The sequence below is a fragment of the Apus apus genome, chromosome 3 (genome assembly GCF_020740795.1).
Source record: "Apus apus isolate bApuApu2 chromosome 3, bApuApu2.pri.cur, whole genome shotgun sequence".
NCBI lineage: Eukaryota > Metazoa > Chordata > Aves > Apodiformes > Apodidae > Apus > Apus apus.
Genome location: NC_067284.1, coordinates 62,985,018 through 63,128,821, shown reverse-complemented (window position 1 = coordinate 63,128,821; position 143,804 = coordinate 62,985,018). Strand labels below are relative to the sequence as shown.

The 143,804-nt window shown below is 43.3% G+C and overlaps 3 protein-coding genes across 4 annotated transcripts; 1 reads left to right on the top strand and 2 right to left on the bottom strand.

Moving 5' to 3' along the window:
- Window positions 1–15,025: 15,025 nt before the first annotated feature.
- LOC127383079 (calpain-8-like) lies at window positions 15,026–45,638 on the bottom strand. Its single transcript, XM_051615468.1, has 21 exons — window positions 45,402–45,638; window positions 42,855–42,924; window positions 33,836–33,954; window positions 32,588–32,721; window positions 32,122–32,290; window positions 31,145–31,228; window positions 30,279–30,364; window positions 28,982–29,056; window positions 27,827–27,987; window positions 26,940–27,115; window positions 24,773–24,784; window positions 22,914–23,125; window positions 22,313–22,349; window positions 21,582–21,647; window positions 21,038–21,095; window positions 20,442–20,506; window positions 19,164–19,232; window positions 17,784–17,862; window positions 16,765–16,881; window positions 16,087–16,145; window positions 15,026–15,216 (listed from the first exon to the last, which is right to left on the bottom strand). Exons 1-21 carry the CDS (start codon window positions 45,636–45,638, stop codon window positions 15,193–15,195), a joined length of 2,109 nt encoding a protein of 702 aa, XP_051471428.1. The 3' UTR covers window positions 15,026–15,192.
- A 9,349-nt stretch (window positions 45,639–54,987) lies between these two features.
- Window positions 54,988–87,982, top strand: CAPN2 (calpain 2). The gene is made up of 21 exons (XM_051614541.1): window positions 54,988–55,224; window positions 56,184–56,253; window positions 65,645–65,763; window positions 66,137–66,270; window positions 67,173–67,341; window positions 70,193–70,276; window positions 71,792–71,877; window positions 72,573–72,647; window positions 72,923–73,083; window positions 73,426–73,595; window positions 74,816–74,827; window positions 76,408–76,619; window positions 77,957–77,993; window positions 78,715–78,780; window positions 79,312–79,369; window positions 83,001–83,065; window positions 84,190–84,258; window positions 84,840–84,918; window positions 85,931–86,047; window positions 86,525–86,583; window positions 87,266–87,982. The coding sequence occupies exons 1-21, from the start codon at window positions 54,988–54,990 to the stop codon at window positions 87,287–87,289; spliced, it is 2,103 nt and encodes a 700-aa protein (XP_051470501.1). The 3' UTR covers window positions 87,290–87,982.
- A 2,030-nt stretch (window positions 87,983–90,012) lies between these two features.
- On the bottom strand, window positions 90,013–141,897 carry TP53BP2 (tumor protein p53 binding protein 2). Of its 2 annotated transcripts, XM_051614107.1 has the most exons (18): window positions 141,678–141,897; window positions 121,139–121,286; window positions 116,176–116,289; window positions 114,355–114,434; window positions 113,267–113,368; window positions 110,075–110,249; window positions 108,584–108,765; window positions 108,027–108,191; window positions 107,376–107,613; window positions 104,960–105,088; window positions 104,434–104,570; window positions 103,168–103,657; window positions 102,029–102,810; window positions 100,083–100,220; window positions 99,349–99,482; window positions 95,407–95,573; window positions 93,509–93,708; window positions 90,013–90,805 (listed from the first exon to the last, which is right to left on the bottom strand). In XM_051614107.1, exons 1-18 carry the CDS (start codon window positions 141,702–141,704, stop codon window positions 90,764–90,766), a joined length of 3,450 nt encoding a protein of 1,149 aa, XP_051470067.1. In that variant the 5' UTR covers window positions 141,705–141,897; the 3' UTR covers window positions 90,013–90,763. The 2 variants fall into 2 exon arrangements, with proteins under 2 accessions (XP_051470067.1, XP_051470068.1); XM_051614108.1 differs by lacking the exons at window positions 90,013–90,805; window positions 95,407–95,573 and having other exon boundaries at window positions 93,559–93,708.
- Window positions 141,898–143,804: the final 1,907 nt, after the last annotated feature.

The following is a 143,804-nucleotide window of genomic DNA, read 5'->3' as shown; positions in this document are numbered from 1 at the left end:
AAGATCAGTACAAACACTTACTACTGGCTGTGAACAATAGCCATCAGAATTTAATTTCAGTTGCTGCAACACAGTGTGAAATACAAGCACTTTCTTCCACAACACCTGATTTTCTCTTCCGAACTCCAAGACTTTGTTAAAATTACCCAACTGAGCTTTATCGTGCGGTGTTCAGATCACATACATTAAGTGTTTATCAAATAAGGAAAAAAATGTCCCAAACGAAACCAAAATAGAAACAGACTAAGAAATTAATATAAAAATGACATGAAATGTAAGTCTTGGGGCATAGCAGAGCTATAGAGATGGATTTGAATCAGCAATGAAAAAGCTTCTGTTTATTCTTCAAAGTGTAAACATTTTTCATAGAGATGTTCAGCTGCTTGTAAAAAACAATACCACAATCCTACAAGTTAGTCTAATAATATTCCTTGGTACTCCATTACCCTGAATTTCTTAATTTCTTGTATCTCATCCACCTCCATGCCCAATGCTACCTCAACCCATTGGTTGACAAGTCCTTTCAAGAAGGACATTGGCTGATGTGTCCCTCAGACCCTGGCTCCCAGTCATGGGCTGCAGAGCTGGAGAACCCACCTGGGGGACCAGTGTTGCCCATACCACAGGTGAGGAGACATGCAGGTTCAGTCCTTGCTTACTCTACCCCTGGCAAACTCCAAGGCTCACCCAGACTCTGTGCCTGTGCAGAGGTTTGCATCAAAGCAGTTGATGCAAGTCGGGATTGGCCTCAGGCTTGGGATCAGCCCCATGCTAACAATTTGATTTTGCACTGAAGCATCTCCGTAAGAAAGTTCCAGTGGGCAGGAACTGGTAGAAGTCACTGGTAGCATGGTTGTCTTGAATACATAGTTAGGGATACCCTTTTCATAGCAGGAAATAAAGGATACAGCCACCTGGAAAGCCAGGGGCAATGTTTTATTCTAAGTAACTTTTTAGGTATCATTGATCCCCCTGTCATTTTATATGTATTTTTTTTTCCTAAAGAAAAAAATATATATCCACTATATTCAAATTTGCTTATCATAATGTTTATGTTACTTTCTGAAATGGTAAATGCAAATTCTAGTATGTTTCAACGGAGTTCTTTTTTCAAACAAAATCATAACATTCTTTACAGAATTAGAGCTCAGAAATTAGCTCTAATTTAAAGTTCAGTGTCTACAAAATCAATACCTAGTAGCTTTTGCAATCTATGTCTGTTTAGATAGAAAATATTGCATTCAGGATAGAAATGGATATAATGCATGCCACATTTACAAAAGAAATAGAGATAATTTGAAATTTAACAGCCAAAAAAAAACATTTCAGCAAGGCCAGATCAGACAGAGTCACTCAGAAGTCTGTCTGGAAGAGAAGATACTTGCAAAACCTCTCCATCATTCATACATTTTGGCTCATTCTAGTCATATTTCTTATACAGGTTTCTCAGCAGATGACTTTTATTAATGGAGTGAACTTTCCTGTAGGGGTATTTCACCTCGATTCCCCTCTGATACAGCTTGTTCTGAACTCCAAGGCAGCCCACATCTCCCCAGTGTCACTATACAGCTGGGGCATCATGCACACTCCCAGCCAGCCAAGAGCACCCAGCAGCACATTATAGCAGAGCCCAAGGCAGGCTGAAGTTTTGCTCTGTGAGCAACATAGCTGGAAATAAAACTTCCAGAAAAGGTCTACTTAACAATGTCCAGGCTCTGCCAAAAAAACTGGCACATTATCATTTCAACAGTCTTGCCATGCACAGTACTCACTGGATCTTTGCAGTTAAGCAGTTCCAGCCTAGAAATTGCTTTTGAAAACACTTGATATGAACTCCTGAGTATGAACTGGTGATATCCCCTTGAATCTTCCCCATGTAGTGAGTCATGACCCTCATAGTTCAACTCGTGTCCAAAACTGAAATTAATCAGGCTTCTTAATTTTAGAGCTAGCCACAGGCACTGGCATATGTGAGTATATTCAACAAGGATAGTTTGAGGATTAAAGCACCCTCCTAGTCTGAACTGGAAAGAATTAACTATTTTATTAGCTGATCTCACCTGTGCTTGAATTAGAGTCAAGCTTATGACTTCAGTGGTAACTCATCTTTTATTGCCTTTTATTCATGTTACTCCTATCAACCCTGAAAAGTGTGGTCCAGATTTTATTTCCCTTTTATATCACCAGGGAAACCGTGTATTGAGTCAGAAACAGTTATACTTCAAAAATTCACTTAAAGCAAAGATACGACTCAAGGTCCAGGCTGAAAAAATATCAGGTCCTATTTTGTCTGGTCGAAACCCTATTCACCATGATCGTCTGGGACATTGACCCTGGTTGATGGGTGTCACAGAGAAAATTAACAACTCTTCTGCTTGGAAACTGAGCATATGGATGTTGTGTGGGTGACAGAAGACATAGGGCTCTGTCAATCTACATGCAGAGGAACTTTGTATTTTTAACAGGTTGGTTAAAAGGATTTGCACTTTTGGCATGATGTTGTATTTCCAGTATAGTGTGTCAAAGATAGACATCCCAACATGATGACAAAATTATGGTGCTACTGCATAAATGTGGGCTGAGCAGCCATTCATGTCTCGTTCCTGTAGATGGGAGACCCAACCTGTTGAAGAAAGGACAGCAAATATAGGAATGGAGACCTCAAGAGAGACAAAATTATTTTCTTAAAAATCATACAAGTCATTTGCAACCCAACTGAGAATCCAACCTAAAGCTCCCAAGTCCCAGTCTAATAGCAACTGCATAACCAAACTTTGCTTTCACAGCCTGTCATCCTCCAATTACACTCTTAGAAAGCACAGTGGTGGGAAACTTACTGGCACTGCAGTCTGAAGTGCATTGTACCTTGAGGAGCCAGCAGCCCTTGCTGCTGGTTTGTACTCTTTCTAATCAAGCTGTGCTAACAGGCAATTTTTTAATTTAATTTTTTGTGCAGTGCTCATGGATGCGGCGCAGGATACACATCTTATCCAATTTGAAAACACATCTGTCTCACAGATTTTGATCCCTGGAATGGATGATGGGGAAGAACTAAAGCTGAAGCTGTGTGTTGCTGTCATTGTGTAAAAAGAGCTAGATGAAAGCCTTACATTTTGTATACTATCATCACCAAGCAGCATGTTTCCAGAGAAAAATATTTGTCTCTTTGGATATGATGCTTTTTCTTTGGGGACTGATCTCTACCAGGACAGCTATTTAAAATTCTAGAGGGTTTTTATTGAATCCCACAAATAGTTTTCTAGAGCTGTTAGAAAAGGGGAATAATGAAGGAATGTTTTCAGGTGATCTGGGAACTACAGTTTTCATTGTAATCAGATCTGGAAATGGCTTCTCTATAGTCTATGGACTATAGTCACTGTTATCATCAGAGCCATGGCTTGTCCCCATAGTGAGTTTCCTGATGGAGCCCTAGGGACCCAGCGAGGTTTTTCACAACTGGCGAAGATAGGGACCATGGGAAATATTTTAATACATGTTTTACTGCCCTCAAGCCCCCACATTGTAGGTAATTTTCATAGAAAAAGACAATTACACTTTTACAGGTTGTCCTTGGATTTTAAATAAGTGTTACTGGTCAAACATATTTCAGCCAATTCAGTAATTGGCCAGATCTGTGTTTTGCAAATCCCTTTCATGGTCTCCATTGCCTTATAAGTCTACAAATGAAGAATAAGCATATAACTTAATCCTCAATTGCATTTATTTAGGATGCAGTAGAAGGAGCAAAATCTTCCTGAGAGGGCACAAGTTCCTTCTGCTTTGTGCCATGTCAACTCCTCTCTGCTCAGCAAAGTAGAAGCTGACATAAGGCTTCTGGCAAAGCAGGAAGGAGAAGTACAAAACGCCAGTGATAACTCACAGCAAATGAGTGCAAGTGTGCTTGATATAATGTGAAGCAAACATTGGTCTTCTGGAAGTAATCTGTGGTCCATCCAGAGGGTTATGCTGTCTCAAAGTGTCCAAGATCAAGTGTTTCAGAGTAACCACACAGATCAATGGATATTTAAAACTTCACAGCAGGTTTGCTCTCAATCTCTCTTAGAGGTCAGCTTAAAGCCTGAAATAATGATGTTTCACAATTTTCCAAAGGATGTTGTAGTAGTAATTGTTAAAGCACTGATTATCTTTTTTGTCTGTAGACGTCTGATCCTTTTTTTCATCTTGTCAAATACTGTGGACCAACAACCTCCAGTGACAATAAGCTCTGCATTTTAGTTAACATTCTGCAAAATACATTGCCCTTGACCAAGTTTAAAGTATTAGATATTATATTGATGTCATTCTTACAGATCAAATAATCCTGGAGTGACAGAGATGTTTTTAGAAGAGCTCTTTGTAAACCTATTGACTAAGAAGTCAGATTTTACTAAATTTGAAAACAGAGGAGGAGAAGAAATACAAAAGCTACAAATAATTATGACGGAATTTTTAGTTGTTTTCAGTAAAATATAGGGATAAGGCAAAAATAATCCACTAGTGGTTGAAACCCAGAGGCACTAGTGTTGTGTTAAGCACATTGGTGCCATTGGAAAGTGTGGAATTCCCTTCAGGTATTTAACCTCAAGCACATAAATAGCCAAGTGAACCCAAGTACACACTCCTGCCCAGTAGATGCATTTGGCAGCACAGGGATATGTGTTCCTTCAAAACCAAAACCACATTCCTTGCACCAGGGTTTTGGATTGCCTGTCTTTTTCCTGCTTGATTGTGATTACTCTTGCATTATTTTATTTCATACCCGTCTATATTATTGTATGTGCCAGTTGTAATGATGGGATATGCATAGGTATTTGGGAGCACGATGTTCTTCATGTCTCCCAGCATCACGTGAAAATGGCTAATTTGGGGGCTGATCATGTTCCTTGTTTCAAGATCATGCCATTTCTTGGTAAGGACTTTCTTACTCCCCAAGTTAGATGGCACTCAAGAGCACATAGTCTAGCTCCTGGGTATTGTAGGACCAATAAAACTGTAGATGTGCACCGCAAATGGCTTAATCTGGCTGTTGTTTATAGGAGCTTTCAACAAAACCCTTACACCAACAGAAAGTGGCTCTGCAGTAGTCCCATTTATTTCAATGGCACTACTCAAGTAGTAACTCAGTGTGAATAAGGGTATCCATCTGGTCCTTGGAGATGTAGCTGCATCAGTTTAAGGATCTGTCAAGCATTCCCCAAGCAGTCTGGGCTTGTAGAAATATGGGCTAGCAAAAAATTACGCCAGGGAGTATGCTGATAGAGCAACAGCCAAAATAATCTGAGCAATAGATAAAGACTGTTACAATACTAGATTGGTTCCCCCATGTAATTAGGAAGTGCACTTTTACACAATTAAGAATATTAATTAGAAGTAAATGTTTAGGGAGTGCAGGTTGAAGATGTGTTGGAGCACAGTCTTATGTAACTCTGTGGTACTTTGAGGATCTGTTGGTGGTATAATTGCTTTTACAGTGTCTCTAAATAAGGTATATTTTCAGATTTCTCTATTGACCACTCCAGTGGCACATGGCATAATTTACTATTTATATCAGAATGCTTATACCTACAAAAGCCAGTATCAAAACATTCTGTTCAGTTTTATTGCTCAATGCAGTGAACCTCTGTGGTCCAGCCAGCTTCTTTCAAATTCTAGCTAAACACTCTCAAAAAAGCTTCTGTTCAGATTTAGCTGCCTCCATCCATTCATGTAATGATCTTAAATTTAGGCATGGAAACATTTCCTCTACAAGTGTCCTCAAGCCAGTTGTTACTATGTGGCTAGATACTTTTAAATGAAACAAAGATCTGGTCAACAGTATTTTACTTAATTTTCTTCCACAGGTATCCCAAAACATAAGTGTTCATAAAACAAAGTTGAAATTAAGAAATTATACTTCTGATACTTGTGAAAATTTTATGTGTTCTTTGTGTTGGAATTCAGAAAAGCAACACCTTGACTTGACAAATATTGTGATGTTTCAAGACATGGTCATGTGTGTCCTGTTTCCAAAAGGCATCTTGTCTTAAAAAAAAAAAAAAAAAATCTCTGTTGACCGTAAGACTTCACCATTACATAGCTCCATATCACAGATTGGTAATAGGACATTTGCTACTGAAGAGAAAGATCCTTAAAACTAGGTAACATGGGCAGTCCTATGGACAGAGCTGGCTTCTGATGCAGAGAGGCAAAATTTCATCTGTCAGTGCCAGAATCACTAGGACTCTCTGGGATACAGGAATCCTCTTGGACTGAGTCTCTCTAGGGAAACACATAATACTTGGAACCTGTTTGGCCCTGAGTCTGATCTAAATGCCAAAACCTGAAAAATGTCAAAATGGAATTATTTCTACACATGTAGAGAAACCCAGCTTTCAGGGACCTCAGCAGCTCCAGTGCAAAATGTGCAGCACCTCTAAGTGGAGGAAACTGAACACAGGCAAGTCTGAGCAGTCCAGTCAGGGTCTAAATGCAGGTGAGGGACTTTTAAGTGAGAGCCCCAAGGATGCCATGGAAGTCACAAATGAAGAGAATTGAAGCTCAAGCTCCTAATTCAGAAGGCTACACTTTCTGCTAACTTGGCAAAACACACAGGAAATCCATGGCATGACCCACATAATTTTTCAAGTAATTTTTTCTTGTTATTCACACTACTGAGAACACCATACAATGCAAGACATGAACTGTGAAATTTTTTTTATTTTCTCTCTCCATAAAGCTTGTTCACTGTGCACTTATCAGCTTGGACACTAAAATTTGATTAGATAATTTCATGTTCAAGGTCTCATGCAACAGACCAACATGTCTGAAATTCAAATATTATTCGCATGTATAAAAGCACACTCAAAAATATTCCCTACTCAAAACTGAAATGAGTTTAAATTATCATGTAGAAGGCTGCCACTCTTTGCTGGAATCAATTTTGTTCTTATTAAGTTCATAGGTTGGTAGTCTATAATTTTCTCATTTTTCCTTTAATCTCCTATCTCCTGTGTAACTAATTTCATGCTGATTCTTTCTGAAATTGAAGATACTTTCCTATTTTCCTTTATTCATGGTTACTGACTCCCAGGCGAGGCTTCCCAAGCAGAAGGTGCCATCCGAGGCAGAGGGGAGCATAGTTTGTGCAACCTGCATGTTGGAACAGCCCCCGGGGACGCTGCTGCCCCCCAGCACGGAGTCCTGGCAGGATGCCCCACTGCCTGCCACAACACCAGCTACCACCAGTAATTAATCCTGTATTTGACAAGCATTTCCAGAGCTCCAGCTCCCCGCAAATTTATTAATAGATATGGTGAGCTTTTAAAATGCAGCAAAACATAGTTTGCCATCTATGTTGGTCCAAGAGCCCCTTTAAACTTCCAAGAGATCATACCTGTTCAGCATGCGCACTGGGTCAATTTACAGAGCAATCTAAGAGTGTGATTACAGCTTTGAAAACACATACAGTTTTAAGCTAGCCAGCTTAATGACTGTGCAAGGTGTCTTGCTGATATCAATTACCAAATAAATCTCTTTAAATAAAATGAAAGATTTTATTTCCTGGTCAAGCCCACATGGATGGCTTTAGAGATAGATGGCACTAAAACCCAAGTATCTGGAGAGCTGTGCCTAAGAACTGGCCTTAGGATTGCTGGCTAATTGGGCAGCTAAGGTGTGCAGAGAAAATTAGTGAAAAAGAAGTGAAAAATATCAGGGAATCCCAAATCCTGTGCTATCTGCAGCTAGGTTATGGCAAAAGGATTCCATTAATTATTAAACTAAGCACTGATGTTGTTATACTTAAAGCAGTGTCACAGTGCCCTGGTCTACTGTATTTTTCCTTTAAAAGCTTCAGTAGACAAAGAAGTAGCCTGACTTTTCTAAGAGGTGTGAGAAGCAATGAGTATAATAAGTCAGTTTCTTTACTTTTGTGTCTAAATAGAAGCCCTCAATGGCATGGAGATCAGTTGCTTATTTTCTCTTCAGAGTCTGTGTTGCCACTGCCAGGGTATTGACACTGGTGGGGGAAAGTTCAGTAGTGTCCCCATGGAGCTACAGGGTTGAGTAAAGACACAGAGAAAACACCTACATACAGTGAAATATGTTTCATGTGCTCATGTGTTTACAACAAAATAAAGGTACGTCTTTGGAGATATTTGTGGTACATTCTACATGGGTAGCAGAGCAGTTTTCTTCGGAACTCTGCACACCATATCCCTGTGATACATGAGCTGCTTCAAAGTGGTATGTGGCCTCAGCAGAGCACCTAGGTGATGTTCCCCTTGCCAGTGACCGTAGCTATTCCTAATGCTCCACCTCAGCAACTGATGATGATGGATCATGTCAGGACCAACGGGTATAAACCCTGTTCTCTGGGCCGGGCTTGTGTCTTGGCTGTCAGGGGGTGAACAACTGAGGAGGATAATGGAAATTCCCATTCAAAACCAACTTCAGTGTTTCTTTACATATAACAGAGAAACACTGAAATATTTTACCATGTCATCTGACAAGAAACATACAACAGAGATAAAAATATGACTGTCCATACAGTTTTGAGAATAAGAAAGAGGATACCAAGACAGATGTGTGAATATAGGGGCATTTGATATGCTTTAAGACATTGGAAGAAATCCCTCACTGTTATCTTCATTATAAGAGCTATATCAAGCTACTCCATTTAAACTGGCCCAGGCAAACCTAATTTGGTGAGGCATCATATTGAGGAGCAGACCAGCTAGCCTGAACTTCAAAAAAGAGGCATCACTGGTTTTCTCTGGGGTTGTTTTTGAACAAATAAGAGCTGGGTTATAAGAAATACATTAATCACCCTTTTAGCCAACAATGTCATTTTTACACATTTAGAGGTGAGCGAATAGACAAAACCAGGTATGTTTTGCAGAAAGAGAAGAGCATTAGTTTTTCTACGTCATCCCTGTGTGTTATGAAGAGAGTGAACATGCCTTCTTCCCTGAAAGCAGGAAGAGTCCAAAGAAGAAATTGTTTGCTCTTATTCCTGACATTTTCAGCTCCTGCACAGGCGAAAAGCTGATTCATTCAGCTCTTTCCTGTGTATTATCCCAGAGTTTGTTCTGGTGCTTCTTTAGTCCATCTCCCAGATCCCTTTCTACAGACTATTTTCTGCTTTCCCTTTCTCTTCCAATCCAACCCTCCCCAGGAACTACACCAGCCAAGCTCTCCTGCCCACACAGGGCACTTCAGGTGAGAGCCGCATCAAAGATTTCAAAGACAGAGGAAGGGGTTAATGAGTGGCCAATAGTAAAAAGTGAAGTAATTTGCTCTATTATAGGAAGAGAGGATTTTATGCTGCATATGCCAGTTATACAGAGAGAGACAGACACCATGGCAACAAGCTTGTCAGGCAGTAGAAGGGCACTACTTTAAGTATCGCTGGGGACATCATTAGTGGTGAAGAAACTTCAAAAGCTTTGGTATTTGGGTTCCTTTCACATCCAGAATCTGACTTGCTTTTATGGACTTTATTTGAATCTTCAGTCTATAAGCTTAAGCTAGGATAACAACAATAGAGGGGTTGAGATTTTGGATGCATCCTGACTAAGATGGAGTGGAAAAACATTCTCACAGCACTTTGGTGTTTCCAGGCCTGCCAGGTTATGTGAGCTGTATGGAAATTAAGAACTAAAATGTACAGCTGAATAAGGTTCAGCAGAATTGTCTGAAGTAAAGAACAAAAAGGAGTTTGAAAAGGGCTGCTCCTCCTGTGATTACCAGTGAGCCATGGATGTGATCATTAGCTTGCAATGATGGGGAAGAAGAGATCTCTCTGTAAATCTGCCATTACAGAATCTTAGGGGTTGGAAGGGACCTCAAAAGATCATCTAGTCCAACTCCCCTGCCAGGCAGGGTCACCTAGAGTACATCACACAGGAACTTGTCCAGGCAGGTTTTGAATGTCTCCAGTGAAGGAGACTCCACAACCTCTCTGGGCAGCCTGTTGCAGTGCTCTGTCACTCTCACAGCAAAGAAGTTTTTTCTGATGTTTACATGTAACCTTCTATGCTCCAGTTTGCACCCACTGCCCCTTGTCCTATCACTGGACGTCACTGAAAAAAGCCTGGCTTCATCGTCCTGACACTCCCCCTTAATATATTTGTAAACATTGATGAGGTGACCCCTCAGTCTCCTCTTCCCCAAGCTAAAGAGACCCAGCTCCCTCAGCCTTTACTCGTAGGGGAGATGTTCCACTCCCTTAATCATCTTTGTGGCTCTGCGCTGGACTCTTTCAAGCAGTTCCCTGTCCTTCTTGAACTGAGGGGCCCAGAACTGGACACAATACTCCAGATGTGGCCTCACCAATGCACAACAGAGGGGGAGGAGAACCTCTCTTGACCTACTAACCACACTCTTTCTAATGCACCCCAGGATGCCATTGGCCCTCTTAGCCACAAGGGCACATTGCTGGCTCACGGTCATCCTCCTGTCCACCAGGACCTCCTGGACCCTTTCTCCTACACTGCTGTCCAGCAGGTCAGCCCCTAGTCTGTACTGGTACATGGGGTTATTCTTCCCCAGATGCAAGACTCTACACTTGCCCTTGTTGAATTTCATCAAGTTTCTCCCCGCCCAACTCTCCAGCCTGTCCAGGTCTCTCTGAATGGCAGCACAGCCTTCTGGTGTGTCAGCCACACCTCCCAGTTTAGTGTCATCAGCAAACTTGCTGATGTTACACTCTGTTCCCTCATCCAGGTCATTGATTAAGATATTGAACAACACCAGTCCCAGTACTGACCCCTGAGGGACTCCACTAGTCACAGACCTCCAACTAGATTCTGTCCCATTGACCACAACTCTCTGACTTCTTCCTTTCAACCAGTTCATGATCCACCTCACTACCTGATCACCAAGACCATGCTTCCTCAGTTTATCTACAAGGATGCTGTGGGAGACAGTGTCAAATGCTTTACCGAAATCAAGATAAACCACATCTACTGCCCCACCGTCATCTATCCGCCTAGTTACTTCCTCATAGAAGGCTATAAGGTTGGTCAAACTTCCTCTTGGTAAAACCATGTTGACTGCTCTTAATGACCCCTTCACTCTTGATATGCCTAGAGATAGTGCCAAGGATAAGTTGTTCCACCACCTTTCCATGGATGGAGGTGAGGCTGACCAGTCTATAGTTACCCGGGTCCTCCTTCTTGCCCTTCTTGTAGACTGGAGTGACATTTGCTATCCTCCAGTCCTCAGGCACCTCTCCTGTTACCCACGACTTACCAAAGATGATGGAGAGTGGCCTAGCAATGACCTCTGCCAGCTCCCTCAGCACCCGTGGGTGTATTCCATCCGGACCCTTTGTCAGTAACCTCAATTACCATATTTTCCTGATCCAGGGCCATATACCTGTTCTTCTAAGGGCACACCTGAAGGTGAGGGAAGCCGGGAGCGGGTTTGCCTGTTGCCTCGAGCAGGGACCTGCTTCCAGTTCCCCTCTTCTCTCAGGTCCCCTTCCTCTGCCAGGTGACAGGAAGGCAGAGGATCCTCTGCTTCTTGTGAAGCCTCCACCTTAAGGTTTTGTCTCAAGGATGGTAGGGTGTTACTCCACCAATCTATGTCTCCTTCACAATCCCAGATACTCCATAATCTTTCCACCTCCTCTTTCAGCTCAGCCACTGGGCTGAGTAAATCATTCACCTGGTCACAGCACACGCAGGTGTTCCCTCTGCTCCCCTCCGGTACGACTGCCAGGCTGAGACATTCTGTGCAGCCAGAGACCTGCACAGCTGCATTCTTGAGAGGGGCCTCCGTCTGGGTTGCCGCTGTCCTCCTGGCAATGGTTTTTGCCCGAGTGGATACCATGGCTAGGTCCTCTTTGGGGTGAGGGGGGATGATCACTAGCTGAGTTCCTACCCTAAGCCAAGAGGGGGCCTGTGCCCTGCTCCACTCGCCCTGCCCGCACAAACTGCCGCGCCAGGCCGTTTGCTGCTCCTGGTCGCCACGCTCCCCAGGGGCTGCTTCTGCCTGAGGGGGGTCAGACCCCGTCCCTTTGCCTCTGCCCACAGCAGTCAGAGCTGCTGCTCCCCAGAAGCTCTCACTCCCCGCCCAGGGACAGGGGCTGGGACTGACTCCCGCCCATTCTCTCTCTCTCTCACCTCCTCTTGCCCGGTTTTGCTGAGGGTTTGCTTGTGGTTTAGCCGCTGCAGAAGGGGTCCAGCAGCACGATCCCTCACTCTGGTGTCCCTCGCCTCAGTGGCTTCACCAAAATGGGAGGATGAGCCGTTGACAGATAACTGCATGCATGCAATGGACTCTTTTTATCCTCCCAGCTCATAGGCAGAATCCCAAATCCATGTGATCTTCTTGCGCCTCAGGTATGTGTGCTCTGGCGAGAAGCTGGTGTCAGAAGCTGATGTGGTAGGATTTATACCCACGGGAAGTTCCTCTATAGGCAACCACAAGACAATTAGCGCACATGGAATTGAGATCTCTGAACACTGTCTAATGTGAACCACACTATTCAGGAGCAATGTAGAGTTCAAGTTTTCATTTCACAGGGCTGCCGAGCAAATTAAGACATTTCTATGGGAACGTGGAGAGAGAAAGGAAAGATCTGAAGAGCTATTGCAGAGTTTTCATGGGGGTGTCTTTTGTCCCACCTTATTTATAAAGTGCTGAGGATGCCTTGTAGCACAGTTTTCATAGTGACAGGGAATGTATTACAAATTCATGAACCTTTGTGCCTTGCCTGCATTATGATTCTCTGTGACTGAGCTACTAAAATCCAGCAGGAGCTTCACAGCTCTGAAAATGAAGCACAGCCAACATGCAGGGTATGAGTGCAGAGAGACCAGATGCCTAAGCCCTGGCTCAGCCCACCATGCCCCACTGTTTCCACAGGAGCTGCTGCAGGTGTTATAGTCAAAAGGCATTCTAGCTCCATCAGGTCTAACTGGGAGAACTGGTGAGTGCAACCATTTGTTCAGCTTGCAACACAAGGAAGAAAAATAAGGTGGACAGGAATAATCTTTTTGCAGATGGGTCAAGTAAAAAGGAGGAGTGCATTCAACCCCATGAAAAGGCTTATTTTTGAGCGGTTGTTCTCTGAAACCTGACAGTCAAGTCCTGTGCTCACAGAACAAATAACAGAGGAGGTGGCTTCTCTGGAGCTGCCTGCTTCCCAAAGATAAAGGAAGATGGAGTGCAGCACTCTGTCCATCCTCTATAGGAGATTGAGAGTCATTGAGATAACTATTAGAATTATTGTGGTGGGGGCCTCTTGTTTGATATAAAGGGAAAAGAACTGGGAGCATGCAATGGATTTCTGCATATATTTGAGAACTGGAGAGAGGCCTGTCTGTGATCATAATTGGAATGAACTCATGAATAGTACATGTGAGCAGAAAGCAAATGTGAAGCTGCAAGCAGTTAGCTCACCCTGCTGCATGGTTAGCAAGGAGATGTGTTGCATACTCAAGATATAGGGCAGGGAAGGACACATTCATCTTATGGAGCAGATAGAGCATTCATTAGAAAATTCTCAAGGTTTTGGAGACCTCAGCTTGCCCCAGGCAGCTCTGTCTTCCAGGCAAGTGAAGGTAGGCAAAGCAGGCAAGTATCTACCAGGCAAAACTGGTGGCTACTTCAGAGCTCTGTATGCATGTCCTGACCAGTGACAGGTGCACAGGAACAGCAGGGGAAAACTAAGAGTTACCTCACTGTTTTTATCCTGCAATCTGAACTAAAAAGTATTCATTTTGCTTTAACTGGGGGAGGACCTCAAAATGAGAGCAGCAAATACCATCTACTAGAAAGGCAGATCCACGAGTTGGAACAGGTCACGCATCCCTTTTAGTCAGCTTTAGCCAGCACCAAGAAGAAATGCTGGGAGATGTCAAGCAGAGTCTTGGTGGTTGTCACAAGGCATTTCATGTTCAGAGTCGGGAACCAAACAAGAGCTTTCTTCCTGCTCAAAGAAAGAGCTTAGAAACAAGCAGGCAGGGAGACAGGTCCCTCTCAAACAGAATGGAAGACAGAGGGGGATGGAGTGTTGGCCTCACATCTGCCCTGAGTGAGTCTGCCTGCACTCACTCCTTCTGCTCCTGGGGAGAAGGGTCAAAGACTTCTTGTCTCATCAGGTCATTACCATGAGTCCCATGAGTCCCAGAAATATTTTCTGATTTTTAAAAAAGACTTCTAGATTATCTTGCCTGTATTGTTGCACTATTACTCTTAATAATACTGTGACCTTAAATGCAGGGAGATTTTCTTTAAAGAACAAAGGTTTTACAAGACCTTAGGAAAGTATCACTGTTAGCCAGTGACTCTTAGCTTCAGTTTCTTCTTTCCATCTTCTTTCCAGTAGCACATCCCTCACACTCTCAAATTACTGGACCTCCTGCAGGTGCATTTTATGTTCCTCCCCTCACACTTGGCTTTATGATTTTCTGAGCTCCAATCATTCACTTCCTAGAGCTCCAAACTCCACCTCGGGGCACTGAAGTACACATATGGGCAAGCACCCTTAGGAGAAAAACTCAGCTGAAATAACTGTAGCAAATTACCTATGGCCTTCCATCCTTGCTCCCTTCCCTGAGGAAAAGTTCCTTGTGGACAAGTGCCAGCATTTTTTGCCTAATTCCCTGCTCATCCTTGTGGCTGTGTCTCTGCCCAGTTCCCCTGTGCTCTCAGCAGCTCATAATCTGCAACCAAGATCCTCATCCTCAACTTCTGCAGGTGCTCAGCAGAGCCCAAGTGGATATCTGGCTGGGAAGGGAGGTAGCCAGAGCAGCAACACAAATTTTGCCCTTGCTCTGAGCATGGGTTTCTCTCTGTGAAACATATGCTGGACATTGCAGGCAATGGAGATCACTTCCAGGATTTCAAACACTATTAAACTTTGATGCACAGTCCAAAGTCAAAGTAAAGCCACATGGATCCACCTGCCATTAGTCCAATTTGTAACATTTCAGAGTGAAACACAGAAATACTCTTTGGGTAGGAAAAATAAAGAAGTTTAGGCTTGGGTTTGTTGGGTTATTTTTTTAATTTGTTTTTTTTTATTTAAGCGTGTATTTATTTTATAACTGACAAGAGATCACTTCATCTTTAGTGGACTTAAAATAACTTGCTAGTAACAAAAAGGTTTTCTCTCTGCTTTTTATAACAAGAAGAATCTGAATGAGTGGTTCCATGTTCAGAAGAGCCTTGGAGGTCTCTGCTGAATTCATCAACCATGGTTCAAACCAGTGTGCAGCATAGCCACTGTGGGAGAAACAGAACAAGGAGTCAGGCCACCTGGAGGGTCCACAGGCTGTCACTGGGGCACTATACTATGGCTTTGGGAGAACAAGCTGGGAAAGGCTGGAGCTGTGTTCTAATCTGTGGTACATGTGGGAACGATCTGCTCTGGAACTTTGGGGAAATTTATTGCCAGGATCAGCCTCACACATTGCAAATGAGGTCTCTTCTGAGGGAAGACCAGCTCTCCAGAGCAAGCTGCATGACCTTTGAAAAATCTTAGTGTCAGAATATGCAATATTTAACTAACTGTGACTGAGGGTCACAGGGCTTCTTAACCATTCTCCTCTCTTTGAGACAGTCTTCAGCTGAGAGGACTAATTGGATGGACCTCGTGGGGCACCTTTCCAGCTGTTTCCTGAGATAAATTTGTAGACTCAAGCTGATTGCTTTTATTACAGCTTCAACAGAAGAAATTTGCATTGAAAACAATGTGGGGGGAAAAAAGACCTGACATCTTTAAAGGTCTCTTTTAATTCTGGCAGGTTGATCAGTACATTCTCTGCCAGGCAACAACAGTACCCTGCAGTGTGTTTTCTAATAAATTGACCTCTGCCCTCTAAAAGTAGACAGTGAAACACACTGTGTAAGCATCTTCTCCAGCAACCTTAGGGGTCTTGAATATATCTTTACTTTTTTACTCATATAAAGCAAATGTCCATTCTACTAATTAAGACGGGCCTTCTGAGCTGAAGAACCTTTTCACATAAAAAAACTTTCCCTTTCTAACATTATTGAGCTTACCACTTATAATAGTGATTTTAAATAAATACAATTTTGCATGGTCCATGGCTGCAACTTAACCAGATAGTCTTGCAATCTGACCAGCCTCACCTCAGCCAGAGAGAGCTGGACTACTCCACTCTTGTCTTTGTCCAGAAGGTGGAACACTTCTGGAAGATAGAAGAGGGGGGAAAAATTGATATAAACCACAGAGTTTGGCATTTAGAGAATGTCTGACAAAATGTAGAGGTCTGGCTTTTTGCCGTTATATACTGGAAATCTATAATGGTTCTGAAAGAGAATATTACAGGTGTTGTTCTTTCCTCTTAACAAGTCATTTCTAAGCTGCCTCACGGGGTGAAATAGTCAGATCTAGATCAGCAAACTGAGAGCTGGCAGCAGGACAACTATAAAATCTGATGCAGTCACATCTGGTATGATCCAGGAACAAACCTGTTGATCAGGTCTGAGTAAGGAATGTAAATAATAAATGGTAAATTTATAGCAGCTGGGACAACTTGGGGGCCAGAGCACTGACCATGAAGTGCAGACGACTGTAAAGCAGAAGAGCATGGTAGGTTATGAAAACATGTCCCCTGCCCTCCATGGTCATACAGCCAGAAAGTCTGCTGCTGTTTCTCTGCTGCTTTCTCCAATGGACACAGTTTTGCTGGCATCCTCAGGTTTCCATGCAACTTGCTACACTCAGGGTTAAAAGACACCAAATACTTAACTAAGTCCCAAAGTTCTCAGGAATTGCCTCTGGCTGATGAAAGGAGAGGCACTTACTGAAGAGGGTCTCCAAGCGGATCATACAGGCCACAAAGCCGTCAAAATCGATGGTGAGTTTGCTGCAGGCGTAGCGTGTGACAATGGTGTGCTGCACCTGATCGTTGAGAGTGAAACCTGAAGGCACGGGAGGCACATGAATCACTTACACAGCAGGTGAACATGTTGCCTTAGATGTGACTTATCCATGCAGCTGCAGGCAGACCTGGATGAAGGACTGAGGACTATTCCTCACAGAAGGTCTGTTGGACTCCGACACCCACCAGTGCTGTGGGTCCTTTCCGAAGCCCGTTGTGCTGGGTGAAGAGAGGCATAAAATTCTCCCACAGCATTTTGTCAGACTGCATATTTCACATTGTTTCACAGCATAACCAGTCCTGTGTTCCCCAGATAAACTCCTAATTAGTGATTCTTGGTGCTGCAGCTGAATAGCAGTAATTGCAGCAAAGCCAGTTGCTCACATAACACATTGGGCTCTATTCAGGCCTATATTAGTGCTATTTCTGTCTCTGGCTTGTTTACATAGACTTCATCAAGCACAAGACAGACAAAAAACCCCAACACAACAGTGCTCCTCTAGATGTCCCTGAGCTGGCAAACACTGCTCCAAATAGCACACATCAGAGACGATATTATTGGGGCATGCCTTGGCTTGCACCTTCTGTAGTAGAGAGAAAAGTGGTGGGAGGAAATAACTGAAAAGAGGATTTGGACATAGCTCTGGAAAAGAACTATTAGATTAGGAGATAGGCCAAAAATAGAGCAAGTGCTAATCAGATGGATAAACAATGGACCTTGCATGGACAAAAATATCCAGGGTTCATAATGCAAAGCAGAGGATGGGTTTTAATGTAAATAACAGCAACAGGACAGTATGTGACTGTCAGGGAGAATGGCACTGGCAATGCTGTGATCTAGGAGCCAGGAGGGAAGCAAAGCCATTAAAGGTTCCATTGTTCTTCCAGTGTTTGGCAGTGGGACTGCAGTGATCCCATGGTGTCCAGGAGCAGAAAACTCACCCGCCTCTCTCAGGGCATTTCGCATCTCATGGGAGTCAATGGTACCAGAGTAGTCACTGTCCACTCTCTTATAGATTGCCTGCAGCAGAGGAGCAAGGGAATGTGGAAATGACTTTTCCATGTGCACCCACACAGCAGTGTGAGGGTGCAAGCATGGATAGGCAGACTTTGGCTTTCATGGCTGGGTAACAGCAGTAGTGAAGACATCGTAACACAAGGCTCATCAGGAGGTAGCAGTCAGAATGAAATAGCCTGGGATCCTCAAGGGTTTCACCTTGGTTTGCATGCCCATGCCCTGCCATCCTCCCTGCTCCTGCAGCTAGGTTAAAACCAGGACATTGGTGCCTATCCCTGCTTCATCCTCTCTGCTGTGAGGATACAGCTTCAGGTTTCTGATGTCTGGGACAGGACTGCCCCTACCAGCCCAAGCATCTACTCTTTGACGTGTTAATGAGCAAGGGAACTGTTTCAAACAGCTACTGGCAAGCAAGGCAGACTGGGAAACACATTCCCATGGGCTGGCAGCCTGCCTGCCTTCATGTTACATGGTGGCAGACAGGACATTGAGGAAAAAGTCCTATCGTTTGGCAAGGACTGCAAGGGACAAAGTCCATTTTGCTTAATATTTCAGATGAGATGACAGATGCTTCTTACTGCCAGTAGTTTTATTATCCAGAATTAGAAGCCACCCAGTAGTACAGCTCAGACTGGAATTGGTTTTCAGGGCTTGGTCTGCCAGCACCAGCCTCAGGACAGAGCCAGTGCCTCTGTCTGAAGGACAGCTGAACATCTCATGAACCTCCAGGGCAGATCCTCTGTGCTGATCAGCATCAAGCATGGTAGCATAAGTCTTGCCTGAAAGGGGTACTGTCAAACAAAGCAAGTCCAATGGTGACCTTCCATTAGACTGCTTGATTCTGGGTGCACTTCTTGGGATATTAAACCCTCTATCAGAAAAATAACTGGGCACTTCTCCAAGATTTAAAAATTATAAAGCCAGGCATTTGTACGTCCTAGAAACACATGGCTTTGTGCTTGCTGGTTCTCAGCTGGCAATGTAACATAGCAACAGCAGAGACATATTCATGTGAGCTTTAATACAGCAGGCAGCAGAGAGAGACCTGTCTTTGCCAGCAATGAGAGAGGGTTAGTCTGGCTTTTCCTAACGTATTGCACATTATGGAGAGTGTTTGGGCCAAGTTTAAAGACAATCTGTTTGCGACTTTTTAAATCAGAGGTGTTTCTGAGTCTTGGAACAAACTCCAGCCATGATAAGGAAGGTTTCCAAGTGTATCTGCCTGTGGTGACTTAAACCTATCTCAGTTCTGGATCTATCCAGAGCTGAGAGGGAAGAGGAGAAAGTCAGAAAGAGTATGTTACCAAATACTTCTGAATCTTCATCCAAAGCTTTTTGAATTCTATAAGTTCCAAGGTGCCGGATCCATTGGTCTGGAGGTGTTAAGGCATGGTTCAAAATTCAGTTCTCCTCTATCCTTTGCAAAACTGGAGAGCAACCAGTTCTGATAGAGCACTCATCACAGTGTCACCACATAGTCATTCTCATTTGTAATACATCTCCACCTCACACAGACGTGCCCACAGTTTTATATTCACTTAGCTAAAGGCATGCCAAGAATTTCTAGGCTATCTGCACTCTCAAGGAATGATATATGGGATTGCTAAATATATAAGCACAATTAGATCCACTCACATTTTGTACAGTTGACAGTAGATTAAAGCCCTGAGGGAGAAAAAGAACTGGTCTCACAGCCGACAACTGTTAGAAAGTGGAGACAGGAGCTGTAAGTGAAAAGATTCAGTGACAGGCTACACAGTCTTCTTCCATGTCTTTCAGGGCCTTGACCATCCCTTCCCACAGAAAATTATAGAGAAACAAGAAGCTGCCTCACATACTGCTGTACTTTGACTTTCCCAGTTGGGTTTGGGAGGCTGTGGAGTGCAGGGCAAAATCATCCTAACAGCCAGTGATCCCCAAGATCCACAGCTAATCCCTGCTGACCTCAACATGACCATATCATGAGACCAGCATTAGTGTCATCTTGGCAGCATGGCTTTTGACCATCCCAATGCACTGGCTACCTTCTCAGCATGTCAAGGGAGTACTGGGCAGATGTGTTGACCTCTCATTTTCCCTTGGCTACACAAAGCTTATTAGATCCCACATGTCCTACAAGCTACATAGAAGGGATGGAGGCACAGCATGTACTTGTAACCTTCTCCCTCTGAACAGACTCTCTGGCCTGTCTCTGCTGCTTTGGGCTCTGTGGTCTATAAGCAGTACCTGCCATAGAAATGGAAGTTTAAGGTTCTGCTTAAAGCCTGCCTTCTGCCAAGCACACTGTGTATGCATGAGGAACTGCAAAGCTGCAACCAGGCAGAAGGTCCCTGCTTCTCCTCCCTGCTATTTTTAGCAAAAAGTTTGAGCAACAAGAGATGCAGAGCAAGTGAGAGAAGCAGATTATGATTAAATGGTTCAGGTTTCTGCTATCGTGAGCTGATAGAGCTGCTTGGCTGAATGTTGTGCCTTCAGCCATGCACCTGGACAATGGAGGTGTAAATGTAACCTTATAATGTCAAAAAGCTTTGCAAAACAAATCCAGAAACTTTAAAGGTGATTAAATGATGTTCAAAAGATACATCTAGAAGGCTGATCATCTCTCTGCAAGTGTTAATGTTGAATCCATCGCTTTTAATATCTTTTCCTGGGGGAAAAAAAAAAAGCAAAAAAAAGGTAACAAATCCAGGTCAGAAGTACTTTTAGAAAAATATTTTTCTGACATGTCCACAACCTTGAAATCTGTCATTGCTTCCACTGCTTCCCTTCAGTTGATTAACATGGGTTTTTTTGGCACAGGGGCAAGGAATGCTATTGGATTTGGGGGTGGTAAGCCTCTATCTGTCCACTTGGACCGTGGTGGTCCTCCCAAGAAGTTTCAGGGAGCATAGTGCCTTTGCAGGACATCAGCTAGCAGTGCTTGGAAAGGGAGCACCAGATGGCATTTTTTTCCCAGCATATTAGAGGTTCAATAAGCCAGGAGAAACTCAGCTGGGGGTGGACAAAACTTCATTTTTTCCTCACCCTTAGCTGATAGGGCTGGGTTTTGCTAGCACTGATTCCGTCTGTCTGCTGATGGCACAGATGCCCACTCTGACAAAAAGGGCAACTAAATGTCTCACCATTTCAGCACGTGCCTTTCAGCTCTATTCAATGGGAACTAAGTAGCATTACTTACTCTTCTCCAAAACCCGGTTTAGGATAGTTTGAAGTTCAGTTGCAGTCACTTCACAGTCCTGGATAGAAAACACACTTTAGGTGTTAGTTAAAAAAATTGCTTGAAACAAACTACATTTATTTGCTGTCAGACATCCAGAGACTGTTTTCCTTCCACATCTAAGGCATGTTAATCTTTAGAAAGTTCAGCCAACAGTTTTCCAGTTCCCAGGGCTTCTAAACAAAAAGGAAGGGATTGGCCAACTAGGCAATCATCGGAATTATATGCTAATTCCACAGGTAATTTATTTCACAGTCCTCATTCCCATCACCCCTATTTTCAAAGTTATTCCGTGCCCTGCATTACTGAAGGCACAAATCACATTTTGCACCAATAAGAGGAACAATGTAGTAAAACTTCTCTATTGTAAATTAAACTAAACTGAAACTGTAACTTAATAAAAGGGGAGAAATGTAAGGTTTTTTGAAGGCTGGACAGGAAGGCAAATATTTACACAATCATAGAAGAGAGGTCCGAGTCTTTTTCTTTCACTTTAATCACTTACCTCTCCAGACAGCTTTTGAAACAGAGTCTTGAACTCATCATCTATATCCTTGTTATCGACAAGGGGCTAGAAAAAAGAGATGACCAGGAGTGTGTTTTACAAGGTTGTTCTAGAAAGTGAGTTTGGCTATTGTAAAGCAGCTTTACAGGGAACTGTTTACAGCAAGGGAAAATGAGCACTTACTCTACAGCAATGGCAAACCAGAGACAGTACTTAAATCAAGACCAGCCCTCATTTGGGTGTTAATACTTTCTAAGATTGATGAAAAAGTTTTCTTCTGTTACTAACATAGTTTCATAAAATAGCTGAAGTGAAAATGTTGCTGCACCTGGCCACAGCAATTCAGCAGTTCCTTGGAAGGCTGCTTTTACAGTTTCTCTAAGGCTTCAGGAACACTATTTGTTTCTATGAAAAGGCTCATTCAGTGCCCTCCCTGACTTCTCCTACCTTTACTAGATGGAAGGACAATATAATGTGCTCCAGTCCAGGCTACAGGAGTGCAGTTTCTGTGCCATATGGGCCCAGGTACATGAAAATGCATGTGAAACTAAGCCAAAGAAAAATGTAAAGAATCCCCTAACAAGAAAAATAAATATTTTTTCCTGAGCACAAACACATACTGTAATTTCAGCTCAGGGAAAAAATAAAATTCTCACTCCCATTTTGCCTCCACATTATAAAGGAAAGTCTGCTAGAAGGAAAAAAATTATCTGCCCAGTTAAGACATTTACCTCATATGGATTTGCAGCTACCACATCACCAATCATTCTAAGGAAAGAAATGGGGGGGGGGGAAAGCAATCAGAAATTATGAGTCTAGTGTGTGGCCTTAAAATAATAAGTAAAACAAGCTGGTTTAGCATAAGGTGTTATCAAAGACACAGAACAATCACCCAGGTTTTCTGCTTCTCATGCTCCCCCATCCCACCTCCGTCTGTCTCACCTCTTTGAAGGTCTTTTCTTTGGGAGATCCAGCCTTGTTGTGCTTTTCTTATATCCAGAGTCCTGTTTTTTCATTCAATGGCTAGCATAGATACAACCCTTTTAAAACCATCTCCTCATCATCATACTCCCAAATCTTTCCCTTTAAAACTGTTGGAGCTTCTCCTTCACAGACCTGAGGGATCTAGTTACCCTCCAGTGCTTACCATTGATGTGGGTGTGCCACATATGATAGCCTACATAAGAAAACAGGTCCTAGAAATGGGCCTATTTTGCTGATTAATTCCTGGTTAAGGGAGAAGATAGAGCACAGAACACGGGAGCGACACTTGACCTTTTCCCTTATCTGCTCCAGCAGCAGAAGAGGAGGCTTTACAGAGAAGGTACGCACTGTGTTTTAGCCTGCTTCTCCGAAAAAACTCGCAGGCAGAACTCTCCGTTTTTGTAAGGCTCAAAAGTAGATGGCACAATGAGGTACTCCCCCAGGGGCAATTTGATGCGGCTGGAGACTTCACGCAGGTTGACGTAGGGATCAGAGCGGGCTGCCGGCTGATGCGTCGCGAAGAAGGCACGGCTCGCATGAATCTCTGTGGTATTCTTCAGCTGTGGGAAATGTGGCTTTGTTAGGAACCATTTTGACAATTCACCGGTAAGCCAGTCACCCTGTTTCAATCTGAGTGCTTTAAAACCACCTGTATTTTTTTTCTTTGCATAAAATACTAAATCCACAAGTGATGGTATAAAAGATAACAACCAGGCTTCTGTCATGGGAAACAGGCAGATAATTAGAAATTAACAGGATCTTTCTCTATAAAGATTATCTTTTCACATACCTCTTTATATTATGTGATACAAAATAAATAAAAGTATCATCATGTGTGCTCCTAACTGGCCAAACTAGTATCTGCTGCACTTAAATTTAAATTTTAGAAGGTTTTTGAGCAATTTACGGTATGAGATTAATCTTCTAATTGTATAGGAAATGTAGTGTATAATTACTTTAAACAGACAGAAAAAAACTGTAGACAGGACAAAGTAGCAGTCACAAGGGTGAGACTTTTGAGGCCATGTTCGATAATTTACCCAACTTCTATTAGTAATACTTAGGGTATTCCTTTGGATTATGTGGAAAATAGTACTTAACTTTTCCTTAATACCAATATACTCTTAAAAGTGAAACACTGCATAGTGTCCTAAAAGAAAACACTGATGTAAGAAGAAACAGTAGTGTGAGAATAACTCCTCTGCTATAAAACTCCTATTCATGACTTTTGCTCCACAGGGATGTCTTTCAAAAAGTGTGATTCAGTGATCCACAAAAGTGCTGTGTGGTTGACACAGGGTGGGGAACATTGCATGCAGATAAGGTTTCTGGCTGCCTAAGATCAGAGCATTCAAAGATGTTATCAAACATTTTACAATAATCCAGTTTTTCTGTTGTAAACTGTAAACAACTGTGTTGGGTTTTTTTTCCCTCTTTTGTTCTGAAGATAAGATTGGATTTAGTATTTATTCAACAATCCCATCCTTTCTCCTCACTCAGTCTTAAGCCAAGTGGGACTGCAAAGATTAAGAAACCAGATCCATATCTTCTTCAATATAGAAAGTTCATTTTCCCTTTGCATCTGCAAGGCTGTTAAAAGAACACAGTTAATTGCTATGTGACCACACATTCATTTACTGAGAGAGAAGAAAAGGGCTGAAAAGCTGAGGAAAAAACTGTCAGTGCAGACTGCTGGATGTCAGTAATGAGTATAGGCTCTTCCTACTGTCAGACACCCCTGGGGTCTCTTTCTTCAGGAATGAAAAGCCTCTTTACCTCAGTATTGACATCTGGGAGGATTAGGGAAGGTTGAGCGGGGGTTTGTTCATCACCAGGAGCCCCAGCTCAGAACTATGAAAGGAATAGCATTTCTTCTAAATAACATTAACCTACATTTTCTTGATTTTAGAGTGAAGAGACTGTTTTCCCTTCATTTGTATTAAATATACGAATTCTGACCTCTGTTATAACAAACTTAGTGGAAGCCAAATTTCAACAAGTGTAAATGAAGTTAAGATTGGGACTCAGATGCTTATAATAAAGCCTTGTGCCCCAGTGACTGGGAAATGGTTATTCAGAACTGAGATATTGGTTGAGTGATCCAAGAAGAGCTGTCTTTAGGAAGAAGTTTTTCTGGTAGCTAAATTGTCCAGTGAAACAGGAAGCATCCATCTGGAGGCTGGAAGTCTGCAGCAGAGATTACATACCTCTTCAGGAATCTGAAAGGAAGAGAAAGAGCCAATGTTACAGGGGTGCTACGTATCTGCTTCTATCATTAGGAAAAAAAAAAAATGGGGGGGGGGGTTGGGGGAAGTTAGATAAAGTCTCCTTTGGGTGCTTTTTAAAAAATTCTATTTACAACCACATATTGTACTATCAGTTATGTATGAAGTTATACAGGAAGTTCTTAGTTTGTGCTACAGCTTTTTCAAAGGAAAAACAGGATCTTTATCCAGAGGAATCTATACAGCATTTAACTGCTTTTCTCCTGATATAGTGTTGTGAATGATACTATTGTTTGGAAATATTTGCGTTAAGCCTTGAAATGCACATTGAGGAAAGTCACCAGGTTTGTCCTATTTTGCTATATGAAAATGAACTGAGAATCCATTAGAGCAGTTCTAAAACCTACTACTTTACTGTTTCTGGAATAAGATTAAAATTTAAGGCTACCATCACTAGCAACCAGCATGAGGATGATGAGATTGTTGCAACAAGAAGTAACAAATTTCAAGATTTGGCCCTTCCTAAATGAACTAAATTGCAATGTTAATTTGTACCTCCAAATATAAGGTAGCTTTTCCAAAAGCAATTAGTTGTCTTGAGCATGTAGAGTCCAGTGACAGCCAAAGAGACTGTGCCCCCAAGTTCCAAGTTCCAGAAAAGCTTTTGTAAATATCACCTGTACAGTGATTCTTGACTGCCTGAGATGGCCCCTTGAGCCTTCAGGTCTTGTTCCTGATAACCAGCTACTAGATGGCCAGGAGCTCAGTGATAGACATGCCTACAGTAAATATCAGCAGGCAGTTCAAGCTACATGACTTACAAAAGCTCTGCAGGGCAGAAAGGCTTGCACACACATTTTTTCACCTTTTCCTGCACAGACATCTGCTTTAGGTTGACATCCATGCTGTGCTAACTGGATCTCCTCAGCCACAGCATCAGCTACAGTGGTGTAAATCAACAACAGTGCATGACCCAAGGAACTCAGATCATAGCTGAATGTCCACCTGAGTTGACTTAGCAGCCATTTCTTTTGAAAGAAAGACTTCATCTTGCTAAAAGTCACCAAGTTTACCTTACTATGGAAAAGACCATGGAGGAAGCAGACAGGACAAATTAGATATAAAGGAGAAAGGCTCTGCTAATGTCTTCAGGTTTGTATGTAGTGCTATCATCAGACAAACATCACTAAAGTGCAAATTCTAAGATGCCAGTCAGCCAGGGTGCTTGGCACCACACAGATGGCAACTGAGAAATGTACTCTGTGAGATCCATTTGCATATGCAGACACTTAGACACTAGGGAAAACCTTGCCTGGTTTTGAACCACCCTGCACGAGACAGATTAGCAAAAGTCAGCCATTCCCATCTGCTCCCACCTGTGCTGGTTAATGATCTTGATCCAGTGGAATCTACACAACATTTAATTGCTTTTCTCCAGATATGATTTTGGAAATTATAATACTGGATGGGATTTTTTATATTTGCTTCTGTCCCCTCACATCACAGAAATTAGATGCTGTAGATATTTTCCCTACATTGTATTTGTAGAGACAGAAGCAACACTGGTAGAATCAGAAAACAACAAAAACAAAAAAACCCCAAACAAACAAAACACAAAAATTGAAAACCAAAACCAAACAAAAAAAACCACAACAAACAAAAACCAACAAAACAAAAAACAAAGACACAACAAAAAAACCCCAAATAAACAACAAAAAAACCCCAACCCAAAACTACCGAACTAGAACAATAACATGGTAGACATTAAATCAAAACAATTTCCAAATGCAAGGGGAAAATAGTAAAAAAAAAAAGCAAGTGACTACTGGGCACTAACAATGGGCTGTAATCAGAAATACTTATCTGGAATTACCAGGCCCCCTGAGCCTGCCTGCATTCAGATTTTGAATGAGACTGTTGCTAAATTATTGCCTCTAGTTTTACATTGCTCTCCTGTTAAAGAGGGACAAATTTATCTGAATTTTCCCATACTATGTGGGTCAGGAAGAAATTAGAGAAGGATTTGAATCATCTTGCAAAATGCAGCTCTTATTGAAGTGCAGTGCTGACTGACAATTTGTAGCACATTGCTAATTTTTTCAGGGCATCAGAACAGGCAATAAAGCCTTTAATTAGAAACAAGCTTTACCTGATAGAGTGAATACCCAATACTAAGCAGAGATTCTCCCATTTTCTTCTGTTTCCTGCGGTTCTTCTGCATCAAGCCCACCAGAATAGTACAGCATGGCTCAGTCAGACTTCCTTCATGGTCATCGTCTGGTTCATCCAACCGGATTTTAAACTGGGGGTTGGTCCAGTATGTTGCTAAAAGTTCCCAAGGGAAGAAAAAAAGAAGGAGATTTTATTGTTCTTGTAGCCAAGATGGCTGTCACTGGAATTACAGAGACTCTCTCTTTGGAAGGACTTTTATCTGGAGTTTTTCCAACCCTTTCCATTATGTTTTATGGTTTTATGTTTTCACAACTCTGCTGAATATCAACTGGAGTCATGGCAAATCAAAGCACCAAGCTATTTCCTGGGTAATAATGACCAACAGGGAGGAGCTGATATTGTTAATTCTAGCCATTCATTTATCTCCAGGAAATTTCCTTGGCTGAGGCTGTTATTGATGCAAGAGGACCAGATGCCAGGCAGCCTCTCCAGAGGTCTAACCTAAAAATTAATGGAAAACAACACTGCTGATGAACCGTGACATTTTTCTGTCCCACCCAACCCTTTGGAGGATCACTCCAGTCAGAAGCAAAAGCCATGTAAGCAGGAAAAGCAGACAGAGGGAAAAAACCACAACAAACACAGCCATGAATTAACTGTTTAGTGGGATGGTAATCCCCAGTGAGGAAATAAGTGTGAATTAGATCTTGGTTTAGGCTGCCAAGCTTTTGCTTACTATCTAAACCCTGCAGAAAGAGCTCCACCTCCAAGCCCTTCCAACCAAAGGTCCCTCCTCTTCAGAAGCATTTTTTTATTATTGTTTTATTGGTATTTCACCAAGAGCCCACTTGGCTAGGTCTCCACCTTGGTAGTTCTGGCAGCCCCCAGCAGTCGAACCCCGTCTCCACTGTCCATTAAACAGGGTCAGGTCCCATTTATTCACTTTGTTGCTTGTCAGCGTGTCAGGAGTCAAGTTGCAAATCTCAAGGCGGGTGAACTGCCTTTGAAAATCTGAAAATGCCATCCTGGTGCACAAAAAGATCAGGGTTAGTCCCTCAGCCTGTGGTAGACGAGGTGTCTGCAAATGGATGTCTTTCCCAACAGGGCAGCCAATATCAATACTACAGATCCTACCCAAAGCCCCATTTCATTGAACTCTGAAACTTGGAACTGGCTCTGGGGAAACAAAATTTTCCAATCCCTGAATGAGCTGTATCTCATGGAGGCAGCTGTTCGCAATGGCTGCTACACACTATGGGCTCAGTCATGCCATCTTCTGTCATCCCCAGCCATGGGCAATGTCTCATGTATTGCTCTTTATAAGTAAATTCACCAAAATTGGTGGAACAAAATGTGCTGGGAGATAAAGGGAGTAAGAGTTGGCCCTTATGAAAGAGTCAATCTATTAAAAAAACCAGTCTCAATTTATATTTTGCTTTAATTCTTGTTTTTACCATTCCTAGTAGGTTTGCAGGAGTGACAGACCTTGACCACTTCATGCTGCAAGCAGAGGTCTGTTGTCATTTCTCAGTGCCTTATGGCCCATTCATCTTACTGCACTGAAAGATGGTGGGCATTTATCTTTCCAGTGTAGGATAGAGTGACAGGGATTCAGTACTGATTCAAATAATCAGCTAACTAGGATGGGCTTTCCATTAGGGCTGGGTAAACAGTCCCTTCCTAAGCTGGTAATCTACACTTTTTCATTAGTGTGTAGCACTTAGGCAAAAAAACCCCAAACCTCAACGTGTAGAGCAGCTGAGGTTCGTTCTTGCCACCTCATTAATTTTATTACCATCTGGTCTCTATATTTTGGGAAAGCACTGAGTTATGCAAGCTCTAATAAAAGGTAATATTTGAAAGGGAAGGAAAATAAACACGAGGCTGACAAGGTACACGTAATGTTTAACCAACTTGGTGCTGGCAGTTTCTCTCCATACTGCTTAAAAAAAGGACTGCTTAAAAAGCATATGTGCACATGAAACATCCAAGACATTAAGCTAACCAAACGATTCTCACCAAAACTCTCCATCATCTACTTGCTTATCCAGGGCACGTTTTTGTTTGGGATCAACATAGTTCCATTCGGGAGCACTGCAAAACACAAAAGCACTTTGTATAGTTTTATGTCATTCTTACAATGAGATCAGAGAGTTAGGCTCTGTCTTCAGCTACAGCTGGTAAAGACGTGTGTACTTCTGCAACAACTAAACCTTCTGCCCCTCCCAATGGCAGGACATGCTGCAACCTGACTATGCAGGGCTGGAATCAGATAGCAGCCATATTTGCAGCAAATAAGCCTTAAACGGAATCATCACTGCCAGGTGCCAGAAGGTACAAATTGCAGACTGGATGGATTGGGTAACACACAGCCTGAAAGTCAGGCAGAGCTTCTCCATTATAAGGTCTGTGGGGATGCCTGGTATTCTCCCTAAGGAGAAAAAAAAGAAAAAGAAAAAAAAGATAAAAAAGAAAAAAAAAAAGATATTATAAAAAGTACTGCAGAAAACAGCACTGTTCCTTTCCCATTCAGATGTGTGCATGCCTAAGGCACCTTATCCTGGGGCTGAGCAAAGCAACTCTGATAAAGGTAAGAATAATTCTAATATTTATCTTTCTTTTCTATCCTTACGTTCTTTACAACATCAGCAGTGGTACTGCAGTCAGTCAAGAGAGGAAACTGAAATCTCAGTGTTGTACGAAAAAATGCATTGTGGCCCAAAATAAGTAAAATTTATGCCACCCTCAATATAAAAATAAAAGATGTGTTGTCACTGCCATTCTCATGAGATTCAAAGGCAGTTGAAAACCAGACAGTTTCTGATAGATTTTCAAACTTCTGAGGTCCTTAGCTTAGTCAATGTCCCCATTTTTTCAAGATTCTCTAGTATAAACCAAATGTTGGTCTGATGTAGAACCCAGCAACCTGTGAGTTGAGGAGAAGGCACAATGGCTTAGCCCTGTTGTATTTCCCAGGAACAGAACTGGTTTGTATATCCTACTAAGATCCAACAACCAGTCAGATCAATCTGAGAAAATTCATCTTGCAAAATGGCTTGCATTGGCCTGCTCACAATTAAAACATGGGCTGTTCTTTCTTATTAGAAAGCTCTGCCTGAGGCATGGAGGAACATCTGCTGGGTAGGACAGATCAATATCTAACTTTGCTAGTAAATTAATAGTGTTTTATTCCAACTGATTTAGTATCTCTTATAAATGTGCTTTGTGATTTGATTAACTGTATAGTCTTAATTTAATTTTTAAGATATACCAAAATACACAAAAGAGAGAGAGGCAGGGACATATAGAAACCTACTTATCACTCCAGGCTCCAGTCCATTCCACTTCACCCCAGGGATTTCTAAGCCTCACTAGTTTCTCTGGCTGTCCTCGGAAGTATACCTAAAAGATCCACAACAAACAGAGCCTAAGCACTTCCATTATTCCAGTCATTGCTCTTCAGACAGCATAAAAAAAGGCATATACTTGAGTGATGCAGTCCATTACTATTTGCAACAGTTAAAAGACACCTAGATGCCTTCAATCCTTATTTTACATTATCCTATGCCACCAAGTGAACCATTAATTGCAGCACTCACAATTTCATGTGATGACAGCAACCTGCAAGCTACAAAACAGCAGTCTAGCTATGTCCTCAAAAGCAGGAGACATCACACACCACAATGAGTTTGGAGAGAGGTTATTTGGCAGGGACACCTCTGTAATGGCTCCCGTTTCAGAGAAGCAGGAGTACCCAGGGCTCACTGTGAAGCTGAGACTAAAGGAGGAGTTGAGGAAAGAGGCTTTTCTACTCCTTTCCCATTAGTGCTGACTAGCAAAGGACATGCTCCCACCTCCCACAGTATGAGCATGTGGGGGAACAGCTGCCTCCTCTTTCTCCTTGCTGTACCCTCTATTTCAGCAATAGCCTGGCCCATCTTTACCTTTTGCATTCAGGTCTGTTGGTACAATGCAAATTGCAGACTGCACAGCGTACTCTATATAACTACCAGCACAGAGCTTCTGACCTGGCTAAATACTGCAAGTACTTTCCTTTTCTGTTAGAGGCTGCATAAGTTTGCAACATTTTTATTTTTTCAGTCAGAAAGACATCAGAAAGTTGAAAGCACTGCAGCACTGCAACCCCAGGCTCTTTTGTATGATGGCCCTGAGCTGACTTACCTCTTCTGCTCCAGTGACAGAGTAAGCATGTCCCTTTACCAGCTTCAGGCTTGTGATTGCTTCTATTTCAGTTGCACTAGTTATCTGGGGCAATAAAAGTATACACATTTAGGACTATATGTTGAGTGTGAACACAGCTTTCATGAGGAAATGAGTATGGCAGAAGATACCCAAAGTGGTATGCACAATGGATACCAATATTCCTGATGCAAAGTGTCTTAAATAGAGGTGAGATCCACAGCAGAAGTTCACCTCCAGTTTCCACACGTCCCCTAAATAGGCAGTCCTAGCATGGCAGAGATTCAAGAATGTACAATGAAGTCCGAACTTAAATCCCATTTCCAGCTCAAGTAACAGACCTGGTTACCTGCAAAGCCACGTTGACATGAACTCAGCTCCAGACTGCCTTGACTGAGATCCAGCCTATCAAAATTTGAATTCTGGTAATCCTATATGCCATGAACCAGGATTTCGAACACGATAATGAAATGGGATGTGCACGGCATGGGGTTCCCAAAACACGTACAAACATAATCTGTAACTTGTGAGAGAGTGTATTACCAGTGTCAGTAATCTTTAGGATTGAAAACCAAAGCCAGAATCAGACTAAAGGCTACAGTAAAGTGTCTCAAATAATTCGTCTCTGGCAGTTGAGTGTTTGGAGCTGAAATTAGACAGAATTTGAATGAGTAAAGATACTCAGAGAATGAAAACAGAGTTCAGGAAAACTAGTCCCCAGTTCATGGCTCAAAGTATCATCACAGGCTGTCTTGTAAAAAGGGATGCATGATGAGAGTTTGTTATTTAGAGCACAGTCTGAAGTTTTTATAACTGAAATAAGTTAAAGTCTTCAATTAATTGTAGTTTGCTTTTAACTCAGACTTTTCTACCTAGGTCTAACATTAGTCAGAGCTTTTGTTACAGTATGGGCCAGAGCTATGAGAAGTGAGGAGAGTAAAGCAGACACAGTCTCTTACATCAATGGAACAGCCAAGCAGTGACCCAGCTCTCAGAGCCTTCTGGATGATCTGGTACAGGTTTGAAGGAGCCCTCCACAGCTCGTAGGACTCAGAGATGCCTCCAGTAAAATCCTCAAAGCCCTCCATAGTGGACCCTCCTGTGAGAGCTTCATAAGAGCCATTCAGCCTGTGGGGGAGATGACAAGAACTATATAAGGAGCCATCTCCACCTACCAGCATTGGCACTTCAGAAAGAAGTTTATAATTTAGTATCCCTTGGTCCATGTGGTCATCAGTGTGACCTGAAGTAAAGCTCATTGAAACAGACGGTTGGCAGTACCCTTTATGGACCAAATGGAAACTGTAAAAAATGAGTGGAAAGAAGGCTGCACTTCAGTCAAGTGTGTTGTGTCTACCACCACAACCACCTGGGAAGTCAACTTCTGCACACCCAGGAGTGCTGCCTCCTGCTTAACCACCATACTTGGCATAGGCCTTCTCCAGGAGAGCGCTCCAGAACTCGTTGCCTTCCTCCGAGTGAACAAAGAGCAGCTTCCCGTTCCTGGTGGGCAGTCTGTCATCCACCACAACATCCACCCATTCCCCATACTGCCAGAACTGATGAAAAGAAGAAAGGAAAAGATTATGAGGGCTGGTGTGCACATAACAGCACTATACTACCACCTTCCCACCTCTTCACCCATCATCAGATCCCCTTGGATCTGTCACTGTTAGGTTCCATTCCCATGTTGGACTCCTCTCCTTTGTAACAGAGGCAAATTCTTCCCATCCCTGTGAAGCACTGTGCAAGTTTCTTAGTGCTTTATTAAACTTTTGCTGATAGGTAACATTAACAGCAATTTCTTGCACATAACGTCTGAAACACTGTCTATGTTCTATGCAGAGCTAACATGGTGGAGAGACCTGAAAGCTGGTGAGTACACAGGATACTATGAAGTCTTTTCTTGTCTACTCTTTTAAGGCCAAATCCATTGGAAAAAAAAAAACCCAACATAACAACCCTGTAAAAATGCTACAAGGATAGGGTCACCTGAAGTGGAAGCAGTCAATACTGCTAATCCATTCTGAAAAGACTGGGAAATGTGTGAAACATTGTTAACATTGGGGTTTTTTTTGCCTGAACACCTGAAACATTTAATCTAGAATTTGATGCAGTCCTGAAATGAGAGGGAATAAGATAATTTACATAAAAACCCTTCCGCTGAGATGAGCAGGAAGGGATAGGTACAGGCTCAATAATAATCTTTCCTCAACAAAACACCTCCTTTAGATGTGCAAGCTCAATCCACGCCGCTCATGCTTGAGCCTAACTTATAGGCAAAGCAGGCTGTGTATGTCCCCACACACCAGTTCTGCAGGCAAGGAAACCCAGACATAGCAGTGGGGAGGGGAGGGAAGGGAAAGAGGAGAAGCCACATCAGCTTGAGCTTGGCTTGATTCATGTGGCATGATTGTTTGGCTCAGTTGACAAAACCTGTATAACCCACTAGACCCTTACCTGCTGTAAGACAGCAGAACCAAGCCATGAGCAGGTGACATTTAACATTATTTAACTCTGTTCTACTTTTCTTTGCCTCTTCCCCCCCACCAATTTCACTTGCACACTGTAATTCTTGAATATTTTTCCTGTGCCAAACACACAAAAAAGCTTATTTTAGCTATACGCTAGCATTTTCCTCTTACATTCTCAATATCCTGATCATATAGGTACCTGGAAATGAAAGATCCCAGCATAGTCCTTCTGGAAACTCTGAGCCTTGGGAACAACACGGTGCAGAACATCTGGATTCAAAGTGAGAGATGCAATGGCAGCTAGAAGCCAGCAGTCACCTAAAAACCACATGCATCACAAGGCAGAAATGCTCATTAAGAACCTGTTTTGCTGAGCTGATCTTTAAGACATGATGTCATGCTCCCCCCTAGACTAAAATACCACAATTAAGTGCTTTGCAAGGTCCTGCCAGACTCAGTGTTACTCAGCAATTCATTCTTGTTTTGTTTTGTTATTTAGCTCTTTTGTTCATTTTCCACTCACACAGACTGCATAGGGCCTCTGAGGCTGATCATGGTGGTAATTTCAATGATCTCATTTGGGCTTTGCTGTTTTGATTTTTTAATAAAGCTGTGCGTGCATGGAGCTCTCCCTGGGGATGGAGAAGGAGCCAACTGAGAGCTTATGAGTTAAGATTAAAGGGGAGGCAGGGACAGGTGACATTACAGTGGGGTCTGCTACAGGCTGCCTGGCCAGGAGGACAGTACAGACGAGACACTCTACAGACAGATAGAAGCAGCTTCATGTTCACAAGCCATGGTGCTCATGGGGGACTTCAACCACCCTGATATCTGTTAGACAGACAACTCTGCAAAGCACAAACAATCCAGGAGATTCCTAGAGTGCGTGGATGACAATTTCCTTTTCCAAGTAGTCAAGGAATCAACAAGAGGTGCTATGCTGGTCCTTGTTCCCACCAACAAGGAAGGGCTGGTTAGGGATGCTAAGCTCAAGGGCAGCCTTGGTTGTAGTGACCATGAAATGGTGGAGTTCAAGATCCTTAGGGCAGCAAGGAGGGCTCACAGCAAGCTTAGTACCCTTGACTTCAGGAGGGCAGATTTCAGCCTCTTCAGGGATCTGCTCAAGAGAGTGTCTTGGGGTAACATCCTGGAGGGAAGAGGGCCCCATGAAAGCTGGCTGGTATTTAAGGATCACCTTCTCCAGGCCCAAGAGTGATGCATCCCAACTAAGAGAAAGTCAGGAAAAAACTCCAGGACACCAGTGTGGATGAGCAAGCAGCTCCTAGAAAAAAGAAGGAAACATACAGAGGGTGGAAGCTAGGGCAGGTACCCTGGGAGGATTACAGAGAGGTTGTCTGAGCAGCCAGGGATCAGGTAAGGAGAGCCAAATCCCAGGTAGAATTAAACCTCGCCAGGTATGTAAAGAGCAATAAGAAAAGCTTCTTTAGGTATGTTGGGGGTAAAAGGACAACCAAGGAAAACGTAGGCCCTCTCCTGAAGGAAATAGGAGACCTAGCTATGCAGGATATTGAGAAGGCTGAGATTATCAATGACTTCTTTGCGTCAGTCTTCTCTGGCAAGTGCTCCAACCTCAACACAAAGGCCACAGCAGGTGAAAGCAGGGACTGGATGAACAAAGCCCTCCCACTGTTGGAGAAGAACAAGCTCATGATCATCTAAAGAACCTGAAGGTGCACACTATGGGACCTGATGGAGTCCATCCACAGGTCTTGAGGGAGCTTGTGGATGCAGCTGCTAAGCCTCTGTCCATCATATTTGAGAGGTCATGGTGGTCTGGTGAGATTCCCACTGATTGGAAAAAAGGTGACATAGCCCCTGTTTTTAAAAGGGGAAAAAGGAAAACCTGGGGAACCACAGGTCAGTCTGTCTCACCTCTGTGCCTGGCAAGGTCATGGAGCAGATCCTCCTGGAAAATCTACTAAGGCACATGGAAAATGAGAAGGTGACTGATGACAACCACCACAGCTTCACTAAGGGCAAGTCATGCCTGACCAGTCTGGTGACCTTCTATGATAAGGCTACAGAGATGATGGATGGTGGCAGAGCAACTGATATCTACCTGGGTTTGTGCAAGGCATTTGACACTGTTGCACATGACATCCTGGTCTCCAAACTGACAAGGCATGGATTTGACAGATGGACCACTCAGTGGGTAAGAGATTGGCTGGATGGCTGCACCCAGAGAGTTGTGGTCAATGGCTCAATGTCCAAATGGAGGCAGGTGACAAGTGGTGTCCCTCAGGGGTCAGCATTGGGACCAGTGCTGTTTAACATCTTTGTTGGAGACGTGGACAGCGGGATTGAGTGTATCCTCAGCAAGTTTGCTGATGATACCAAGCTGTGTGGTGTGGGTGACACCCAAGCAAGAAGGGATGCCAACCAGAGGGACCTTGACAGGCTGGAGAGGGGGGCCAGTGCCAACCTCATGAAGTTCAACAAGGCCAAGTGTAGGGTCCTGCACCTGGGTCAGCACAACCCCAGGCACAAATACAGGCTGGGGGGAGAATCGCTGGAGAGCAGTCCTGAGGAGAACTTGGGGGTGGTACTAGATGAGAAGCTCAACATGAGCCGCCAGTGTGTGCGCTCACAGCCCAGAGAGCCAACTGCATCCTGGGCTGCATCAAAAGATGTGGGGCCAGCAGATGGAGAGAAGTGATTCTGCCCCTCCACTCTGCCATGGTGAGACCCCACCTGGAGTGCTGTGTCCAGCTCTGGTGCCTCCAGCATAAGAAAGATGTGGACCTGTTGGAACATGTTCAGAGAAGGGCCACAAAAATTATCTGAGGGCTGCAGCACCTCTCTTATGAGGGCAGGCTGAGGGAGTTGGTGCTGTTCAGCCTAAAGAGAAGGCTCCGGGGGGACCTCATAGCAGCCTTCCAGTACATGAAGGGGGCCTAGAGGAATGCTGGGGAGGGACTTACTACAAGGGCTTGTAGTGAGAGGACAAGGGGTGGTGTTTTTACACTGAAAGAAGAGAGATTTAGGTTTGAAATCAGGAGGAAATTCTCCAGTGTGAGGGTGATGAGACACTGAAACAGGCTGCCCAGAGAAGTTGTGGAAGCTCCACCCCTGGAAGCATTCAAGGCCGGGTTTGATGGGGCAATGAGCAGACTGATCTGGTGGGAGGTGTCCCTGTCCATGCAGGAGGGTTGGAACTGGATAATTTTTTGGTTCTATGATTCTACACAAGTGAAATTTGTAGAGACAGTGTGAGGCAGGTGAAACACTACTAAAACTGTTTGAGGCAAAGAGCTCTTACTTGAAGATTTTCTTTGCAGAAGAGAAGATATATTAAAATAAAAGATTCATGTGATGTTTAAACTGGGAATAAGAAAAAGTTGCTGCTGTAAAAATAGAAGACAGTCCAAAAGCCTCAGCCAAGAACTGTGAGCAAAAACCTTCTCAAGCTCATCTTCAACCTAATTATTTTACATTCTGTGGGAAAGGGCTCAGCTCACTGTCCTGGAAGGTTCCTTTCAGCCTTAGGTACCTATATATAAAACAAACCAAACTGGGAGAGCACTAGGTAGGGAAGTTTAAGAACCCCCTCCATCAACAAAACATAGATGCAGGAAAAAATGAGACTGAGAACTCTCAGACCCGCTTTGTACCTGTTCCTTTGAGTCTTTTCTTGATACAGGTCTATCCTTCATGCCATTATAATTTCTGCTTTTCCTTGAAGAGATACTAACAATGGTGGAAAGTCAGTGAAGTGTCTCTTCAGAGCAGGAAGATGGAAAGTCTTACAAAGTTAGAACTGAAGCACTCATTTTTTCAGCTCCCAGACTTTCTTGCTGCCCTGGCTGTTCCTGGCCTGCTGAGCTGCACAGAAGACTATTTTTGAGAAGGTGGTAGAGTGGAGATCCTGGTGTCCCTGTTGTGTCCCTCCATCCCCAGTGAGACCAGAGAAGGTCTGTAGCATTAGCAAGTTGGTGCTCTCCTAATGTGCAACACCTGGAAGGGTTTCCCTTTCCTAGTCCAGTCCAGATTTTTACAGCCAGTGAAAGGGAAACTGCTTTGGGCTTTGTTGAGTATGGTGTATGTTTGATGCACAATTAAGCAGAAGAATCAGTGAAATGAGAGGGGTTTCCTTAAATACATTTTTCACTTCCCTGACTTAGACTAAACAATTTCAGAATCTCATCCCCATAAGATGCCAAATGCAGCATGAAATCCTTTACAGCTCTCTTATGGTATGGATTAACTTCTTAGCATCTAGGAGAATGAGTGGCATTGGCACTTCTGCCTCCCACAAACACACCGTGCAATCCAACCTCCCAGAGAAGCATGAGGGGCAAGTCTGCTCAAAGCCTGGAAAGAATTGTATTGGGAGAACTGCAGTGGTGAACTTGTCCTTAAAAATTGCTACTTCCTGCTTTAAGCCATGCAGAGTCCTGTCTCTGAACCTTACCTGGAGACCTAATATCATCATCTGAGCTTGTGGCTGAACAGATATCAACCCTGCCCTCAGAAAGGAACCATATGGAAATCAGCGGCTGGGCAGTAACCTGACGAAAAGGAAGGTTTGCAGGAGGTGCCCTAAGTGCAGATGGTTTGGGGGTGTTACACAAGCAATATATTACATTCAAGTTCCTGTGATACAGACTTTAATGGAAAGTAAAAAGGATGCAGGAATCTATCCACACCGGAGAGTGTCCAGGATGGAGTCTAAACGGCTCAGGTTGCCTGTTCTTGCACACAACAGTGGGATCCTGGCCTATTAATGAGGTTTCTCAGCCCTACTGCATAACAAAATACTAGTTCTAAAAATGTAAAAATTGATTGTATATGCTCCCTTTTTTGAAGTTGGTCATCCTTTTGCCAACAGTAGCCTTCATAGTTTTATTTATTATTATACCTACAGTACAGTGTGGCAGCACAAACTCCCTAGAAAGGCACCTTAGATAGGGCCACTAAAACTTGTCCTGATTCAGCTTCAGGTTAAAAGTAACTTTCCAGACTGTGAGGAAACTACTTGGTTCCCTTCTTGAAAACTGCATTTTTGGAGGGAGAGGAAACTAAGCCGATTGACCAATGAATTAAATATTTAATTAGAATGTTTTTCCAATACAGTTACAATCAGAAAAATTACAACATCAAAAAGCATTTCCACTCACTACATGATTTTGAAATGGTAGTCTTTTAGCTTATAAAAATAAATGAAAAATAAAGAAAAGTCTTCTCAGCATTAGCCCTGCAAGGCTAAATCACCTACAGGCACATAAACTTCTTTTTGCTCAGTCTCATATTTCATGAAAAAAAGTTTCAGAAAAGTGCCAATTACAGTGTTTGCTGCTGCTGCTGAATGTGCTAAAAAGAAGTCAGATTGATTCCTGGATCTGAAGTAATTTGTAACATTGGTGAAGTAAAATTGTTTCAGTTTTGTTTTTCAAAAATTTGAAACAAGCAGTTCTGACCTTGATTGTCTTGTTGAAAGGGTAAATGTGAAGCTTAGCTCTGTGTGTCTAGGTCTCCAAGATCTCAGAGAATTAGTTTGACTATTAGTGTACTTGAAATAAAATCACTTGCTGTTCAGAGATGTACTGAGATGGCTCATGCTCTCAGTGCTACGCAGGCACCTTCTGGTTTACAGAGATAATCGAATTGCTGCAGAGAATACTGAGTCCTTGGTGACCTGAGAGCTGAGTGACTCCTCTACACTGATGATGTTTACCCAAGCACACTGCAATCACAGAGGCCATAAAATAAATGAGAAATTTGATTAGTTTCAGTTGCTACAGAGCAGCACTCAATTTCTTTTTAGCTACCATCAAAGTGCCTAGATGCAGAGCATCTAAGCTCTTCACTGACCTGGTGATGGTGGGTTTAACCCAAAAGTCCAAGTGTCCAGCTCCAGGATCTAGCTAGACAGTATGGAGCCAATTCTGTCCTGACTGTACTCTGGCTTGTTGCTATTTCAGCAATGCCTGGTGTTCAGATCCAAATACAGTGATGTGGCTCTTCCTTCCCTGTTTGTCAAGCAGAGTTGACTCTCAGATTTGGTCTCTGCTGAAAGCCCTTCTTCAGAGCTTGCAATACCTGGGGCATTCTACCATCAAGGAAGAATTAACTGACTAGCTTCATAATTTCTGGCAGCAAAGGCTCTTCCTGCTTTGAAATTTCTAAAAGCTTCCAAAAGTTTTCTATGAAAATGAACTAAGCTCTGCAGCTGTGTACAGAAAGGCAAAGGAGCCTTCAGCAAAGGAATGGATTTTCTTCTCTTCGGGGTCTCAGAGTTGTCAGTGAACATATTTTTTAAGATGTAGGGAGTCTATCTGTTAGAACAAGGATCTCAAATACCCATGGGCATTTGAGATATATATTGACATATATACTCAGTCCATGGATCTGAGCATCAGAAGATGTTAAACATCAGACTTTGTGTTAAAGTCTAAAGCAAAACAAGTGAACAAACCCAGTATTATTAAGCACCCCTCTGCCTACAGGAATTCCAAAGCCTCGCTCAACAGGTTTTAGACCTATCTCAGAGCTGTCAGGGTTTGGTTTGTTCTCCAGCCTACCCATAACTATCTAAAATTTGCCTGTCAGACAAGATGTACACAAAGAACATGGGGGTGGGCTTCTCAGCTGCTGTGCGCTGGTGCCTCTGCATTGGCTTCTGCAGCTGACAGCCCAGGCCCAGGGAACTGCAGTGCCTGGGGTGCCTTCAGAACAAAAGGTGCCCCATGAATATAAATGGTGCAGATCTGGAAAGCTAATATTAAATTGAGCAGGTCTGAGTATGTTTTATATTCTTTAAGTTAAATATATGACACTTGATTCTTAAGAACTTCTGCAAACAATTCTGGGGTTAACTTATTCAGACAGCTGCAAGAAAACTTCTTAAGTCACCTTTAATAACTAAGCCTATGTGACTGTGTTTCAAGTTGTTACTAGGCTATCAAAAAGACGTGGTTCAAAGAACATTTAAACTATTTCAAGTCTTTCAAGTTCCAATCAAAATTCACAAGCTGATATTAATCTAGCTTACAGTGTTGTCAATGAAATAAGTTTAATGGAGTGAGACTAACTCCAGGTTTTCTTGTTTTGTTTCTTCATATAAACCCAGACTTGCAGTGTTATTTTTAAAATAAAAGAAACATGTCAAAGAAGATAATTTAAAATAGGCTGCATTTCCCTAAAGAAGTTGTTAATGGGTCACATATATGGCTTATGTGAGTGTGTAATCGGGGTCTATTTCAACAGAAGCATTTTACATGTGCGCTTTAGTAACAAGGACTTTGATATTCAAGGTATTGAAACAAATACCAAAAAAACATAGTATGCCTCAGAGATGTAAAGCAAATACCTGAAGGCTAAGAGGTAAGTCTCGTGCCTGTATTCTGAAGTTTATTTTTGTGAAGGGTCAACCTGTGTGGAAGTGATTTTAAGCAGCCTTGCAGAAATAAAAGTGGATTACATTTTTATTTTTATTTTTCAGACAACAAGAAAGAAAAGAAAGTTCATAGCAAAATCAGGTATTAGGGTTTTTTTCCCTAGTTTTAGGGGTAGCTTTCAGGACCAGCACTTAGGATACTGCCCACCAAAGGCTGGCTTGGGTAAGCCCAGAGACAGGCATCACCTGCAGATTTATAAGAGGCTTTTGGGCCCTGTTCTGTTGTTTCCACTATTTGATGGATTTTGCTCTCTAATGAAAGCCCATTAGGCAAAAAGGACTGGGAGTCCACAGAGACAGTCAGGAGGTGACAGAAATAAAAAGGGGCTCAGGGTATTTGCATTCAGTTTCTGGGCTTAACACAAATCATGCATTGACTTCTTCTAGTTTTGGAGCAGATAATATTCTTCAGCCCTCTAGGTTATAAACTGTCAAGGAAAATGAAGTTTTACTTCAGGAATAAGATATTTATTTTTGTATGCTATTGTAGAAACTTCCCAAATTGGAGGTGACAAGAAATGTTGGTTTTATTACTTATCTGAACCATTCTCCTAAAATACAGTAAGTAATTTCCCAATACTCTGTTCCAGCATCCACCACATAAATATCTTGGAGCAAGTATATTATTTGGCATCTTATTTTTAGCATTTGGAGCACAGGCCCACACACCAGGGAATTTTTTAACAATTGCTTTAATAGTGCTGTGTTTACAGGACTAGCATTGGTATTATTTATCTCCAATGACTTGCAGAAATTGTTTGAATCTCATTTGCACAATGGATGGTTTAGAAGACCAGTAAGGTCAGGAGTACTGCAGTGAGCAGCACAGGAGGGAGAAAGGCTGATTTCTTTGTGTCTAATCTATCAAATTCTCATTACAAGAGTTTCAGCCTTCTCACCTCTATATGTAGTCAGGAGAGGTTGCTGCTGCTGTCTTCTGGAGCTGGATCTTACCAGCGAGGCAGGCAGGAAATGCGGCTGCTACAGCAGCTCTTTCAAGAGGGAATAAAGCCCCCTCACAGCTCCCTTCTGGTCGCTTGGACAGGAGATTTATTTAGACAATGGCAAGTGCTGGAGAAAGATGAGTAAGAGAAGTTTTCTAGGATTCATCTCCAGAAGAGGATGAGTGCTGTCTGACAGGCATCTCATCAGCATCAGGTTCTAATTCAGGGCTGCATTTGCCCAGTGTGTCCAGTGCCTGGCCACTCCTGGCCCTGCTCACAGTTAGATACCAAGTGCAGTGCAAGACAGAGGGGGCATTCAGCATGAAGGGCTTGGAACAATTTGCTTGTTATGGGTAGTATTACAAAGTTTATGTGCTCTGCTCATTTTTTAATGAAGTGGTCCTTGCCTCTAACTCAACCCTGCAAGCAGATAGCCCTGGTCCCTGTACTAAACCAGTTCCTGCTCTGGTTCTTGATAATTGTCTGCTTGTTTTGTGTGAAACTGCTGCTGGAACTTACTCTGATTCCCAAATAAAAATCCCTAATGACTAGGCTACAGGGTGAAACTTCCTCTCTGTCCTCTGTCCCCTGAGTCCTTGAACTGCTCTTATTGGGCACGAAGGCCAGTCTCCTGCTACAGGGCAATTGCTCTCATGATTATGTTGGTGTCCAGATCTATCTCAAGGGATAAAAAGCAAGACAGTCTTCTGTTCCACAGAGGGATAATTACCTTTCCAACCCTCAGGAGACAATGTGGTGCTGATAAAATGGTCCGTGTATGAGAAATTTTTTAATTAAGCTTCCCCCCCACCCCTCTTCCGAAGTAAAGTTCAGAAGTGCTGTACCACTGTACGTACCCAGCTCTCCTTGGCAGACATCTGTTCGAGTAGCTCCTCCAACTATAAACTGAGGGTTGGCACATAACTCCTGAAAAAACACGTTTTCAAAGTATGCATCATCCTTTCTGGTCTGAAAAGTCCACATTTCATGTTCATTGTTTCAGTGTGAAGGTTCAAATAAAAACTAAACACTTCCAATATTTCTTAAAAAAATGTATCCTTTGTCCTCTACCTGATTAACATAATGTCAGAAGAATATTGCCTTATTAAATTGAAAACTGCATGTACTTTTTGGAGGCAAATCCTGGAGTCCTTTTCTACTTGAGACTGTCAATGCTATTGGTGAGAATTTTTGCTACTGTGTGGACAGAGGTGAACATTCAGCCTCAGTGTTTTTGTCTTAATTTCTTTTGCAGTGTTCTCGGCTCAAGCAGTGGAAATGAGTTTGCAATTGTCACTGCTGGCTCTAGCACTGGAGCTGTGCTGAGTTTTCATTGCCAGAGGCACAGAGGATGTTCCCCTACCCTGACCCCACTTCCTGGGAAGCCAACCATGCAAATGCTTGTATTGGTGGCCCCTTGCTTTCTTCCAAGCCCTTTGGCCCAAGTAGGTTGGGCACTGACTGTCCCTCCTGTCCCAACTTTGAGCCCTCCAAAAATTCATGGTCTATATCTGTAAGTTAATACCATCTCTCCAGAGGAAAAACCCTTCCCTTTCTCCTGAGATTTTTCCATAAGCTTATGGATGGCAACAAGGGGTAGTTTATAGGAAGCCTAACTTGGTGATGGGTGCTGAGGAAGGTTTAGGCCATTGCCTGCTCTCCCAGATATCCGCACTTGTCAGCTCTGACCATCTCTATCACTGAGTCAGAACTTGCGTGTGTGTGTGTGAGAGAGAGAGAGGGATGAAGAGCTAGTTTGTGAATCTCCTCTCGAAGTAGGTGTGATCTCAGCTACATCCTTTTTGCTTCTGTGGTTATCCAGCTGGTCAGCTGTGTCAGTGAATCCGAGGCAGGAGTAGGTTACCTACCACGCAGAAAAGGCTTCATGTCCTCTCCTCCCTCAAAGCAGCGCACTTGGTGGCAGTCATCTGCATATGACTATTACTCACCTAGACACCTGCCCTTTCTGAGCCACTGCCAAGTACCACATACACCTTTCACACAACTGCATTTCCACCTCTTACTGTAAACCCATGAATCATAATTCCATCAGCCTGGGATCATGGGCATAACTCACAGATGGAAACCTGTCACCTGGCTGAAAAAGTCCAAGCAATGAGCAGGGCTGTGACCTCTGAAGGGAGTGATCCACCAGCTTTGAAAGTAGGTCAGATCCAGGTCCCTCCATAGAACGGCAAAGCAGAGAGTTTGTGCTGCCTTACAATGAGGTTGGGCTCTGCCACACACATAGAGACAAGCCAGGAGGTCCTGTTATTTGTGGGTTAAATGTCCATAAACTGCTTGTTTATAGACAAATACTCTGTTGAGTACTGGCAGGGCAGAGGTGTCCCACGCAGGCAGGGCTGGATTTCAGCCACATGACACTTGTGACTGTGCCTCTGCCTGTGTCACGGAAAACGTCATTCTTGCATGAGGAAGCACAGTCTAATTTAATGCGTTTTCCAAGGCTGTTGTTCTCCCAGAGCAGGCAAAGCCAAGAGGAACAACCACAGTACTTGTTGCTCGAAAATCCAGGTGCCAGAGTGAGGTGTTAATGTACAAATAGGGTTGCCAGGGTAGAAACTTGGAGTTATTAAGCATCCAAGTTTCCGTTTCTCACTTTCCAGGTGAAAAAAAATAATAAAAATCGAAGGCCTCAAATTTTCCCCACCTGAAGGAGCTAAGTTGTTTGGGGGGTTTCCTTTCTTTCCTTGTTTTTCAATATTTCTTGATGTTCCAAGGAAGCAGAAAATGGCAAAGGAGGAGCAGAGTAGAGACAGAAACAAATGACTGAAAGATGGAAGTGCAGAAAAATCTCTGAAGCTCAGATTTTTTATTTTAAAAAAATTCAGCATCTGATCTTCACTGATGAAAATTACTTTTAATGAAAGGCCATTTATAGAATATATGTATTTGGGTGATAACAGTTCCAGACAGTTGCTCTTTAACTGTTACAGATATCTTGATGTGAGGCAGAGAATTTTATTTAAGTATCAGCCTGATTTCCAGGGGTGTGCAGTGGCAGGACCACGCTGTGTGACCAGTTGATGGTCAATGGCTCCTGATGTGTCCTGCTCCCTGTCTGGATACACTAAAGGTTTTTGCATCCACCTTTGGATTGTACCCCAGACCTGTAGTTCCATGGAGCTGGGATGGACAGGGAGGAAGCAGGTTCCCATGAAACACTTACAGGACTCTTGCTTTTGGAAGTGCTTAGAAGATGTCAGTTTCTTCCTCTCACCCCCTTTTCAGCCCTGCTTCTGCTAGCCTTAGAGGCAAAGCAAGATAGAAGTAAAAAACCATGCAGGAATAGTGAATATTCAGGCTCACCTTTGATTTAGCATGGATGTTGGCTTTGATTAGAGCTGAACCCAGTAAACCAGGCAGTTTTAAAGCTCACTTACCGTGGGGCGCTTCCAGATTATGCCTTGGGTTTTGAAGGAGTATGGTCCCAGGTCTCGATAACCCAGTGCTGAAGGACAAGCTGGGAACTCCTCATCCTTAAACAGGGCGCCAGCCTGCAGGCACTGCTGCTTCAGGGCTTCATAGTCCTGCTTCAAATACTTGATAGCATTCCTATTCGATCCGAGCCCAGCCGCTGCTGCTCTTTCTTGGCACAGCCTTGCCACCACCCTGGCCATGGCTGCCCGCCAGCCCTGCCACTCACCACGGCCCTATTCTTGCCTTCTGGGCAAGAGGAGGTGAATATGGGAAGTCAGGAGGCTCGGGTGGAGCCAGGGACTGCCCCTGCCCTACATGCTCCAGCAGCCCTGGAAGGAGAAGGCACCAGAAGTGCAAATATGTACCCAGGATGTACCCGAGAGAGCCGTGGGCAGAGAGCTGGCAGGGGCTGCAGCTGGTACGGCCAGGGTTGTGGGCACTGCTTTGTGCTACTCACTCATTATTTGCTTAAAAGCCTGTGATTTCCCTGGCCCTTTCTAAAATATACTTTTAACAAGGAGCAAGGGAAACCAGAGGTTTCGCAGACACGCCTGTTTACACACAGAAAGTGATTGTGTGTGCTCTGCTTGCTGAAAGTCAGGCATACGGATCAGCCCTTTAAAAATTCACATGAAAATGGTTTAAAACTCCTTTCCTTCCTTCTGAGATCGGGGTATATACTGTTGGAGGGTTGAGCAACCACAAAACCTGGGGCTGCATATCTATTTCTACAGCTTATATAGCTGTGGAGATGTCACTGAGTTATAAAGCCAGGAAAATGCTGAAAAGTTGAACGCACTAAGATGATAATTAAAAATAAATAAACAAATAACTTGGTTTTGGTACTCTCAATGCAGTGTAATTTAGTGAATTAATTTATTAGTAATAAAGGAACTTGACAGAGCTGCAGATGGCCACCTGGCCACATGATCTGCAGAGGGAAAGGATACAATCCAGGATCATGACCCAGGCCAAAGGGGAAAATTGTGTCACCAGATAGGATGCAAGCTGGTAAGCCCTGCTCCCCATCTCCAGTGTGTCTTTGGTCAAAAGTCACTATATCTTCCCCATCTATAAAAACAGGGTCTTATCTCAGCTGGTGAAAAGTTAGCCATCATATTTACAGTCTTTTGGTGGTGCTTCCTGCATACATAATGTTGACCAGCAAAAAAAACAAACAAAAAAAAAACGAAAACAAACAAACAAACAAAAAACCAAACCAACAAACACAACAAACAGCACTTTGTGTGCAGAAGGCTTTTTAGATCTTACAAAATAGCAGTTTCTGTTCTTGCATTGGAAAAGTTCCAAGTTTTTACCCTCTTTGCACTGACACAGTGATGCACGCCTCCCTGGCCAGGTGGCTGTAAATGTCTGTAAGTTCAAGAACTGAAGCAGGAGCAAATTCTTCACAGAGCAGAGCTACTCTCTGTTGTCTTCCTAGTTAATGGCCATCTTCCCCAGCAAATCCCAGTGCATGTCCAGCAGAGATCTGGGTAAACAGTTGGTCTGTTTGCCCAAGAGCATGTTTGATGACTACTCCCAGGTAAGTTTAGATAGAAGGTGTGGGGAAGGGAAGAGACAGATTTTAAGGACTGAAACCTGTTGAGATAAGGAGTCCAAACAGAGGTTAGCCAGGTTGCTTGTCTGCAAATATTTGAAGAGCATGTATGCAAAATATTAAATAAAATTACTTCTTCGGTTCCAGGTAGACACGGGTAGAGAAAGTTGGGTTGATGGAATTGTTATTACTGGTTATCCAAAAAAATTGAATTGATACCATTGAAATTGAGTAAAGGAGAAGGATGGCCAGAATTTCATCTCTAGTATGTTTCAGTACTCCTAGGTACTTTTTTCTACTGAATCAGAGTAAAGAATGGGATAATAGAAGGTTGAGGGGAGGGTTTTTCTTCCCAGGATTTTTTTTCCTCCCACTCAAAGCTATCCACTTTCTCTGCTCATCAGGTAGAACTCTTGATCCTTTCCCTCCCTGCACCAACCTGTTACACTGGAGTTTCCTCTATTCCTGTGACCCAAAAGTATGCTCCCATCTTGCTGTGATTTTTGTAAGCTGGGACCTTTGGCAACGTTGTTCATGGACAAGCATGGTGCTCCAACATTTGGGAAATGCCATTGTGGTCACAAATCTTTTGTTTCCCATTTACCTTTTTTAGATATACACTTGATATGCTGTGTACCCTGTAACTCCATTGCCACCAGACATAAGTGGGCACAGAAGGGGGTGAGCCCTTGGGCATCATCAGTATGTTAAGATGTGATACAGAGGAAATACAATCAAATTTTAATGTTCATAAATTCCAGTCAAATATGCAATAAGATTTTTTTCTGTCCTGTTCATCAACCATTTTCTCTGATGGAGGCTTGAATCAGGTAACCACCCAATGTGTCCACGACAACCCTCTGCTCCTAATGATCTATAATGCAGTGCTTCAAATCCATTTCCAAGCTTGATTAGAAGCAGCATGATTTATTTAGTGTAGAAAGTGACACACAAGCACCATCTAGAGGATACAAATAAGAAGAAAAGTTGATAATTGTATAGTTAACTACAGCTACTGACAGTTATACAGGAAACAGTTTTCAGTTTTCTCCTGTCCATCAAAAAATGCTGCTGAAGTGGCATTAATCCTTAAGAATACAGCAACCAGGAAACAAACAAACAAACAAAACAAAACACAACAAAAAGAAACAAAACAACAACAACAAACAAACAAGACAACAACACAAACAAAACAAAAAGTGCAGGAGCAGGCCATCCCCATGTGCTGTGGGGAGAGCCAATGGCAGAGAAGACCAGCCTGCCTGAACAGGGAGCTCTGGCTGGTGCTCAGGGAGAAAAGAGAGAATCCATGGCCTTTGGTGGAAGGGGCAGGCCACTCATGAGGACTCCAGAAGTGCTGTGAGGCTGTGCAAGGAGGGAAGTAGAAGGTCTAAAGCCCAGCCAGACATTAATCTGGCCTCTATGGTAAAGGATAACAAGACAAGCTTCTATAAATAGATTAACAGCAAAAGAAAGACGAAGGAGACACTCCATCCACTATCAGATGCAGGAGGAAACATAATGATGAATGACAAGGAAAAGGCTGAGGTGCTAAATTACTTTTTTGCCTCAGTGTTTAGCAGCAAGATCAGTTATGTTGAGGAAATCAAACTCCCTAAGCTAGGGGACGGGGATCAGGAGCAGAGCAATCCCTCCACAATCCAGGAGGAGATGGTCAGTGACCTGCTCCACCATATAGATGTGTAAAAATCTATGGGGCCAGGTGGGATGCGCCCAAGCGAGCTGAAAGAGCTGGCAGGGGTGCTCATCAGTTTACCAGCATTTACCAGCATATCATCATTTACCAGCAGTCCTGGCTGACGGGGCAGGTACCAGCAGATTGGAAATCAGCCAATGTAACCCCCATGGATAAGAAGGGATGAAAGGATGACCCAGGAAATTACAGGCCTGTTAGTTTGACTTCAGTACCAGGGAAGCTGATGGAGCAGATCATCCTGAGTACCATTATGTGGTACATGCAGAACAACCCCTGTCAGCATGGGGTCATGAAAGGCAGGTCCTGTTTGACTAATCTGATCTCCTTCTACAACAGGGTGACATGCATAGTGGATGAGGGAAGGGCTGTGGATGTTATCTACCTTGACTTCAGCAAGGCCTTTGACAAGGTTTCCCACAGCATTCTCCTAGAGAAGCTGGCTGCTGATGGCTTGGATGTGCCCACGCTTTGCTGGATAAATGACTGGTTGGACAGCCAGGTCCAAAGAGCTGTGTTCAGTGGAGTTCAATCCAGTTGGTGGCTGGTCACAAGTGGTGTTCCCCAGGGCTCAGTGCTGGGACTGCTCCTGTTTCACATCTTTATTGATGACTTGGATGAGGGGATAGAGTGCACCCTCAGTGAGTTTGCAGAGGACACTAAGGTGGGTAGGAGTGTTGATCTGCTTGAGGGCAGGGAGGCTCTGCAGAGGGATCTGGACAGGCTTGATCAATGGGCCAAGGGAGGTGGTGTTGGCACTGTCCCTGTAAAAAAAATGAGTAGACATGGCACTTCAGGAGCTAGTATAGTGGTCATGAGGGTGTAGGACTGACGGTTAGACTTGATGATCTTTAGGGTCTTTCCCAATCTGAATGATTCTACGATTCTATAATACAAAACAAATAAACAAAAAACCCAAGCCACTTAAAATTATTCTGATTTCTGTTCCTTCTCTGATCTGCATTTATTTGTCTGGCTCTTCCTGTTTTCCTTCCCTTTTCTTGTTGATAGCAAGAGGGTGAGAGAAATGGGGAAGAACAGAGTAAACCAGGAAAATGTATCATCTTGGTTTCAAAGAAGAAACTTCAAATTCAATTACATTAAAATCGTTCTGGGTTTGTGGAAGTTTTTCAGAGAAAATAACTGCCATTTAGCTAACAGTTCTGGATACCTCTTTCCTGTAGTGCATTAGAGGGAACTGAAATGGCTCTTGCGCAGTGCAGCACTTTGCTAATGAGAATTAAAGCTGCTTAGCTGCATTGTAGACCTTGCAGTGTGAAAAAGGCTTAACTTGATTTAGAGAGCTTGCTTCCTCCTGTTCTAGATGTATGCTCTCCTACTACCCTATTACTGTGAAAATTGAGTGACTATTAATAGACTAGTGCAAGTTATGAAAGATCCTCAATATTTGTCTGTAAATTTATTCTTTTAGAGGATTAAATATTTTATCTAAATATTTGGAGTGGAAGGTGTTGCTATAAGCTGCAGACTAGCAGGTTCCCAAAGGGAAATGCATCTGAAATTATGAGTGACCTTGTTCATTTTTTTATAAAAGCCAGAAAATTGTCCACGCCTTAGGAAGAAAAGGAGGAAAGTGATGTACTGAAGCAGTAACACCTGCACCCCAGGTGAGAAGTTCTGTGACACAAGGGGGCTGATGCAGGCAAGGTGTTAAAGCACTGTAAGGAGCTGGGAAGGGTGGCTGCATTTTGCAAGATGACCCAGGTCTTGCTGCTACCTCTCACTGCATTAGCAGTCTTGCACTGATGAGGAAACCTCAGTCCCGCTCCAGATCCCAGCTCCGGTGGGGAAAACACTTCCCTTCATTGTGAAACATCACCACTGCTGCTGCAAGCCTCCTCTTCTGGGAAACCACCCTCATCCTGGTGGGGACACAGCAGCTCCTAGGGAGAAAAGAGGGAGTCCAGCGGGTGTGTGGTCCAGTCGCCCCTTCCTGGGTGGTTGGACAGTTGCTCCCCCCAATATCTATGTATAGTGGAAGGCAGATGAGCAAGAGTTGGGAGGCAGAGGAGCACTGAGTTGCTCACAACTGCTGAACACGGGCATAGGGAAGGAGAAGCCCATCCTACCTGGGATTCCAGACTGCAACAGCTACTGCTGCAGCAGCTGAAACCACTTGACTTGAGAAATGTGAGAGTTAGTGACTTCTTTTAAGAGCTGCAGGTGCACAGAGAGCTTAAGAAAAAGTCACATTTCTTTGTCTTTCTGAAGTTGCCTAGTTTTAGAGGGACACTAAGGGGTTATTATTCTTGGGGGTGGTGTTTTACCTAGAAGCATTACACCAGTCTCACAGACAAGTGGAAATCAGCTCATTATTTAAAGAAAACACATACATTATGTGAATATGTAGAAGGCAAAAGGACTGGCTTTTGTAGTGCTCAGAAGAATTTCCTTCCCTCTAACTGTGGACCCACATCTACATCTTCTGCTAGGCTGGAAGTGGCTGCCTTGCCAATTTACCTGGCTGCAGAGGACTTTGTGGGTAGGCTGTTCAGATGGCTGCCAGTATACCCAACTTCCCATATAATTAGTGAAATCCTGGAGTACATAATTTCTTTGTCTCTCGTCAGACCACCAGGGACAGCACACCCCCTATATGTGTGGAACCACTCTAACAAGCCATGGTGTCAAATATTTGTCTTCTCTGCATTGTACCTCTCCTGCTGCCTACTTGAATACTTGCTTGCTCGCTTTCTTCTTGGCTTTGCTCCTACCTGTTCCTCTCCTTTCCTATTTGGCTCTGTCTCAGGCCCCATCCCACCAAAGAGACTCCAGGAAAACTCTGGTAACTCTAACTGCACAGACAGGCCATATCACATGCTTGTAGACACTTGATCTTCTTGATCATTGTCCAAGTGGAGGCTGTTGGCAGGCTGCCAGCAGACCCTAGAGTGGTCTGTGAAGATCATCTACAGGACACAGGGTAAATTAACAGACTAAGAAAAGCAAAGCAATTGTACGACAAACATTAACCCGGCTTAGACTTCTGTGCCTACTGGGAAGCCGGCTGGAGGAGTTCACAAGCCAAAACCGGCTATGTGGGCCAGTGAAAACCGCTGCTTTAAACTGACACTGTCTTCCTTTTACTACGACTTGAAAAATCCGAGGTCTCTCTGTGGCAGCTGTACAGATTTTAACCACAGTGTGGAGCCAGAGCAGCTCTACAACTCCCAGATCTGTCACGTTAGGATGCAACACCGCTTGTTGTGAGTTAAACTCCCAGGTGGTGGGTGCTGTTTCCTTTTAGTCCCCCTGTTCAGTAGATGGCCTCCTTGCCTGCGAGATAATTCAGCTTACTTAATCTAGTGCACAGCGCACCAGCTCTGTTCAGAGGGCACTAACGGCACATAACCCTACTTGATCCACTTCCAGCTCTGCACATGTGACTGATATTCCTTGTGCCTCAGTATTTAGCTAAAATGCCATTGCTCTCTTCATTAAGAAAGCCCCTCTTACCCTCTAGGAAGAACCAACACCTTCAAAGCAGAGCAAAGTTGGTCTGCACCTGCTGGGTTTGGACAACCTGCCAGGCAGCATCAGGGCTGCTCCCTTGCATGGCCAACACAGATGTTGCTGGCTGGTGTGGCTCATACCACCTTCATATCTAACTGCAAAACGATCGGAGGGGGCTCCTCTTCTATACTGTAAATTTAATGAGCAATGCTTATCTTGTTTTCCTGCTTAATAGCAATCATTTCCCACAATAATTTATTGTGTAAGTAGGACCTGTGCTGAGTATAAGCAGAGGAATCTAAGTGATTGAAGGCCAAAGCCATCAAGCAAATGGACAGGGTCTCCTGACACATCAAAGCATCATATATCAGCAATAAACAAAAATGTCTTACTTATAATTTTCAAGGAAAACTTCCCACCACATCTCTTCAAATGGCACAGCCAGGTACTCTACAATTCTTCAGAAATTTTTCAAACAATAATGTTCATATTATTTGGATAGGATGGCTGCAAACAGGCATTCAGTGCATCCAGAACTTTGGGTACGATGCACAAAAAGAGGTCTCTCTCCTTCCAGGGCAGCTGGACGGGCAGCATAGGCAGTGGACACAGCACTAAGGGCTATCAGCCTCCACTGGGGAATGCTGCCTGGCACCCAGCATGTCCTGAGTCAGACTTGAAATATGAAACAAATGGTGAGAATTCTGCCTTGGAGGGATGCCATACTCTGTGGGTGCCAGCAGCATCATTTCAGCTGTTCTTGGCAGCAGCACACCCTCAAAATGAAGACACTCCTTCTCCTGCACCAGTCAGCAGGGGTGCATGTTGGGGGGAACTCACTGTGGAAGGTTTGGGCTGCACAGGGGGGTGTGGATGGATCCATGCTAGCGTCGAAAGCAGCATGTGCTTGGGTTACCACCAGTAAATCAAGCTGTAAATAATTTCTGTTGTGTGCAGCCTTCAAAATTGTAACAGGATGACAATACAGGGTAGACATATGGACTCTATTAGTTTTTGAGTTTTTTACTTCCTTTGATTTTTTTTTTCTTTGAAAATGAATACATTTTGATGGATACAACATGAGCTGGCAATGTGCTCTTGCAGCCCAGAAAGCCAATCGTGTCCAGCAGGGGCCAGGGAGGTGAGTGGAGTCCCTCAGGGGTCAGTACTGGGACTGGTGGTGTTCAACATCTTCATCAACGACCTGGATGAGGGTACAGAATGTACCCTCAGCAAGTTTGCTGATGACACCAAGCTGGGAGGAGTGGCTGACACACCAGAAGGCTGTGCTGCCATTCAGAGAGACTTAGACAGGCTGGAGACTTGGGCGGGGAAAAACCTGATGAAGTTTAACAAGGGCAAGTGTAGAGTTTTGCATTTGGGGAAGAAAAATGTCATGCACCAGTACAGGTTGGGGGCTGACCTGCTGGAGAGCAGTGTAGGTGAAAGGGATCTGGGGGTCCTGGTAGACAGGAGGATGACCATGAGCCAGCAATGTGCCCCTGTGGCTAAGAAGGCCAATGGCATCCTGGGGTGTATTAGAAAGGGTGTGGTTAGTAGGTCAAGAGAGGTTCTCCTCCCCCTCTATTCTGCATTGGTGAGGCTGCATCTGGAGTATTGTGTCCAGTTCTGGGCCCCTCAGTTCAAGAAGGACAGGCAACTGCTGGAAAGAGTCCAGCGCAGAGCCACAAAGATGATTAAGGGAGTGGAACATCTCCCTGATGAGGAAAGGCTGAGGGAGCTGGGTCTCTTTAGTTTGGAGAAAAGGAGACTGAGGGGTGACCTCATCAATGTTTACAAATACGTAAAGGGTGAGTGTCAAGAAGATGGAGTTAAGCTTTTTTCAGTGATGACCAGTGATAGGACAAGGAGTAATGGATACAAATTGGAGCATAGGAGGTTTAAGGTGAATATCAGAAAAAATTTTTTTACTGTGAGAGTGACAGAGCACTGGAACAGGCTGCCCAGAGAGGTTGTGGAGTCTCCTTCTCTGGAGACATTCAAAACCCGCCTGGACGCCTTCCTGTGTGATGTACTCTAGGTGACCCTGCTCTGGCGGGGGGGTTGGACTAGATGATCTTTCGAGGTCCCTTCCAACCCCTATGATTCTATGATTCTGTGATTCTGTGATTCTGCCCCTCTACTTCACACTCGGGAGACCCCACCTGGAGTACTGCGCCCAGTTCTGCAAGTTAGACACTAGGAAGAAATACTTTAGTGTAAGGGGGGTGAGACACTGGCACAGGGTGCCCAGGAAGGTTGCGGATGCCCCCTCCCTGGAGGTGCTCAAGGGCAGGTTGGATGGGACTCTGAGCAAGCTGGTCTAGTGGGAGGTGTCCCTGCCCATGCAGGAGGGTTGGAACTAGATGACCTTAAAGGTCCCTTCCAACCCAAACTATTCCATGATTCTATGATACCTCTGATTTTTACGCAGGATACTTTTTGTTTGGTTGGTTTTGGTTTTTTTTGTTTAATTGTTAAGTCCGTGTGATGATAAGGGAGCCAGGGCTGGCGCAAGCACGAAGCTGGAGAGGTGCCCGCTACTTAAGAGATGCGCTTCCTTCGCCTCCACGGGGAACAGAGACGGACACTAGGCTGAGGGGAAGGGGAGGGAGGCTTCTCCGTCTTTGATTCAGAGAGAGTGCGAGTGACCCCGGTGCAGCGGGACTCGAGCAAAGCGGGGGATGCCGCGGGGCTGAGAGCTGGCGGCACTCGAGACACCCGCCGGGGGAGGGGATGTCAGGCCGGGGCGGGGCCGTGCCGTGCCGTGCCGGGGCGGGGCGGTGGCAGCGGCGGGGCGATGGCGGGGATGGCGGCGGCGGTGGCGAAGGAGCGGGCGGTGACGGCGGGCGCGGGGCGGCACGACCGCGCTGTCCTCTACCTAGGCCAGAATTTTGGGGCGCTACGGCAGGAGTGCCTGCAGGAGGGGCGGCTCTTCCAGGACCCCTCTTTCCCCGCCGGCCCCGCCGCCCTCGGCTATCGGGAGCTGGGGCCCAGCTCCTCCAAGACCCGGGGCGTCGTCTGGCGCAGACCCACGGTAGGGCTTGCGCGGGGGTTGCGCCGTGTACCGGTCCCGGTCCCGCGCCCGGTGGCGGTAGCATCGAGCCGCGGCACCGCCGCGCCTTTTCTCTTCTCTCCGCCACCATCCCGTCCCGTAAATGGGCTTTGATTTAACTCGGCAGGGGCCGTGCGTGTGCTGTTCGCGCTCCCCTTCTCCCTCCCGGCCCACCCGGGGACGCATTTCTCCGCCTGGCTCTGCCGGCGGGTCGGGGCGCGGATGCTGAGCAGGGCGCGGGCGGCCCCGAGCTGAGACCCGCTCCCGGAGCCTCCCCGGGCAGCACCTGGGGACTGCACAGTCCCGATGTGCCGGAGCTATGGGGCTGCGGCGGCCCAGGGCACTAGGTATGTCCCCAACACTGGGGATGTCCCTTCGCCGGAGGTCCGGGCTGGAGAGTAACGTGCTCCGTCTGAAAACCAAACCCCAGCAAAGCCGTTTGCCTTCATCCTGAACTTCCCGTGCGGACAAGCCTCTTGCGTTGGCCAGTGCTCCGGGATGTCACTTAGGATAATTCTTTCCCTTAGCAGAGAGATGAGCTGACCGCGATGCGAAGGTTTCCTTTTCTGAGCCTCTGGCTACCGAAGCAGCCCTGTCTGCCCATAAGAGCCATCGGGTCAGAGGGATTCCGGGGTGTCAGGCAGCTCTGAAAGACCCTGACGTGGTCAGTGGCGGGGAGGTAACTGCAGAGCTGTGTGTGCACGTGTGTGTAAGTGCAGTGGCCCTCCTGTCACATACTGTGAAGTGAGATAGCTGCCCACAAGCTTTGGTCACCAACCCCCCCTTTCTCACCATGCTTAGAGTGTCTGGTGCCTGCACTCATTCTTGACCTGTTCCATCTCTGTGGCATTGTCCCACTGTGGTCAGTTGCTTGTTTAAATTTGCCTTCTTCCTTCCCTCACCTGTAGATACATGTAATGCAAGGCTTGTTTTGTTCCCAGGAGCTGTGTTCCAGCCCTCAGTTCATAGCTGGTGGAGCCACTCGCACAGACATCTGCCAAGGGGCCTTAGGTAAGGTGGAGGCAGAAAGCTGAGTTTTCCTTGCAGGTGCTGCCCCATGACTCCACAGTTCCCTCCTGTGCCATCTGCATCTTGCATCCTACCATCTCTCTTTATATCAAATCAGATCTTTCTTGCCTTTCCTCAGCAACTGCAGGTAAAGACCACACGTGTTTGGCCACTGAATACAGCCTTGCTTTGTGCACTGAGCAGGAGTGACCCAGGCTGCTTTCCTGATGGCTTTTGTGATGACTGCCAGGCCCTGTCCTGTCTGCATCTATGTGCCTGAGAGCAGCCTGACTAATTTCTACCTTTAACAGTTTGCTTTGAAGAGCAGTTTCTTGCGTAGCAGGGCATTTCATTCCCCAGTGGGAGAGGGTGCTGCGGAGCAGGAGAGACCCCCTGAAACCTGGGAAGATGCAGGATGGAGAAAACAAATTATATGGGGGAGAAAACAAATTATATGCCAACTCTTAAGGGCAAAAATAAAAAAGGAATAGGGCAGTCTGTGAGCCCTCTGCTTTTGCAGTGTCTGCCACTCAGTTTTTGCAATGGCAGCTCCTCCATCAGCTGCTCCAGAAGAACCCCAGGAGCTGTGGGTAAGACTCAAGAGGCAGTGGGAAGTGAGTGGCTTAGCCTGGTTGTGTGTGCACAGTTATCCCCATCTCAAAGCCTCTCTCCTGCCTTGCCCCTTTTTTAGGTCAGTGCCTCCATGCTTCTCATCCCACAAGGCAGTGTGGAGGCTGATGAGGAGGATGGCTGCAGGGATTTGAGAGCAAATAAGAGGGCAAAAAGTGGAAACAGTGAGGCTTCTATTTATTCCACAGCTGTAGGGAAGGGGGTTTTAGATTAAACTGATAGTGCAGTTGAGGGAAAGCTCTTGGTGTAGGGGAACATGACTAATATGTGCCGTGTTGTGCTTTCGCAGTGGAGTTGGCAAAGGAACTGTTTGTTTGCTTTTTATCAGCATAATATTAGCTAAGCGATGGCTTCTTAGTTTCTAGTCCCACTGCCGTTATTTCTGTTGTCATGTACAAAAATATAATGGATAAGAAAGCTTATTTCACATGTTTTGCACTTGCTCTTCAGGTTGGTACTTTAATAGCAATAAAGTCTTCAGCACATCACCAGCATTGCTATGTCAGAAGAGCGAGCTACGAGATTTCTGTTTTTCAGCTTCCTTCATATTCTCTCTCTCTGTTCAATATCATGCCACCCACCACGACTACTTTGGCTTAAATTGTCCCAGTGCTTAACAAATGTGCCAGACATCCATCCTTTTTTTTTTTTTTAATTGTGAAACGTAGCAGCTAAGTTGTTGTTTAATGTGCAATTAGAGTTTCTTGTATTGCCCTTTCAACAGCTGGCATTTTGCACAGATGCTAATTTCTGAAGGCACTTAGTTGCTTTTTGCCTTCTGTAGGTTCCAGCTCTTTTATCCAGATGTTATGGTAGCAAGAGCACTGTAATAAAAGATTTGTAACTTCATTTTCAGGTCGTGGAGTTGCTGTTGGTAATGGCAAACTCTTTTAAATTTATGAAAGCATTTGTTGCCTAGTGGTCTTTGGACCAATCAGATGTTCTCATGAGGTTGTATGGTATCCCCAAAGGATACAAACTGACTCACAGCTGGTATTATTTTACCTCCTGAAACAATAACTGAATAGGAAGTTCTTAGTGTTCTTGGTTGTATTACTGGTTTCACCATGATTAAGTATTGCAATGACTCACTTTGCTATCTTCTTATGAATCTGGGCAGGATTTTGGTATTGCGTGTCAGTGTAGTGGTTGATTAAAAATTAGGTGCTGTTGATCTTTTCTCTGTGTAGCCATCGAGTTACTAGGAGCCTGTATTGAATCTCTGCTTTTTCAATGAGGCCAGCAGATGTGTTGTACAAACCCTTTTTTTTTTTTTTTTTTTGTCACTGCCTCCTCTGACACTAGCATTTGTATTTGTATTTACTTAAGCTTCCTTTTACTTGAACTTTGTGTGCTGACAGTGATGTTCAATCATATCTGAGGATGTGACAAAGATTGCACTGGAGGATGTCAGGTGCTCTTGGAAACCTGTACTTTCTAATACGTCGCTGTTTTCCATGGGAAGCTTTTGTGGTCTGTTTATCGCCCAAAAGGCTTGATCCTGAAGCAAGAGACCTATACTCATGTGGACTTTCATCATTCTTGTTCAGCCATTCAGAACAGCTTGGAGTACCACAGGGACAGATGAGGCATCCAAAGCACACACTCCTGTCACTGCTGCAACAGGCTTCTTGGCAGGAGATACGTAACTGAACAGCTCAGCTGATGAGCAGTGGTACAGATGATCCTTTTAGCCCAGGAGTCTTTAGTCTTTAGCTGCAGCCTATACATTTGTTTCATTGTTTTTGACCTGGACTGTATGATAGTGCGATGCAGGAAAGTCATAGCTGATCATCAGTGCAGAAAAGTTCCCCTCACCAAGGTGGCAGCTCCTTAGGTTCTCCAAAGTTCTGTCCCATGGGCTTTGGATTAGTTTTTATTCCAGTTTGATTGCTTTTTAGAAGAAACTTTTAAAGGTGACTATTTGGAGTTAGTTTTGCAGTATTGGATCTGAAGTCAATGATGGTGTTTGGCTCAGAACATCAGCATGTGGGACATGGTGACTCATGACAGTGGAGGGGAGGAACCAAAGCCACTGCAGAGGAAGCTGATTCACCCTTAGCCGCTTTCTTTAGAGAGGATGTCACCATGGTATCACAACACTGGGGTGTACGCAGCACAGTATCTCTCCTCTGCTGTTTATACACAGGTGCCTCCTCCTTAAATAAAAATGTGTGGAAAAATAGTGAACTGAGATGGATTAATTTAGAAAATTAGATGCATGGTTTTCCCACGCTGGCAACTGCTGTACTGTAAATGGGTGGCCACAATCTCATGTTTCTAATCAGAAAACTTCACAGCATCCTATGGTATTGATGTAAATACATCGAGCCATTGGCATGTTGTTAGTCTATAGCTATGAGAGTTTAAAAATAATGACATGTCTGTGATTGGCTGAATGTACATTTTCCTTTGACCCCCTACTCTTACATGCAGTGACCTGAGGAGCTGTCTTTTGCTTACAGCCCTCCAGGTGCTTCACGGGGATGTTTTGCTTGCCTTTGCTCTCCAGAATGGCCAGTTTTAATCTCTTACGGCTATTTATGCTTGCCTTGCAATTACATTTTTTGTAACATTCTTGTTTATAGCTGGAGAAGAGGTAAATGCAGATGGGATGTATAGAAATAAGAAGTAAAACATCAATAGCAGCAAAAAGGAAGCATGACAGAAAAAAAGTAGTACTTGTTAATATAAATAAACTCACAGCCTGGTAATATCCCCTTTTCTAGTAATTGTGTTCTGCCTATTGTATTGTGCATTTAAAAAAATTCTCCATGATTAAGTTAGCCTTGCTAACAGACCTTTCAATGTCTTCATACAAAGAACCTGCTTGTTAGCCTCCTCTTGGACTTTCCTTCTCTACCAAAGCAAAGTCATTGTCAAGAGCTTTACAAAAGTATTTGTTCTTATAGTGAAGGCTATTTGGTAAAGACCCTGCTCAGACTTAGTGCAGGCTAAAACTCCAGGTATTATGACAAGATCCCGTCTTATCCAGGCTATAAATTATCATGTCTACTTTTAGTGATGACTGTTCAGAAAGGCAGAGTTGATATCCTCACTGTTGAGCACTTTTAAATATGGAAACCAAAGGGTGGTCTATCTCCCATACATAATACATCTGCCTTTTAACCTCAAGAAGACCTTGCCCAGAGTTGTCGGAGTTAAGATCTATGTTTGTTTGACTCCAAATTCTCCTCAGAAACCAATATAAACATAAACAGAGACATTTTAGAACACAGTCTAATGTTTCTTTCTCTTTATCATAGAATCATAGAATGCTTAAGGTTGGAAAGGACCGTACAGGTCATCAGGTTCCAACCCCCTGCTATGAGCAGGGACACCCCTCACTAAACCAGGCTGCACAAAGCCTCATCCAACCTGGCCTTGAACACCTCCAGGGAGGGGGCTTCCACAGCCTATCTGGGCAGGCTTCGTGTGTGCCTTGATGGGACAGCTAGAAAGTAAAGGAAATTCTTCACTAACTCTGCTTAAGCAGAGGTTCTCTGGGGAAGTTTCTCCTTAAAATTCAGCGGTTCTTCTCTACAGGGGAAATCTGACTCAAAGATACATTATAGCTCTAAGGGTGTATACTCCTAAGCTAGATGTCTGAGCTACTACGGTAACATCAAGTTGCTAATTTATTCTTTCTGTGCTGCTCTCTGCTTGCTCAGCCCCTGCCTTGTTTATGGAATAGAAATGCTAATGTTTCCTTGGAAGAGTGGTGGGACAGCTACTTTCTGAGCCAGACTTACTTACTGAGGTGATCTGCTAGAGAGCAGCTCTGTGGAGAAGGGCCTTGGATTCCTGGTAGACAACAAGTTATCCATGGGACAACAACGTGCCCTTGTGGCCAAGAGGGCCAATGGTACCCTGGGGTGCATTAGGAGTGTATCCAGCAGATTGAGGTTGGTTCTTCTCTCCCTCTTCTCGACCCTGGTGAGACCTCACTTGGAGTATTTTATCAAGTTCTGGACTCCCCAGTTCAAGAGTGACAGGGACACAGTCCAACAGTGGACTACGAAGATGATTAAGGAACTGGAATATCTGCCTTATGAGGAAAGGCTAAGAGACCTGGGGCTTTTCAGTCTAGAGAGGAGAAGACTGAGGAGGGATCTGATTCATGTCTATAAATACATGAGGGCATCAAGAAGGCAAGGACAACCTCTTTAACTTTGTCCTGTGATAGGACGAGGGGCAATGGATTAAAACTCAAGCACAGGAAGTTCCACCTCAACATGAGGAAGAACTTCTTTACGGTGAGGGTTACAGAGCACTGGGACATGCTCCCCAGAGAGGTTGTGGACTCTGCTTCTCTGGAGACTTTCAAGACCTGTCTGGATGTCTTTCTGAGTGATCTGCCCTAGTTTTGGTCCTACTCTGGCAGCAGGGTTGGAATCTATGATCTTTGGAGGTCCCTTCCGACACCTAATGTTCTCTGATTCTGTGATTTAAATTGGCACAGTTTTGCTGAGGGTAGCAACACCAATGTCAAATGTTCTGAGGGTCTCTTGACTCTGGTGGTCAAGTTTGCCTGGTTGAGGAGTAAACCCATGCATCATGAACTCTGGTTTATGCTGAAGGTTGAGCAATTGAGAGGAAAAATACTTCCACAGATGACTGCAAACAGGAGGCATTGGACATTCCTCAGGTTGTTTCCATCCACCCAGTAGAGTATGCACAAAGGGCTTTAAGCTCTCCCTGCAGCTTTGTTGTAGAAACCAGGAGCTGTGTGGTTTTACGCAGCTGTGCCTTAAGACCAGCATAGCTGTGCTGAGTGGGCTGAGTTGCTCTTTCTGGATTTATCTAATTTAGTCTGAATAAGAACATGGATCTGCCTAGCCATGTGAAGGCATCCTAGTAGTCTAGGTAAACATACCTGTGCTGGCTTTAGCCTCACTAGGAAAGGTCTGATATGCCAGAGACTCTCTTCACCTCTCAGTTGTGTGTGTCTGTACAAGCCTTGCAGAGCCTGGGATTGTGCCAGGGTTGTTCTGCTCCTCAGACAGGCACCTCGCTGAGGGTTAGCAGCTATTTGGCCTCTGTGCTGAGATGAGACCGGTTCACCTATCAGTTTGTGTATTTGTGACATGCCTCCTGCCTGTTCCCAATGTTCAGGGTGCTTTGAGATTGCTGTTTGTTGGAAGTTAAGTCTCACTCAGGTTTACAAACTGTTCCTAGGTGTGAATGATTGTTCCTGCTGGACCAGGAACACAGTGGCACAGCTGGGAGTATCAAGATCCTCACTCTTTTCTGTTTAGGATTTTGTTGGTCTGAAACACCCAATGGCTCCTGGGCACTAGAAGAGGAATATTTGTGGTGGAGGCCAAAGATTATCTGCCTGTACACAGTCCTGGGTGTTACAGAGAGTGCTCAGCTCTCCTGTGGTGTCAGCTGGTTCAGTGCACATGTATATTTACATCCATCCCCTTCTCCCATACTGACTCTGACACACAATATCCCTGCTGCCAAATACATAACAATGCACTGCTCTCTTGACCCAGAAGAGCCCTGTCACAAGCTGTGACCTCCTTAATGCAGTAAGGTGACAGAAAGACTTTTTTGTCTTGGGTTAATGAGTTGACTTGCTGTGTAATAAGTGTCAGTGAGAGAAAAACAAGTTAAGGAAAAAGGAGTGGAGACAATAGGTATGGCATTAATTCAGTCTGTGCCCACAAGGGCCCCAGTCAAAATGCCAGGGTTGTTCTCTAGCAGGGAGCTGTCTCTTGGGCTTGAAAGACCCCAACTCTTGTTCAGAAACTACCTGTTTTGGAGACACAAAAATAAAAACAGAGATAAACACAGCATCCTCAGTACAGGAGGGATCTGTGAGCAGTCTCTCCCAAGTGATTACTATGTTGTCAGGTTTATCTGAAGACTTCTTTGTCAAAACAAAGAAAAAACAAACAAAAACTAAACAACAAAAAAACAGAAATAATTTTGTGCTGACAAGCTGTTTATGGGGGAGCAGAGATCTAAGCTGAAGTCCTGTTATTGCCTTTTGACCAAAATATTTGTTTGCAGAGCTCTTTAACATCCTCCTCTGAAAGAGAATTGCTGTGAAGGGTCCTTACTAAAGCTCTCACATGGTTGGGGGACAGAGGATCATACTGTTAGTTGTGGATTAGCCCATATGAAAACGTCTCTTAGTATCTTCTGACCCCAATTTCTTTCCCAGCAAGCACATTTGCTTGCTGGGGATGCCTCTGAACTCATCCAGGCAGCAGAGGGTATGCAGATCTAGGGAAAAGGGTCTCAGCACTAGGAAAAAGGCTGTAGAAGGAAATTCACCGTTTGGCAGGATGAGGTGGATGTGCTGTCACAGAGGAGGGAGAGCAACATCCTCATTGTTTCATAGTCTGTCACAGAAGAATGGCAAGGTGGCTTTCTCATTTGAAATGCTTCTCTGACAACCCTTTGTGGTACAAGCAGCCAGAGGCAGGCCTGAAGTGAGAGTTTTATGTTTAGTTCTTCCCCCCAGGTTATGAAATAATAAAAGTATCTCAGGTTTAGAAATTATTCTGAAGGTCTACATCTTCTGTGCATCAAATGTCATTTGCAGAGCTGCTGCTGGAGATCAGCTTTGAAAAGCAATGGGCAGCCTGGAGGGCATTGCAGGTTGTCTGTGTTCTTGCTTGTACTATCTAGGTGGTGCGAGATCTGAGCCTGAGGGTGACCAAGAGCTGCTTCTCACAGAGACTTTCTCCCAGCTGTCAGTCTGAACCCCAGTTTCTCACCTATGAGCTTTTGACCCCCTTTTCCTATGGGAGAGAGCTGGCTGTATAGAGACCGCTGCTTTGGTGGCCTCTGACTTGCTAGCATCTGCAGCTGGTTCATGTGTCTTGAACCTACAATCCTACACATGCTGCAGGATGGCTCTGTGAGATCTGATGTATAATACTGGCTTTCTTGTGTTCACAAAGCAAGGCAACAGCACATCTGGTAACCATGTCAGGGAGTTTTGTGTTGGGTTGTGGGAATCAGGGGATCAGCTGGTTCTTAAAATGTCTAATCATAGAATCATTCTGGTTCAAAAGACCTTGAAGATCATCAAGTCCAACCATAACCTAAATCCGCCAACCATAACCCAATCTACCCTTCGGTCCTTAAATCATGTCCCTAAGCACCACATCTGTATTTCTTTTAAACACTTCCAGGGATGCTGACTCCATCACCTCCCTGGGCAGCCTGTTCCAGTGTCCAACCACTCTTTAGGTAAAGAAATTCTAATATCCTGTCTAAACCTCTCCTGGCGCAGCTTCAGGCCATTTCCTCTGGTCCTGTCATTATTTACCTGGGAGAAAAGGCCAGCTCCCACTTCCCTACAACCTCCTTTCAGGTAGTTGTAGAGACCAATGAGGTCTCCCCTCAGCCTCCTCTTCAAACTAAACAATCCCAGTTCCCTCAGCCTCTCCTCACAGGACTTATTCTCCAGACCTTTCACCAGCTTGGTAGCTCTTTTCTGGACACGCTCCAACATCTCCATGTCCTTCCTGTAGTGAGGGGCCCAGAACTGGACACAGTACTCGAGGTGTGGCCTCACCAATGCCGAGGACAAGGGCATGATCACCTCTCTACTCCACTGGGCACAGGATTCCTGATGCAGGCCAGGATGCTGTTGGCCTTCTTGGCTACCTGGGCACACTGCTGGCTCATGTTAAGTTGGCTGTCAGCCAGCACTCCCAGGTCCTTCTCCACCATGGAGCTTTCCAACCACTCATCCCCAAGCATGGAGCTTTGCATGGGGTTGTTGTGACCAAAGTGCAGGACCCAGCACTTGGCCTTGTTGAACCTCATGCAATTGGCCTCCCCATTGATCCAGCCTGTCCAGGTCTCTCTGCAGAGCCTTCCGACCCTCAAGCAAATCAACAAGCATCACCTTGCTAATGGGCTGCAGGAGGCCCATGGCTGAGCAGCAAGGTAACCACTCTGTTAAAGTAACTCTAGTTTCTGTAAATAATTACAGAAAATAGAGGTAATGTTTATATAGTTGTGGTCTCCTCCTGTCTCTTCTTGGTAGGAGATGGTATGGAAAAATACTGTCCCCACAGCCTGGACCCTGGGGCTCTGGCATGCAGGCTGGGTGTATGTTGGCTCCATCCCAGGAAGGGTGGAGGGTGTGTGGGTCTGGGGAACAGTGCTTGCCTTCAGACCTCTTCTGCCTCTCTGGTGACTAGTTGTGGGACCAAACAGGAAGGCCTCTAGCAGTACCCTCAGAGATGTATAGCGTGAAAGGAGCTTCTGTTTGGTAGGAATCTGGCAAAAGACCTTGAAGGCAGCTCATCCCTAGGACAGATGTCTGGATGGCAAGTCAGCAGGCATTTATTAAGCACAGAGGAGGGGAAGGAAAAGCAGCCTGTGCTTAAGAAAACACTGGTCTTTTGAAGAGAAACTGCACCCCTGAGTACCTGCGTGTACCAGCAGGGCTGCCTTTTCGCCTTTTCCCCTTGTGGCTTCCTAACCTGGGGACGCTTCCCTGAATATGAAGGTTTCTTTCAGATGGGTGATAACTGCTGGTAGATCATTAAAAGTCTGCTTTTACCTTTTTTTATTACTCTGTTCTTCAGGAAATGCAACACTGCCTGGAAATGGTGTATTGTATACATGCTTTGATCTACTGTAGGGTTAAATGATGGGAGGGCTCATCTCATCGTAGCTGAGGTGGTTGTTAGTTATAATGCACACTCCCTGTGCAGTATAAAAAATAAAGAATAAAGTCTGAATCCGAAAATGTGCCTTTTTCTTTTAATTTTTTCTTTTTAAACAGGGGACTGTTGGCTCCTGGCTGCTATTGCCTCTCTAACCCTGAATGAAGAAATTCTGGCTCGTGTAGTTCCCAAAGACCAGAGCTTCCAGGATAAATATGCAGGAATTTTCCATTTCCAGGTAGGTGGAAAACAGGCTCTTGCCTTCCCCCCAGCTCTGTCAGCAAGGAGCTGGTGTAGCTCGCCATGTCCACGTGTGGTGTTTCCTGGAACATTTTGAGGCATGTCAAAAAGCTAGGCAGAAAAATAGAGACATCCAAAAAGGGTGATGGTGGTGGAAGGAAGAATCAAAGAGCTGGTAGCAGCATCTGTCTTTGTGGTCCTTCCTTCATCAGCAGATCCAGCTGAGGACGAGCATCTCTGTACAGGGTGGGCAAAGCTGGCTGTGAGGGGGATTACTTTTCCTCTAGGAAACTGGTGTTAGCAGATAAATATCCTTGTGACCTGAGTGCACAGCACAGGGTGGTGACGAAGTGTTTGTGCTCTCTTTCCAGTTCTGGCAGTACGGGGAGTGGGTGGACGTTGTGGTGGACGACAGGCTGCCCACCAAGAATGGGGAGCTGCTCTTTGTGCACTCGGCAGAGGGCAGCGAGTTCTGGAGCGCGCTGCTGGAGAAGGCCTATGCCAAGTGAGTTGAGGCCAGAGGAAGGGAGACTGCTTTCACCCCACTCAAATTTCCTCATGCCTCCATTTCCCCATAGCATCCTCAGCTGCACAGATACTATGCATTTAAAATGGTAGCCTAATTATTATCCTTTAAAACTTCTAGGGTATGGCTGCTTCGTGGCTGCTTCTTGGCTGCTTTAGTAAAGTGTTGCCAGCAGATGCTCATGACAAGTAGCTGAAGGTACTAACTTTGCTGCTAGCCAGGAAAATAGCTCTTGCATCTTATGGCAAGGATGTTCCTAGAGTGCTGTCTCTTGTCACTGGGACCTGAGAAGCTCATTTTCATGTGCTCTACACACCTATGAGGGCTTGCAGCTGCAGTGCTTCAGCATGCCGAGCATGCCAGTCCACACGCCCAGGTCTCTGTTCAAGGTGAAGATGATCAAATCTGAATTTGTGGTTTGGGGATGGCCAGGGAGGAATTTTTTCATCTGACATTTCTATTTTGAATTGACTTAAGAAATTGAGCTGATTTAGATCAGCTGAAAATCAGACCCACAATTGTTAAATGGATTAAAAGACTGTGTGGAAGTAGAGAGGTAAATTGTTTGGTCTTACATTTTTAATATTATTTTTTCTTCAAGTAGTGGTCATGATTTTTGTCATTGGTATCACTAAGCCTGCAGTCTGTGTACATGGTCATATAAGACTTTATGCTGGGCTTTCCAAGTACAGATGTGTAAGAAGCCTAATTGGGGGGAATGTGTTCATAGCTGCTGTGGTGCTGTTGAGAGCAGAAATGCTGTGACAGTTGGCACAACTGAGTGCCTCTCTCCAAGAGGAGAACAGGGAACCTGATGGTTGTCTTTGTGAGAAGAGAAGAATAGGGATCCTGATGGTTGGTTTTGTTTCCCTTCCATGCAGGCTGAATGGCTCATACGAGTCTCTGTCTGGTGGCACCACCACTGAAGGCTTTGAGGACTTCACTGGTGGAATTGCTGAATGGTATGAGCTGCAGAAGGCACCACCCAACCTCTTCAAAATCATCCAGAAGGCTCTTCAGAAAGGCGCTCTCCTTGGCTGCTCCATTGATGTGAGTTAGCAGGCTTATTGCTGGACTCTTGGCTCTCGTGCATATGGTCAGCCAGGGGATGGATCTGCACTCCGTCACAGGAGGTGCACAAAGGATGCTGGTTCCCTCAGCCTGCAGTTCTCTGCTCTACCTTTGACCAAAGAAAGGACACAGGCACATGCTCTTCTGGGAGACTAAGTCTCAAAATAGGTTGAAACATAGTTAAAGCTTATTGCATCCCTTGTTTTTTTTCCTCCAGACTTTCAGATTTGGCTGTTTAATAGGTTTGTGGTAACAAACCGTACAGAGAACTCATTAGGGGACCTGATCTACATCTTTGTCCTTAAGAAAGCCCGTGGGTTGGCAGCAGGTTGATACAGGCTGAGTGGGTTTGGGCAGAAAGCCACTGCTAATGGATCCTGCAGTCAGATGCTCAGAGATGGCAACCTCCGTCCTTGCTATAGCCTGTTTTTTGCACAAATTGTACCCAAATGCTCTGAAAAAATCTGGAGACTGTTCTTCAAGCAGGGAGGTTCAGACTGTTGCCAGACTTTTAAAAGGCTTTGTCTGAAAATACATTGCCAAGAGCTGAACCTGCATCAGAAGAAGAGGAGCTTTGGCCTTGCCTGCAAGGATTCAGCATCAGTTTTAGCTTCACTGAAATTGATCTAAGTATTTTTATTATGATTATCACCTCACTCCCAAAGGAGATTACATCTTAGTTATATCTAAAGGGAGAGTAAACTGTTTACAATTACTCTGTTCATAAAATAAACTCAAGTGTTTCCTTCAATTTTTTAAGTTAAATCAGAGTCACGGGAGAGGGAAGCTTCACAGCAGGAAGAGTCCTTGGTTAATGTCAGCATTCAAATTTGCAGCACTTTCATGGCCTGTTTTATTAGCTTACATTTAGATAAGAATCCAACATCTGGATTTTTGTGCCAGAATGACACAAATCTCTTGTTAGGGTGAGGAAGTAAATATATTCCTTTGTTGGTAAATGCTAACAATTTATATATCATAACATAATTACTAGTGAATTTAGCTTTTGAAAAAATTCTGTAAAATCCTCTCTTCTGTGAGAGAAACATGGAGGGTAAGCATTACACCGCAGGGTAGTAATGGCATAAATTGACAGCAGGAATTCTGCCTGTTTGATCCCACTCTCTTTTTTTTAAGCTACAAATATGCTTGTTTAAAGATCACACTTTCTGAAATGGTGGGCAGGCGATGGCAAACGTGGGTCATAGAGTTTTAAGCATCTTTAGAGCAAGATGTCAATAAGTGAATTTTCTCTCCAGTGTTCAAAGTGCCCGAGTATTTTAATGGCCACAAAAAAGTGAGAAGCTGGTGTGCCTGCAGGTACAAACGGCATCCAAAGTACAGCCTTTTCCCTTGTTTCCCTGCATGGCAAGTCCCAGGGTGGTGGTGCTGAGGAGAGGAAGGGGAACCTCCCACCCCACTGTAGAGCTGAAGAGAGTGTTTTGAAGTGAAGCCCATGGGCTTGCTGGACCCTGGGTACGATCCCTGGTGATGCCTGGGCAACCTCAGGCGGTCACCTCCTCCTGTGTTCTTCCTGGTCACTTGAGAACATGGAGTTAATTTGTATCTTTTAGGAAGAAATTGTTCACTGTAAGGGTGATGAGACACTGGAACAGGTTGCCCAGAGAAGTTGTAGCTGCCTCGTCCCTGGAAGTGTTCAAGGCCAGTTTGGATGGAGCTTTGAGCAACCTGGTCTAGTGGGAGGTGTCCCTGCCCATGGCAGCCTCAGGCGGTCATCTCCTCCTGTGTTCCTCCTGATCCCATGGAAGGGAGGTTGGAACTAGATCATCTTTAAGGTCCCTTGCAGCCCAAGCCATTCAGTGATTCTATAATCCCCTATGTATAACGTTTGGAGATGCATGAGAGGGAATGCACAACACAGTCCCATACAGATTTAAGATGGCAGACCAGAATGTATGTACACACAAAGCAAAGTTTTATTATAAATTATAATAATTATGTGGTCAGGCTAAAAGACATAAATCAAATATCAGAATATCTACTACACTGTAGCTCACAACGTAAGCACTGTAGGAACTACTTATTAATTGGCATTTACTGGATCTAGAACAAAACCCAAAACAATATTTTAAAGCAATAGTTTAAAGATGGTGTAATTATTAAATAGAGATTGATGTTACTTACCCTACCTGATGACCATGGGGTAGCTCCCTTTCTGTCAGCCTCTGAGGAGTAACCATTTGAGGGGTGTCCCTGCTTGAGGGGGGGATATCAAACACATCCTCAGGGCAAAGTGTGTAAGAATCCTCTGATCAAGAATGGGCTGGGCTTTTGTGAAATAAAGTGATCGTCTGTCAGTCCCTTCTTGCTGAGCCAAACCTCCTCTCCTTTCTCTGGGATCCTTCTAGCTTAGCTGAATACTTTTCTCTCATAAAAACACTGTGTCTTTTCCAGTTTTCTGTTTTTCTCTGTCTGGGCCCAGCTGCTCCAGAGTGTCTTCCAACACCGCAGTCCATTGTGGACTTCCAGCTAACATGGTAGTTGTTTTTCACCAGAGAGCACAGAGAGCAGAGCAAATGTCAAGTCTTTCTCTCACTGAGGCAGAGCATCCTGCTGCACTCGCCAAGCATTTTGGAGCCAGAGGGACCTTTGCTGCAGTGCAGGGCTTGGGCATGCACCCTGTGCCACTGCCACACATGCTGCCATCCCCTCTCCCCACTCTGTCATGCAGAGCCTTCTTGTTGTCTCAGCTAAACCACCCCCTGCAGCCTCCTAGCAAGACTGAAGCTCTGTTGAAGGGGAAGTTTTGCTCGGTTGGATCCCCTGCCACACAGGAGGCCACCCTCACCCACTTCTCTTGCTCCTCCAGATCACCAGCGCGGCAGAGACGGAGGCCGTCACTTCCCAGAAGCTGGTGAAAGGCCACGCATACTCAGTCACCGGGGCAGAGGAGGTAGGTGTGCTTCCCCTGAGGGGTGAGATGCAGTGAGCTGTGCCCTTGGCCTGAGCCGTGGCAGCCACACCTTCATCTTCAGTGTTGCAGAGTCTCCAGTCCCACCTGTTTTGCCAAATCGTTTTTGTTTCCTTTCTTTCTGAAGAAACAATTGAATTAGTTGGTGTGGTTTTTTTTGAGAAACGCAAATTTGACTTCTTGGGGTTTTTGACTAAAGCCACCTTTTGTTCCGTGAGCATTGCCGTTCTCCAGGCAGTGGGGTGGCGGGAAGTCCTGTGCAGAGGGCACACTACCCGCTGCTGGTGATGGGGCCCCTCAACACGTTTCTGTATAGCAGGCAGCACACAGCAAGATGTGCCAGCAACGTGTGCCATAAATGCCTGTGGAACAGCACTTTTTGGCAGGGCACAGTATGTGAACACAGGGTGCCTGTCCAAGAGCAGGTGACTGGTGAAGGTAAAAGTAGAAACAAAGGGAGCAGATCCTGATGTCCTTCCACATAAGTAATGAACTTTCAGTTACTTCACTGATAACTGTTTCTGAAATTATTTCTGGAACTTTAGAGTGAGGTGTAGAGAGCCACTGACAGGCTGCACTGAGGTAAACAATGCTAATGGGCAGATTGATGTGCATGCATTTGATCCTTCTCTCACCACAAAAGCAGCAGGGAGGGACCTTAATTCATGAACAGACATGATTTAGCCAGGCTTTTCCTTTGGAGATATGTGCAGACTATCTAAGGTTAGTCCATCTTGGGCGCAGGAGCATCATTTCTGAACACTGTGCTGCAGATGCTCTACACAGGGTTTTTTTGTGTTTCAGGCTCTAGAGGTACACCAGCTCCTTCCTCAGATTAGTGCCATGTGTTCCCCATAAGTACTGCGTGTTCCCACTGAAACTCATACACCTTTGCTTGGCCTGGACTCGGTGCACACAGAGATCAGCAGATAACATGCCAGGGCCTCAGCGCAGGGCAAGGAGAGGCTGAGATGGGTGCGCTGCAGGGTATTTGTGTGATCAAAGGGGTTGTGACCAGACTGAGTCCCACCTCCTGTAACAGGCTCATCTTATATATAGGCAAGGGGGGGAAAAAGCATTTGAATGTGAAAAGGCAGTTGATACATAGAAGACAACTTCAGAGGAATATCCCCCTGTACCTGCTTTTTAGCAGTGCTGTAGCAGCTTTATGTTCCCTTTGCTTGAAATCCTACCAGAGTTAATTTTTTTAGCAGCACAAACTAGACATTTTGGTTATCTATAATGCTAGGTACCTTTATGCTCTAAGCATTCCTTGGACAAGCTTAGGGGCATGGAGCTCATTCAAAATCAATTTGATTTTGTGGCTTTTGGACCAGATGTGTGTGTTTGTGTGTATATGCTTTAGTGCTGGCGTAGCATTGAGATGCTTACTCTGTCGTGTCCTTCGGTTCCCACAGAGAAGGTGGAAGGTAAGTGGAGCACAGAGTGCAGTGCAGAGTCCCAGAGTAACTCTCCATACAATTCTGATCCCATCAGGTGAACTTCCGAGGAACGGTGCAGAAGTTGATCAGAATACGAAATCCCTGGGGGGAGGTGGAGTGGACTGGAAAATGGAACGACAAGTGAGTCGATGGCTTGCGTGTTGCTGTAGGCTTTTACTGGAGGGCTATGATGGGGTGTCTGCCATTGCCTGTCTCTGCCCTACCTCACATTCCTCTTGAAATGACATCTGGATGTGGTGTTTTCTCTGAGCAGTTTAAAAGTGGCATCCCACCACTGTCATCTCCCATGTAGGTGTTGCAGCATGTGGTGCCCTTCATACAAACACCTGCCTTTGTGTAAGATGCAGTAATTTGGTTGGTGGGTCCTGCAAGCCTCTTTGTAGTTTCTACTTCTTTAACAGCCAAGGCTCATTGATGAGCTTCTGAAAACTTACTTTCTAAAAGGACTTTTACAATCCATTTCTGTTCTTAGCAATGAAAGCTGGAGTTTAGTCACTTCCGTGGCTGGGCAGTATTTATTCTGGGTCTTGCTATTTCTGAAATAAAGCTCTGTCTCAGTCAAGGCATTAGCACTTTCTGCAAATGAAGCTCTCTTTCTGATCCTTACCTTGATATTTAAGAAGTGAGCTATCAAATATCCCAGCTCCCTGGATTTTGATTCCACTGTGGTTTGAGAGCCTTGGAGCTGCTACAAGTGAGATATCATGGAGTATTGCAATCACACGGAGCTATAAGAAAATGAAATCATTGTGCCAGAACAACATGAGGGTTTAACCTTTACTGTTCCCTGTAGTTAATGTGGGGTTGTCTTTCAGCTGCCCAAACTGGAATGGTGTTGACCCTGAGGTGCGGGAGCAGCTGACCAGGAGACATGAAGATGGGGAATTTTGGTAAGTAACACTGGGTTTCCATTTGGGCTGAAGGGAATATAGAATCATAGAATCATAGAACCATTCAGGTTGGAAGAGACCCTTGGGATCACCGAGTCCAACCAAATATCTTCTCTGTTTTTTTCATTCAAAGTAACCTCTCCCAGTACATTCTCCAAGATCAGTGAGAAAATTCACCCCAAATTCTAGCACTAAATCACAGTGGGAGAGAGGCAGAATAGACAAGGTTGTTGTCCATCCTATCAAGCCTTTGCCTGGGGTGTTGCCTCCCACAGGATGGCGTTCAATGACTTCTTGAGACATTACTCCCGCTTGGAGATCTGCAACTTGACTCCAGATACCCTGGCAAGTGACAGGTACAAGAAGTGGAGCCTTCTGAAGCTGGATGGGAACTGGAGGCGAGGAGCCACTGCAGGGGGCTGCAGGAATTACCCAAGTAAGAGCAAAGAACATGCAGTCACCACTGTGATGGAAAAACCCTTTATACTTGTCCATGTGTACTTTTTCTGGGAGCTGGTTTTGGGTGGCCAGTGGAGGAGGAGGAGAATGTACCTGGGATAATCAGGACTGAGGTCCAGAAAGTGCCAAGGGTTTGGGAAAAGTGGCTCCTTGGTAAGGGTGTAGTTGTGGTTGTAGAGGCTGGGGGAGGAGTATTCACTTTTTCTTCTCAAAACTGATTTTGGAAGTTGGAGCCACATCTGTCCTAGCTGACATGTCTATATCAGCACAGTTGCTTTCAAATAAACCTCTGAGCAGTTTGCATAAATCCACTTTCCAGACACTTTCTGGATGAATCCACAGTATTTAATCAAGCTGGAGGAAGAAGATGAGGATCCTGATGATCCTGAGCGAGGTTGCACTTTCCTTGTTGGCCTGATTCAGAAGCACCGGCGGAAGCAGAGAAAGATGGGAGAAGACATGCACACCATTGGCTTTGCAATTTATGAGGCAAGTAAGGCAGTGCAGGTGCATGGAAAGAGAAGGAAAACTCACCCTGTAGTTAAGATCATGCAGTTCTCAAGCTGAGCTTTCTACCAAAACTCAGCTGGTTTGAGTTAAGACACCAGCCTACAACAAGGAAAATTCACTTAGATGTTTAGAAAATTATCCTGCACTAAAAAAGTGGTCAAGCACAGGGACAGGTGCCCAGGGGGATGATGGAATTTGCATTCCTAGAGATACTCAGACCTAGGCTGGACAAGGTTCTGAACATCACAGACTAACTTTGATACTGGCCTTTCTTTGAATAGGGGTTTGGACCACATGACCCACAGAGGCCCCCTCCCACTTACAATGTTCTGTGCTTCTAAATGGAGGAGCAGAAAAAGTATTTTAAAATTAATTAAAAGTGCAGAAATCCAATCTGACCTTCACTTGCCAGGCTGCAGTGAAAAGCAGGAGTATGAGAGTGGCTGTGGTAGGGATGTAACACTGGCTGGGATGCCCAGACAAGCTTGGGCAGTGTGAACCCAGAAGCAGAACCAGCCAAAACACCCGCAGAACTTTTTCTGCTGAGTAAAGAGTCAGATATATGTCCATGGTAACTCCCGATGCAGCACATCTTGTTCAGAGCTGCAAAGTAACATTGCTTCACTGGCAGTGAAAATAGGACTAATGGTCTTGCCTGAGTAACCATGGACAATATGTGCGAATGCTTCCTTCCTTGATATTACAGCTTTGGAAAAGCTTGTTCTAAGAATAATCTGGTCCTCATAGGCAAAGAAGGTTTAAAGCAAAGCTAGCTCTCCTGAACCCATAAGGAAACAGAAAACTGCATTATTGCCTTGCTCAGCCCCTGCCTTCTCTCCTGATGGTGGAGAGGTTGAAGAGTGAAAGTGGGAAGAAACAGCAGAGAAACTGAGCCTATAAAAAATACCACAGTGGGCCACAGGGTGAAGGATCAGCAGGGAACCATGGCCAGCCTGGCCATGTCTGTGCCAGGCTCTGCCTGTGCTGCCCCAGCCTCACCTCACCTGCTTCCAGGATGGAGCTGGGAGCAGATCCAGCAGTCAGCATTGGGTGGCATGGGCCCAGCATTCACCTTCCCCCCTGAGCTGACTTCAGGTTTTTTTCCGAGAGTGTGGTTGTGCCCACTAACCAGCAGTGAAAAGAAGTAGCCCTGGAGCTGCCATTCAACAAGCAAATAAATTTTTCTTTTCTCCTTGCAGGTGCCCCCAGAGGTATGTAGTATGCGTTGGTGGTCAAGGTGCATTTGGGGCTGAATGGCTGTGGGAATAAATAGTTCAGAGGATACTCCATCCCTGCAGGACAGTATTGATTGTGCAGAGTCTAAAGTTAGGCCATTTATTCTGGAAGGAATTTGAGTCCATGTTGCATTTTCAGAGTATCTTGGGTTGGGATAAGAGCTCTATGATATACTGCAGAAATTCACCAAAGCTGCTCTTCCATGGTTCTTCTCCCAACCCAGAGCCACACCTGTTCCCCTGGAGCACAGCTGCTTTTCTCAGGTTTGCACAGAGTTCATGTCTGACACAAAACTAACATTCTGAGGAGGCTATTTTCATTTCCCTAAGCCCTGTCTTTATTGGTTTCTCTCTGTTCCTGCCTGCAGGTAGCTAATAGCCTGGGGATCAAAGAGGGGTGTGCAACACTGGAATGCCTATGCACTAGGAGGCAGGTCTGCAGAGGTGCCTCTGAGCTGTTGCTCCTCAGAGGAACGAGTGAGCTTGAGCAAAATGCCCTGGTAACCTCATTATCTCACCCACTGTACCTGGGAGGGCACATGCAAAGCAGCAGGGGCATCTCACAGCTCTGGGCACTATACTCAAACCAGCTCCTGTGATGTAAATGGAGTTTTATAATTTACAAAATGGGGCTGCCTGTTACCTGATGGTGCTCTGTCAGCTGCTCAGCTCTTGCCCTAGTGGTCCAAAAACCTAATTTCCATAAAAAAGATACTCTAGCTACAGTCCCATGACTTTCCTCTACCCTCAAAGGTAGAATTTTATCTCTCACCGTGGCAGCAGGTCTGACAGGTTTTGCTTTCTTACAAATTCGGGAGGACTGGAAGGGCGAGGTTTCTCAACCATGCACGTTCCTGATGTTTGCTTCCAGATCTGAGATATCCCCCCTATAAGACCCTGTGCAGAAGAGCTTGTTGTGGAAGCTGTTACACTCCAAAGATGCTTTTATAAGGTGTAACATTTACTTTATTCTTGGAGCCCTCCCATAGGCATGCTCTCTGCCGTAAGGCAGCCTGATCTCAGAGGCAGACCTGAGCTGCAGTCTCCTGGAGGCACCAGCTCTGAGGACCAGAGGGACATGGTTCATAAGCCATCTCACTTTAAAGAAAAATGCTTAGTGGAAGAGTCTGACAGATGCCTTCACACACTATCCATCATCTGCAAAACATAAGCAGGACCTGGGTGATTTATTGAGATGATGTGCAAAATACATTTGCATCCGAAGCTCAGGGGTACTGTGGTGGATGCACACACCCTCCTCTCCCCTCCCCTCCCCTCCCCTCCCCTCCCCTCCCCTCCCCTCTCCTCTCCTCTCTTCTCCTCTCCTCTCCTCTCCTCTCCTCTCCTCCCCTCTCCTCTCCTCTCCTCTCCTCTCCTCTCCTCTCCTCTCCTCTCCTCTCCTCTCCTCTCCTTCCTCCTTCTTCCCTCTCCTCTCCACTGAACAGACATCTCTTTTTTCATACCTAGCTAATTGTAATCTCTATTACATTTTTAATTTATACATGCAAATACATGCAAACTGTGGGGTTTTTTCCTGTTTCTTTGTGTTTCACAAGTTTTCTGGCCAGACAAATATTCATCTGAGCAAAAACTTTTTCCTGACCCACAAAGCAAGAGAAAAATCGAACACCTTTATCAACCTCCGAGAAGTGCTGAACCGGTTTAAGCTCCCTGCAGGAGAATATATCATTGTGCCCTCAACCTTCGAACCCAACAAGAATGGGGATTTCTGCCTGCGGGTCTTCTCTGAAAAAAACGCACAGTCTACGTATGTATGAGCACATGGATGATCTCTGGTCCCTCTCAAGGTCCCTCAACCTGCGCGGTCAAGGTCATGACGGTTCTTGTTTTTTGTCCCCCAGTTTCCCCATGTGTGACTGAGGAGAGTTTTAGTAAATTTAGCAGGAAGGAATGGTGGAAGAATAATTAATAATAATAACAACTATAACAATAACAATGTTATTGTCATTGCCAGCTCTACTTGCACAGACATTTTTAGTTATTGGGCTGTAGACATCTGGGTGCCATGGCACAGGTTGGTCTGTGGAAAGGCTACAGAGAGAAGCAGGCTGGGCTCTTTGCTTGGGAGACAAATGCATTTGCTTTCTGCTGTCTGGGAACATGCTGATTGCAACAAGCGATCTCGCACCTTTGAGATCAGGCTGGAAAAAAATTCAAGATACTTGGTCAGCTAAATCACAGAATCATAGAATCATTTTGGTTGGTAAAAGCCTTTTAAGATCATCAAGCCCAAACATTAACCTAGCAAAATGCTAATTCCACTGCTAAACCATGTCCCCAAGCACCACACCTGTGTATCTCTTAAATACCTCCAGGGATGGTAGTGACTAAACCACTTCAAATGATACCTGTGATAAAATTAAAATGGGTCATAATGGGATTGGGTCAAACCACACCATTAGCTGTGAAGGTGTGAAAAAATTTAAACATCACATCTTAAAGAGCCACTGGGTTAAGGTCTTGGGAAAGGGTGTGGGATCTTTCATATTGAGTTCCCTAATCCAATGTAAACAAAAACTTTTCTGTTATTCTGTAATCTTCTGTTGCATGAGAAAACTGGAATGTCAGTCACATGAAGGTACGTTCAGGTTCTTATGGGGTCCATAGGTGTGTGGTGCTCCCACAGCAACTGGGGAACAATGTGAAACACTTCTGCTCCCACTATGTAATGTCCTAGAGTCTTTAAAGCTCTCACTTTTGCTATTTTAAAGGAAAAAAATGGAGGTGGGGGGGGAATAGTAGATAGAAGTTTGATTTGCACCTGAGAGCCTGGTCCTGGGCTGAGGTCTGTAGGCAGTGGCACTAAGTGACCCGAAGTCACTTTGAGTCTGACACAAAATCCTGTCTGTGGCTCTGCATTATATTGTACAGTTTGTAATGTGCTTTGAAACTCCTTTTTCCATAGCCGGCAAAATACTGCTTTCACTGGAGGTATGCAGGGTCTGTGGTTGATAAATCCAGTAACTTTGGAACACTCATCGTTATTCTCTTAATTTAAAAATCTGTCTTTAACTGAAACATGAAGGAAGCGCATTAGAAAAGTGGTTTGTTTTGGTTTTAATGCTGATTTATTTATCTTTCTAGGGTTATAGATGATGAAATTGAGGCCAATTTTGAAGAGGTACATCTTAACTTACATGTTTTAAATTGAGATAATTTTGCTGTAATCTAAATGGGGTTGGAGGGCCTGTTCCCTGCACAGGACAGTGGTTTCCTATAAGCAGTGTCAAGAACTGTTGTCCCACTTTGGAAACAGATCTTTCAATGTCTATAGTTGAATGTCCAGCACAGACAAACATCATAAGCAGTAACGGAAACACATGTTGTCCCTTATCCAGAGTGGTGAGCCTGGGCTTCCCAGGTAGAGGAGATCAGGGGCTTCCTGCAGAGGTAGCTGAAGGCACAGGAAATTCCCATGGCTCTCCAGGAAACTGGGAGCACAGTCTTTTAGTCATAGGATGGATACTGCATGTGATGTTTCCTGAGTAAGTAGTAGTGACTCACCATATGAGTCACAGCTGGAGCTGTTTAACCTATTAATGCATTTTCCTTCTTTTTTATTTTTTTTTCCAAGATGAGAACTTACGTTTTGCTTTCTTTTCTTCAAATGAAGACAGCTGTGCTTTTTGCTTTTTGCTTTTTGCTTTTTTTTCCTTTTTTTTTTTGTAAAAGCCATAGCAGAAATTCTTAATTCCTGCAGTGTTTTAAATACCAGCATTTTGAGACACCCCTGAAAATAAAATTTATCAAAATCAAAGCAGTCTGTACCTTCAGCTTTGCCATTAGGTCCTTCTCAGGCAGAAGAGTTCCTCCTTTCATTTTTCTCTCTTTCTGTCTTCCAGACTGAGATTACTGAAGATGACATTGAACCCAGCTTTAAAAAGCTTTTTGGACAGCTAGCAGGAAGTGTGAGTGGGTTTGGTTGTTAGAAGTGGGGGCTTTTTATGGTCTTGCTGGTGGCATGGGTGAGCGGATAAGAGAGACGCCTTCCCTAGGATGGAGTTTAATTCCTGTGCTGAATTAGATCTTGAGCATGTGCATCATTTTGCATGCGAAACTCTGGGTAGTTACCTGTCTGCTTACACACTGGATTTATGAGCACTCCTGGCAAAAAACCTCTGTCCTCTTTGAACTGCAGGCTTGACTTTTATCTCTGCAGGTCCCCAGTTCTGTCCTTGGGGCAGAGCATTTGGTGCAGGCACATGGGTCCCTCCAGGAGGTGATGAGGGCTAGTTTGTGCCTTGTGACAATGCCTGGGAATTGGTGGTGCTCCTGGGTGTGGGTGCTGGGGGGGAGCTTACCACTTGGTTTCCATCCAAGGAAAACTTGAGCTCCAAGGGATGTTTGAATTTGGCTAACTCACCCAAAAGAGTCAGAGGCTGCTTATGAGATGGTGTCGGCAGGTCACAGTGAATAACTTGTTTTCCTCTTTTCCACAGGATGCAGAGATCTCCGCCTTTGAACTGCGCAACATCTTGAATAAAGTCATGGCTAAATGTAAGTACCTTCCTCCAACTGTGGCTTCAGCTGGCCACCAGCAGGTTTCCAGCATAGGCATGAGAGTACAGACCAAACCTGAGCACCACTGACCACGGCAGACACAAAGCCCTGGGCTCTGCCTCAGACTTGCAGCTTGGCTCTCTGAATGGCCACGGCCCACACAGAAACACACAGAATCATCAAGGTTGGAAAAGACCTTCAAGATCAACTCCAACCATCAGCCCTGCAACCCCCATGACCACTAAACCATCTCCCACATTTATCCATTTTTTTAACACCTCCAGGGACAGTGCCTGTTCCAATACCTCAACACTCTTTCTGTGAAGAAATTCTTCCTAATATCCAATCTGAACCTCCCCTGGGGCAACTTGACCCCATTTCCTCTTGTCCTATCATTTGTCACTAGGGAGAAGAGGCCAACAAATGCCTCACCACAAGCTCCTTTCAGGTAGTTGTAGAGAGCAATGAGGTCTCCCCTCAGCCTCCTCTTCTCCAGGCTGAACAGCCCCAGCTCCCTCAGTCTCTCCTCATAAGCCCTGTTCTCCAGACCCCTAATCAGCCTCATTGCTCTTCTCTGCACCCTCTCCAGCACATCTATGTCCTTCCTACACTGTGATGCCCAAAACTGCACACAGTGCTTGAGGTGCAGCCTCACCAAGACTGAGTAGAGGGGCAGGATCACCCCCCTGGTCCTGCTGGTCACACTATTCCTGATGCAGGCCAGGATGCTGTTGGCCTTCTTGGCCACCTGGGCACACTGCTGGCTCATGTTCAGCTGCCTGTCAATCAGCACCCCCAGGTCCCTCTCTGCTGGGCAGCTCTCCAGCCACTCCTTCCCAAGCCTGTAGCGCTGCCGGGGGTTGTTGTGGCCAAAGTAGAGGACTCAGCATTGGCCTTCTTGAAACTCATGCCATTGGCCTTGATCAAGCCTGTCCAGATCCCTCTGCAGAGCCTCCCTGCCCTCAAGCAGATCGACACTCCCACCCATCTTAGTGTCCTGTGCAAACTCACTGAGGGTGCACTCTATCCCCTCATCCAAGTCATCAATAAAGATGTGAAACAGGAGCAGCCCCAGCACTGAGCCCTGGGGAACACCACTCGTGACCAGCCACCAACTGGATTGAACTCCACTGAACACAGCTCTTTGGACCTGGCTGTCCAACCAGTCATTTATCCAGCAAAGCGTGGGCACATCCAAGCCACAGGCAGCCAGCTTCTCTAGGAGAATGCTGTGGGAAACCTTGTCAAAGGCCTTGCTGAAGTCAAGGTAGATAACATCCACAGCCCTTCCCTCATCCACTATGCATGTCACCCTGTTGTAGAAGGAGATCAGATTAGTCAGACAGGACCTGCCTTTCATGACCCCATGCTGACAGGGGTTGTTCTGCATGTACCACATAATGGTACTCAGGATGATCTGCTCCATCAGCTTCCCTGGTACTGAAGTCAAACTAACAGGCCTGTTATTTCCTGGGTCATCCTTCCATCCCTTCTTATCTATGGGGGTTACATTGGCTGATTTCCAATCTGCTGGTACCTGCCCCGTCAGCCAGGACTGCTAGTAAATGACAGAAAGTGGCTTGGTGAGCACCCCTGCCAGCTCTTTCAGCTCTCTTGGGTGCATCCCATCTGGCCCCATAGATTTTTACACATTTATATGGTGGAGCAGGTCACTGACCATCTCCTCCTGGATTGTGGAGGGATTGCTCTGCTCCTGATCCCCGTCCCCTAGCTTAGGGAGTCTGATTTCCTCAACATAACTGATCCTGCTACTAAACACTGAGGCAAAAAAGTAATTTAGCACCTCAGCCTTTTCCTTGTCATTCATCATTATGTTTCCTCCTGCATCTGATAGTGGATGGAGTGTCTCCTTGGTCTTTCTTTTGCTGTTAATTCATTAACAGCCTCGTGCTGTCCTGTGGAAACACTGGGGCTAAGCCTATACTGAAGGTGTGTTTCACAGGACATGTTCATATGCAGGGTGCATATAGGTGCCTTTTATCCCAGCATCTGCTACTGGGAATTGGCTGCGAGGTGCCAGGAAGACAGGCAGATTTGATTAATGCTTGGTAATAATCAAGAGAAGGTATTGCTGCTGCTTTAGTACTGTACCACTTGGAGATTCAAACAGTAGCCCAGCCAGTGGTCTATGGTGTCCCTGAAGAAGAGAAGAAACTTTAAAAATCTGGCCTTGTCTTTCTGTGAAGTAATTCAGAGCTTGACTGAATTATTTTCCTTTCCATTAATCAGTGCACAAGAAATAAGTGCTTGGAGAAATAAGTGTGTCTTAATTTCCAAAGTGAAATATTAGCCCGGGAGCCAGGACTGTGTTGTATGTCTGTGTGCTCCAGCCAGTTAGCAATAGTGTATTGCTGGTTTCCAAGCTTGCTTTGATGTTCTTCTCTTGCACAAAGCTACTACCATTGACCTCCATAGGTCAGAAGTTCACATTGTCCACAAAAGTCCACCCTTTTCTTTGCAGGCAGGCAGTAAGGGCAGGAGAGCTTAATCTTCTCTTGCTGTAGCACACCTCCAAACCAGACTAACCAGGCTGTTTGCTTGGGGAGTCATCACAGCTGACTTTCACCCTGAGTCTCTCAGGAAATCAAAGGGGGCTGCTTATTAGCATCCATTTGCTAAGAGCTTTGTAATTCTTGCTGGAGTGTCCTCCCACCTGAAGCTTTTCATTGCTTGCAAGTCCTGACCACACCTTTGGGCTAGCATTACCTCCTGCTCTGCTGGGTGCAAAGGAGTTGTCTGAAGTCACAGCTTACCCCAGGGGGGTACCTAAACAATACTAGGCAACCATTTCCCTTCCAGAATTTGAGGGTACTGTAGGATTATCTGTACCCAGGTATCCATGCAATGCTGCAAACTGGGGGAAGAGTGGCTGGAGAGCAACCTGGCGGAGAGGCACCTGGGAGTGCTGGCTGACAACCAGCTGAACATGAGCCAGCAGTGTGCCCAGGTGGCCCGGAAGGCCAATGGCATCCTGGCTTGTATCAGGAATAGCGTGGCCAGCAGGAGCAGGGATGTGATTCTGTCCCTGTACACAGCACTGGTGAGGCCTCACCTCAAGTACTGTGAGCAGTTCTGGGGCCCTCACTTCAGGAAGGATATTGAGGTGCTGGAGCAGGTCCAGGAGAGCAACAAGGCTGGTGAAGGGACTAGAGGGAAAGTCTTATAGGGATAGGCTGAGGGAGCTGGGGTTGTTTAGCCTGGAGAAGGGACTCGGGAGGGACCTTGTCACTCTCTACAACTACCTGAAGGGAGGTTGTAGTCAGGTGGGGGTTGGGCTCTTCTCCCAGGCAACTAGTGACAGTACAAGGGGACATGGCCTGAAGGTGTGCCAGGGGAGGCCTAAGTTGGGTATTAGGAAGCATTTCCTCATGGAGAGGGTGCTTAGACATTGGAATGGACTGCCCAGGAAGTGGTGGAGTCACCATCCCTGGAGGTGTTTAAGGAAAGGCTGGATGTGGCACTTAGTGCCACAGTCTAGCCGATGTGGTGATGTTAGGTCACAGGCTGGACTTTATGATTTTTAAGGTCTTTTCCAGCCTTGGTGATTCAGTGATCTTGACTATAGCTCTACAGGCACCACATCCCGTCTTTTGCTCTTTCTTTATAGGCAAAGATATTAAATCTGATGGCTTCAGTATTGAGACATGCAAAATAATGGTTGACCTCTTAGATGTATCCTTTAAGGCTGTTCCTAGATGCTTATATTCTGCCTGTGTTGGAGTAGGTGAGCTGTTGCCTGCACAGTGGTGAGTCCATCCTGATGTACTAGTGACTCTTGAGGTGGAGAAGCTGGTTTTACCCTGCTTTCCCTGAATAAAAATAGTAGCCCTTGCCATTGCTGCTGACGGTGGCACATGCATTCTCCCAAGCAGTGCAGAAAATCTGTTTTCAGACAAGACGATCTGCACTGAAGTCTTCCCAGGTGTTGTATGTTATGGTTTAGCTGGAGACAAAGTGATGTTACTGCTGGGAAAAGGCACCTGGCTTTCAGCATGATGTGGATTGCCTTGGTTGTAGAGTTTGAATGTTGTATTTCACTGCTTTGTTATCTGGCTGGAGTTGGTAAGGGCATCATAAAGCCATGAGCGTTTAGTAACTAGAAAATTATGCAAACAAATACAGGAAGCAGAGAATAATATGCTGGCTTTTAGAATCTTCTGCTTCAGAGAGTTTAGGCAGAGGTGTAGGATGAAGGATTCAAGTCTAAGAATAGTTGTGTTGAGCTTCCCTGTGCAGTGGGAGTTGAATTACATAGCCAGAAAAAGGGAAAATCACCAGAATAGAAAGATGCTCTGCTATAATTTGGTGTAAAATACAGCAGTTCCTAGGGACTCCTTAGTGGTTTTGTGGACCAATGCAATGACCAGGTTCTGTTGTTGGCTGTTTGTGCAAGAACTTAAGTTCTCCAAATAGCAGGTTTGGTTTTGGCTTTTTCTATTTATAATCCAGCCTTAGGATTCAGGCTTCTGTAACTGCAGGTGTTGAACCAACAATGCAGAACAAAACGGCATCATCTCAGCTGTTTTATACATCTGTGGAAAAGGCAGGAGGAGCAGATAGAGCTTGTGAAATTATCACAGTTTAAATTAATCATGTTACTGATTTAGAAAGACAAGTTTTGGACAGCAGTTGTTTATTCAACATGATGAATTCTTCAGAGAGGACTTGCATCCTTCTCTTAATTGCAATATTGTCTTTTTAAGTAGTAAGTCACAACTGCTCATGTAAGTAAATCCAGCATGGGGAGGGGAAGCTCTTTTTCTTCCTTCCAAAAAACTTACCTTAACTCAAAGAAGAATGATGGGAGTGGTAAACTGGGACTGAAGGAATTCCACACTCTCTGGACAAAGATTCAGAAATACCAGGTAAGACAAAACCTTTTTGGGAGAACATGCAATCTAGTGTAAAGGTGGCTGTGAAGCAATTTGCCTTGGACAGAGTGTTCAATCACACTTCCCAAAACAGGGACTCCTGCTTCAGCTCACAATACATCTGTGTCCCCTAGGTTTTGCCCCTCAGAGCCCAGGGGAGTGATGGCTTCAGCCCCAGATGAAGGGCTGAAGAAGAGGACACCTCTCTTTCCTGCCTTACTCTCTGAAGAGTTTCTGTTTTGTTTTAACTTGTGTCTAAATATGTTTAACCTTCCCATTTAACAGTGTGATTTTAATGTCAGTCTTGCAGCTTGCTTTGGTAGGGATAGTGCCATTTTGCACAGCTGTTGAAGGAATTCTCCAGAGTCTTTATATGCTCTGGCTGCTGCAATAAAAAGAATTCCTAAAGCCACTTTTAGGTTAACTTGGGGATAGGTACCTAATCCTTCAGACAAATGTTGCAAATGGTCCAGAGCAGCGTGCAGGCTGCATTTCAAAATGTTTGACTTATGACTAGAGCCAAAATGCGCTCTGAATTATTGATGAATTTTGACTTTGGGTTTTGTGTTCTGCAGAAAATTTACAGGGAAATTGATGTGGATCGATCTGGTACCATGAATTCATATGAGATGAGGAGAGCACTGGAAGCTGCAGGTATTTGTGTTATTCTGTCTCTTTTTAGGATTGTATCAGAGTCCAGCGGGGTTGATAGAAGCTCACTAGTGTCACTTGTAAGCTGAAAAATCCTGTGTTGCTGCCATACCTGAATGAAAGACCTGTTTAATCCAGATGTTCAGCTGCTCAGCATGGGCTGTTGTCTTTGTGTAGCAGTGTCTTGCAGCACACACTAAAAGCAGCCCAGAATAGTGATAGGTTTCAGATATTTCCTTTAGTGACAAGCTTTTGAAACACAAATAACTGCAACAGTCTGGTCTTGTAACAGCAGGCTTTCAATGAGCTTCTTTGGGTATATATGGGTTAGGCATAAACCAGTAAAAAAAAGAAACGGGATACTATGACCTAGGGAATTGAAGTTGTCTTGACCAGGAGTGTCAAAAGACCAGTCAGACTTGTCAGCTTGCTGCTGCAACCACTGAAAAACAAATCTGAGTTACGACAGTGAGTGCGGGGGTCATCACAGAGCTATACAATCTCAAATTAACTTACTCTCAAACTACTGATCTTCTGAAGCTACCTTAACATCAGCATTAGGCTCTCCAAAACCTCTTGCCACTGCATAAGATGAGGCAATGTTTATTTTTGTGCCAAAGTTTAGATGCTCTTTGGAAACAGAGACCGATTTGCCCACAGAAAGCCACTCCTTCACCTCAGGTCTCAGCCAGCCAAGTGTGGCAGTCACTTTATCATCAAGGGAAGGGCCATGAGCAGGAGCAATTGGCCATGTCCCCTGAGAAACAAGCGTACAGATCTAGGAGCACACACAGCAGGAAGAATGCATGTGACTAAGTCACAGATCTAATCACTGCAAGTACAGAAGGCGTTGTTGGGAATTTCCAAAATAGAGTCAATCTTATTAAAAATTAAGAATTGGACCAAAAATAGCTAATTTAATTTCTTACAGTGTGCATAAGGCTGAGGTTTCTTTTGTTGGTGGGAGCTTTTTCCATTTTTTTTCTTCATTTTTAAATCCCTGACGTATTTTTAGGGTTCAAACTGAACTGCCAGTTACATCAAGTCATTGTGGCACGTTTTGCAGATGAAGACCTCATCATTGACTTTGATAACTTTGTCCGGTGTTTGATTCGGCTGGAAACATTGTTCAGTGAGTACAGGCTTAACTACGCAGACTCTGTTGCTTTGTGTTTTCAAGTTCAGGATAACTTACTGAGAAAACTTTGTACAGGAAGCAAAGAAGCTTTGAAGCTTCAAAGCTGAGCTATAAATCCAGCAACCCAGTTTGCATGCTTCAGCCTTTTAGGCCAGGCTGCTGAAGCAGAGCCACCAGTCTTTCATGCAAACAACTAAATGTTGTTTTATTTTAAAATATAAATTACACCATAATCTAAACACCTATAGATTGACAAGTAGTGTTAATATTCAACATTAAAAATGTTCAATCTCATTATTTAACATGAGCATGCACAGACTTCAGTGACACTTTCTGGTTTGGGGTGTAGACCATTGTCATGAATTTTAGGTTGTTGGGACTAAATTCCTTTTTGATCCTGAAGCACAAGGAAGGCAAAGGCTTTCCAGCTAGTTCCTATATTCAACCTTGTCTGTCATCTCTCCACCACAGAAATGTTTAGAAAACTGGATACTGAAAAAACTGGAACAATAGAATTGAACCTTATAAATGTAAGTTAATTTATCCTTAAATGATTTATTGACATATTTTGGGGGAGGGGAGGGAGGGAGCAGCAAGGGGTTAACAGTACAGAGTGTCCTTCTCCAGTCTGTCTGGTTATGGTTTGTTATTTAGATTCACACATATGCTGGATTTATATAGCTTATGTATTTATCAGCAGTCTTAAGAAAGGTTACCCTTTTCTAAAATGTCCCTACATCACACTGTATTCTCAAACAGACAGACAAGGTTACTTGAACAAGAAGCCGCTTCCTCCCTTACTTGCAGTAATTTTGGCTGATGTGTATGCAGGCTTCTTCCCTGCCTTTTTAATCAGCAACAGGGTAAAATGTAGGTGGGGTAGTGACTCAAGGTATTGACCTTGTCTGCTTCTTTCTGCACTGTGTGCCCTGTAAAAAGGACTTGGAGAAAACTACCCTCCTACGCGTGTTCAACTTGCTTACTACCCGAACACAACTTATTTCTGGAAGTAAATGAGGACTGTGTAAATCATCCCAAAACTCGTCTGACTTAAATGAGATATAAATTTAGATCACTCAGGATAGATCCTAAAATTGCTTCTGGAACAATGGACTTTCTTCTTCATGCTAGAAATGGAAACATGCATGCTTGCTACAGGTATTTCTACTGAACTTAACCTTGGGCCATTTTCCTCTCTCACTTTTGTTACAGTGGCTGTGCTTTACTGTCATTTGAGCAGCTCAAAAGACTTCAAAGAAGCAAGATCAGGTGAAGATAATCAAGCAAAAATACAAGCAATACCCTAACATGAACATGCCTTAACTTATGCACAGCAAATTTTGCACACAGCTATAAGAAGGAAAACAATCTATTTCAACAAATTAAGCTGCAACCTTATTTCTATGGGTCTGACAGTCTTTATCTACTACTATATATCCTCTGTACAAAAGCTTTAATTCAGCATAAATCCTTAATGCAACTTTTGAAAATACTGCTATGCTAATATATTTGTATTTAAGGTGTTTTACATAGCTTCTAGAAGAAAGCTCATTATAATTTGACAGTCTGGTTTAGTAAGTGTTTTTTGAATAACAGCTCCACTCCACCCTGCCTATCTGAAACTAGAAAAGGGATGGTATTGCATACCTTTGAATACAGGTGTTTAGGTAAGACATTGATCCCTTGTAGGCTTCCTGTCAAAGTCCCAGCATTATTCTTGTTCAGTATTCTTTGAAGAATTTGTGTAGCAAGTAAATATTTGACCAGACTTTCCCTGCTGACCGTTGATGTGCCTATAGCAGGAAGCTATTGGCAACCAGACTCTTCCAAGAGAAAGCTCTTGCTCTCCAGTGGAATCTTCATTTGCTGTATTTTATCATCCTTTTAAATACAAGAATGCATTGAAATAAAACCAGTAAAAATAAGAAACTGTTACCCTTTTTTTTTCTTCAAGATAGATGATCATAGAGCATATGCAGAGCTTTTGTTTTCAGGAACAGATCATATTGTCTTTTAAAGGGGAAAAGAGGATGTCGCAAGCCAGTACCGGGGGGCTCCCGGCTGTCAGGTGCTTTTGCGACTCCCCTCCCGATGTGGAGGGGTTTGTGAATGAGCCCGAGGGTCACACGCGGCGCTGCCTCTCACGGAGGAGCAGCCACCGCGGGACCGTATTTCAGGGGGGTAGTTAGAAAGCACCCCCACCCCACCCCGCTCAGAAATTGCCTCTAAAACCAAGGTTTGCTCCACAAACTAATCAGTTTATTAAGGGTTAACATGAACTCAGGGATGATGTTTAGGGGCAATGCAAATGTAAACCGCTACCAGGGATGTCAATATGTATGTAGTGAGAAAGTGTCCTTTAGGGAGGCAATGCAAAAGGTCCGATGCTTTTGAGGGAGAGGGTTAAGGACCGAAGGGAGGAGGGAAGGAGGGAAGGAAACCCAACATCAGTCCTCCTTAAGAGGTCGCGCTGTGTGTGCAAGTATGTGTAACTGACGTCATCTACCTGGGTTTGTGCAAGGCGTCTGACACTGTCCCACATGACATCCTGGTCTCCAAGCTGACAAGGCATGGATTTGACAGATGGACCACTCTGGATAAGAAATTGGCTGGATGGCTGCACCCAGAGAGTTGTGGTCAATGGCTCAATGTCCAAATGGAGGCAGGTGAGGAGTGGTGTCCCTCAGGGGTCAGTATTGGGACCAGTGCTGTTCAGCATCTTTGTTGGAGACATGGACAGTGGGATTGAGTGTATCCTCAGCAAGCTTGCTGATGATACCAAGCTGTGTGGTGTGGTTGACACCCAAGAGGGAAGGGATGCCATCCAGAGGGACCCTGACAGGCTGGAGAGGTGGGCCAACGTTCAACAAGGCCAAGTGCAGGGTCCTGCATCTGGGTCAGCACAACCCCAGGCACAAGTACAGGCTGGGGGAAGAATGGCTGGAGAGCAGCCCTGAGGAGAAGGACTTGGGGTGATAGTTGATGAGAGCTTGACATGAGCCACCAGTATGTGATGGAGCCAGAGAGCCAACTGCATCCAGGGCTGCATCAAAAGAAGTGTGGCCAGCAGGGCCCTCAGCACAAGAAAGATACAGACCTGTTGGAGAGGGTCCAGAGAAGGGCCACCAAGATGATCAAAGGCCTGGAGCATCTCTGCTATGAAGACAGGCTGAGAAAATTGGGGCTGTTCAGACTAGAAAAGGGAAGGCTTGAGGGAGACCCTATAGCAGCCTTCCAGTACTTGAAAGGGGCTACAGGAAAGCTGGGGAGGGGCTTTTCATCAGAGAAGATAGTGATAGGACAAGGGGTAATGGTTTTAAACTGAGAGAGGGGAGATTTAGGTTGGATATTAGGAAGAAATTCTTCCCTATAAGGGTGGTGAGGAACTGGAATGGGTTGCCCAGGGAGGCTGTTGATGCCCCATCCCTGGAGGTTTATAAGGCCAGGTTGGATGAGGTTTTGTGCAACCTGATCTAGTGGTAGGGGTCCTTGCTCATGGCAGGGGGGTTGGAACTTGATGATCTTTAAGGTTCCTTCCAACCTTAATGATTTTATGATTCTATGATTTCTTGTATTTATGGGTACCTTTTCAGAAAGTGGTAAGGACTTAGCTAGTAGGATAACAGACACCCTTGAGATTTAATCTTACTGTTCTTTGTCAAATTATTATTCTCAAATAGATATATAAGATAGTTCCATGGGCAAGGCTTTATTTGGAAAATACTTGTACCAGGTTTTTCTCTTATGTCCCTTAACTTTTAAGGTTAACAAAAGTTGCATTCAACTAACAGATTCAGCTTAATTTTAAAAGCAGAAAGGCTGTCTTGAACAAACTAGGGAGGAGGGGTTCAGTTTAATACAGAAAATTGCTGAATATTAGTTGTAATACACAACAGCAGTGTCTTACTGTTAATATTTTCAGGTGGTCTAATAAAAACTTGACACTAAAATATCCAGAGTTAAAGCTTAAAAGGAGAAAAAAATTTAATGGTATCACAGTCAAGTAAAAACAAGCAAGTTGTCAAGGTCTTCAGAAAGTTTCTACACTTAGTTTTTGAAGTACAAAATACAATAAATACATGAGGGTCTTAATAAAAAGACAACTCTAAAACTACATTGTTTGTTACAGCACAATTTTTTGAATATATGGAATTCCTAAGATGCTACAGCATTTTTAAAAGTTATTGCTTGATGGATTGGTCATGTAGTTGTCACTGTTCAGATGCACTTCAGTTTAGCTTCCTTAACAGATGTTCTGCTTCCAGCAATAAGCATTTGGGTGCTGTGCACGTACTTTAATTCTTTCCATCTAGAAAAAACCTCAGGTTAAATTTGGACAAAGCCAAGTAGTCTGTTTCATGATGATGCCTTCAGTGATAGCTTGAAAAGGTCCTTATATTCAATGTGGAAAAATGTGACATTCTTTTCTGCCATGTTTCAAGAAATCAGAGGGGTACTTGAACATAATGGCTTGCTTAGACCAAAGGCAGCAGAATTTCATTTCCTTGTAAGCAGTATTTCATCTTGTAGAATGCCCTCATCCATTTGCTAATGCATCAATCCTTCATTTGTTTTCAAAGCACATTCTTCATAGCTTTCAAATTACATTGTCATTGAAATAAGTCTCATGATACTGGAACCAACAACTTTTTTTTTTTTTTTGTAAGTCATCCATGATTAGTACTTCAAGAATCTGGCTTCTGTACTATTTCAAGCCAAGCTTCTTTGTCTAGGTTTAATCCTTGGATACAGCTGCGGGTAAAATAGAAAAGAGGTTTTTAGAAGGTGATGTAAAAGGTTACATTTTTAAAGAAAAAGAAAGAAAGACCTCTCTTGGGTGCTACAATTCTAATGTAGTCTCTAATAGCAAAAGCACGGTTATAAGAAACACCCAGAGCACTAACCAGTATAAATTAAGTGTTCTCAGGCAAGCTTAAAAAGCACTAACCATGTCAGTACAAAATGAAGGCACTGAACAGCACGTAATTCAGTACACTTTCAGCTCTACTCTGATGAGTGGGCTAGGAAAAGCATGTGGCTTTGTAAGTCAAGAAACTTGTGTACAGTGAACTGTAGGATTTTTCCTTGTTTTACAAATGAAAATAAAAGTGGTAGGAAAGTCTGTTTTGCTTTCTCTCTCTCAATCCACCTTTACATATCTATAGCTTTGGGCAAGATGGAAACATCTGACTGCATAAGAACCGTGGAACTGTAGGAGCTGTGCTGTAGTTGGTGGTTAGTGGGTGGCCAGTTAAACTTATTTCACCACCCGGCAATAAATCAGTAGCTGCCACCCTGTGGCCCTCGAGCTGTGTGCTACTCGCACACTCTGGCTACTCACACAGAGGTGCACAGACTGCCTCAGCCTCAGCTGCAGGGTGAGGATTGATGGAACACGGCTCAACACAGCCCACAGCAGTGCCCAGATGCTTGGGAAGCTCTTGGCTCCCACTTGCAAAAGGGCTTTGGGAACAACTACTGTTCTGCAACACATGGCTACTGGCATATAAAAATAGAAGGCTATACTTCATACAATTAGGAAAGATTAATCCTCCATGGCCTCAACAGCAACACATCATGGGCTTTTTCAGCTAAAGTCCTCTTTAAAAATGCCCTCTTCTGTCTTTGACCAGACTCTGGCTTTCTTCTAGTCAACTAACAACTGAAAGACAAGCAACAACTTCACCAAGATTTGTCTCAGCTCACTACAATTTCTCCAGTAGCAGAGGTAAAGTCAGTCAGTTACAGTAGCGTAACACCTGATAGCATTCAAAAGATTGTCTGGTACTAAGTTGTCAGGTTGTCAGTATTTTTACAGTATTATCCTATTTGCATTCAGTTTTAGAGCTCTCACACAGCTGAAGTCACTAAGAAGGGTAGAGTACTGATGCAGATAATTTCATCCTTGTTTTTATTTAGTAGACCTAACTGCAAAAGGGTTAAGCAGTTGTAATAAAAATAAATATAAGAATGTTAAACTACCAAACATTTTGCACTGTGCTGAGCAACTTAGCCTAGATTTCAGATTCTAAGAGTCCAGTAATTGCTTTTGAGAATAACCCCAGAATACTTCAGTAGCAGCATTAGCACAACTGAACAGACCACAAGAGTGTAACAGTTAATACAGGGTTCAGGTAGTTTTCCCCAAAGGTTCTATTTGGATTGTGTCGTGCTTAGAAGGATGAGTCACAATTGCTGAGTTGCCTTGTGCTTTGTATTACAGAAGCACAGATACTCCTTGTGTCCTTACACACCTCTGCTCAGGCTGAGCTTATGAAGTAACAGCACATGAACAATTCACCCAGGGGCAGGAATAAAAAATATGCTATTTTTTACCTTATTGTACAGGGGTGATGGTGCTCTCAATTTAGAAATGTTTACGTTTGGAGAGGAAAAAACTGAGCAGAAGTACTATGTATGGGAGAATTTTACAGTACATTGTGGGTAGGTCTAACTTAAAAATGATACAGAAATTAAAACCGATTTTGCAATAGATATAGTTGCTCTGCAAAATTTAACTAGGTTAAGAATAAGGATTATCTCAATGATGAGGAAGAGTCAGCCTCTTTCAAGCATCATACATCAATCAGCTAAAATTCACAGCAGGTCAGAGGTTCTGCCACTGCTAAAGATTATCTCCAGCAGCAGGGCAACTTGATACATAGAAAATAAAGTTTAATGGAATTTTTATATCTGTGTCCATCTGCTCTAGTTCTTTAGCAACTCAACTATGAGGAGAAATACTGGCACAGAGTTTAAAGTATCTATTATTTGTACACAGTCATTTTTAATAAATAGATAGTACAGAAAGTGATGAGGAAAGGAGAATGTAAGGCCTTTGACATATGGTTAAATATGGCTCAAAAGCATGGGAGAAAAAGATCTGCCTTTCTTTGGTAATGTGATCTCTTTTACGACACCAGGAAAAAAGATAACCATAGAATTTTGCAGTGTTTGTCTTAAAACTCTCTGTGAAACCCATCTCAGATCACAAGGTGCACTGTGTACACCCAGACAGGGAAGGACTCGTGACTCATTCATTCCAGCTTCAGTTCTTAAGACCCTTTGTGCCAGTATATCAGTTTCTAAAAGAGGGGAAACACTGTTCTGATGCTCAATAAAACCTTACACACACATCATGTTCAGATAAAAGTGGTGGTTTTTTCCTCTAAAATGGTGAGACAAGGTTTGTATTAGAACATGCTACATATAGCAGGGTGGTGATAGACGTTTTCCTTTTATGCATCCATTAATACAATCTGTGTTAGATATCTAATCAGAGAGTATTAATCCCCTCTGCCAAGGTATTCAGCTCCCCAGATGAATAAATAGAGAACATAAACTCCTTCCTCTTGACTTTTGAAATTGCACCTAAGCTAGATGCATGAGAATATTGTGTGTATACACCACAGAGTGGCATGAAGTATTTTGACTTTGGAAATATCAAGGACTCACCCCTAGCAGGTTTCGGGGAACATAGCCTTCCTTGTCATTCAGCCGTGCCCACCACCACTCGATTTCATCTTCATCTTCCCGGCGCAGGATTGTCATGCAGTCTCCCTCTTTCATCGAGAGCTCATCATCATTCTGAGCTTCATAATCCCAGAGTCCATAAATCACTCCTTTGTTCATTATCCCCATTTTCTCTTGGACTCCTAGAATGTTAAAAAAAACAGAGCAGTTCAAGAAAAAAGTTTTAAAAAAATAAACAGTTGGAAAGACTGCTGAGGAGCAGCCCAGGGAAAAAACAAACAAACAAACAACCTCAATTGCTGTTGCATTTTGCACCTACTGAAAGTCAGTCCTGGAACAAGCATCATTGTGAAGCTAGCCCTTGCACATGGCAAAGAGATTCCTTCCTTACACTGCTCATAAACAGTCTTAGCAATAGGATTAATTCCTAATAGAAAAATACGGAAATTTGATGGCTGAACAGCCAATGTATCAAGGGACACCTTAGTTTCAGAGGTTCCAATTTGGAACAGTTGGCAACACACCAAAGCCTTACAGTACTTTCAGGACCCACTGACACACACAAAAAATCCCAAGCCCAACAAGCAACAGAATATAAAGTGAGATCACCAGATGGTGGGTCCAAATAAACCCTTAAATAAAAACGCGTTTCTTCATGCCGTATGTAATAAAGCCATGGATCTCCTTACCACAGGATATTGTGGGGTGTTTACCTGAAGAATTAGACAAATTTCTCAAAGAAATCTCTCAAGACCTATTAAATACAAAAATATCACCTCTTATATCAGAGTTAAAACCAGTAAAAAAATTGGACAAGTATTATTTTTACTCTGGTCCTACAGTTTTCCTTGGGCATTTGCTGTCATTGAAGTCTAGATAGAAAACTAAATGGAATTTTTCTTAGCCCACAGATTTCTAGGCTAGTTAAATAGGCTTCCTCCCTTCATAGGAAAAATGATGTACTTGGCACCAAGAGATACAGTTTTCAAGCTTAGTGAGGACAGCTGGACAGACTTCTGAAATATGCTGGCTAAGCAGCTTATAGAAACTCAGATCGCACATGTTCCACAAAACCAAAAAAGGTTCTATTACAGCTTTTTACATTGCATTAGACTGCTCTTACTCTAACCTCTTACAGATAGATGACACTCCAGCTGGTAGGTGCCTAGAGGACAAGAATTACATACAAAACATACAGAAAAGTAATTTAAAACCTCATTACATACAAAATATACAGTAATTAAAAACCTCATTGACTAACACTCATCACACCCTAGGGGGAATTAATTTTCTCAGTAAAAGACAGTTGGCCTGTAGTCTTACTACTTGAATAAGATCTAAATTTAATATGGCATTATTTTTTTAAATGCAAGAGAAAAAAAAAAAAAAAAGAGGCCAGAAAGTCAAATTCTGTGTTTACTAACTTCCATTAAGGCAAAAATTTGGCAATACCTTTCTTGGTTCTAAAGTGCACATTAGGAAATATTCCTTATTTTAAGACACCAGGTAGCAGATATTAACTGCTTACTGAGAGATCCATACCACTTTTGGTTTTATGTAAAGAAAATGACTTATGTGGTAAGATTCACCTAATTGTCACCTCACACTAGTGTATTTGCCAAGGCATGCACGTAACTCATTTCAAGGTTTTAATGTAGGGAAAAACTTTTTGTTACTCAGATTGTCTTTGTAGGTTGAATATTATGTAGTCCTGATGGACCTCATCCTGTGAAAAGCAGTAGGCTAAAACCTCTCTCTTTCCAAGGGAACCCAAGGCATGGGCACACAAGTGTGCAACTTACCACTCCTCGTGCAAAACCAAGCTGAAAAGTGCCAGGTGAGTCCCCAGCACGCTCCACAACTCAGTTGCCACCACCTACCATATAAGAACTGGGAGCACTGTGTGTACCCTTCCTCCATTTCCTCACACTTGTCTGCAGCCGTCTGCATGTCGCTGTAGGTCATTGCAAACACAGCTGCACCTGACTCCACCAGGAACTTGCACACCTGCACATTATTGCAGGACGCTGCACAGTGTAATGGGGTCCTGCAGGCCAGGAAGAAAAGCATGACAAGTTACTTTCATTGCTCACAGCAGTGCTTAAGACTCCTGGGGGCAAACCACTTCTGTGCATGCCTCCAGCAATCAGTATGGCATTGATAAAGGCTTCCCACCAGAAGCACTTAACCCAGGATGTCAAGAGCAATTGCTTTTCACAGATAATGGGAGTTACCGAGGGCTGCTCGAGCCCTAAGGCTGAATTTCCATATGGATCTCTAGTTAAACTACCTTTTTACAATCCACTAACATTTTACGCTCATTAAGGCAATACAATTTTTTAAAAGTAAAGCAATATTAGAAAAACTCAAAATCCTCCTGATATTGTTGTCCTGAAAGTGAGGTCCATTACCCAGTGTGCAAGAAGCCAATCCACACACAGAGTCAAGATATTTGGTTTAATATCCAGTTCTGCACAGAAGAGGGAGCAGGGTGGTATTCCACACTGCAAGCTCAGCTTCCTGAAACACAAGTGCTACTTTTATACCCAAAAACCTGAGAAAGAATTTTATCTCTAACATTATTCTATCACTGGCACACATGATTGGTCAACTAATCCCTCACTTCCATTTGAAGTGTTAATGCTCAGGAATTTCACTGCACATGCTCAAAGAGTAAGGGGCTTGTTGTTAGTAGGGGTCCCTCTAGCTTATCAGTGTGTACCTTAGTATGCTAATGGCTCATTCATATATTAATATGATTATTTCAATTATTCAACATGTTTTTCCCCAATGCTCAAGGCTGTAACCAAGATAAGCTGTGGGGAGTGCTCCTTTCCATCCCTTCCATCTGTCCAGCAGGTGTCCTGCAGGACTGTCTCAAGGCTGGGCTGTTGAGTACTTGGGGAGTATTTTTCTCTAATTGGAATCTGGCTTTGTCAAATTCTCACTGTTTCACTGTTATCCAGGCCCTGTTTTTATTCTGTGTGTCCCTTGTGTCATTTTTTCCCAAATGTGATTTTTTCCCAAATTTTACATATTTGAATTAATAGCTGACAACAACATCATGCCTCTTACAATATAGACCTAACTTGGTGACAAGTGCAGGCAATTGGAATAACTACTGAGGTTGAGGGGCCACAAGCATTTTTATTCAGTCTTGGGCCATATACTTCTGTTATACGCAGAAATAATAATAAAGTCACAGCCCACCGTCCCAGCCTTTTTGTAAATATCTACCCACAAGAAGGATTTGTAACCCATTATCAGTTGCAATCCTAGTTTGTAGGTTGTGGTTTTCTGCTTTAAGTTGATTATTGGACAAAAAAAAACCACAGTTTGCAGGGCTAGATACTGCCCAGAGCATGTGTAAGCTATAGGCTGTCTCACCAGCAAATGGCTCATTATATATAAGCTGTCTTCAGTATCTCAACAAAACAGTGTATCTACCCTACTGGGCCTCAGACACACACTTTTTTCACATAGGGAACATTAGCATAGTTTCATAGAATGCCAGGTTGGAAGGGACCTCAAGGATCACCTGGTCCAACCTTCCTAGGTACTACTATAGTTGATATGAGGTGGCTCAGCACCCTGTCAAGTAGAGACTTAAAACTGTCTAACGTGGGGGAATCTACCACTTCGCTGGGGAGATTATTCCAATGTTTGATTGTCCTCATGGTGAAAAATTTACCTCTTGTGTTCAATCAGAATCTCCCCAGAAACAACTTGTGCCCATTACCCCTTGTCTTTTCCATGTGATTGCTTGGAAATAGGGAGTCTCCATCTTCTTGGTAGCCTCCCTTGAAGTACTGGAACATCATAATAAGGTCTCCCCAAAGCCTTCTTTTCTCAAGGCTGAACAAACCCAGATCTCTCAGCCTCTCCTCATATGGCAGGTCCTTCAGTCCTTTGATCATCTTTGTGGCCCTTCTCTGGACCCTCTCCAGCCTGTCTGCTTCCTTTCTGTAGAGCAGGGACCAAAACTGAACACAATACTCCAGGTGTGGTCTTACAAACACCGAGTAGAGCGGGATGATGACTTCTTTATCTCTGCTGGTGATGCCCTTGTTGATGCAGCCCGGCACCCTCATGGCTTTCTTTGCCACTGCAGCACACTGGTCACTCATGTTGAGCCTGTTTTCCACCAAGACCCCCAGGTCCCTTTCCTAAGGGCTGCTCTCCAGCCTGGTGGATTCCAGTCTGAACTGTGCTCCTGGGTTATGTGTTCCCAGCTGCAAGACCTTACAGTTCTCCCTGCTGAATTTCATAAGGTTCCTGCTAGCCCACTCCTCCAGCCTATCTAGGTCATCTTGGAGGGTGGCTCTCCCTTATGGAGTGTCAACCTCTCCACTCATCTTGGTGCCATCAGCAAGCTTCATCAGGGAGACTCCAGTCTTCAGGGACACCTCCCAGTCTCCATAACTTCTCAAAGCAGCTCTGCAATGACACCAGCCAGTTCCCTCAACACCCTCAGGTGGACGCCATCCGGGCCCATCGATTTGTACAGGTCAAGCTCCTGTAAGAGTTGACACACCAACTCTTTCTTCACTGATGACAGGTCAGTGTCTGCATTAACCTGGATTTTTGTTCCTATGGCCTGGGACCCAACAGCACTGGTAAAGACAGAGGTGAAGAAGGTGTTGAGCACCTCTGCCTTTTCAGCATTGTTAGTGACTAGTTCACCTCTCCTGTTTAATAGTGGACCAATATTATCCCTCTGTTTCTGCTTGTTATTAATGTATCTGAAGAACCTTTTCTTTACACTTTTGACATCTCTGGCCAATTTCAGCTCAAGATGAGCTTTTGCTTTCCTAACTGCATCTCTGCATACCCTGGCAATGCCCTTGTCATTATCAACAGGTAACATTGCACTTTCCACCTCTGGTACATTTCCCTTTTGCTTATGAGCAGACCCAGAAGCTTGCAGATAAGCCAAGGGGGTCTCTTGTTCTGCCTGCTTCCCCTGCCTTTAGAGGGGATTAACTGGTTTTGCTCATCAAGGAGAGTGTTCTTGAAGACTCCCAGCACTCACTAGCTTCTTTACCCTCCATGGAAGCTTCCCATGGGATCCCTTCCAACTAAGCCCTGAATGAACTGAAGTTAGTTCTTCTAAAATCTAAAACTTTGTCCTGGAATTAACCTTCATTGCCCTCAGCAGGATCCCAAATTCCACAAAACTGTGGTCACTGCAGCCAAGTCTGTCACTAACCAAGATATTACAGAGCAGGTTTTCTTGGTTAGTGAGTAGCAAGTCCAGCTGTGCCCCATTTCTGGTTGGCACATCCAACATTTGTGTGAGGAAGCAGTCTTCTACACATTCCAGCAACTTGATGGATGTCAGGTGAGCTGCAGTGTTGTTCCTCCAGTAAATGTCTGGGTAGTTTAAGTCTCCCAAAAGAACCATGTTTTGTTGACCTGAAGCTTGCCTGAGCAACCGGAGTATCACTTCATTGGTCACGTTGTCTTGGTTTGGGGATCAGTGACAAATACCTACTGTGAGGTCTTCCTTGGAGACAACCCCTCTGACTTTGACCCAGAGGCATTCACTAGGGCTACTAAAACTACCATAACTGACTTCTATACATTCAAGGTTTTCCTTGATATAGAGCGTGACTTCTCCACCTCTTCAAGTTTGCTGATGTTGTCCTTTGCGCATTCTCAAATGATGCCCCACAGAGAACTGCTGTTGTTCTACTACGGAAAAATTATTGCCAGCTCTATAAAAGCAAAGTCAGGGACCTTCTGAGGGCCCTGTAGCAGCCCACAAGCCATCTCTCTCATGTGGACAGCACCTGTAAGGTACCACTTAAAGAAAGCCATACCATCCATCACTATCTGCAGCATTCACGTTCACACCGAATTGCACCAGGAACTTGACGATTTCCGTGTGCCCAGCACACACAGCGTTGTGCAGTGCAGTAATCCCTTCATCGTTGGGCATGCTAGGATCTTCAACCTGTTCAGCCAAGAAAGGAGCCATTCACATTCTGGTGAAACTCTACAACAAACATTTCTTCACATATAAAAATGAGCTGTCTTATTCTGACACATGATTTTGAGCCACGTGTTGGACATGACTGACAGGCAGAAAGCCACAGCAGTAACTAATCTCCCAAAACAACTCACATACAAGCTTGCAGCCTCCTCTTAACAGTGAGAACCTAAAATCATTCCGAGAAACAGGTAACTTCGTAAAAGTATAACAAATTTCTGACATTTGCCTATTTAACTGTAAGTAAAATTAATGTGGATTTTGCTTATCAAATTATCTGACACCATGCCAGATAGGGGATGAAAAACTACATAAGAATAGAGGATGAAAAACTACATAAGAAACAAGGAAAAAGTTGTGCAAATTCACAGTCTTGATGCTAAATACCCAGTGTGGGTTTAGCACTGCTAAAACCAGCTTCCAAGTGGCCATGTCCTGCTAGGACTTATCTCCTCAAGGGCAGATCTAGGTGTGCACAATTATTTTAGCTTTCCCAATCCAGGAAAGCTGCCACTTTCCAGTTTGAACAAGGGCTTTTATTCTCTTACAAGTTAGCGTTTGTACCTCATAAATTATTCTCTGCACGAGGTCAAACTCCCCCTCCAAAGATGAATCCAGAAGCAAAGCAAGGGGATTGAATTTCACTCTCATTCCATGTCCAATTCTCTCAGAGCCAGTTTTACGCAAGTTTGTCCTCTTCCCCTGTGAAAAGGTAACACAAGTTACAGGCATCTTTTTTTACTGGGAAGAACAAGAACACAGAAATGCTTATTTGGGAATGACAGCAAAAGTGACCAATTAAGGCAGTGTTTAATAAGAAATTCAGACTATTTTCTACCAGTTCCCTAACACATTACAAATACAGCAGTTTAGGCACATTATGAAAGATGTCTGCCTTTATCTCTACACAGGGCTGCTATTCAATGTAAATACAGAAGGCACCTTGATCAAACATCTAAAAAATATTACTGCCAGATCTCTGAAGATCAGGAAAAAGTGTTGCTTTTTTAAAATTCAGACCATTTTTGCATTAGTTCTCAAAGCTGTTACACAAACCAAGTAGTACACTCCATGAAGTACACTACTTGTTAAGCACTGATGTCAAGTTCCTAAACATTTTCCTAAGTTTATCAGAGGTTACAAGGAACACAAACATTTATGAAAAATTGTTTTGTAAAGAATACAGAACCTACTGTAGAAATGCCTTAGATGTTCCCAGTGACACTGGAAACTAAGTGTTTCTATAGCTGAGTTTGTACTCTTTCCTTTACAGAATACACATGCATTAGCTCAGCACTCTCCCCAGCTGGCTGCACAGCAGCAATAAACACTATTCATAAGGGTATGTAAATTTCTGACAAAAGTCCAAGCAAAGATGAACAGAAATGACTCATGTTTTGCAAGAGAAAACATAAGATACATAAGAAGAGAGTCCCAGATGATACTCCTTTGCCTGTTGATTTTAAAATAATATCAAAAGTACAGGGTTTTTAAAGAAAGAGCATGTCAGCACAACCCAAGTATTCAAATATGAAATCAAGAAGTCAAGCCAGTTTCTTCTCATCATCCCAGAATTATTACAAAAAACAACCAGAAAGGAGTTCTTATAATTTAGGAAATCCTACCACTCAAGCTTCCTTGTAAAAGGGAGCAAGGATGAAGTCTTTAATGATGAAAACATGCAATAATTATTCCATGCAGAAGTTACCAGGTCAAAACACACATTTAAAGCTTTTAACTCCTCTGACTGAAGTGATGGAGGAAAAAAACACTTTCAAGTTATTAAAATTCTATTTATGATAGGTTTTTAAAGCAGCTCTTTGAGGAACTGAAAGCAGTAAGCAGATACAAACTTCCAAAACAAACAAGATGGTAAAGTGCTGCCTACTACCCATAGCCCAAAGAGTCTCCATTTTGATGCAAGTTGAGAACCGACTGATATTAAACTAGGTTCCAAAGAAAAAAATTCAGAAAACATTTTAGTACAAGTGCAAGCAGTTAGCGTCTACAAATGGGTTATTAAAGCAGAAATTGAAGAAGTATGTCTCTCCATATTTTTCAAGTCTTTTCATATAAAGAATTGAAATCCAGGATTAAAACAATTAGATTCCATCTCATACCAGCAATAGTGGGAAATGCCTATGAAATCTGTATCTGTCTCTCTAAAAAAAGAACTTTAATTTCTCTTAAGAAGGAAATATAGTGTGGGTGTAGTAGACTGACTTCTAAGAAGTGTTCTTTACAGTCCCAAAGGATTTTACTATTTATGTATCAAATTCCATTTGAAACTTTTCATCGTATCATTAATTCTAAAGACAGTTTTCATCACTGTCAATTTGCTTCGGGGATGAGAGCATCACACAAATAAAACAGATACCCAGAGAGACTTAACTTACTTGTGTGACTGTTCTCCCACATCTAATTAAGCTATACAATAAAACACACAGGATTTATGGCAGAGCTTGAGATGACTTGTTGACAGGACACCCAAGTTGTAGGCTAATACTTACAGGAGGCAAGGAGAACTGTCCAGTAACTTCAGGAGGCCTCATATTGATTGAGTCCTCCCCCAAACTCTCTGGTTCCCCTGATGGATACGGAGGTGGTGGGTATGGAGGATATTCTTCCATGTATACCTCCAGTGGCAGTGAAGCTTCTCGGCTTGGTTCTTCCATTTTTGGCTGCATGAGCTCATCACTATCTGATACTGCCTCAGGTACAGCATCCAAAGCTACAGAAGGAAGAAGAGCTTCACCCTGATATGCTGGTGTGTTTTCTGCTTCCTCAGCAATAGCTGGTTCTGGCATAGAAGCAGCTGTTTCTTTTTCCAATTCTGCACTTAGATAAGGATTTGGGATTTCTCCTGGGCTTTCAGGACTGGCAGCTGATGCTGTCTGTTTGGAGGGATGTGATGGAGCTGTGATAGTCTCCATTGCAGCCAGAGTGGTCCTCTGATACAATAGCTTCTGAATATTGGGGCCATTAGGTCCTTCTGGCTCAGTAATGGAGCTACGTTTCTTCAGTGGTCTGGGTGCATTGGACAGCTTTTTCCGCAGTGCTTCCAGATCAGCATCACTCTGGTTACGGTACGGATTGGATAAGAAAGGCAACAATTTGGTTGGGCTAAGGGGACGGGGTATTCGCTCCGTTTCATTATTCTCGTGAGCAGAGGCTGTTGTTTCCATCTCAGGCTCTGGACTGCCTGGCTTGCCTGGGAGGTCCAAGTAGATGTTCTCGGTGTGTGGCAGCTGATTCTGTACACCAGCTCCTGCCATCACAGGTTTGCCATACACTGTGGAGCAGTCAAAGAGGGGTGGGGGGAAAAAGCAAGTGTGAATATTTGATCAACAAACCGAAAAAGAACATGTGACCCAATTCACCCACCTGGGGCAAAGAAGCAGAATAATACGATAGACTGAACAGAATTAATCTGCTTAGCAGGTTTAGTGTCAGCTATTTGCAAATCCAAGGCAGATATTCTGCACTTTTAGTTAATGCTGACCTACAGCATCCAAGATCCACTTAAGATTCTTACAGTTGCACTAACCTGCGTAATTCCCAAGGAACAGCTTTGTACCCCCAGATCACATGGGAAGTACCTCAATCTGAGGTTTATGAAGACAGCAGAGGTAGACAGCCACACGCTTACCGCTTGGGAAGTGCAGTCCTCGAGTCTGCGCCCTCGTCAAAGCACTCTGCACTGCCTGCTGGAAGTTCTTCCCAGGAGTCTGCTGTTGGGTGTACATGCTATAAATTGAACTTGCAGCCACAGTTTGAGGCTTTCGAAATGGTGGGAGTGAGGTCTCTTTTGATGGCTGAGGGGTAAATGGTCTCACAGCTGCTGCTGGGGGACTCTCCTGTTTGGAGGAGGGAAGAATTTGATCCTGGCTAGAGGAAGGACCTGCAGGAGGTACAGGAATTCTTTGCTGTATCTGCTGAGAAGCATGGGAAGGCTGCTGTGCCACTGGTTTTTGTTTGTTCCCCATAGTTACAACAGTCAAAGGCAGCTTCTGCAGGTTTCCATCCAGCTTAGTGTCAGAAGGTTGCAGATGACTGGCTTGACCAAAGTAAGGCAAGTTTATCTGTTTTGGTTTAGTGGGGACAGGTGGTGGTACTTTTGTTACATTTTTATTTGCTGTCTGAAAGACACAAAATAAGCTCATTTAGGTTAAGCAACAAAACAAGTTTTGGAAGTTCTGCTATGAATGACAAAAGACCCTCAAAGAATGACACAGTATCTAACATTTTTACTGTTGCTGCAATATTGTTTACAACGTCACTGGAAATATGAAGAGCCTTCTTAAATTATTTTATCATCATTAACAGTTTACACTTTGAACCCATTCTCTTTAATTCTTTCTGTAGCAGCTATGTTTAAAACATCAAGCAATGGCAGGGCGCAGTGATTTCTCTAGAGACTGCAGAGGCACTCAGAAGCATCTCTGGGCAAGAAGGTCGTTTTCCCAACAGAGAGCTTGTCATCCCCAGTTCTTCTACATTACTTCACCTTGACCTGATCAAACCAGACCCTCATACCAAGATTTAGGTGGGAAATCTTGCTGCAGTCAAACCCTGCTACATATAACAGTGATACAAGTGTGTAAGTGATTTTTAAAACCCCATGGAAATATTTCTGTGTATATAATCTTTAGGGAAAAATATACACACAAACACTAGCACAAGTAACACAGCTATTTTTATGTATTCAGTCAAAATGTATGTTTCCATCACAGTGACTGCATGGAACAATTTTCAGTTTCCAACTGCAACTAAAAGCCTAAACAACTTCTTTCCTGAGAAGTAGTATTTTAAAATAAGACCTAGGTATTTTCTAAAGTTTCCTGACAGCAGTATTTGAAAAGCTGTGTACAAAACCCTATCAGATGGAATGAAGTAGTCTGAGTTTCCTGAATACCTGTGCTTCTCGCAGGAGATCTTCGCTGCTCTGGTTCTTCCTCAGTGTGCCAAGCCCAGCAGACTGGTCCACTGAATCAAACATGGAGAATGGACGCACTTTCTTCTCTTTGTCTCGTAAAAAAGTTTCTCCTTCAGCTGTTTTTAGAGAAAGACTTTTAAAATTGTAGAAATAGATGTCTTATTCTGTGCAATATTCAGGACAGCGTATGTAAGGGATGCTTTTTTGTATCCATCCTACTCCTGCACTAAAGACCCAGGGGCCTGCCACATGCTGCATCTTGCAAATTGAAGAGGAGCACGTATGAAGGCATCAGTACCTACTTCACCACTTGGAATGAGTTCTCTCATTTGTGGTTTTTCGGTTGTTTTTTTTAAATCCCTGCAATACCACACTAAAGCTCATGTGACGATATTCTTTGAATTTTTTAATACTCTGAAATGAATTTTTACTGAAGCATCTAGAAAAGACAGATATCATTAACTATATTCTCCATATTTTAAGAGTAGCCAAGCATATAACATACCTTGTCCTTCACTGGTCACAATTCCTTTTCCTGAAGTCAAGGCTGTCCCTTGACTAATGTGATTCTCTGCATTTGAACTAGTCCAGTCAGTGGCAGATGGGGAAGGCTTTGCACTGGGAATGACAGAACCTAGAAGAGAACAAGTGGAACACATTAAGCTAAAACTCTTTTTATTGGCTTATTTATTACAAGTTTGTTTTTGGGGGGTTTTTGTTTGGCTGGGTTTTTTTTGTAAGGGTCAAGTCTAGACAGTGTACAAGTATTATAACCAGGTTAATGGCTATAAATTCTATCACCTTAGGGTTTGGTTCATTTGTTTCCTTTAAAAAGGGAATGGAAAAAATCAAGCTCAGAAACAACTACCAAAGGAGCAGCAAAACTATTTATCCTAGCATGTGCCTGCAGTTACTGGTATTCAGACAAGAAGCTTCTAGATTGGCTTACTTGCAGTTAGTAAGAAACTTCCCTTGGATATTTACAGCAAGTTGAAAATGACAAGATGTTAAGAAGTTATGAGAAATACATAGCATGCATTAAAGAAAAATGTCATGCATTAAAGCAGGAATAGATCCTGCCAGTAATATCCAAAACAATAGAAAAATTAACCATCTGTTCAATGTGCATATAAGGCAGTACATTAAAGCTGATCTTTACACCCTCTGAAGTAGACAACCAGACTGTTTCAAAAATAGTAAGACAAAGCTTGTAACTTGCTGTTAGTTTAAATACTTCACCAAATTATCTCTATTACATTCTAAATTACCCAATAAAATAAGTAATCTTAAGTTCAAATAGTAATGATAAACAGCACAAGTAAAGTTTAATTCTGGTAAACTATCAGATCCCATCTGATTGCTCCTCTATTCTGCCCTGGTGAGACCCCACCTGGAGTACTGTGTCCAGCTCTGGAGCCCCCAACACAAGAAGGATGTGGACCTGTTGGAGTGTGTCCAGAGGAGGGCAATGAAAATGATCAGAGGGCTGGAGCACCTCTCTTATGAAGACAGGCTGAGGGAGTTGGGGTTGTTTCACCTGAAGCAAAGACTGCAGGGGTCCTTATAGTGACCTTCCAATACCTGGAATGGGCCTATAAAGGCTGGGGAAGACATGGCATGTAACAACAGGACAAGGGGTAATAGTTTTAAGCTAGAAAAGGGTAGATTTTAGTTGGACGTTAGGAAAAAAGTTCTTGAATATCAGGGTGGTGGATCACTGGAATAGGTTGCCTAGAGTGGAGGCCCCATCCCTGAAGACATTCAAGGTCAGGCTTGATGGGGCTCTGAGCAATCTTGTCTAGTTGGAGATGTCCCTGCTTATTGTAGGGGGGTTGGACTAGATGACCTTTATAGGTCCCTTCCAACTTAATACATTCTATGAGCCTAACTCTCTAAAAAAGCAGATTTTTTTGCCCAAATGCTAAAAAAAAAAAAAAGTGTGATGTTTTAGTTCAAATAGCACACCACCACAGATTCCTATAGCAAACCTTCAAATTTTGTATGCACATGAGCTAAAATTCTACTTTAGTAGTTTAATGATCTGCAAATCAAATAAAATTAAATAGTTCCCGATTCTCCAGTACAGCAAGAGACACCTGTACTGGTTTTGTGCCATGGGTACTTTATTAATAATCAGGAGATAAAGGGAGGGAAATAAAAAATAAACAGAACTTGTACAAGTTCAGCCTCCATTTTTTTCTTTTTGGGAAGATCAGAGTTTCTCTTATCTCCCAGCTGAAAACTCCTCCCAAGACAGCACATAAGAGACATTTACAACTCTGAATTTTCTCTGGACTTTACTCAGAGCTGAACTGTATCTCACATGAGAAAGCCACAGAGGGAAGCCATACAAATCTTCATTAACACTCTAAGCAGGAGAAGCTAAGCCTCCTGTCTGCTGTTGGACTTATGTCTGTTCATATTCCTATACTACCAACATGTCAGCAAGTTTGCTGCCACTTCTGCATCACGCTCAACTGCCTCCTTTATAATATTTCTTGTATTATTGGTTAATCCTTTACACATGGCACTTCCAAAACGCATGATCAGAAAACTTGGCTTTGCTAGTTTTCAAGTCCAGGCACAAGGCTGTGACCATGTATGTCCTAAAATAGCCTATAGAAACTCAAACACTATTTTATAGTTTTTAGGAGTATTTAAAATAAAACAAATCACTACTTCACAGAAAAACCCTTCTGTGTTCTACATTGTATAACTGCTCAAATTGCACAGTAAGAGGACTAGATTTGTAACACATTCATATAACCTCAGTGCTTATAAAAAACCTTCACTGGGGTAGGAAAATTGCAAGTAGCAAGACTGACATCTCAAATAATACTTTCCTTTAAAAAAAAAAAAAAAGCTGGTAAATAAGGAAACGAAACATTTCTGGAGAAGAAATATGAAGCGCAAACTATTACCTGCAGGAGCTTTAGCTTGTGAACCGCTTGCAGCTCTCATGTTGGGCAGCGTCTGTGTTTTTTGTGGACCATCAGGCACCTGCAAAGCTTGTGTCCCATCTGAAAACGCAGGTTTCACCAAAAGTTCAGGTCTGGAAGCAATACGTGGCATGGTAGAGGACTGGATGTAAGGACCAACTGCTGCCACTCGACTTGGAGCAGAAGCCACTGGCTGAGATAAATTCCCATCTGAAGTAACCTTTAGGGAAAGGAAAAATATTAAGAAAATGTGAAGAATGGTATGCTGTAGTATCCGTCTATCAGAGTTTGAAATAAAAGTCAAAAAGGATAAAACAAATAGAAAGATTATACTTCAGTATTAAAAGGTTTTTTTATAAAACCTTTAACATATATAAACATGAGGTAGCAATAGCAAAAAATACTACCTAAAACAAAAATTCACAACAGCACAAGGAGAGTTCTTGTTGATAAACAGTAAGTAGGTTAACACCAATGTACCATGAAAAGCACTTTAATAATACAAGACTTCAACCATATATGGATAAATACAAGTCTAACATCTAAGCAGCACTCCCCACGTGCAAGTTTTTACTTCAGACTGCACGGGCCACAAATTAATTTTTTTTTGGTTATTAAATATCCCGCACTTACTGCTAAATTCTCTTTCTGTTGCAGAGCTGCCTTTTTCTTCCACAGGCGCTCTCGCAGCTCATTAACACGCTTATCCATGACTGCCACCTCTGAGTTGCGCTTGTTCAAACACTCCCTCTGTTGCTGCAGCTTGGCATTCTGCTCCTGGTTCAGTTTGTTCCTCAACTGAATAAATTCACAAAGCGTGGGGGGGGGGGGGGGGAGGAGGGGCAAACAACAAAAATCAAAACAAATTAACTTTCAGGATGGTGGACAGGAAACAGCTACAAAGAGAAAAACCTTCTAAAAAGTCAAATCATGCTGGCAAACTCCAGTTATTTCCTTCAGAGAAAACATTGGTTAGCCTCCAAATTTTGCAGAAAGGGAAGGTATATACACAACATGCTCCCCTGTTTGCCTTGTACCCAGCACCACAAACCCTCCACCCTCAGCATGCAGGCAGCCATGCAGCTCTGTCAGGAAGAGGAGCAGTGGGATTTCTTTCTGACAAGGCAAGAAACAACTCATCCAACTTTTAGCTCTGAAGAGCTGTGGTTCATGAGTTGGCTTTACGTTACCTGCAGCTCCTTGTACAGGCGGTCAAGCTCAGCTACAGCTGACTGGTTGTCATGGTAACCATCAATTCGGCCGTTCTTCAGCATCTCCAGTTGCCTGGTGAGTTCCTCTACCTTTGACACCGCCAGTACCAGCTCGCGCTGCTTCTGCTGGAACAGGCTGTTCATCTGTTCAATCTCCTCCACTGGAGAGGACGAGAGAGAGCACAATAGCTGCCCTGAGAAACAGCTGAGCGTGGGCTGCTTCCAAGGCAGCAGTTAAGGGGACAGAGAGCACCCTACTGGCCCCTGGAGCAGGACTGCACAGAGCATGAGGCCGGCTGCTCAGACTCATGCTCCCTGCCAAACCAGTTGCCCTCCAGGCATTTGGAAAATAAAAATTCCATGCTTCCTAAAGTATAGAAACAAACACCACCACATTACCAGCCATAGGAGCCTAAATTCACTTAATGCTGAATTCTGCAGGAAGACTCTCACTCAAGGCATAACTCTGAATTTAGGTCGTAGGAGCTCAATGACAAAACACTCAAGCTGTTACATTAAACAAAGACTCAAAGAGCTTTTTAGTGTCTATAACAAACAGCTGTCATCAGCTGCTCCCAATGCCAAAACAGCTGTATTATAGAATAAAGTTTAAGGAATCAGTAAGAGTTCAAGCAAGTACCATGACCAGACCTGCTAGGGATGGCACAGGGAAATAGATACACTTTCATCTTGGTATTACTCTACCATCCTTCTATTCCTTTAAATAGACACTTATTTTGTGCAAAAGAACCCAAACAGAAAATGCACTTCCCCACAGCATTGAGCTTCCTAATTAAAAGAAAAACAACACAAAAACATTTATATTTTGCCTTTAATAAACCAATGTATTATTATTTGAGTCTAACTGGAAATGAAACGTTCTGTACAATATCTATAGAGGGACGATGAAAAGGCAGGTAGAAGAACAAGTGTTGATACAAAGGTTGAAATATATACTTAATGTTGCATCAACATGCAGATCTCCAAGTACCCCATTAGTACTGTAGCAAGCCAGACGCTAGTTGGATTTCCATAATAAAAAAGAAAATACCCACTTTGGCCATTAAGTTACCTCTTGCGTAAGAGGCAACACAAGTGTCATGCCAAGCTTTGTTATAGGCCAAGAAAAAAATAAGGCTCAAAATGTGAGGGGTATTAACATCAAGAATAGAAAAAGTTATTGTGGTACATGAAAATATTCAAGGAAGGAAAAAAACCTGTGCTGTAATTAAAAAGCAGATATGCCAGGCTCAAAACACTGGGTGCCCTTGTGGCATATTTTTAAATATCATAAGAAAATATATTTTGTTTAGTTAATTCAGGAGTTTTCTTGGCAAATACAAGATATGAAATAGTCAAGATTAACACTGCAAATACCTTCTCTGAAACACTGACATCACCAGAAATTTTAGAGTTCCAAGAATCAACCTTTGTGAAGTCACAAACTATTTTCCCCAAGCAGCAACTCACCTAATTTCCCATTGCTGAGTCTCTTTTGCTCCACATGGCCTTTCAGTGCTCTCACTTTCTTTAGCTTGGCTTCCTGATTCTCAGCAATTTCCTTCAATCGCTTCAGTTTTTCCTGTTCAGCCGCTTGCTGCTGCTGTCGCTGATCTTGTTGTTTCAGGAATTTCAGACGCTGTTCCTGGAGTCAAGACAAGGGAGGTTTTTTGTTTATTTTTTTTAAATGAGCTTAAGGTAAGGTGCTGTCAGAAACCATTGCCACAGCAGCTCAGATTGGCTTTAACCCAGTATCCTGAACTTCCTGAAGGGCCAAGAGAGGCCTGAAAAAACAGAGCAAGCACATATTTATATTGTTTCAATACAACCCTCCAGGTACAACCATCCTGTAGTAAAAGGACCTACTGAAACAGAGTTGGCATTCATGTCTAACAGCCCTCGGTAAATTCTTCTTCCACAAAATTGATCAAAACTCTTTCAACACTAGGAAAAGGTTTAGTATTCATGTTCAATGCCATTGGCCAGCTTCACTTAATCACTACTTGGCTCTTGAGTTGCAAGAGGTATTGATTATTTCACTTCCACCTTCTCCATGCTGCTTCTACTTTCCAGATATCTATGTCACTTTTTAAGCAATTATAGGTCATGCTGGAGAATACCAGACATTATTTATACAGAATGTATTCCATATATTGTTGATACTTTTCATCACTCTTTGTACCTTCGCTAGTTCTGTTAGAATCTCCTTGAGATGAGGCATCACTACACACCAAAGCTCTGAAAGTTGACCATTGCCTGATAACAACCACTGCTATCGCAACACAGGATTATTCAAGACACAGAAAAAATGCCAACCCTATCCCAGGCTGCATCAAAAGAAGCATGACCTGCACGTCAGGGGAGGTGATTCTCCCCATCTAGTCCACTTTGGTGAGACCCCTCCTGGAGTACTATGTTCAGTTCTGGAGTCCTCAACATAAGAAGGACATGGAGTTCCTGGGTAAAGTCCAGAGGAGGGCAGCAAAGATTATCCAAGGGCTAAATCACCTCTCCTATGAAGACAGGCTGGAAGAGGTAGGGTTGTTCAGCCTAGAGAAAAAAAGGTTGGAGGGAGACCTCACAGAAGCCTTCCAGTACCTGAAGGGGCTACACAAAAGCTGGGGAGGGGCTTTTTACAGGGGCATGTGGCAACAGGATGAGCAGGAACGGTTTTAAACTGGAATAGGGCAGATTTAGATTAGACATTAGGAAGAAATTCTTTAGTGTGAGGGCAGGGAGACACTGGAACAGGTCTCCCATGGAAGCTGTGGATGTCACCTCCCTGAAAGCATTCAAGCCCAAGCTGGATGGAGCTTTGAGCAACCTGGTCTAGTGGGTGGTGTCCCTGCCCACACAGGGGGGTTGGAACTAGATAATCTTTTAGGTCCCTTCCAACCCAAACCATTCTATGATTTTATTAAAAACTTCAGAGTGACATGGCCCCTGGTCTCAGTGAAGAGAATCCTTCTGCCTCTCCAAGAACAGAAGAGTAAAAAGGTGCACTATCAGTTTCTACACACAGATGTATACAGTTTAGAGCTAAAAGCAACCACTAGATAACCTATAGAGACTTCCTTTAAATCACTGGCCGTTACACATGGCTTCCAGTTCTAGAGATTACAGGTTGTTCCAGTGGTAGAACTACTAAGACTTTCTCAGGAACCCACTAACAGCCAAGTCTAACACTGCTTGCTAACATTAGCACCTAACACTTCCTCAAAAAAGAAAGAAAAAAATCCCCAGCCTTATTTGGAAACAGGACTCTTGTACATTTGAATATAAAAGGAAGAACAAAAAGTAAGCTTGCCTTCTGAAGAAAGCCAGGCAACACCTACAGTCTATGCACTAGTTTAGAGCCAATCCCACGCAGGAAAATGTCAAAAAATAGATATTACAGCTCATGTATAAAAATAAAGTGCATTGCCACCCCCCTCTGAATCTATTTTTAATATTGCATCTGATTTCAGAAGGCAGGAAAGAAGCAATGGATAGCCTCGCTTTGAAAGGGTGTCTAGGAGCAAGTTTGTTCCAGAAAGGCACATTAAATGAAAAATTCTCTCAGTGGTATCAACTGTGCTGCTAAACTTCCAAGTGAAAACTAATTACTTGGTTGATTGACTGATTTCTTACATTTATAGTTGCACCTTCTTCATATCTGTTCTTACTGCAAAATACAAAAAAAAAAAGTTTTATTTGCTATTTTGACAGGCTGCAGTATTCCTTTGCAGGTGCTGCAGAACCATCAGAAGGTCATGGTTTGAAGCACTTCCCTGAGATATAACTATTAAAAACCAAGGGAATGGAACAAGATGCTAAACACATGGGGGGGCAAACAGGGATAAGACACAACCCAGCTGATCTCAAAAGGAGAGGGAGACAGAGCTTCTGACAGAGGAAGAGAGATGAAACAAGAGCTCCAGAGCAGCCTTCTTCCCCAGTAAAACACATTCTGAAACACACAGGAATTCATCCACCCAGACAGCCAAGTGCTCTTCAGGAAGGGCTCACATTCAACAATTCTCTGCCAAAAGCAGTGTTTTCCATTATATTTTGAAGAGCAGTGTGTACCAACAATACTTGAGTCAAATATTAGATCTATGCTACCATTCAGCACATGCATTCCGAGTAGTTTTTCCCCACACACAACTCAGGAGCACACTGTGTGCTTTCATTAGCTTTTCTGTTATTTTTCAGCAAGCATTTTATAAATCACTCTCCTAGTTACTTTTATCACATACATGCCATCTTTTCCAGACAGCTGCCCCAGGAAACCAAACACACTGAACTCTATCAGGAGAGAGCAAGATATCATTACCAGACACCATTATATCCAGAGACAAAGGCATTGTTTAGTGATCAAACAGGTGAATGGCTGGTCACAACATGGAACACAAATAGAGCTGGCAGAACCACCAGGACAAATGACAGTGTATGTGCTCTCTCCTCTTAGCTACATGGTCACTTTTATCCCTGACATTATTTTAACGTTTTACTACAGTATATTTGCATAGGTTTACTTTCCAATTTAAAAGGATAGAGCCAAAGAAAGGGAGCCCTCTCTTTATAAGTGGCGAAAAAAACTCAAGACCCCAACACCCTTCCTCCAGCTCATGTGACCCTTGGTACTTTTTTTCCTGGCTGTAAATCTCATTCTAAACTCACCTTGTTAGCCAACATTTGCTGTTGAGCCTCAATTTGTTGCTGCTGGCGTGATGCCATTTCCTGAAGTTCAGCCAATGTCATATCCATCCTTGGAGCACTGATCTGTCAAAGAAAATCCAAAGCATGCTAAGTCTACAATTTTTAATTTGGCTAGTGTGCAAGTCAATACAGCTACTGCAGAAAAGTATTACAAAGGTCTTTAAAAAACACAACAATAACACCTGAGTAACCAATAAAATAATTAGAAAATGAGGTATTTCCATGGTAAAAAGAATAAATAGCTGTAAGCTCATACACATGCACAGACCAATCCAGCCACACACAAACTGACATCTCTTGAAACATTAACACTTCTAGCAAAATCGCAGCAGCATTTTATAAAGGTGTTTCAGAGCCCGTTATAATTAAGCTCAGCATGAATTAGCTTTGACTGACTGAGCCCAGAACACTCAGCACATAGCAGGATGGTTCTGTGGTTCTAGGTGTATTGTTGCAATTCAAAGCACTTCAACCTAAGCTGTAGAAAATTTAAAGTTTAAATATACTGAGGTAAAAAAAAAAAACAACAAAACCACAAACCACACACAAAAACAAAAAAAGACAGCATTATTATTATTGCATTAGTTATCTGTTCACGTTTCCTGAATCTAGATTCAATCTTATATCCATAAATACATCTTCTGGAGCATGAATTAATGACAGACAATGCATCCGATGCGGAAACACTAACAGGTCTCAACTTGAAGATTAGAACTAGGGATCTCAGACAAAACTAAACATGAAAATAAATAAAGAACTGAAGGAAAATCAGAGAGAAACGTTGATGGGAGTAGCAAAGGGAAAGTATGCTGAATTTGCTGCTGAGATCACCTGTGCAAACACAGATATGGCAGCCAACAGATCTCAGAGACATCTTAAAAACTGAAAGCTAGGGTGATAGTTGCTAGAGGCATTGTGTCTATTTTAGAGCAGTTATTAGCCACCTCTCCAGAACAGTCTCTTAGCTACCAGCACAGGCTTTGCACCTGTATCTCAAAAAAAGGGAAACCTCCATTTTCACTATACTGGCCATTGTATCAGGCACTCACTCCGTTCTCTGTTCTTCGATCACCAGACACTTTCACACCATTTCTTTTTAAGGTTGATTCTTGAGACCTTTGTCCAGTCCCTAGGAAGAAATACAGGAATAGTCAAAGATGGTAACGTACTTTAAGGATTTTTCTTATCCCTTTACACATAGCATTTAATACAAAAGGAGAAAGAGTACAGTCATTTTTACTTAGAATCTGAACACCTGTTCTTCTCTTGTGAACACTAATAAGCTTCACTGATGACACAAGACTTTTTTAAAAGATTGGTGTTCTATGTCAACATTTATTTTAAAATATAGGACTGTTTAAAAACTGACAAGCAATAAAAGCTTAACCAACAGTATGCTATTTCTGTATTTGTCCTGTGGTCAACAGGCAGCTGGCCTCTAGTAAGTCTGCATTACAGATGCAGTCACAAAAAGGTGTTCCCCTCTGTAAATAACCAAAATAACTGGTTAATTCGCAGACAGTTATTTGGACCAGTGTCTTAAAATCAGCATCAAGATGTTCTGGCATGCCTTCACCAACTGTCTCAGAGAACATGAATAAAAATAGTTAAAGGCTAGTCACCTATCATGAAAGACAAACCATTTAATCTACAGCTGATTATTTGCACATAAAGTTTAAAAGCACTTTTCTTTCCTGGCAGTCATGGTGACAGTAAAGATGCTACTTAATTAGAATCCAACTTTAATGTTTCCATCAAATTATATAATAACAGTGGCCAAATACCAAGCTCACTCATTTCCCTGTAGGGCATACATGTACTGTGGGATGAAGGCACATCTGTTGGCTTCCTGCCCATTTGATAACTATTTCAATGTAACTTTCCTGCAAGACTAACTGCAGAGCTTCTATGAATTTGCTCTTCTTCAAACATATTGCTTAGCAATGCCATGGCAAATAAAATGCCAATAATCCTAATACTAAGAGTACCCCGGACTTGAAAAATGACATCCTGACAACTAAACTGCACTGCAAGATCCTTAATAGAAATAAAAGGCACAATTTAACTTTTCATATACTCATTCTATCAAGACACATTTTAAACATCAAGACACATTTAACCATTTTAAAATATGCTGGGTGAAATGCCACTCAACATAAATGCCATATTTCCAACACTGAGGAAAATTACCAAGGATGGAAACCAAAAGGGGAGGAAGAAGAATCCAGTAGACTGATATAAAGGTAAAAATCTTAAGGATTCTACCGAAGAGATGAATATGGGATGCACAGAAAAACCGAGAAAAGCCAAACGTAATTTCCTTAATAGTTTTCACATTTAGATTTACAAAGTATAGATATTACATTCCCAGAAAACTTGACTAGGCCATTTAGCTAATGCTGCTCCTGAAACTAATACAAATGTGTAGATTGTGGAAGAAACAATGAAGAATTCTTTTTGCCAAGAATTCTAAGTTTATCGCTGTGATAAGGTATTATCCAGGGGAAACACCTTAAGTCCAAATAATAAATTACATTGCTGGACAACAGTTTGGTTACTAGATTTAAAAGAAGAGACTAGATATTCAGCTGCAGCTAATATATTTAACACAGGATGTCCTTGAATGCTTTGGTCATGACCAGCTCTAGAAAACCTGCAGAAGTTTAAATTTGGATTTAACGTCCCCAGATCTGGCATAGAAGGATGAAGTCCTCACTAAAACAAACAAGTTTTCTGTTGCTGGAAATTAACAAGCACTGCAGTACCATACTGACTACCAGCACTAATAAATAACATATGCAATCTGTTTCCTTAACGTTGAGGAATGAAATAAAACCTAGACAAACGAACCAGCTGAGACCAACACCTACCTGCTTCCCGGCCGGGAGAGCGTTCGTGTCGAAGAAAGAAACGAACCTCACTTCTCTGCATCCCAAAGCGCTGCAAAACATCCAGCATCCGTTCATTGTTGGCTACGGGACGTTCTGAAAAGGTAAAAAGTCAGTTGACTATTACATCTTTATGTAACCTGGGCACATACATAAACAAACCAGAACAATCTGTCCATCTTTCACTTGAACACCTGTTACTGCTCAGATGCAGCGTGCGCACCTTATGCTTGCCTTTAGCCAAGGAACGTCTACCTTTCCCTTAGGAAGGCACTGTATGTACCACTCCCTGCTTCTGAAATTAAACCAACACCTCTGAAAAGCAGATACAGACCTTTACAAGTCCATCCTTGAAGGGAGAAGCTGAGGCACTGTCACAGCCCAAGGGGAAGCAAACATGCAGTTTAGAGCTTTCAGCTCTAGTGCCTTAGGTTTGTGTCGGCAAATCATCTTACCCGCTCACCACCACCGGTACACATGCTGGTGTACCTTTTGCTCTGCTTCTGTGGTACCTCAGACTTCTTTCTCAATCATTCCCACTCTGTTCTCCAGGCTTCCTCTGTCCCAATTCCTACAGGGACCCATTTACTTCCTATTCCAATGAGAATTAAGACAGATGCAAATAAAAGGTGTCCGGTAATTCTTCTCTTGATGCTTCCTAAGTATTGCAATCAAATGCTGGATTGCAGCCCTTGCATTCAAACTCAGGCAGAAGCACTCGATACCCTGAAGAGGCGCCTAGACAGTACCCAACATGCCTGATCCTCAGCAAGCCACCACAGCTCCTGTCACTTCAAGTGTTCCGCTACAGCTCCTGTCAGCCACAGAACTGGCTCATTCTCTCAGAGAGCAAATTTCACAAAGTTTAGATTACATATGCTTTGAAAGCTCCACTTGTGATAAACCTGGAAAAGCTGAACTCTTTTGGATTGACAGCACAAAGGAAAAAAGGATTAGACAGTGAGAAGTTACTCCAATAAAAACTTGCAATTTTGATTCAGACAGTTAAGATTAAGTTTATTTAAAAGTCACATGCACAAGTTGCACTTAATTTCCTTTCTTGCCCTTATTCCCAGTTCAGGCTTCAGTGAAATCTCTTAATTTTTAAGCCTTACTTGTTGCCTTTCAATATTACAAATATCCAGTGCAGCCTACATCTACCACCTTTTCTGTAACACTGTTCTTCCAGAATTTACACACTTCTTAACTGGGCATTCACTGAGAGAATATAATTAGAATTACTAATTAGCCTCTAAATCTTTACATAAAAGCAATTCCCTTTGCTATTCTACACATGTTACCATATATTTTTACACCTATTTTAAAAGTGATGGCAACGACATGGTCAATATATCTTAGTAGTTAACTTGACGTGGTCAGGATACTGTCATAGTAACCTATAACAAGATTGGAGACTTGTAATCACATTAGATCTGTTTGTGCTGGGTGCCAGATAAACAGAAGGTATTGTTTCTGGCCTGAGAAATAAGACAAGAAGACAATGCCTGAGATTAAATAGCAACACTTTTGCACCAGTTTTATTTTTCCTGACATTGCTTTTGTTGTATGTTTCCTTTCATTATTTAAGCCATGTGAAGAAAGCAAAGAAAGAAAAACAAAAGAAAATCAAGAAATCAGAGAGTAGTTCATTCATATTCAATGGAGTTTTTCAAAGTCACGGTCTTAATATGGAATAATTATTTCAGGGGAAAAATTGTTGATGTTAAGTATAAATGTTTTCAGTTTCATAAAAAGAGGAGCTACTAATGTTTTCAGCATGTGGAAAGCTCTTTTCAACATAAAAGACTTTCCTTAAACAAAAATGCTGCAACTGTGCTCAAGCAATCTAGGAAGGAAAATTTCTGGAGTCACTGTCAGAAGAGATTAGCTCTACAGAATAAGCAAGTAGGTCACTGTTACAGAAAAAGCAGTCTCTTGGTGGTTACTTGTCTAGACAGCTAAAAAAGCTCTTCATCTGCTAAACCTAATTCAAGGGGGAGAAAAAAAAAAAAGGCAAAACCAAAAACTAACAAAGTCACTGTCAGATTTCCATCTGAAAGAATATACAGCAAGCTTGTGAGACAGATTTCTAGCCACTCAGCATTACTTCAAATGAAACTCTATAATCAAGGGTGATGACCTTTACACAAGGATTCAGTCAATACCACTCAGTGACTCCAAAGAAAGGTCATAGAGATTTTCAGATACCAAACAAAACTACTACTCAGGAGGAAAGGACAAACAGTCAGACTTTTTTTTTTAATTTTCTATCTGTCTCATTAAAAAAAAAAAATCTTTACACATTCACCACACCTTTTGACTGCTTTCCACAGTGGCCAATGTAGTTGCCTAACAGAATTCTGGTAACAATACCAAGAAAGTTTGCTCTGATACTCAAATTTCAAGCAAAACCAGGAGGACAGGGAGAGCAGTAAACTTGCCCCCTTCAGAGAGCAACTGCCTCAAGCACACTTGCAGCAATCTTTCAAAGTAGGCTTAATAAGGTGTGACAACAGAAGCTATAATTCCTGAGCAACTGTCACAAAAAGAGCAAAAGAAAAAAAGTGATCTAAGAAGGACGTCAGTAATTGAACTCTGAGAAGTCATTTTCCAAATTACATCTTTTGTTTCTACCCCAGAAGGTCAGTTGCCATTCACAATGTTTGTTTTAAAAAAAAGTTCTATTTGTTCAGTGTAAAACACAAACAAAATAGAAGTCATGGTGTATCTTGGCAAAACAAGACAGTAAACTTTGCTGACATGTAAAAAGAGATCAGGGAAAAGCTAAAAGTATCCTCCCTGCCCTTCACTCCCCCAAAAAATCCAAGACATACATTAAAACATACCTTGCAAATGGTTGCTAGTGGATATTATACAGATGCTTAACAAAGAATACATTTCATCTGAAACAACATGCAGGTACTTCATCCAGTACTCAAAGTCTTTTAATGTTGCATTATTTGAGACTACGGCATTTTTTGTTACCAAGTACAAATTGAAACTGTATACGGTTTTACACACACACTGTTTGTATATAGAAGTAATTAGTAAATATAACAGGATAAGTGAAGGGAACAAGAATAATTTCGTTTCTAAAACAATTGTCAAAGTTTTCACTGCATAAATGGATGATTTTTTTAAATTTATTTATTGGTCATAGGACAATAGGTGTGCAAGTAACATGGAGATACCTCGTGTTATCTCCCGATACCTTTGCAAAGACTAACCTCATAAAAAAGTATCTGCTTCATTTTATGCTTCTGTGTGCAGATTATTTTCTTACATCTCATTGGATACCCCAGAGGCAGACAACTTGATTTTACAAATAAACCTTTGAGTATTATGTGGTCCCTCCCACTTACCCAGAAACTCACTTTTCAGCTTAACAAGACCATTTGGACACTAAGTACTGGCAGACTTCACTTGCCTCTCTGTATAGGTGCTCTCCTTTGATTTCAGGACAATCTTGCTGCACTTTCTAGCATACTCTACATTAACATCTCAAAAGCCAATCAAGAATCCAGGTTCAGAAAACACAAGGAGAGGAGCTACCCAGGCTAGCAGCGCTCCAACTTCAGTAATAACAGGAGAACTCTGTCCCTCACCATCACAACCTGTGGTCTTTAACAGGGCATGGGGCTAAGGCTAACTATAAATTCAGTGGTTTTACCTGAACCTTTATTTTACTTGTCTTTCACTGTAGACTTTGGTATTGCATTGACTTAAGAGATGGACAAAGATATAAAAAAAAAAAAAAAACTTCCCTAAAAGATTTCTTCTTCCCATGCAGGATGTGTTATTTTATTTTACTATATTTTATAAAGAAAAGATTATAAGGAGAAAAAAAAAATTGTTGCATTTCTTAAAAATTAGAAATACCAGAAGCAGTACATTTTTCAGAAGGGGCAAAAAATGAAGAGACAAATCAGGTATCTTGTGCTATTAAACAAACATGCAGCTCACCAAAGGCTTTTTTGAACAGGTGTAAAACCGAGCTGACAGCAGGAAGATAGGAACATTATCTGATTAATTTATTATTTTGTTTACTTAAGCATTTCAAAAAATAGAATCAAATATCATTATTTTTCATTACTTAAAATTCTGTCCATGATTCATCTATTTTATGCATCATAATGGCTACCAGTATCTGATATGTACCACAAAGAGAGGAAACAGTCAAGAGTCCTTTCCCATTTAAGCCCTGAAAAATTGGCCATACTTTAACTTTTGATTTTTTTGTTGACATGTTCTCCAGTTCCAGTGGAGCACTGCAAACTTGGGAGATTTGAAATTCCAAGACAAAAGTCAGCAAGAACATAGAAGGGAAAAAAAAAAAGCCACAACCGATCACATACAGAAAACACACTTCCACAGGTTTAAAAGGACAGGGGAGAGTCAAAAGTAGTTTTAATGTCCTCTCTACCAGCCACCACAAACCTTCTTTAGAACACTCTGCATGAGGTTACTACTAGTTCTGGTAACAGCCCTTCCCTTCCAAACTCATTTAACACAATGAAGGTGTAATCAGAAAAAGGAAGGTTTCCTTTATTGCTACAAGAGGAAACAGCTACAGGGTTGAAGAAATTACTGGATCACAGAACTACCCATACTTGTGACTTCAAAAATCCCACAAAGGCCACTGGGATCGCACTGTGGGGAGAAGGAGGAAGAAAAAACAACTCCCCCACACTCTTAAGAGACTTGTTTGAGTCAGAGAAAGGCTGCACACACACAAGAACATCTGCATGCATCTTTTGCTTTTAACTTGTTTTTGCACGTGTGAGCCTTTCTGTAGATGGGTTGTCATACAGCAGGTCTGAAGAAGAGATTAACAGAACTGTAAGGCAGAAACCCTGAGACACAAGCACATCTGTCAGGTCTCCATGTGCTACCTTCTTAGAAGTGGTGACCACCCAGTAACTCACCAAGTGCAAGGTGAACTTACCTGAGCCACACCACACTTCAGCCAGGTGGCACTCGCTCTCACCAGGCTCCTTGCACAGCTCCACCACATCTCTGCAGGTTGTTTCAGGGGTGACTGGAACCTCAGTGAAGTGCTGCTCATTGTTACTGAGATACACTGTCAGAAACATCTGGAAAAGACAAAGGCAACAGCACAAGTTTACTTTATAACACAAAGCCAGACTGCACATCAGAGTCACAACCCTCTCACTAAATGTGCTACTTTCAATGCAACTGTCAAATTTATGAACAACTGCACGTACAGAATTTCAAAACAAAACCAAATTTCTTTTTAAGGTACAGGCAAGTGAGACACTACAGAAGTAATTCTCTGCTCAGTTAAATTACATTGCTGGAGGATTGTTTGGATTTAAATCGGGACCTACTGCTCCTTCTTTCTCACAAGGTGAGGTGTCAGAACTCCTCCCACCCTACTATACATATATACTGCACCCATTTGACACAGAAGGAGAAATAGTCAATGAGAGTTCAGAGATAATCTTTATAGTGAAAAACAGCAATTACATCTGTAAAAACCAAACAAACACCAAAAAAAACACAACACACAAAAAACCCGAACTTAAAACATAGGCAGTGAAGTAGAAACATACTTTGCGTGTTCAGAACACAATTCATCAGAGGATTTCTTAGAAAAACAAATCAACTTGCTAGACCCACAGTCTCAGTCTGAATACAAGGTTTCCCCTCCCTCCTCCTCGAACACCATTCCCAGGAAAGCAAAGATATTTTACTTTGCTGCTTCTTCACAGCTGTAAAAGGATCCTTCATCTTTGGTTATTACTCTGTAAAAAAAACACTATATAGCTAGATGTTGTTCTTGCTCATGTCTTTCCTGTCACTACTAGAAAATGTCCATTTTAAAAATTAGTTGTCTTATTTAATGGAAAATATTGATTAATCCCTCTGAACACCAGTTCGCTGTATGCTATGAAATTAAATTGCTAATTTAGCTGCTAGCTAAAAAATAATGTCAATTTCATTCTGAGACCTATTCTCAACTTCAGTATCAGCTGGCTGCTAGTCTCAACTTCCAGCAACACAAAAAAAAAAATTCTCCAGAAAGCAATTACTCCACTAAGCATTTCAAGCAACAGAAACCTTACCAAGTGGCTAAAGAATTCAGTATTTTCCACACAGCTGGAATAACGGGTTTTGCAGCAAAAGACACAAATCCTTGCCTGTCCTGGTTTTTAGAGTAAAAGGGGTATAGATCCTTACAAACAACAGTTCAAAGGCTAAATTAAAAAGGGGGGGGGGGGAAAAAAGGTCCAAATCAAACAAGGCAAGAAAGCACTAAAAATACCCTCCTAAATTTAAAGGAAAAAATAACCCCAAACCAACACATTAGCAGAAGCATTATTTCTGTGGTTTTGTGCAAATACTCTGGAAAGAGTATTTTTTTACACCACTGCAATGTGAAATTTAGCCCTATCTTCTTCAAAGTTTTTGGAACCCCCTCTTGGGGTCATGCACAGGCACCTTCATGATGCCTCCAAAGCCTTTTTGAGTGCCAAGATCCCCTTCATTCCTATGAGAGATGCTGCCTTTATTCTTTTAAAATCCTCTGCAAAAGCAGTCCACAATCAGTATGCCTCGTTACTCAAGGTGTAAGTATTTGTCCCAAAAGAGGCAGTATAAACACTTGCAAACAGTATTTCGGGCCCTAGCACTGCCACAGATTTAGCAGCAAGAGCCTGCAGAGTTTCTGATCTCTAGTTTGGCCCAGGTCCCCAAGACAACAGTTTGTGATAAATTCTTAAAGACCTTCTTACAACTATACATTGGTTGGAGGAGGGAAAAAAAAAAACAAAACAAAAAACACCACAACCCACCACAACACACAACAAACAAACCTGCTAAAAGAGAGCTCAAAATCCGTAGGAAAATAATCAGACTCTCCAACCATTGCCTTGTCACTATATGGCAAAAACAAACTTGGGGATTTTAAAGAGAGAAATTTAACAGACAGAGTGTGGAAAATGCATAGACAGCAACAAAATTACTGTTATTGACTGATGGAAGCCAGTGAATCCCATGAAGGGCAGGGCAGGCAGATGGAGCAAGACACAGCACTTTAGGATTTTAGCTAGGATCATGGAACGATTTGAGTTTGAAGGCACCTTAAAGATCACCTAGTTCCAACTCCCCTGCCACGGGCAGGGACACCTCCAACTAGCTTGCTGAAAGCCTCACCCAACACAGGCTTCAACACTTCCAGAGATGGGGCAACCAAAACTTTCTTGGGCAACCTGTTCCACTGTCTCACCATCCTCACAGGAAAGAATTTCTTCCTAAAGCCTAAACTAAATCTACCCTCTTCCAACTTAAATACATCATCCTATACTCTATCACTACACACCCTCTCAAGAAGTCCCTCCCCAGCTTTCCTGTAGCCCTTTCAGGTACTGCAAGATGACTGTAAGATCTCCCCACATCTTTCTCTTTTCAAGGCTGAACAATCCCAACTCTCTCAGCCTGTCTTCATAGGAGAGCTGCTCCAGCCTTCTGATCATCTTTGTGGCCCTCCGCTGGACTCACTCCAGGAGCTCCATGACCTTCCTGTGCTGGGGGCACCAGAACTTGACACAGTACTCAAGGTGGGATCTCATAAGAGTACAGTAGAAGGGGAGAATCAAGGCTGCTGCTCTCTTCTCTTTTCTGCTCCTGGAGGGCAGCATCCCACCTGCCAGCCAGGGTCACAGCTGCTCACCCACAGGCAGAGCAGTGAGTTGCTTTTAATGCTGCTCTCTCTCTGCTACGCTTTGTGTGGGCAGAGCTGCATGGCAGGCAGGACCAGCTTAACACATATACTTATTATATAGCAAAGATGGGTGCAACCCTTGTGCTGTTTACAATACAGAGTGCTGAAGTACTGACCTAAACCAAGAGACAAAGCTTCCCAAGCAGGAACTCTGATACTCTGGTTTAATCTCTCCTCACTGAACATGCCACCTTTTAGATGTAGTCTTTCTTTAGGAGGCTGGCAGTGAGGAAAGCTATGTGCAACCAGGGAAGATCACAAAATCACAAATCACAAAACTTGGGCAAAAAAAAGTATAAAATAGAATAAATATAGTAAATAAATATAGTATAAAATAGAAAAAGTGGCTCCCAAATAGCTTTACAGCAGTGTTACATAGGTATGCAAAACACATCAACACTTCACATTTAATGCTGTATAATGTTGTATTCAGAACAACACTAAATAGCGCAGACTGTATCTGCAGTAACATGTTAGCTTTAAAAAATGAGCTCAGAGATGGAATTAAGAGAAAAATTATTAAAACCATGGTATTATACACAAAGCAGACCTAATTTGACCCAGCAGGGCTGTTCACTCTTCAGTGTGCCTGTTTATACCCAGTTGCTAATCCCTAGGATTTACCAATACAGACAACTACGCAGGAAGGATCACGAGTTTCCAGCTCTATCCACAATGCTTGGGATAATTATTAATATATTAAGGCAAGCATACTCAAACCTGGTGTGTGTGAGCCATTTCTGAGACTTAGTAGTGTCTAGATTAACCTTAAATCCACATATTTTAGGAAGTGGAGGGGGGGGGGAAACAACCAAACTCCACAAGTTTCCTAAACCCGTACCTCAAAGTCTTAAGAGTTTAAAGCAACAGAAAGGCTACAAAATCGGCACAACCTTCACAGTTCCCTCATCCCACTTCCCTTTAGCTCCACAGACAACAATGAGATGACTGAAAAGTTCTGTAAGTAGTTGTGTCCCTCCTCTACCTTCCAAGTGGCTGTAACATTTACCACCTTAGATGGGAGAGGAAAGGAGCTAGACCCTGTCTGCACTACTGCCTGCACATCTGCAAGGTCTGATGGGGCAGCCTGCTCCCTGCCTGGCCACATCATTCTAGGGCAAGCACTGAGCAGGGAGTTCCCATCACAGATGTCTCTCTCCCCAGAAAGGACTGGAAAATGTGAAGAAGCTGGTGTGAACCAAAAGCCCTCTCAAAGCACTGCTCATAATCCTTGGTGGTTGCTGTGCCTTGCACCACCTTGCACTGGAATCCCAAGAAATCATCCTTTCCCTAGGAACAGTCCAAATGTAATGATTATTAACCACTCTACCAGCTAATTTATAGTATTGTTTGATTGCTGTGCAGCAGTGAAAAACAAGGGAAACAAGAATACTGTCACAACACCTTCCTTGTTCATAAGTTTGAATCCTCTAGATTGCACCTAACTAGAGTGCAAAGCAGTTTTTGGCTCCTCCCTGAAGCTAAAGATGTTAAAACAATTATATAAGCATCCAGAAATTAATAAAGAAGCAAAAAAGAAAAAACATGCAAAAAAATAATTTTCAAACTAGGCATATAAGACTTTTTTTAATATAAAAAAAAAAAGAGGTAGACAAATCTCAGAACTTGTGCTTCTTTTAAAGACAGCATCCAGGCAAATACTGAAATTTGCTTTTCTTACTATTTTCTTTTCCTGTTCCTGGGCAAATCTGACTAATTCATATAGCCTTGGATCAGGGTTTTTTCCTCTTGTAGGCTTTAAAAGGTTTTTTAATTTAGTTTTAGGAGTGCTCAGCACACAGGCCACTTTTAAACAGGAGTCAGGTCCCTAACTAAGCTCTAAACTGGCATTCCCCACCCCCAAGATGTACTCACTCCTTATAAGTACTGAAAAGCTTTAGAATGTAAAAGCATTCCAGTACTGTAGCATACTTGCAGGAAAGCAGAGATGTGTTGTGTACCTATTGAAGCAGTTCCTTTTAAAAAAATCACATTGCAGATTTCAGCTGACTCTGCTACAGATTAGAAAATAAAAGTTTGCAGTTATAGAGCCACCAAGTGAGGCAGATCAATTGGATGTGCCAAGGGCATGACCAAGGACACACGAGTTAAAGTGAGTTTTTGCAAGGAATTAGTACAACATATGACTTACAAACAACTGAATGGCGGAGTACTGAATATAAAGAAGGACATTGTCTCAAAAAGCCTGTCATTTAAGACACAAGTCAAAGAAAATCCAAATTGGCATGATTTACTACTACTTTGAGTCCTCTCAGCATTAAATACATTATTTTGTTCCAACCCATATTAGTTACACATCACCTCCAACTACAGCCACTGAGTCTGGACTGTAACATGTCCAGGAATAGGAAGAGAAAATAGCAAAAAGTGCAACCAAACAGGAGGACAGATGAGGGCATCAATTATAGCAAGTCACAACCCACTTTATAATCCTCCATCTCTCTTCCACATGTCAGTTCCAAATAGCCTTACATTTGCCCTGAAATCTGACCCATTTGTTGCTAAGCTCATCAACAGGATCATTTCATACAAACTGCACCGATACTAAGTACAACATAACAGGTCTCAACATCTGCAATTAAGTTTTCAACTCAAAGTAAAATACCTAAGAATGGCTAGCTCTAGTGCTAGGCTATGACCACATTTTGTATGTTTACAAAAAAAAAAAAAACAACAAACCACCTTAAAAACAGCTTCCCAAGCTGTTTGGAACACAAACCTGAGCAAACATATGCCTTATAATTTAAAATAATCTGAGATATCATTTTATATCAAAGACCTCATATCAATCTTCTCCTGAAGATCAGAAGTCCTCATTTATTAAAAAGGGAGAAGAGAGAGAAATGCAATTTTCAGTTTTGATGGCGTTTCTGCAAGGATCAAACTTCCCTTACTCCATACTTACCATAAAATTGGCATCATACATCTTAGATGTTAAAAGGCATTTAAATTAGACATTTTCTAATTAATATATTAATATTAAATTACTCAGGATGCAAGTATCCAAGAGAAAATTCTATTATTGTGCATGATGCAAATTAAAACATGACTTTGTTAATTCCTGAAGCTACCCAAGTTTAAAGGATGGATGAAGGTGTTTTTTTCCTCCAACAGTTTCTAGTGAAAGATCTAATTCAGATCGTTAAATTTCAGCAACTGACAGTGATCTTCCAGAGCAAAACTCAGTCCCTTATAAATTACAAAGTAGAGATTAAAAAAAAACAAAAACAAAAACAACAAAAAAAAAACCCACAACCTAGCTTAACCCTGGTTTTCACTATTTGCTGAATTCCTAACTTGATGCAGTCTTCCTGCACAGCATGTGACATATAACACAAGCTGGGGCAGCTATTCACATAGCATTTTTCATCTTCAAAGCATCTTATAATCACAAAGTCGTGACCCAAGCAAGCAGTTTCCTACTTCACAGGCAGGAAAACTGAGGCATACAAGAAGGTAACAACAGAGACAAGAACATCATCTGGTATCCAAACAAGCATACTGCCTCTGGAAATCATTATTCATTTCATTACCTTGCATTAGTGTGAGTAATATAATTCTGTACCACATTCCGTATTATCTGCATTTTAGACTGAAATCTAATATCCTTGAACCACACAATAGTAGTTTGGGGTTGCTATATTCCCGTAACAGAGACAAGTAACAACCTCAACTTGCGTAAAAGTATACTTGGCTCTCATTTTTAAGGAGGCATTAAAAGCCACTCTTAAGGTTGACAATGCAACGCTTTGCAGTAATATTCTCTCTGTTTTCTGAGTTATACCTATCATATTACACTGCAAATGTTTCAACATAGGCAATACATCTTCCTACAACACGGAGAGCACATACACCCGAAGTGCTGTATAAACAAGCCCACAAAAAGGAGCTCACAACATGCCCTTCAATGACAGTGTGGTTACACAGCAGCAATATACATCAATACAGAAAATATTTCATAAGTGTCTGAAATAGCTTTTTTCAATACTGTATGGGAATGAAAATAATTACCATAATATAATTTACATCCTGAACTAAAATCTAGTTTTAGAAGTTAACTTATATTCCCAGTTTTTCAACTAATTTTTTTAGAATATATTAACTACCAAATTTCAAGTACAGAAGACAGAAATGAGAAATAACTGCTTCCTTCAAGAGACCCGATACCCAGTTTTAAACATAAATGAGTCTTTCCTGAAATATAAAATCCCTCCAAACAAAGAGTTTTAAATCAAAGTCTTGCATCTTACCTAGCAGGAACACTGATTCTGCACCTTCCCAGATAGCCATGAAGAAATCAGCTGCTAAAACAGCTATTTTTGCTGACTTGACGCAACTTTCTAAACAACAGAAGACAACCTGCACAACAGCACATTTTCCTGTTCTGATAAGCAGCATTCTGAGCTGCTGCATAGCTAGGGCTCTCCATTTAATGCAAAGTATATATCAATAATAAAGTAATTCCGCAGGTCTTTCACATCTAGTCCCTCAGAACCCTACAGCAGTCCTTCAGTAGGCAACATATTCAGTTACTGTATCTAAAGATTGAGCTAAGCAAAAGATTAAGGCAAGCAAAGATTATAAGACACTTACTAGAAGACAGGCACATGCGATGATTGCTACCCCAATCCTTTTGATTTCAACTGTTAAAAAAGCTAGGTTCAACAGAAAAGCATGGTTTAATATTTTGTCTATAGCCACACCCAAATGCATGAAGTTAGGTTCTTGCCATCTCACCGGCTGCACACACTGTTCCATTTATATTGCACTGGCTTTTGGCCAATAAAATGAGAAAGGAAGTTATGATGCAAGATAGGTGGAGTACAGTAGGAAGCATCATAGGATTGTTCAGATCATTCCTAGTCTATATAAAGCACAGCCCTTTTCCCTTTCAATTGTATCACATGAGAAAACAAGATTCAGCCTTTACTTTCAAAGGCATGGTACTTTCTGCCTGTACAGATTCTAGAGATAAGTATCTGTATTTTACCTTTGGTTAAAATGTCATTATTTTCCAGAATTTAAAATACAACAAAAGAACTGGAAATAGCAAAGAGGAAGCTTCCCCCTCCCATTCCTCTTTTTCTCCCTCTTACCTTTAATGTAGAGAGAACAGAATAAAAACCATCTGCTTTTGGTGAACACTAGTTAAACTGGGCAAATGCTATAGCACCAATGCCAAATTACATCTCACTCTCAGGCATGCATCTGAATCATCATTAGGGGAATCTGAAGAACTGCAAGGAAAACAGTCCAAGTTCTGGCCAAGCATTGTTGCCATCTCAAATTAATGGATGTAGGACTGCAACCCTCCTACTTCACAGGCTGCAACCTCAAAGACAGAACTCAGTCCTTCAGTACGGAATTACAGAAGAGGCCGTTAGCATTAATGAAATCAAAATGGCTAAACTAAGATGATGATGATTTTCTATAATGTTTGGCAGGAAGATTCTGTCAGTCAGGCATAGCTGAGGACTGGAAAACAGAGGATTTTTCCCATACTTCACACCCTCCGCCCCCCCTTTCAGTAGGATATTATGCACAAGGTCATTAAAAACAGATCTCTCGAAACAAAGAATTTTACTTTAAACCTAGGTTACTTTTTCTGACTTTATGGTCTTCTTCAATCATTCTCATATACAAGACAAGAGCAAAAGTCCTCCCATAAGCCAGACATCAGAAAGGTCTATGAGAATGAGTTTCATTATTTTGAATGAAACTAAGTACAGGAGCAATACACTCCAGGCTTCTTGGTTCTGCTACCATGTATCACTGAAGACAAGAACGTCTCAAATCAAGACTGGCTTTTAAAGCCATTTACAATTTGCACTGCCAGTATCTACTGCAACATCAGCAGTAAAAGAAAATGTTTTAAAATATGCAGGATTGTTTTTAAGATACATTAACTAAACTGGTTTCAGTACATATGTAGGAAACCACTGCCTTTTACTGAGCACCCACATTTGCCAACACATGCACAGCTCATCCTGATCAGACCTGAATCCGCAGTTTGCACCAATTTAGTTAAGCAACTGCTGAAATCCAGAGTAAAGAAACCCTGAATACATTCTGCATATTGTAACACATAGCAGCATGTTCGCAGATCTCTTCCAATTGTCATCTTTGAAGTTCCTGCCTTTCACACTTCTCCCGCCCAAGTACTCTTCCCCTTCTCTACAAATCCTTCCACCTGACTCCTTAGATCCACCACTTTGCACTGTTGGACACTTCACCAAAAGCCACCACAGGTTCACTGGCACAAAAGTAAACCTACATGCAGTTTTTGGACTTGTACTGCTAGTGTCCTACTTGGAGCTTGCTGCTCCTCCTGGAGAATTGGGTCTTTGGAGGCTTGCACCTTCAGCCAGACAGATTCTGCCTCATCTTCTGCATTCAGCACCAAGTTATAAATACTTGGTACACAAGGAGAAAACAATTACTGTTACTTTCAGGCAGATTTTAAAATGATATCACTTAATTCTTACGATAGGTACTATGCTCTGGAAAAGGATAACAGTCTACCTCATACAACATAACCACAGGGGTTTACAGTTGCTCCTTCTCCCATTCTTCAGTATCGCAACACACAACACACCTAACAGCCTAAAGCCAAGGTAGCATCCAAGCATAATGAGCAGAGTTATGAAGTCTAAGCCTGAATCATCTCAATTTTGTTATTGCGTCAAACCCAGATGCACTATTTGTACCTAAAAAAACCCAGCACTAAATAAAGGGGGGGGGAAGGAACTAAGCCGTTCTTGCTGCTCTAGAGCTTTGCATCCCCTCCATCAGGAATAAGTGTTACTGTTCTCTTAGCCTCCTAGATGGCTTCAGTCCAAGGGCTGCCTGTCGGGAAACTTAAGAATTACACCTAGTAAAATAGTCCCTTAAGATGAATGTATATTGTTACAGTGAAAAGAAAGTCTAGTATTTTTCATGATAATCAAAAAAGATTTTGTACAAGCTGGGACCCACATGGAGAAAAGCAAAGCTACACCTGCATCAGGGATGAAAGCATATTTAACACAACCTACACCTAAACAAAACAGGCTATCACAGTAAATTGGCACCTATAGCACTCATATCACACCACCCACTGCCTAAGACACTAACTTTTTACTGGGTTTAAAAATACTCATTTTATGCCTTTCCAGCCAATGTATAAGAATCTCACCAGCAAAAAGACAATCAACATTCACAACAGGAACCACTAGACCTCAACCTACCAGAACATGCCAGTCAAACCCACATTTATCAAGCAAAAAGTGCCTTATCGACACATCAAGCAAATTTATTACCTTCTGTTTACTGGCAAGAGGGGCCTGTACTCCTGGGAGCACTCATGAGGGAGGTAGAGTATTGAAGCAGAAAAGACAATTTTATTTTTTTAATGTGAGTTAATGTCTATCTCAAACAGTAAAAAACAAACAAAAAAAAACAAGAAAGCAGAAGCTTTGTGATTTCATAGCAACACAAAATAAATCATGTAGCAAGTCAGAGTAAAAGCATAGAACACTGGTTTACTCCAATCCCAGCAACTTTGTAGAGCTCAGTGTCAAATACTTTTGAAAGTACTACTCATTACATCACACTGGCCACTCCTCCAGGAAACAGCTGCCAAAATCTGTGTTCTACCTCCGTATTTATGACCAACCAAAATGTTCATGACACACACAGGTCAGAGAAAAAACCATTTCTGGCACCTGAAACAATGACATTTAATCACATGGGTAATTTTGATGTGGGGAAAATCATGCGATAGAAAACTGTTTGGGCTGCTCTGTGATACAGGCTGACCAGTCTGATATCCTGCATTACTGCAATGTGACATTCAGAGGCACTTTAGCACACCACAAGTCGACATCTCCATTACGCTGTAACCCTACAACATGCTGTTCAGCCATATAACTTCAGGACAAGCAAAAAAGAAACAAACCCAAAACAAGAACTTTACAGCACATCAGTCTGTGTGCTTTGCTGCTTTCAAGGTCAGCTCCAGCTTCCTATATACTTGCCTCTAGGAAGCAGAGGCTTCCTGCTACATGAGCTTCTCTGTTTCACCCAGATAAATACGGTTTTGTCAGTCCAACTTAATCCTCACAGCAAGTGAGAATTCCTCTCTATTACCACATCTCAAGACAACATGGAGGTTAAGGAAAGCATAAGATACCATTCAACTGCCACAGTTTAGGCAACCTTAATAATGAGTTGATGGAGGCAAGCCATGCTCTTCTCAAATCCTTCCCCCATTATGTCCAATTATGCAGCCACACAGCAAATCACTTGAACCACATCAGCCTTTTTATTGCTTTTTGTCTTAAGCACAGGTCGCATTACCCAGCCATCACCCAACTCCTTATTAAATTCAAGGGGCAGCTACAAGAGAGACGTGGCTTTGGGATGGGAGGGAAACCAAAGAAACAAAACCATCCATTTTAGCAGCATCCCACTATTTAATTAATTAGGTATAACATCACACCATAACTTTGCAGAAGGGTGGCTCATTCTGATTCACCACCAGTCCTGGGTACGAACACACTTCTGTTGCAATCAAAGTAATACCCTGAAGAATGATGACTGAAAAAGAGCAGCCTGTGCATGGCAATGCAGGCAACCAACACGGCCATCAGTGTGCTGGTTTGGTGGGATTTTTGGTAGCCCAGGGGTGGCTCTGGTAAGAAGCTGAGAAGCTCCCCCTGCTCCAAAACCAGCCAAGGAGCCATTAGAGAGACAACAGATGTGCCTCAGCTATTAACATACGAAAGAACTGATATGAAGCACTTAAGGGAGAAGAGAGGTGAGAGGCAGTGCTGTCCCGGTGGTTTATGAGTAAGAAGGGGAAGAAGGTGCCCAAACGGAAGTTTCCCAGCAACCTGTGGCTAGATGGCAGCTGTCCCCATGCATTCTTGGAGGAATGTAGTGGAACATTCCCTGAAGGCACCACAGGGGTGAGCCTGGCCAGTGGACTTGGATTTTGTGGCCAGGGAACTCGGATTATGCAGCTGTGGAAGACCCCAGTGCCAGGGGAGGTGACTGTTCCCAAAACAGCCCGTGACTCTGTAAGAAACCCACGCCGGAGCAGCTCCTGACCTCGTGGGAAGGACTCATGAAGGAGAGGTTCGTGGAGTACTCTCTCGCGTGGAAGGGACCTCATGGGGAAGCAGGAAAGGACTGTAAGGAATCCTTCTTCCTCAGGAGGAGGAAGAGGCAGGAACCACCATGCTGTGAAGTGACTAAACCCCATCCCCTGTCCCCCTGAGCCACTGGGGAGGAGGGAGAGAAACCAAGAACAAAGTAATTTTGGTGGGGTAATGTATGTAAGCACTGCTCTGTGTTGTCTCTAACCTGTGTGCATCTGACGCGTGTGAAATTAAATTACTGTTTTTTCCCCCAAGTTGAGTGTGTTTTGCCTATGACCTTAAATTGGTGAAGAACCCTCCTTGTCCTTTGTCTCAACCCATGAGATGATCTTGATCCTCCTCATCCCACAACGGGTGTGGGGGGGGAGTTGAGTGAGCACCATGTGGCTGTTTCTTTGTTGTTGTTTTAGGCTCAAACCACAACAACCAGCAATGTGAAAGATAAACAGCACAAAATGCCTGTGCTTGGTGATCATATGTATTTGACAACAGCTGAAGTTTTTATTCAGCCCATAAAGAGGGGCTACCACTTCTGGGCTGCAAACATACAGGAAGACCTTAGTGACTGTGCAGATAATTAAGAATATTATGCTACAGTGGCATACATACTGGCATGGAAGACACACTGATCTACTACACCAAAGCAGATTGATCTTTTTATTTTGCAAGTTAAAATGGACCAGTGGGGCTATTCCAACACTGGAAAGGATAGATAGTCAGATGGCCTACCTAGTCAACCACATCATAAGATGTGCAACTACAGCAGAACTGAGAAGTCTTGCCCTGCCAGTCAGCCCATTAACTCACTAAGCACCCCACTTGATTTAACCTTTGCTACTGTAACATGGCGCTCTACATGCTTAACTTTCATCAGGAAGCATTTACCTATTGTAACAGAAGCTGCAGAAGGGTGGAAGACTGAACAGTTGATCACTGTCTGACAGGTTTTAAGTGCCGCTCACTTCCTAGAGCTCTTTCTAGGCAATACCAAGCTCTACACAGACACATCAGCTGAGATGTGAAGGAATCAAGAGCAGCTGATCAGAGCAAGGCAGCTCAGTCATGACAGTGATCTCTGCAGACAGCCTTGTATGAAATGGTGGTCACTGAGTTGATGCCACAGCTATTTTAAATTAAACAGTAGAGTTTAATCAAATCAACATTTGTATTATGCCAGGCTCCTCAACAGGCTTCTTCTGCCCCAAGAACTCCAGAAATCATCCCTCTCAGCCTGTTACTATTTGGCCACTCATTCCAGCTTCCCCGGAGGTAGAAAACTTTTCTCTAACCCAACGTCACTAACTGCTATTTGTGAAAAACATTCTAAATAACCATGGGTTTGTGCAACACTGGGAAACCACACTGCAGAGGCCTCGTGGGCAAGACCATAGGAATAACAATGCAGAGGGGCAAGAAGCGTGCAGTGCTGTTTCCACAGCTTCCCCACTCAAACCTTTACTTGTAGTAAAACATGTTCTGAAAAGGCTGGGAGACACAGTGTGGCTATTGCTGATCATGTGGCTATGGGACAGCACAAGGCAGCAACTCTTCAGAAACACAGCTCGTATGTGACCCACGGCAGAGTCACTTTGTCTTTTTTGGTATTTCACAAGAGAACTTTGTGGCACTCTCCAAGGAGATCAGGAGTATTTTTTAATTTTATTTTTTTTTTTTGCCCCTACACCCTTTCTGGCCTTTCACAACTCAATGACACCTCCCTCTTTTGCAGTCAGAAATCACTCACATTCCCTTCTATGTCAGCTTTTCCTGAACACTTCGTTATGTTGAGACATGCACACAGTCTTCCTACATCCGAGATCACAGAATCTCTAACAATTCTGGTAATTCCAACATTTAGAGGGTCTTCCCAGCCCTGGGATGCCCAAAGATGGCTACATAATACATATAATGGCAGCACTAAGAGAACCCACTGAAGAAGATTTAAGAAAGTGGATTTTCATCTTTTGAAGAACAAAAGAAAACTGAAGGTAAGAAAAATACACAGTTCCAGAGACTGTCCCTTAGCTTTCAATTTAAAGAAACAGGGAATTTAATGCTCTGCTGCAATAGAGGAAAACTAGTAATCTAATCTTAGATCTAAATTGCTCCTTAAGCAGTTAAGCCTCACAAAATCAAAGCATCAAAAGACAAGGAAAATCTCTAAACTTAATTGACAAAAAAAAACCAAAACCCACCAAACCACACGTGCTGCTGCTGCTTATATCCAATACATGCCCTAAATAGGGAAAAGGGAACATTCACTTTACACACATGTAAAGGATTTATGAACAAGGACCTCTTTTGGGGACTGTTCTCAAGAGCGGAACAGAATGAGCTACCATCATGTTTGCTCCCCATTCATTATTAACCCCACAGTAGTAGAGGTGCAGATGATATAACTAAGTAAGATTATTTAATATTTAACATTGGATGTGACAGACTTGTATTCCAACACAGTGTACCATCTGGTTTGACTCTACGGGTCTCCCAAATCCCGGGCTGAACTCACTGCACGACCTTTAACAAGTGGCTTAACCTTCCTGCAGCTCCTGCTCCCTTTATTAAATGCTCTGACCAGATGTTTGATATTGAATAACTCAAAATAATAACATCAGAAGCTTTCAAGCCAGCAACGTGAAGTGCCCATGTTTTCACTTGAGTTTTGATCTATAACTATAACCCAGATAAATTGCAGATTAAGGTTTTCCATAATCAAGAGAAATGCAAAACAAAGGATCCTGATTTTAAAATTGATATGCTTTACTTTGCCAAAGTATGAAACAAAGATATAAAAGTAGGATTAAAAAAAAAAATTAAAAAAAAAAAATAAAAAAAGGCAAGAAGTGTTCCCCTAATCCTCCTTTTTAAAATAGCTGCCAATAAAAGCTAGGGCACTGCACACAGCCGCCTACCAAAGGATCCTATCATACTCAGACCTGGAAGCATCACAGTAGCATAGAAGATATTAGTACAGAAATGATGTTACCATCTCAGTAATAAAATTCTTGGCATTAACACCAGAGCAACAAAAAACAAAGGCCTCTTCCTTTATACACAAGTGTGTTCAGCATCCATCTAATGCCATTGCCACAGTAAAACAACTGATAAGGACACACGCATGACTAACTCTATGAACACCAGCAACAAGATCCAGAATATTAATGATTAACAAAAAGCACATAGCAAAAGCAAGCAGAAAACTGGTTTCTGCTATTTAACATCTCCAGTGTCACGATGGCTGTTCTTTCCCTGATTCCCTTACAGTTCCCTCTCCAGCAATAGTTATCTAACACTGTTTTATACAAAGTTTCAGGTCTCTCATGTTTCAGAGAAAAGCCCCGAACAGTTAAGCAACAGTGACTAAGATAATTAAGTATACTTCAAATCCTGTCCAGGATTTCTAGTGACCTTTATACACAGTATCATCCAACTGCTTGAAAACTGAAGACTAAAAAGACTGCCTGACTCACAAGTGACTAAGCTGAGAGAAGCCAGGCCTGAAGATAATAAAACTGAGAGCAAAACAAAGAGTTTTATCTGCTCTTTACCTCATGAATAGGACCACCTTCCAGCTTCCAGAGCAATAAATAAGCTCCTACTCTTCACAGGAAGTCAACAGCTCGAGGATTAAAAGAATCTAGGGGTTTCTTTGTTGTCAGTGGGCCCATGCAGGAGGCAGCAAGAAGTACTCCTCCAGCTGTGCCACCAAGCCATGGAAGGTAACTTGAGTCAGTCTCCTTGGGGTTATCCGGCTCCCCCTCCAGAGAGACCATGGCAGTAAGGCAAAACTGCCTGTAATTAAACAAACTCAATAACACACGCAGCAGGAGAGAAAGGAGAGACCTGGGGCAGACTACTAACAAGGACAGTGACTGGACAAACGAAGCATTTTCACGACAATTTCTTAATTTTAAAGGAATGGTAGGCACACTGCCATTCTGTTGGTTTGTTCTGCTGACATACCTTTATACCTGACTCTTTTAAAAAGTCCAACTGGCTTGCATGTAAATTAATCTCCCAAAGCAGACCTAATAGTTCATAAAGAGGAGATCCCACCTACCAACACCAAGAAGAAAAAAAAAGGAAATCCTGTGAATTATCCCCATCACAAACTCCATCCCTGCACATGAACCCTTGAAACAGTAAATGCAAGAGTCCCATGAGGCACTCACACCCTGAAAGGTTGAATAGATCAGAAGCAGCATAATTAGCTGTTCCCATGGCCTCCACAGCTTGATCTGGTACGAATTTGTAATATTGCCCTTCCCCCATTTCTGATAGAAGCCACACAAAGAAACAAAGATATTTAAAGTACTGCAGAATTACACGAATTACAGATGGAGGGCTAAAGCACTAAAGTCACCTCAGAAGTTAAATGCGTTTAAAACTATTCCTGGAACAATTATTTATGGGACAGAAACAAAAAAAAAAGCAACGTTATTGTAACAACATGAAAGGGGGGCAGTGCTCTGAGAACCTCCCTCAAGGTATTATTTCCTATTGTGCATAATGACAGGTCACAGTTTACAAGAGAAGTGCAGGAGGTAGAAGTTTAGGAGTAAGAAAGCTCAGCAAAATAATCACCTAAGCTTGGTTCAGCATTTTAAACAAAAATACTTTAAACACTGAATGCCACATTAAAATGTTTGCATAAAATCACAATATAAAAAACTTTTACATTACTAATGTTGAATGGAAACTCAGTTAAAAGTGCACACAACAGATACTAAGTACTTCAATCAGACGAAGAAACAAGACATATGCTTATAAAAGCTCACAGTCTGAACTCCCATTCGTGCACTGAAATCCATGCAGGCAGAGAAGAAAAACATTGTTAATGACTGATAAACCAGATCCGATCTTAATCCATGAAAAACTATAGAGAGTGGGGCTCAGATCCCACAGCTCATCTAATGGTAAAATAACAAGTTGTTAAACCCTACTGGGAAGGGGACAATGACAATTTGTTTATAAACTTAGAAGCTGCTCTTACAAAGCGCACGAGATATCTGTTAAAGTTTCTTTAAATAAGCAGCAAGAAAACTGTTTCCCAAGAAAACTATGATGGGTTCTACTAAATTATTTCAGTAATTCAGAATCTATACGGCAATTCCAATTAACTGCCTAATGAAGCCAGCAAAAGATCATTAGAGGAGTTTTTTTAAAGGTTAAATATACATTAAAACACAAACCACACACATCCACTAAGTCCTGTTCTCACTGGTCATAACATCTCAGAGAAGACCACTTTGAACAAGGCATTCAACAGAGTCTAGGAGGAAAGCACAACTCCTTATGGTTTCACAGTTGCAGTGTTACGCTTAAGCAAAGTGTTGTTTGACTTAATTAAAAAAGATCACACAGCTATCGGGAAGCTTCAGTCATTTCTGACGACAGAAGGCAAAACTAGTTTAGGAATGTAAGCACTCTCCAGTTTGCCAAGTTAGTCCCTAACCCTAACAATGTATCTGCATGTCTGGATCCATCCTCATTTCAAGGAGGCTCCCAATAACTACTGTACCTAAGACAATTGCAAAATGGACCCTTAGCTGGATCATCAAGAGGTTTTGATCCTAAAACTTCACCAGGCTTTAAAGGGTAGCTCAATCTGTGTCACCTCCTACTATCTTTGAAAAGCCATTTATCCAGCATGCAATAATGACAAATTATTTCTCAATACATGCTAATCTTTAGGGTAATAATGTAAAATAAAGAGAGACAAGTGACACTGCAGAAAAATATGCTATTTTTTAGTGTTTCCAGCTCCTTTTCGCTACTTAACAGTACCAGTCACACTCCCACAAGCTTTGCCAGATAAGAGGTGAGACAACTTCACACAGCTTGCCAGCATTAACCCTGTTATTACCTTCACCAGTAGAGCTACACACAAATTACTTCATATTACACCCTTACGTAGACTTCTAATCACACACAGTTACAGCAGCAGTTTAGCACCTATCTGTCATCACCGCAAGGAAAACATTCCTGTTTCAGGGTAGTCTCCCAAGAGCTTGAGTAGTTATGCTGCTACGGCAGTTTCCAGGCTTTTCACTGGCAGCTACTCGGGTGAATTCCTGGCTGGGCTCACGTCTGCTGTATTCCCCACTTGGGATCACAAGCCCTTCACCTGTGCTGTTTAACCCCTTGTCCACGCGACCTTCCGGAGCAGAGGAGAGATGGACCTGCAGCAGAGACTTAAAATCTTACACAGACTATTTTATTTGGAGAGGAGGAAAGAGAAAGATGGTAAGAAAGGTGAAGCAAGAAACGAAATATTTTGCAGATGGTTTAGGGCCAGCCTACTACTTCTCATTCAAACAAGATAAGGATAGTCAAGTTCATTAACACCTCATTAGTGCACAAAGAGCACTCGGATGTCCTGCTCCCTCCTCCTCTTGCCATCCAAAACTCTTTCAGTCTTTTTATAAAGAGAATTAGTTCAAGCGGGAAAAAGAGATGAGAAAAATCTTATGAAAAATACTTTAAAAAACGATAAATACTAAGATTTACTTTTGGCACTGCACTTTCCACCCTTTCAGATTCACATTTGCATGAGTACATTTACTATAAAATAGTTCCAAAGTGGCAAGTGGCTGTTTAGTAACCCTACACTCAATGGAACACAGAACTTTAAAACCGTTTTGCACCGTTTAGTATAAATGTTGGACATCTTATTCCTCTAAAGTGATACTAAAACTCGCGTCTTTTGGTTTGGTTAGAGGTGAATTAAAGTTCTAATACTCCCAATGCTTTTAAATTCCTTTAACCACACTCAACCCTCACAAATGTTTCATCATTCACAGTAAATGCAGCGTGAAAAGTCTGTATCCATCTCTTTATTTATAGGTTAAAAACCAGAATCACTAATGAGTTGAGTCATCAGCCACCAGAGCAATGCATACTCCGGAACTTGTCACCTGCAAAACAACAACGGGATAAGATCGGTCCTGCTTGTTTTCTGCTTTATTTCAACTCAGTGACAAGAAAACTGGCCAGCAACAGTATCTCTTGGAGGTTTTGCTGTTACACGAGGGTGCTCCCCCAGCTCGGTTTTGACATGAGTTTAATAAAAACAATCAGTAAATAAAATGTGTTAATTTGTTTTTCATAGGTAGACAACACCACAGTTACACAACACATTGGGCTATTTCATCTGTAGCTGGGCTCATATTCTGTCTGTTCCTCTCTCATTAACTACAGCAATAGTGACCCAGCCTTCTCTAGTGTTCTGTGAGATCAAATTATCAGTCATTACTTCCTCCTAATTGCAGAGGAAGAGCCTCACACCGATAGCAAAACAAACATCCCTCAAACACTCATCCTTCCAGAACAGATTCCCACTTTCACCTCCCAGTACAGTTCCTTCCTCACTTGCTTCAGTCAGCTCTTGAAAGAGTTAAACTGGAAGTAATCTTTAATTGAAGAGGGCTGTAGAGGGGACTACCTATGCGTGCAAAGCTACGGGGTATCAAGTGTGGCAAGGCAGGCCGTATCGCCCGGGGGGAGGAGAGCAGAAAGAGTATTTTAAGGCACCCTCAATTTGGGACTAGGTGGGTTTTTTTAGCTTGCTGGGATTTTCTGTACATATTCCTGTCTCTCGGAACAACAGAATCTAGATTTCATAGGAAACCAAGTATTTTATTTCATCACCTTTGCATCTTTAGTGCTGAAAACTAAGCAAGGCAAAACTAAGCAATGCTTTCATCCAGCTTCAGCCGATAGAAACAGTGTAGTTCTAAAATGAATGTTAAAATCCCGACAAGAGATGATCTTCCCTATCCCTTTTGAAAGCATTAGAACAGATATGCCTCCCCGAGCAGGGCAGGTTTAATACACAGTCACGAACAACTCCTGAAGCTTTCCTAGCCAGGGATGGAAATACCTTACCCCGAGAACTCCTAATCACTTGGAACCGTAAACAACATGGGCACCATCTTCCTCCTGGAGTCCGGGCGCTCCAAACCAAAACCAACCCCCCCAGAAGAGGCAGACACAGATGGTTTCAAATCAACTTTAAGAAGTTAATTTAAAAAAAAAAAAAAGGGATTCAGAAGAGTTGCCTGTTTACCCCGCGGGGAGAGAGGCAGCCTCATTCCCCCAGGGGCGGGACGAAGGGGGAAGCTCGGGGCGCTGCGGGCCCCCCTCCTCCGCCGGCTCCGAGGTGCCCCTCTCCCCCCGCGCTGGCTCTGCTCCCGCGGGCCCGTCTAACAAGTTGAACTCGGAGTGAAGGAAGAAGAAAAGGAAAAGCTTAAGAAAGGGGAAAAAAAAATATAATAAAATAAACAAAAAGGCGGGAGGGGGAGGGGAAGATCCTGCGCGGCCGCACCGCGGCTGCTGAGACCAGGGAAAGGGGAGGAAGGCCGGAGAGGGGGAGGGAGGAAGAGAGGGAAGAGGGGGGAAGGGAAGAAAGAGTGGAAGAGAAGAAAAGGGGAATCGCCCTCCCCCCCTCCACGTCTGCAGGATCCATTTTCCCTCCCGCTGCCCCGCTTCAACTTTTCGCGCCCCGAGGACGGTCCCGGGCGCTCCCCGACGCGCTGCTCCGCTCCGAGCCCCCGCGGCCCTGCTAGTCCGGGACTCACCGGCATCATCTTGGAGCCGAACCGCATGGAGGCGGCCGGTGCCAGCCCCGCCGACCGGAGCGGGAGAACCGGCCACCCGGGAGGCAGAGGCCTGCGCTGCCGCCGGGACGCCTGAGGAGGGAGACCTGTTGCGGGAGCCGCCGGCCCGGCCTCGCTTCGCCGCCCGCTCTCCGCTTTGTTCCTGTCGTCGCCCCCGGCTCCGCTCCGAAACTCACCCCGGCCCGGCGAGGAGGAGCCGCCGCGCCCCGCCCCGCCCGCCGCCCACCCCCGGGAGGGGCTGGCGCTGCCCCCGCGGGAAGGGGCCGCCTCCTCCGCCCGCCGCGGGGGCTCGGCCCGGGGTCGCTGCCCCGCTCACCGCGGCTGGTCCCGGCCGGGGCGGCGGGGATGTCCCGGGACGGAGACTCAGCGAGGGGCTGCGGCAGTACGAGGACCTCGTGAGTCCCCAGGGGCCACCTCCTCCCGCACACACACGCTCCGAAACTGCGCGCCCCGCGGAGGGCAGGGGCACGCACCGCACCGCACCGCGCCGCGCCCTCCGGAGGGAGGGCGGGAAGGGACCAGCCAAGGTCAGACACCCACTGGAGCCTCCCCCACTCTGTCTGCGAGTCCTTGTCTTCCCTGCCTCCCCAAACGGGTGGTCCTACCGATAATCTCCTTTTAGCTTCTCATCTAGGCGGCCAGTTTAGCGTCCCTGCCCAAAGCACGCTTGACTTCTGTCGCGATTTTTAGTCGGACCTGGCAGTCCGGCTGCAATGGCCAAGTCAAACCAGGCAGGACAACGTTGAGGTGGCAGAAGATGGTCGTAGAAACCCATATTAAGGTTGGGCTGTCCGAACAAAAAACAATCCCACAAATATTTTACACCCACGTAGCAGGAGGGAGAAGAAGAGTCCCTTCCCTGAACCGGAGTGCGGGATGTGTGTTTCTAGCCCAGGCACTTTGCTAGCAGCTTCAAAAGCTGAAGGAAGGAAAGTATGCTACATCAGCACCGTTACAGGGAGGGCTGTCTCTGCGGGAAAGCCAGCTCCATCTGTTTTTCCTACTCGTTAAAATCTTCCCAGTAATTAAAAAGGATAAAAGGGAAGAGGATTAGAAGTTCTCAGATGAAGGGAGAGCAAAACGAAGACCTAATTTGTGTATAAACACACTTTTGTGTAAAGTAGTAAAGAAACTTTAACAGCATTGATAAAAACCCAGGGAACTCCTTTCCAATACTCGAGTACTGTTTAATACACTGCTGTTAGCTGGGGGCGGGCTAAAAAAAGATCAGAAAGCTTTTTTTATAGTTGAGGTATTACAGCAAAAAAACCAAAATACCTTTTTTTCTTTTTTTTTTTTTTCTTTCCCTACAGGGCTTTGAAACATAGGGATATTTAAAGCCTGTCCCAGAAGTGTCTGGCGTCTGTTTTAACCTGCTGCACAAAGTCTCCCCGCCCCCGCCTCACACCGACGGGAGTGCTTCGCTTTCGGAAGCATCACCTGCAGAAACGGCGGGGGCTGGGGTGGGAGGGAATCGAGCCCCGCGGCAGTGACCGGCTTTAGCTTCCCCCCCCCCCCCCACGCTACACGTTCCTGCCACCCGAGGCGGCAGCGCGGGCAGTGACACCGGCCCCGGGCCCCCTCCCGGGCCGCCCGCCCCGCGGACTTCGCCCCGTCCCGGGGTCGATCCCCGCCCTTCTGGCAGCGCTGACCAATGAGAAGGCGCGACGGGCGCATGACATCACCTCCCCCGGCGCCGATTGGGTGCCTGCCCAAAGCAGCGCGCTTGTCTCCCAGCAACGCCTGGCGTCACCGCCCCGCCCCGGGCCCCGCCCCCGCCATCCCCGCCATCCCCGCCGTCCCGCCCATCCCGGCATCCCGGCCGCTGCTCGGGAAGGGCCGAGGAGCCGCCACCCGCGCCCCCCCGCCGCACCCGCCGGCTTGTTTCCGCGCCGCTGTTTGACTGGAGGACTGGAAGCGGTCCCCCCACACCCGTGAGCAAAGCCCAGCGCCGCTGCTCCCTGTTCCGGCATCCCTGCCTAGAGATTACCGAGAGTATAGGCTGTAAATAAATACCAGCTCTTCCCACCTCCCCAGTTCACGTGCTCGGATATATTAACCTACGCACGGAAGGTTTATCATCCTAGG

Coding starts and splice junctions, on each gene's coding strand:
- LOC127383079 (XM_051615468.1), bottom strand. CDS start 45,638: ATGGCCAGGGTGGTGGCAAGGCTGTGCCAAGAAAGAGCAGCAGCGGCT. Junction 29,057..30,278: donor ACTGGAGCCTGGAGTGATAA/GTAGGTTTCTAT, acceptor TGTGTTTTGCAG/TGCTCCCGAATGGAACTATG. Junction 21,648..22,312: donor TAGCTGCAAATCCATATGAG/GTAAATGTCTTA, acceptor TCTTTTTTCTAG/CCCCTTGTCGATAACAAGGA.
- CAPN2 (XM_051614541.1), top strand. CDS start 54,988: ATGGCGGGGATGGCGGCGGCGGTGGCGAAGGAGCGGGCGGTGACGGCG. Junction 73,084..73,425: donor GGGCTGCAGGAATTACCCAA/GTAAGAGCAAAG, acceptor TCCACTTTCCAG/ACACTTTCTGGATGAATCCA. Junction 83,066..84,189: donor TAATGGTTGACCTCTTAGAT/GTATCCTTTAAG, acceptor AACTCAAAGAAG/AATGATGGGAGTGGTAAACT.
- TP53BP2 (XM_051614107.1), bottom strand. CDS start 141,704: ATGCGGTTCGGCTCCAAGATGATGCCG. Junction 116,290..121,138: donor TGAAGTGTGGTGTGGCTCAG/GTAAGTTCACCT, acceptor TTACCTTTTCAG/AACGTCCCGTAGCCAACAAT. Junction 108,766..110,074: donor ACTCAGCAATGGGAAATTAG/GTGAGTTGCTGC, acceptor CGTCCTCTCCAG/TGGAGGAGATTGAACAGATG.